Genomic DNA, 144,179 nt, shown 5'->3' with positions numbered 1-144,179 from the left:
CGCGGATGGCGATAGGTGATGCCGAGACCTCTCACAGGCCATGATATGCATCGTCACCTACGATAGGCATGCAGCAGGAGGAAATCCATCTGGGCAGCAACCAGTTTCACCATCTGTGTTCTTCACGGAGACGGGAGGCTATGACTGCGGATGACGATGAGCAGTGTCGTTCGCAAGCCTCACTGGGAGATAGAGATAGACGAACATAAGAAGAAAGAAACTCGCGCATGGCACTGCCATCACCATGCACGACCTATGAGACCACAAGAGAGGCATGCACGACATTGCCACTGCTGTGCATGGCCTCTTGGAGGAACTCAAACAGAGAAGAGGAAGAAAAAAAAGAGGAAAAGAGAGAGGAAGAAAAGAAGGAAGAGAGAGAAGATTTACCTGGTGCTTAGGGGTATCAGTCTAAAATTTTCTCTCACCTTACTCTCTCTCTCCAAACGTGACAACAATGGGATGAAAGAGAAACTCTATTCAGTAAAAACTCTCTCTTTTACAAAGGGTTGAGTCCTCTTGTGTACAATGATGGTACGTGCTATATATTGAGTTTACCCCAAACATGGGTGGATGATCAAAAGTAACCCTAATTGCTAGAAATTAGGATTAAAATGAATTCATAGAAATTAGAAAATAAGGTACAACATGATAGATTTGCCCCTGCTTAATAATCTATGGAATTTCAAGACAGTTCCTGTATTGCCCTAGAACGTGCGTGATTTTCATGAATGATCCGGGGTTGTTCTGACGCCCGGTTGATCAAAACATGATTGTTTTCTTATAGAGCTTGGCATGGCGATCGATTTGATACCAACTTCGAGCCATGAATCATGTTTTTAGGGTATAATCAAAAGACTTGAAATTTGAATGAATCTTGAAAATTTGGATCGATGGTGTGTTCATTCCTTGATGTTTTTCTGTGATTTCTTCATTGGATCACACTAAGCATATCGTCATGATCACGAGCAATAAACGCAACTTGATTCCCTACCCGAATGAAGATTTTACAACTTTGGAATTTTGGCTTGAATCTGGAATTCTAGAGATGAAATTTTCAGTCACTTCATCAGCTCCATGTGCGAACTCCGACTGTTCATCATGTGTGAGATTCGGGTCAGAGATATCCCGAGACCTTATGCACGCAGTGGAATTAGTTTCACGTCGATCGGATTCGTGAGCAGCATGATTTGGCTGCTCGAGCGAGGTATGATGCTGTTGAGTTTTCTTCACGAATCAACAACTTCTCTCTAGCTTTTCTTCACGCTCGGGCATCGTTGCAGGGCGTGTCACATGTCGAAATGCTCATCTTGACGAGATGAATAGGCTCACCAAGTTTGAGCACGATCCAATCTCAAACGACGGAGATAAAAGCATTGAAAGTTATTGTTCGTGACAACCCCTTCAATGGAGTTGAGTTGCAGGGTGGCCGCATGGAAGTAGCGTGTGGCTCCTCCAGTTTTGCTCTTTTGCTTTTAACTCTTTCCTGGAGTGTCCGTTTAAGCTGAAATTTGACCCCTGAGGGTTTTCAACCATTCCAAATCCAGTGGTGGTGATCCCATATAAAATTGAGACACAAAAAATATATCTCTAGTTATAGGGGTCCGTTTCAGGGTGCTAGAGGTTGGTTTTGCCGGAACTGTTTCTGAGTCTGCACTGCCTTAGGCATGTCGGAATGTGACGAAGCTTAGCAGGAAACTTTTGAGAATCTTCATGAAGATCTTGACTAGTTCTAGGGCTATTCTGCAACTATCAAAATTTCCATTGTTTGCTAGGCTTTATTGAGCAGAGCCCCATGATGATGAAAAATGTCTTCCAACAGCATGCCCCACCAAATGTTGCGCTTCAAGAGAATCAAGAAGTGCAATCATATGGGAAATTTCTCCCAGCTAGCCAAGGACTATGGGAGGTCCATGCAATGTCGTGACTATAATGCTCGGACGTTTGGACGCAATGTACAGGTCCATCCGTGGAGGCCTTAGGGAGAGGATACTTTTGAGGGATCCGATCGAAGTCCTCACCCTTATTGGAATATTTGTGATTCTGACATCATGAAGATTTTTGTAGGGACCTCATTGGTCAGAATCTGGCTTATTTGACCAAGTGCTATGAACCCTTAGTCGGTATTGTTCGTTGCTACACCAGGTATACTTTTGATGATCAAGATATCTCTATAGGTCCCATCTAGCAGAGTCCATTCGGGCTGACCTATCTTGAAAGTTCGGGCCTGTCGGCTAGGGGAATTTGGTGAGGCAGCCTTGTGGGCCCCTTCCCGTAAGGTCCAATAGAGGGCATGTCCCAAAGCTCTGGGCTTGTTAGCTAAGGAAGGTTTTAAGCGAGGTGATCTCATGGCGAGGAATAACCCTGTAGTCTCTGGTAGGTTAGGCCCTGGTTTCGTCAGTTTCTTTCCTTCGTAATGGCCTTTTAGCATTTCGGAGGGATCTTTTGGTCATCGTCCCCACCCTCAAGGACTCTTGTTGTTTGTTGGTGTTGAAGTGTGGGAGATCTTATGCAGCTCTCACTCTTGGATGAGCCATTTAGTGTTGTAATAGAGAAGTGTTTGCGAGATCTTATGCGGCTCTCACTCCCTGGTGAGCCATCTTGTATTGTGATTAAATGCTGGAAGTTGAGGACTTTGTGTAGAACTCATTAGCCAGGGCTATGACTATTTGGCAATTGGATGTTGGCTGAGGCTGTGATGCCGTCAACAGTTTTGTGGGTTCAAGAGCCCTTTTCGGGTTTTCACTTGAATTGGGGAAGTGGCATCGTAAAGACGGTTTTCACGAACTTTTTTTGTTTTTGTCGCTCTTTTACCCATCACTTGATGGTCATGTCCACCCTTTTCTTCTTATTTTTCTCACGGTGCCCTTTTGGGGTTTTCACCGTGCCTGGGTTTTTGTTTTCACATAACTCTTTTACTCATAGTTTCGTGACCTTGCCCGTCCGTCATTTTTACTCATGACGTTCCCTTGTCCAAGTGTACACCATGCCCATTTTTTTTGTGCGAAGGCATGCTTAGAGTCATGCCTTTGGGACTTGTGCAAAGCCTTTTAACGTCATGCGGCCTGGATGTACACTATAGTTTAAGATCATACAGCTGAACCGTGGTGGTGATGATTGGAAGTTTGTGGAGGCCATGGAGTGAGCATGGTGGTAGTCTGACTCACTTGGGGAAAGTGGCATGAGGCTTCCTGTGAAGGGTGCATGATGCATGAATGGTTGGTGAGAAGTGGTGACCCACTAGCTAGCGGCGAGTATGGATTGTGGAATGGCTCACCGTTTTGGAAGCATGGGTAAGACTCATGGGGAATGATAGAAGATGAAGTGAATGAATTCACTAGGGAATGATCAATGATGGTAATGAAGGTGATGCACGAACACGAAAGGGTCGGTTAGGGAAGGCGTGCATGAAGATGCACGTAAAGGGTGTGTGCGCATGTGTGGGGGCATCTTTAAGGTCATGTCTCCCGGACTTGGGCAAAGCAGTTTAATGTCATGCGGCTAGGACGTGCACTATGGTTTAAGGTCATAAAGCTTAGACTGTGGTTACGCAGTTTAAAGTCATGCAACTAGAACCATGCAGTTTAAGGTTGTGCAACTTGACCTTCGCTACAGTTCAAGGCCATATTGTTTAGACCATGACTGTGCAGTTTAAGGCCATGCAGTACAGACCAGGGCTGTGTAGTTTAAGGTTGTACAGCATAGACCAAGGCTATGCAGTTTAAGGTCATGTAGCACTGACCAGGGCTGTGAAGTTTAAGGTCATGCAGCATGGACCAGGGCTGTGCAGTTTAAGGTCAAGCAGCATGGACCAAGGTTGTGCAGTTTAAGGTCATGTAGCACGGACCAGGGATGTGCATTTTAAGGTCATGCAGCATGGACATGGACTATGCAGTTTAAGGTCATGCAGCATGGACCAGGGTGTGGGTCGTCATGTAAGTGAAGCTGCATGGGGGAATAGGTTTGTGATATTTGACTCCCTGGGGACAAAGATAGCTAAGGCTGTACACAAGCAGAGGCTTTTAGATGAATATGGTGGCCCTACGAGGAATGACAAGCAGAAGCAGACTTCACGAGAATAATGAGTAATGGTATGCATGCAACTCCACTGGGAATGACAGGCTGGAGCACAGGTGTAGCCCTACTAAGGGATGAGAAGATGAAAATCCTTGAGAATAGTGGGTCGTAATAAGATGTGACTCTCACTATGATGGTGGTGCGAAACTGACCCATCGAGGATTGAAGAGGTAGGCACGACCCTCGCCTGCATCTAATTCCATTGGGGTTGTTGATGAAATACACCTGGTGAAGAGGTGGTTTATCTCACAGTTAAGGTTATACATATGGCCTATCTGTCGTGCTGTGCATTACAGTTTTAAGGTCTTGTAATACGGACCATGGTTGTGGTTTAAACTCCTACAGATGGACTATGCAGTTTAAGATCATGCAACTAGACCTCCGCTACAGTTTAAGGTCATGTAGTTTGGACCATGCAATTTAGGGTCGTGCACCTGGACCGTGGCTGTGCAGTTTAAGGTCATGCAGCACGGACCATGGCTATGTGGTTTAAATTCCTATATCTTGGATTATACAATTTAAGGTCATGCAACTAGACCTCCGCTGTAGTTTAAAGTCATGTAGTTTGGACCATGCAGTATATGGTCGTGCACTTGGACCATGACTGTGCAGTTTAAGGTCATGCAGCATGGACCGTTGTGTAGTGGAGGAACACTACTCAATGGGGAATAGAGCCGTCACCGGAGACTGGACTCTTTGAGGAGTGAGACTGTGGTGTAGTGAATGAACTTCCTGAGGAGGCAATACAATGGTCCGGACGAGAGTGTCGTGGCATGCGCAAGGGACTAGGGGTTGGATGGCGCACGTGGAATTAGGCCTAAATGCTACTCGCACAGCATTAGGCCCCTTAGTGAGGCGCATGGCGATAGCCCTTTGATGAAGAGCTCGGCAAAAGCCTACGATAGCTCCTTGATGAAGCACGTCGCGATAGCTCCCTGACGAAGCACGCGGAGATAGCTCCCTATTGAAGCATGCGGCGAGAGCCTTTTTGGGTCTCGGGCTTGACCTGCCCCGGCTTGGACTTATTGCCATTAGCAGCTGGGGCCTAGAGCGTCATTTCGAACTTACGAGGGGCAGTTTGTGGTACTGCTGAGTATAAAAGGGGGAAAAACACATTTTACTATTTTATCAAAGGGTATAGTAGTAAAAGCGTTTCTAAAGAGAGAGCCTGAGCTTTTGAGAAGGGACTTTCGGCGAGAGTTTCCCCGTCGAAGTTTGCAGGGGACAAGCCTTTTGAGGCTTTTCAAGCGAACTTGAACAGGTCACTGGGATAAAGTCCTGCAAGGTTGGGAGTGGAGGAAGGGGTCTGAGGAATTCTTCCTCAACTGGCGGTTGAGTGATGTGATTCCTTCGACAAGCCGACTTGAGCACCCGTCTCCTTTTGGATCCCTGAGGAGTTGCCTAGTTTGTCCTATCGAGCCGGGGAGTGGTCCTAGCTTGGTGGCCTACCTCATGTTTCAGGGACTTGAATATGCTTCGTCCATGTTAGACCTCCCAGGGCAATATATCGAGAGCTCTAAAGGGTCTAGTGCATGCTCATAGGGAGCCTATAATGGGGTCTCTTCTTGGATAGGAGTGGTGGCTTTGAAGCGTTCTGGGAGAACAGCACAGACCATGTGGCCTTCCTGCACCTTCTGAGTGATCGTGGCTTCGAACCCAGAGCATTCTTTTAGTTCATGGCCCCATACTTGGTGATATGGGCACCAGAGGTTTTTTTGTACCCTGGTCAAGACACCTAGGCTGTCTGGAGGGCTTGGGAGTGATGAGACCTTGTTGGAGCACTGCCTCGAAGAGGACCTGCATAGGGTCTAGGTCAGTGCTTCCTAGTGCTTATGCCTGGAGTTCTTCTTGCACTGGTGGAAAAGGGACTTGAGAATGTCCTTCTAGGTTATCATGAGCTTCTTGGCATTGCTGCAACTTTTTCGCCAGGAGCTCATGAAAGCCCATGCATTCGCTCACGTCATGGCCTCGTATCTAGTGATACGAGCACCAGAGGTTCTCAGTTCTTGGAGGCAGGAACTTGGGCTGCCTAGTCGGCTTTGGCATGATCTATCCCTCTTCAAGCATTATGGAGAATAGTGCACGGAGGATGGCGGGTGCTCCATCCTCCTCTTTGATTGTCACTATGTGAGAAGCCTCCGTTGCCCTAAACGCTTTCTTTAACTCTTCGAGCTTTATCTAATCCTTATTAATAAGGGCTTTGATAGTGTCTTTGAGTTTATAGCAGTCGTTAGTCAGGTGGCCTACTTTTCTGTGATAGGCGCAATACCTCTCGTGTGTCTCCTATCCAGCTTGTTCTGGAGTGCTGACCTCCGGCAATTGGATCATGTTTTGCTCCAATAGTAGTCGAAGCAATGCGGGAACCGACTCCTTGTCGAAGGGGTATACCTTATTCTGGTGTTGGATCCAAAAGTTGCTTCGATTAATGTTTTTAGGGGGCAGGACCCTGTTGTGGGACTGCTGCTTGCCTCCGGCCTGAGGCGTTTGTTCCTTGGAGAGATTGAGGGTTTAAGGGGAAGCTTTGTTAGTGTCAGTCATGGTGACTGACGCAGTAATCACTGCCTTTTACTGGTTGCCCCGATTGTTGGAGCAAGAATTCGAACCAGAGGATTGCTAACAAGATTCGCCATGATGCTTGAACAGACCCTCTATATGAACTGCTTTAGAGATGAGCTCTAACATAGAGGGTGGATTAGAGGCCTCGACATGCAGGGCGATCTTGAGAAGCATGTTTCGTATGCAAGTCTAGACAACTTCTTTTTCAGTCATCGGGGTGGCGTGGAAGGTCGCCAGCTCTCTCCATCAGGCTATGAACTTGTCAACTGGCTCGCCAGGGTATTGAGTAAGCGTGAGGAGCTCGATGGTTTCCACATTCCTTTGGACCTCATAGAAGCGTTCATAAAACAGTTGCTCCATTTCCTGTCAGGTGTATACTGAGTTTGGAGGCAGTCGAGCATACCACTGGAAGGCTGGCCCTTCAAGAGTTTCGATGAATTGACAGAGGAGAAGACGTACGTCAGTTGCCGTCTCTCAGTAGGCTGCTTAAAAGTGAGCAGTATGCTACTGTAGAGACGTAGTACCATTGCATTAGGGAAGCTTCCCCTTTTGATAATTTATGGGAAATAGCACCTGGTCAATGTACGAAGGGTACGGCTTCTGATAGAGCGGGGCCTCTTGCATACCTGAGACCTTTTTTTTTAGGCTATGGGCCACCAAGGCATTTATGTCGGTTTGGGAAACCCTGCAGGAGGCAAAGCTGTCTTGGGAAGTAGGTAGGGAGTTTTCTTGAGAATTGTGTCCTCACTGATCGAGGAATCGGTCTCATGGTGAGAAGAAGGGTACCTGGAGGCCTCTAAACATTCCATCTTTTCAAGGATGGATTGCATCATTACATTGAGCCCGTTCATACACTCTTCTTGGGCATCATCTTGATCATTGATCACCATGACACTAACTGTTTCTTTTGGAAGGTCGGAACCATGTGGTGCAAGTACATTTCTTTGAACATGTAAGGGCTGTGTCTATGGACTGGAGCAGGGAGTGGGGACCAAGGACAGAAGGAAACCTAGGTTTTTTCCTTGGGGGCTAAAGGCCTCTATCTGATATTAGGCCGCTGCCCCGAATCCCTTTGTGAGGCCTGGGTGCACGACTAACCTGAGGCTAGTACAAGATGATACTCTTGGGGAAGACCTTTGAGTACCAAGTCTCGAGGTGCTTGGCTTGTGGATGGAGAGCGACAGAAGAAGGAGTTGTTTCCTGACTCCCACTGAGTCAGGAGAGGGGAGGAACCTGCAAAGCTGGTGCGTGTGCACCTTTGGGGTTTAACTGTCGGGGTGACTTGGGGGTCAGCCCGAGCTCGGTCAGCTGGTTCGACCTCAGGAGGCCGAGACCTGCTAGCTTGTGTCTGTGAGGGACCGGGTAGGACTCTACCTCTCATAGGGTGAAGATGTGTTTGATGAGAGGGAGGATGAGGTGGTCGACCCTCATGTGCTCGAGCTGGCTTAGAACTCGTGGTGCCGCAAGCTGTGGGATGCATAGCGCGTGTGGGATTCGGCTCGAGAAGGCTTAGCACTGAACCCGAGTTCGAGGCAGACTAAAAGTTGCCCCGAGGTGTGGCTCGTGTGGATGGACCATGAGCCTTTGGGTGTGTGCAAGGGCTGGAGACCGTAGGGGTCTCCGCCTCTTTGTGTCGAGCCTCCAGGTGTAAGTTCAGAGTAGTGAAAGAATATAGCGGGTAGCTTTATGGCAAACCTCAGAAGCGATGGAAATGTACTTGCCTTTTGCGGGAATGGACTGGGCAGCCTTTCGGCATACCTCGACAATATGACTAGAAAGTGTCTTGCCAGTAGCAGGGCGCGTGCTATGCACGGTAACAGATGTGCTACCAACGTAAGGGGCCTTGGTGGAGGGTCCACCAGGGCAAGGAATTGGGGACGCAGGAACCTTTAAGTCCCCTCTTGCACCAACTCAGGAAAGAACTTGGGAGCGGTACCGTCAGTCATGATTCAGAAGGAGAGTAGGGAAGGAAGCTTGAGCAATTTGCTTCACTGCGATAGTCCAAGTGTGAGGATAAAGAAGTCCACGACTCGGATAAACGGGTTGAATAACCCAGATTACATAGAAAGTAATGCATAAAGTAAAAGGAGAATACTGATCAAATAAGAGCAAACCGACGAAGGGGTAATAAGTCTCCAATAGAGTTGCCAATCTGGTTAGGTGCCTCGATCTCGTTTCCTCGGCTCTAGGTGATCAGGTCACAATGTCTTTGGGTCGGAAGACCCGAGACTTGAGATTGCTCTCTGAGGAACTTTATTCAAGAATAAGGGCAGGTATCCAACTAGTGAGAGAGGAATTTTGGATGTGAGGTGGGGACCAATCTAGCCTGGATCCGTGACTTATTCGGGCTGACTCGCATGAATGCCCTCGTAGATCATGATGGAAAGGCCCCCAGCTGCTTAGCTGATTCGTAATTGTCTCCCTTGACCTGCAATCTCCTTGTTTTCTGCACAACATTATTACGATTAATTTGCAAGACAAGTGAGTCGAGGGGCCCACCCTTATCTTAGGGCAATGCACATTCGTGTGGCTAAGAATGTGAGAAGTCACGGTGATGAAGTGGAAGGTTCAAACAAAGGTCGAAAAGAGGAGAATTCTTAATGAAGGAATGAAACGAGCATGATAACTGGGCAATGACCGATTCAGAGTGGTTGCAAGACGGGCATGGTACTCAGCACCAGCACAACGGCAATACTACTCATAACCAAGGCTGATATGCGGTACTTAGCTAGGTCAACCCTCAATCAAATGAGATGAGGAGAGAATGAAGAGAAGGCACAAGATGGCAGAGAGATGGGGTCTCAATGGTAATAGATGTTGCCACCCATGACTGTGGAGTAGCGATGTCCCTTGGACAGCACTAGAAACTACTGCTCATGGCTTGCAGGAGAACAGGGAACTACGGACAGCGCTAGACATCACCATTGGCAACACAAGAAGGCAGTGCGCCCTTATGCCGGTGGTGATAGCCTCTAGTGAAGGGCACGATGATAGTCCTTTGCGAAGCGAGCGGTGATAATTCTCATGAGGAGCAAGGCAATAGGCATGGGACGCAGGAGGAACGGGGAAGAGCACCAAACGCACAAAGGAGACTCACAGACGGTGACTGGCACCGACCACGTGAAGGAAGCTCGCGGTCGGTGATAGGAGTTACACGCGCGCAAAGGAAGCTCGCGGATAGCGATAGGTGTTGTCGAGACCTCTCACAAGCGGCGATAGGTATCGCCATCTGTGATAGACATGTGACAGGAGGAGATCCCTATTGGCGGAAACACATTTCACCATTTATGTTCTTCACTGAGATGGAGAGGCTATGCCTGCGGATGGCGATATGCAGTGCCATTTACAAGCCTCGTGGGGAGATAGAGATAGACGTATAAAAGAAGAAAGAAACTTTCCCATGGCACTGTCATCACCAAGCGCGACCTGTGAGACCACAGAAGAGGCATGCACAGCACCACCACTATCGTGCATGGCCTCTGGGAGGAACTCAAACAGAGAAGAGGAAGAAAAAAAAGCGGAAGAGAGAGAGGAAGAAAAGAAGAAGGAAGAGAGAGAAGATTTTACTGGAGCCTAGGGGTACTAGTCCAAAAGTTTCTCTCACCTTACTCACTCTCTCCAAACGTGACAACAATGAGAAGAAAGAAAAACTCTATTCAGTAAAAACTCTCTTTTACAAAGGGTTGAGTCCTCTTGCGTACAATGATGGAATGTGGTATATATAGAAATTGCCCCAAACATTGGTGGATGATCAAAAGTAACCTTAATTGCAAGAAAATAAGGTGCAAAATGATCAAAAGATGATTTTTTTCTTGTAGGACTCGGCATGGAGATCGATTTGATACCAACTTCGAGCCATGGATCGTGTTTTTAGGGCACGATCATGTGACTTGAAATTTGAATGAATCTTGAAATTTTAGATCAATAGTGTGCTCGCTCCTTGATGTTTTTCTGTGATTTCTTTATTGGATCACACAAAGCATGTCGTCACGATCGTGGGGCAATAAACGCAGCTTGATTCCGTGCCCGAATGAAGATTTTGCAACTTTGGAATTTTGGCCTGAATTTGGAATTTCGACAACAGAATTTATAGTCACTTCATTGGCTCCATGTGTGGAATCTGACCATTCATCACAAGCGAGGTTTGGGTCAAAGACAGCTCGAGACCTTTTGCACACGGTGGAATTGATTTCACATCGATCGGGTTCGCGAGTGGCGTGATATGGCTGCTCGAGCGAGGTACGATGCTGCTGAATTTTCTGCACTTTCTTCATGGATCAGCAACTTCTCCCTAGCTTTTCTTCACACTCGGGCATCGTTGTGGGGCGTGTCATATATCAAAACGCTCGACTCGAAGAGATAAATAGGCTCAAAAAGTTTGAGCAAGGTCCAATCTTGGACAATGGAGATATAAGCGTTGAAATTCACCGTTCGTGATTGCCCCATCAATGGAGTTTAATTGCAGGGTGGCCGCACGGAAATAGCGTGCCTCTCCTCTTGTTTTGCTCTTTCGCCTATAACTCTTTTCTAGAGTGTCTGTTTAAGCAGAAATTTGACCCTGGTGGCTTTCAAATATTCTAGATCCAATGGAGATGGTCCCACAGCAAATTGAGACATCGAACATATAACTTTTGTTATAGGGTCCGTTTCAGGGTGCTAGAAGCTGATTCTGTTGGAACTGTTTCTTAGTCTGCACTGCCTTAAACATGTCAGAATGCGACGAAGCATGACAGGAGACTTTTGAGAATCTTGATGAAGATCTTGACCAGTTTTGGGGCAATTCTGAGGTGGTCGGAATTTCCACAATTTGCTAAGATTTATTGAGTGGGGGCCCCATGATGATGAAAAATATATTCCAACACCTAGGCCTATCTTGAGTGGGGTGTCTGCAATAATGATGGACATGCTTCGTTTTGGCGTGTAGAGACTAAGGGATCTGCCTCTTACTAAACTTGGTGGTGCAATCCATCCATTGAGGCAGGTTGCCCTTACAGGGTGGGTGATCTCCCTTACTTCGATGGCGTCATGAATGAGCTAAAAGGATGGAGAATAAAATCTTTGCGTGAAGAAGCAACTGCACAGCGGTTGGAGAGTACGTAGTTAGCCCCTTTAAAGTTCTCACTTTTGCGATACCGCAAACTGGTGGAAACCCAACTGTAGCAGAAGGATACTGCAGTCTCCCAGAGATCAAACCTTACTGAAGAGGCCATCGTCCGCCACCACAAGGTGATGGCTCTGAGAGTAAAGGCATTAGAGTTGATGCAGAAGCTTGACAAGATGGAGAAGGAGACTGCGGCTAATAGTTCGGCTCTCATATACTCCGTGGAAGAAGGGACCACCTTGATGGAGCATGAGGGGGTGGCAAGGTTGAAGGGTGAAATTGAGCGGGCAAAGGTATCAGCTGCAACATACAGGGAGAAGATCAATGAAGCGATTGATCGATTTTGATGATGCCATCTTTCTCTTTTTCTTCTCATTTCTTCTTATTGTAAAAGAAAGAAGCATGTAATGCCCTCTTGGTTTATGAATGGAACAATTCTTCTCTCTTGTTGTGTGATGTATGTGTTTTTTTTTTTATTATTGCTTTTGCCCTTTCGCCGTGTGAGACTAAAAAGAATATCCCACTCCTTGCTTTGTCTTCTAGCCGCTTGCTGTGACTTCAATGACCTCGAATGGGAGAGCAGTCACTTCCTCACACCTTAGGGTTTGATTAGACAGGGGCCCATAGTTCATGGTTCACATCATTTGGTGAGCCTGTTCGCTGTAGATGCTCCAATCTGGGGGACCCTTGGCTTCGATTCGAGGTGCATTGCTTTTGAGCTCGTCATAAGTCTTAGTCTCAGGAACAAATTTCTTCAAGTGCTTTGAAGCGATGCACATAGCCTCTAATTGATTTTGGAGGCTATGAACCTCACTTCTTAGCTCTGCCATGTGGTCTTGTTCCTGAGAGTCAGAAGACTGACCCTCGGCTATCTGTACTTCTTTGAGAACCTCTGGGAAGTGTAAGACCTTCTTTTGGTTGTTGGTAATCTCCTTGCCCAAAAAGGATGGGATTTGGAGTACCCTCCTTAATGGTTGGTATGCTAATTCTGCTTCCAAGAGAGCAATGGGGACATGCAAGACCTTTTGCTGGTCCAATGTGTAGGTGACCCTTGGTGCTAGAAGGTCTACCTCCAGAGCTTCTTCGATTTCAGGAGCTACTTCTAGCTCGTCACTTTGTTCTGGTGAACTAGGAGTGGAGGTAGAGGGAGAGGCTCCTTCTTCGAGAGATGACATCATGACCTCAAATGGCAAGGTATACTTATAGAAGTCAAGGGGAGGATTTTGCCCTGTCTTTCCTCCTCCATGAACATATCCGTGATCACTCGTCCAAGGTCTTCAGCATTGTCATGAGGCGAGGGTTCCATCTCTCTCATTGGCTTCCAATCATCTTCTTTTAGCTTTTTTGGTATCAGAGGGTCTGTGAAATAGTACTTGACATCAGCATAATGAGTCTTAGCTATAGGGAATGGTCTCTTTTCAACATAGACCGTGTGTTGTCTTCCATCTCAATTGTACTTGAAACACTGATGGAGCGTAGAAGGAACCACCCCCTGATCGTGAAGCCAAGGGTGGCTGAGCAAGACATTGTAGGAGGTATCGGTGTCAATTACATGGAATTGAGCGTAAGCATTCAGGTCATCGATTTTGAGTAGAAGGCGCACTGCGTCGGCTGGCTTCTCTCCTGACTGGTTGAACCCTTGCATCGTGATGTGGGTAGGGATGAGGTCATCAGATCCTAATCCCAGTCGAATGAGGTTCCTACTTGGGATCAGGTTGACTACTGACCCGCCATTTAGCATAATTCGGTTGATTAGACAGGCATGTAATTTGCCGTTAACGAAGAGAGGGAAATTATGAAATTTGCCTTCCAACTGCAAGTCACCATCAGAAAAGGTGACCGTCAAACACCCACTCAAGATGGCTGGGTCCTAATCCCAGTCTCGTACGCCTTCAAGTTAGAAAGGGCTTGAACTAGGGCCATTTGATAGTCTCTGGATAGTTGAAGGGCGTCGTAGATACTTAGAAGAGCTGGAAGCTTGCTCAAGTGCCCAATTACATCGTATTTCACCTTATCCTCATTGGCCTTCTATGTTCTTGATCTTGTCACTGGTTTGGTTGGTAGGGTAGGTTTAAGAGCAGGTTTTGGTTGGGTTTGTGACACTAGCTGAATTTGTCGTTTAGACGACATGGTTTGGGTTGATGGGGAGGTAACAGGGATTTGTATTAGGGATGTAGAAGTTTGAGGTTGAGGCCTAGGAGAAAGCGAATGATTAGGAAACGTGAGGACCTTGAGCTTATGAGGTGTGGGCTGTAACTCCTTCCGTGATCTTAGGCTCATTTACCCCGTGCTGGATGGTACTTCAAAGATCTGCGCCATGTGAGAGGCCTCTTTCGAATGGGAGTTTGAAGATGACTCGGATTGGACTAAGGCTACCAGGACATCGGTGATGATTGGGAAGCCAGTCGCTTGGGAAAGCATCTCTCTTAGGTGTTTCTGTTGTGACTTGCTAAGGCTAGTGCCTTTGAGCTCTCTATTTACAGTGTCGAAATCTGGGCACTGTCGAACCGCGCCTGTGGAAGAAATAGAAGAGGAAAGAGGAGGAGAAGAAGAAGAGTTAGAACGCTCTGGGGAGCTTTTTACGTCGTCACCAGAATTGGACACGTGCAGGGGGTATTTTAGGTCTTGCCCTGGCTCTGACTATTGGGGGGTGCTTTTAACGTCGTCACTCATATTGGACATGTGCATGGGGTATTTTAGGTCTTGCCCTGGTTCTGACTTTTGGGGGATGCTTTTAACGTCATCACCCGAATTGGATGTGCTCTGAGCAGTTGGTGACTCAGGGACGTCCTCTTGATTGGATGAGGGAGTGAGGCAAGCTATGCCTGGGATGAAGTTCCGTAAGGTCGGGAGTGGAGGAAGGGGCTTGACGAATTCTTCCTCAACTGGTGGCTGAGGGATATGGCTCCTTTGGCACATAGACCTAAGTTCTAGTCTCTTTTTAGATCCCATGGAAGGTCTTTGATCCATTCGTTCAGGTTGATGAGTGGCTCAAGCCTGACGGACTGCCTCACGCTTCAGGGACTTGAGCTTGCTTCGCCCATGGTAGACTTCCCATGCCTGAGAAGTCAAGGACTCACAAGGGTCAAGAGTATCCTTATAAGAGACTTGTAGTGGCACTCTCTATTGGACAAGAGTGCTAGCTTGGCAGTGTTCTAGGAGGACGGTGCAGACAATGTGACCTTTCTGAACCTTCTCCACGACTACGGCTTCGAAGCCAGAGCATTCACTCAGCTCGTGGCCCCGTACCTAGTGGTATGGACACCAGAGATTCTCTGTCCCCTGGGTAAGACAACGAGGTTGTCTGGAGGGCTTGGGAGAGACAAGACCTTATTGGAGAATTGCCTCGAAGAGATCCTGTAGAGGTCAGGGCCAACACTTTCCTGAGCTTGTGTCAAGAGGTCTTCTTGTACTGGTGTAGCAAGGACCTAAGGACGTCTTTCTGGATTTCCCTAAACCTCTTGGCACTGCTGCATCTTCTTTGGCAATATCTCATGGAAGTCGGTACATTCGTTGATATCGTGACCTCATATTAGATGATACAGACACCAGAGATTTCGGTTCCTGGAGGCAGATGGTTGGGCTGCCCTGCTGGCTTTGGCATGATGAGACCTTCTTCGACCATCATGGAGAATAATGCGCGAAGGATGGTGGGTGCTTCATCATCCTCTTGGATTGTCACCACATGAGAGGCCTAAGTTGCGCCGAATGCTTTCTTTAACTCCTTGAGTTTTATCTGACCCTTGTTGATGAGGGCTTCGATAATGTCCTTAAGCGTATAGCATTCTTGAGTGAGGTGGCCTACTTTCTTGTGATAGGCGCAATATTTCTCGTATGCTTCTTGTTCAGCCTGCTTTGGGGATTTGACATCCGGCGTCAGGATCGTGTTTTACTCAAGGAGTAGCTACAACAGCACCGAAACCCACTCCTTCTCAAAGGGGTAGACTCGTTCTGGTGTTAAATCCAGTAGTCACTCCGATTCAGATTTTTAGGAGGCGGGACCCTGTTATAAGACTGTCGTGCTGCCTGTGCCTTGGTCGTGACTGCCCCTTTGGAGAGGTCCAAGGTTTAGGAGCTTGCTTGTTGTCAGTCACGGTAACGGCTGCCTAATCACCCTGTTCTATTGGTTACCCCGATTGTTGAAGGGAGTGCTGCCATATCCTCGGTCCTTTCCCGAGCCGGAGGACAATTGTCGGGATACACCATGATGTTTAGATAGACCTTCAATACTGGCTGCTTTTGAGATGAGCTCTAACATGAAGGTCGGATTGGAAAATCTCAGGCAGCATATTCCGTATGCAGGTCTGAACCGCCTCTTTTTCCGTCATGGGAGTGGCATGATAAGTTGCCAACTCTCTTCATCGGGCGATGAACTTGTCGACCGACTCGCCCGGGTCTTGCGTTAGGGTAAGGAGCTCAATGGTTTCTACATTTCTCTGAACTTCGTAGAAACACTAGTAGAATAACTTCTCCATTTCCCGCCATGTACGCACTGAGCTTGGAGGCAGGAGAGCATACCATTGGAAGGTCAGTCCCTTGAGAGTTTCAACGAATTTATGAAGAATGAGTCCTTCATCGGTTGTCGTTTCTCAACATGCCGCTTCGAAGTGGGTGATGTGTTGCTGAGGCGAGGTTGTACCATTGAACAGGGGGAGCTTCACCTTCTGATAGTTTGGGGGAAATGGCACCTGGTCAATTTATGAAGGGTACGAATTTTGATAAAGCGGTGCCCCTTAGATGCTCAAGACTTTGCTCTTGAGACTGTGATTCACCATGATATCTATGTCAGCTTGCGAAACTGTGGGAGGAGCCGAGAAGTCCTGAGAGGCTGGTGGAGAAGCGTGCTTGGGAGCTGCATCCTCACCAGGCGAAGAGTCGGTCTCATGAGGAGGAGAAGAGGATTTGGAAGCTTCTAAACAATCCATCTTCACCAATGCCTCGAACCTATTCATATGCTCCTCTTGAGCGTCCGACTGGATCGTTTCTTCTAGAGGGTCAGAGTTAGGTGTAGTAGTGGATTGCCGAGGTTGGCGAGTTGTCCATGGCAGGTTAGTCTGTGGGGCTCAGCATGCCCCCACTTGATCTGGGTCTTGCAGGTTTCTTCTGGAGGGTCAGAATTAGGTGAAGTAGTGGATTGCCGAAGTCGGCGAGTTATCTGTGGCAGGTCAATCTGTAGGGGCTCAGCATGCCCCGACTTGACTTGGGTCTTGCAGGCTGACAGTGTGAGAACCGGTTCTTGACGGTCTAGGGACCGTGACTTCTTGGTGGCTCAGTCCTTCTTTATGACGGTCATTACTGAGCAATGTTCTTTGACCTCTGGCTCAGGTTCCGAAAGTCGAACAGGGGAAAAGGGGTTATAGGATAGGAGATTATCAAGAAATGTAACGTCGACTACCTTAGGACCCTCTCTAGTCAGGAGCTACAGGCCTCCCTTCTGCCTAATCCTGAGGCTGCAATAAAATCCGTTCCAGAATTGGGCCCGAGCTCTGAATTGCCCCGTCCTTCTTGAGCATGTAAGGGTCGTGTCGAGCAACTGTGGCAAAGAGTGCGGTCCAGGGATAGAAGGCAACTTGAACTATTTCCTTGAAGGTTGTAGACTTCTGTCTACCGTCAAACCCTTGCCCTGAGTAGGTGATGCCTGAGCAAGGGAGGTTGACTCAAGATGGAACTCTTCGGGAAAACCTTTGAGTACCAGGTCTCAAGGTGTTTGCCTAATGAAGGAGGGGTAACAGGAGATGGAGCTGGTTCACGACTCCGCCTGAGTCTGGGTCAAGAAGGAACCTGCAAAGTTGGTGCGTGTGCACCCTTAAAGTTAGCCATCCGGGCGACTTGGGGGTCAGCCCAGGGCTCTGTCAATTGGTTCGTCCTTAAGAGGCTAAGATCTATGAGTCTGTGTCTATGAGGGACCAGGTAAGGGCCTATCTCTAACAAGGTGAAGCCGTGTGTGCTGAGAGAGAGGATGAAGTGATCGACCCTCATGTGCTCGAGGTGGCACAGGACTGGCATTGCCCTGAGCATTGGGATGGAGATGCACAGTGCGCGTAGGGTTCGGCCCAAGAAGGCCAAACCTTCGATGTGAGCTCGAGGCATGAGAGATGCCCCGAGGTGTGGCTCAAGTGGGTGGACCACGGGCCTTCCAATGTGTGTGAGAGGCGGAGACCCTGGGGTCTCCACCTTCGTGTGTCAAGCTTCTAAGAGCAAGAGCTCGCAGTGGCAAAGGAGCATGGAGGGTGGCCATGCTGCGACCCTTAGAAGCGATGGCAACCTGCTTGCCTTTCGAGAGAGCAGACACGGCAGCCTTCCGGCGTACCTCAGCAATATGACTGGCAAGGGACTTGCCAGTAGCAGGGTGCATGCGGTGTGCAGCAGTGGATGTGCTATTAATGCGAGAAGCCTTAGTGTAGGGTCCATCAAGGCTAGCAAGTGGGGAGTCAGGGACCTTAAAATCCCTTCTCGTGCCTAACCAGGAGAGAACTTGAAGCTGGACTATTAGTCTTAGCTCAAGAGGAGTGTAGAAAATGAGACTTGAGAGACTCGCTTCCCTGAAACAGCCACGAGTGCGGGGATGAGAAAATCCCCAACTCGGATAATGGGGTTGAACAACTCAGATGCCATGAGATGTGATGCAGAAAATGTAAGATGAAATTGATCAAACAAGGGCGAACTGACAAAGGGGTAGTAAGTCTCTAGTGGATTCACCAAGCTAGTTAAGTGCTTCGATCTCGCCCTTTGGATCTAGATGATCTAGCGGCATGTACCTCGGGTTCTCAGGGAACCCAAGATTTGAGATCACTTGCTTAAGAACCTTGCCCGAGATCAAGGGCAGGTATACCAACCGATGAGAGAGGAATTTGAGGTGGCTTCGGGACTAACTCGGGCTAGCTCGCACAGACGCCCTCTTAGATCACGAAGAAAGCCCCCCAATTGCTTCAGCTGGTTCTAATTCGCCTCCCCTGACCTGTGATCACCTTGTTTTCTGCGCAGCACTACATGGTTAATTTTTAAGACAAGTGAGACAAAGGGAGCCACTCTTGTCTTAGGGCAATGTATGTTTGTATGAGAGAGTGATGAAAGAGAACATGAAGGAAAAAGAGAGCGAGACGACGGAAGGGGGAAGCTCCCAGAAGATAATAAGCATCGACTGTTGGCATCCCAAGAAGACACCGCGTCCCTTGTGGGCGGCAATGGATCCTAGCAAGACTCACGACGATAGCTTCCCGTGCAGCACACGGCGCTAGACATGGATCGTGGGAGAAACCCACGGACAACGATAAGAATCATCGTTGGGTAATGCGAGAAAGTAGCACGTCTCTTGCGGACAGCGATGGCTTCTAGCAAGGCGCGCAACAATGACTTCTCATAAGTCGCATGACAATTACCTCTCATGGAGCGCATGACGACAGTCGTGGGACACAGGGGAAGCCTGCGCACTGCGATAAGTGCCGAGAAGGGCGAAAGAAGGCTTGCGCACGGTGATAGGTTCCGAGAGGCTCGAAAGAGATACTCGTGGGCGGCAATGGGTATTATCGTGACCCTTTGAGGATGGCGATGGGCCTCGCCGCCTGCAATAGTCACACGATGAGGGGAAGCCCTCACGGATGGCAAGAAACTTTACTACCCGTGTTCCTCGCTGAGACGTCGAGGGTGCATCTTCGGACGGTGATGCAAACCTCGCTGAGAGGAAGGGTCCCACGAAAAAGAAGGCAGGAACAGCTCGCACATGGCGCTGTCATCGCCATGTGCAACTTGTGAAACCACAAAAGGGAAGAACTTGAAGAGAGAGGCATGCACGACACTACCATTGTCGTGCATGGCCCCCAAGGGAAACTCAGACGAAAAGGTAACAAAGGAAGAGAGAGAAGAAGAAAGGGAAATGGAAAAGAAAATAATAGGAAAAATGAAAAGAAAAGAATAGGAAAAAAAGAAGAGAGAGAAAGATTCACCTCACACCTAGGGCTATCGCTCCAAAATTTCTCTCTCCCTATCTCTCAAGAACGTAACTCAACGATAAGGAGACCGAGATTTTATCAAGCAAGAGTTTGTATTACCAAAAAGCCCTTAGTACAATGATAGTACATGATATTTATAGAGTTGTGCCCAAACATTGGCGGATTGATCAAAAGTAACCTTAATTGCTGAAAATTAAGATTTAATGGGATAAACTAAAATAAGAAAATAGGGTGCAAAATGATAGATTTGCCCCTTTCCTCACTGCGAGTCGCTATTCACCAAGGAATAACCGAAGATGAGAGAGTCAAGCTCCGGTATCAAGAATTGGATGCACTCAATGGAAAGAGGCTAGAGGCTCAGCATAAGCTTGAACTCAACCATGGGAGAATGAAGAGCACTTTTGATAAGTCTGTCAAGATTCGCTCATTCACCCGTGATGATCTAGTCTTAGCTGTTAAGAGGCCTATTGTTATGCATTGCCGGCGTAAAGGGAAGTTTGAGCCTAAGTGGGAAGGTCCCTTTATAGTCAAAAAGGTCTTGCCTCACATCCTGAAGCAAAGGAAGCAATGCCCCCTATCAATGGACGATACTTAAAGAAGTACTACCCATAATGCATAAGAGACTCGACGCAAAATAAGCAAGATAGTCCAAACAAGTTCTAACTCTTTTTTATTGCAGCAAAGATAGTTAAGAGTTACAAGTTAAAGAAGTCAATACTAGGGAGGTTACAAGTCCTTTGCCTCTGAGGATAAGAGCACAGTTATGGGCCCAAAGAAAGTCCTCCTCATGAAGAAAAAGCGAAACCACTTGGAGAGTTAGCTTCAATTCATCTGACAGTAAGAGGATGGTTACAGGCTAAAAGACGAAGCGAAGCCACTCTAAGAAGTGAGCTTCAATCCATCTGACATGTATATCAAGCATACAAGTCAGATGTCTCACCTGAACTGTACATCAAACATACAACGTAGGATTCATTCGACGTGTGTATCAAACATACAAAGAAGGCTAGACCTATCGAGGAACTTTCCTATGATGGAAAGCATACCCTGTTCACAGTGGATGCCCTTCCACAAAACAACATGGACCTCACTATTGTGCTGAAGAATTTGGCTTCCAATGCGTACCACAAACCCTGCCTTACCATCATCCACCACTTTTTGTCCGCCCATGAACATCGTCGTACATAGCTCATCGTCGAACATTGCAAATCCCGCACGTTTATTACTGCCACATGCAAGCATTACTCTCCGCATCATGACAGGCCACACTGTTGATGACTATCGCCTGAAGTCTGGTCAGGCTAACGCCGACTGAATTCCTAACGCCAGTTGCCTTTCTTGAGGATCAACACCGGATGTCTCAGCACCAGTTACACTTTTAAACCAACAGTGTCGGTTGCCCCAGCTCCAGCAGCACTTCTGTTAGCGTCGGACCTGTCGCGACTGTTCACTTCCTAAGACAGAGCCTAAGTTCCACACCCCCTTAATGATTGTACGATCTCCAAGGGCGACGGTTCACCTCCCACGACGGTTCACCTCTCGCAACCGTACAGCTTCCTAACGACGGTCTACCTTCAGTAATCGTTCCTTTTCCTGGACCTTTTAGTTTCCAAGAGGTATGACCATAAACGCACCCCCACATACGTGCACACGCCTTTACGTGCACTCTCTGCAAGCCGTCCCTAACCTACCTGTTAGTGTGCGCGCGCCACCTTCATTACCTCCCCAATGTGTTCATTCACTTCATCACACTACATCATTCCCTAGTGAGTCTCACCTGCACTCACAAAACGGTGAATCATCCTGCCATCCAAACTTGTTGTAATTTAGTGGGTCACCGTCGTCCACCCACATTTCATACATCATCCATCTTTCATAGATAGCCTAATGCCATCTCCCCAAGTGAGTCAAACCACCACCATACTCACTCCTTGGCCTCCACAGACTGCCATTCATCACCACCGCAGTCCAGTTGTATGACCTTAAACCATAGTGCACATCCTGACCCCTTTGACGTTAAATTGTATCGCACAGGTCCCGAAGGCATGACCTTAAACACGCCTTCACAAAAAAAAATGATGAAATAATAGGCATGGTGTATACCTTAATAAGGGAACACCATGAGTAAAAATGACAGATGTCATAAAACCTTGAGTAAAAGAGTTCCGTGAATAAAAAACCCGGCACGGTGAAAACCCGAAAGGGGCATCGTGATTAAACATGGATGAAAAGGGTGGTCATGGCCGAGAGGTCATGGGCAAAAGAGCCCTAAAATAAAAAAAGAAGTTGGTGAAAGCTGTCTCTACAGCGCCGCTTCCCAAGTTCAAGATAAAATCCACAAAGGACGCCTAGATCAATAAATAGGTTGATGCAGCACTCGTCTCAACATGCGACTTCAACCTTCACTCAAAGGAAGAAAATCCTTGATGCCACAATGCCAGGAATCCAAAAATACGATGTTCAAGGAAAAGATTCCGTCAACCTGAGTCCAGTTGTAAAAGGACTCGAAAGATAGAAGACTCGCCAAGATGACAAGACAAGTCTCATGAGGAAGAACATTGTTCCCATGATGTCACAAACACACTCTAAAAACAAACACTACAAAGGAAAGAAACTGACAAAGCCAAGGCAAAACTTGTCAGAGACTTCAGCTCGCCCAGCCGGCAGTCCCAGACCTTCGGGATCAGTTAATAAAACGGTCTGCGACTGGACTCGATAGATAAGACCTACAGTGGTACTCTGATAGTAAAAAAAAAACCTGGTGTAGCAGCAAACAACACTAATCAAAAGAAAACAAACGAACCCAGACCAAATGGGAACATTGCCCTTCAACATGGCACTCAATTGCTAGATGGGTCTGATTCTGACTAACGAGGTTCGAACAAAATCCTCAGCTTTAGAATCATAAACAGTCCGCATGAGGGTGAGGACTTCGACAAGATCCCTCAAAAAAGTCACTTCTCCCTTAAAGTCTCCACGAAGCGAACAATGCATCCCTACATTTAAGCATACTAGTTACACCATTATGTGAATCTCCTCAACCTTCACGTGGTCCTGTGGCTACGAAGAAAAAAGTAAAAGCCGAAGAAAATTTTTCGAATGATTGTCCTTCTCGTTTCTCTTGAAGCACAACATTCGGTGGGCAAGTAGTATGAATGTATTTTTCAGCACCTTGGTCCCTGATAGGAAGCAGGTCAATGAATCCTACAAAACAGTGAAAGTTCCCTATAGTCTCATAATGGCCCCAGAATTGGTCAAGATCTTCATCAGCACTTCAAAAGACCATCTGCCAAGTTTCCGTGCTACACAACCTCTTCTCTTCCTTTCTTCTCCCTCCCTCCTTATGTTCCCTTCTTCTCTTACTTCATTTCCTCTTAACCATCATTTTGTTACTCTTTCATTCTACTAAGAGGGATTGAGGTTAGCCTCTAATGGTAGTCCTGTTGTTTAGCCGTAATGTTGTTGTGTTAGGATTACTTGCCGCGCTTTATTGCCACGACAGAATAACCATCGTGCCTAGCTAGCTGGTACTAGTAATGACGTCTAGTAGTAATCCTATGAGCCGATCTTAGTTACCGAGCCCGTTTTGCTACCACGTCAAGCCAATTATTTATCAGCTTAGGCACCGCTTTGATCCTCCCACTTAGTCGAATCCCTCCCGCTCAGTCGAATTATTTATCAGTATAGTCCTATCGTCTAGCCATCTTTCTTCTTTTATTTTTCTTTTTGAAAGCGCATGCTTGTGTACGTTCATCAAAGAGGAAAGGGTGAGGTCTGACCCACCTGTCTTATAACCTTTTCCATATGTGTTTGATTGTAAAAAACAAGAAGAATACAAGCCAAGGGAGGCGATTCCAAACCAATTTTATTATTGGAGGGCTTTCTTCGTGATCTAAGAGGGCACCCACGTGACCCAGTTCGAGTAGGTCCCAAACCCACCTTAAATTCCTCTCTCAGCAGTTGGTAACACCTGCCCCCGTTCTCGAACGAGGTTCCTGAGAGAGCGATCTCAAAATCGTCCTGGGTCTTCCCTCGAAACTCAAGACATGTGTCGCTCGATCATCCAAATCCGGAGGGTGAGATCAAGGAACCTAACCATATAGATGGAGCCCCAAAAAGGGTAAAGTCCTAACAATGAAGGCACAGTCCATGCTAAGTCAAGCGCCGCCCGAGTCGAGGTTGACTCGAACGGACACAGTTAAGGGAGGGTGCAAGCAGCCCCCGATGTATATTTATTTTTTTTATTTTTCTTTATTTTTTAACCTTGATTAAATATAGTTAAACGAAGCATGGTGAAAGCAGGGAAAACATGGTTTCGGTCAAAATTAACAAACTAAAATAAAATAAAAGAGTCAGAAACAGCGCTGTCCTATCTGAAGAAAAATATTTTTTTATATTTTAAAAAATTTATTTTAAGTCCAAACTTGGTCGAAAGGAAGCCCAAAGTCCCTGGAATGGGCATGTAGAGTCTCAGAATATTTTTAGGACCCTTGCAGTTGGGCAACACAAGTGTTGTCGCCCTTACAGGATGAGCGACCCTGGTAGTGTTGCCCAAAAACATTATTGTTTTTATTTTTTAAAATTTTTTTATTGTTAATATTGATGAAATAATACAACTTTAAACTTTTAAGAAGCAGGAACAAAATATATTTATGATGAAATAAATTAAAACATATTAAAGTAGAAGAGTGCAGACAGAACAGTAAAATATTTTTTTGGTATTTTTAAAATTTTTATTTTGCTCTTAAATTTTGTGAACAATCACAAAAAAGGTCATATACTACTTCTGCAAAGTTTTATAATAATCTGAAACTTTTGCGTTTGGGGCGACATGGGGAGTGTCGCCCTGGATCTGGGCGACACGCCTGGTGTCACCAAGAAAAATCAGGGTTTTGGATCACTAAACCCTAGATCCTGATCACAGCTGACTCTTGGGAGCTTTTGTGATTGAAAATAGTGAAAAACAATGAATAAAAAATCGTATTTGATGCTCAGATAAAGCTCGAAATGAATGAAGTGGTAGAGAAGGTGGGACAAATCGAATTCAGATCTGAGGCCAGATCTACCCAGAACGAGCAGATCTACGTTTAGATCTGTGGCAGCGCTAGCATGATCCAAGACAATAAAATATAATTTTTTAAGGATAATTAAACAAAATAAGATCAAAATAAAATAAAACATTAAAAATATGAAAAAGGAAAACTGAAGAAACAATACCAAACCAGGCCAGATGGCCCCGGACTCTCGTGCCTTCGAGGGCTCACCCATATCAGCACAAGCGTCCTCTTTGCCTCTCTGATTCGGATGTTGACCAGCATATCCCTGGTGTAAAAGGGTTAGATCTAGAGTTGTTATGCCTTAGGTCTAGGTTTTTCTCAGGTTGAAGCTTAGGGTTTCAGGAGGCCTGGGTTTTTCGAAGCTAACTATTTCGTAGGGTTTTTTAATTTCTCTTAGATTTTTTATCTGTGTCCCCTGTCAAATGACCACAAAAAGAGGCTTTATAGTGGTCCAAATCAACTGGGGAGGATATACTCACATAAAAAATGCATCCCCATCTAAAAATACATGTTTTGAGGGTCTTGGATCTGGGCGACGCGGGGTTGTGTCGCTCGGGTGACACGGATAGTGTCATCCAAATCTGGGTGACACTGCTCATGTCGCCTAAGTCAAAAAGTGTCAAAATTGAAATATTTTTTCAAGTATGTTCCTCAGCCTCTTATGAAGCTACCAGAAAAATTTTGGGTCAAAACATATTTTTTTACTATTTTTAGTGATTATTTTGATAAAACAGGGCGTTTACAGAAATCTGGGTCAAAACAGGGTTTCTACAGGGTTCCGGGCAGGCAAACTGGTTCCAGGTCACAAGATAGGTTGTGTGAATTATCGATTTGGATTTACTAGGTTAATTGTGATCCTAAAGGTTCAAGAAACCATAGAATTTTCCAGTTTTAAAATGGGGTGTCTACAATGCTAAGCTGGGAAAGAGCGAGTTTTGGCTTCCAAGCATGGCTTTCCTTGGACACGTTATTTCTAAGGATGGGGTCATTGTTGACCCTTGCAAAATTGAAGCCGTACTTAAGTGGGGAAGACCTATAAATGTAATAGAAGTCTGTAGTTTTCTCAGATTAGCATAATACTATAGACGTTTTGTAGAAGGTTTTTCAAAGATAGCGCTTCCCTTGACTCGTCTGACCCAAAAGGAAGTGAGATTGGTATGGTCAGATGATTGTGAGAAGAGTTTCAAGAATTAAAGAAGAGATTGACTATGACCACAATTTTAACCTTACCCGAAGGAAACGAAGGCTTTGTGGTCTATACTGATGCTTCTCATAAAGGGCTTGGATGTGTTTTAATTCAGCAAGGAAAAGTCATAGCTTACACCTCCAGACAATTAAAGTCGCACGAGCAAAATTACTCAACTCATGACTTAGAGCTCGCGGCTGTGGTTTTCGCCTTGAAAGTCTGGAGACATTACCTCTATGGGGTCCTATTTAATATATTCATGGACCATAAGAGCCTCAAGTATCTATTTTCTCAAAAGGAGATGAACATGAGGTAAACAAGATGGATGGACCTACTTAATGATTATGACCTCACCATTAACTATCACCCACTGATAGAAGATGAAGTGGAATGGCACCCAGCACTCCCCCCTAGTGATGGGGTAGGAATAACTATGGATATAAGGGTGGAACCTCAGCTCTTTCAACAGATCCGGGCGGCATAAAAGACAGACCCCTAGTTCATGAAAATCGTAGAAGACATGTAATTAGGAAGAAAGGATGGTTTCTCTATCAGAAATGATGATTTGTTGAAATTTAAAGATCGGGTATATGTTCTAAGTGATGAGAATATAAAAAGGGCTATTCTAGAAGAGGCACACCACTCTCGTTACACTATGCACCTTGGGAGCACGAAAATGTATCAGGATTTAAAGAAAAATTTCTGGTGGAATAACATGAAGAGGGATGTGGCACAATTTGTTTCTAAGTGTTTGACAAGTAAGCAAGTGAAGGTTGAATATCAGAAACCCATTGGACTGTTACATCCCTTACTTGTGCCGGAGTAGAAATGGGAGCACATCACTATGGACTTTGTATCTGGGTTGCTAAGATCAGGCATTGGACACGATAGTATTTAGGTTATTATGAACTGATTAACTAAAGCTACCCATTTCTTTCCAGTTTGCACCACTTATACCCTTGATAAGCTGGCTCAGTTTTATATCAAAGAGATTGTAAGACTGCATGGGGTACCTGTTATAATTGTGTCCGACTGGGATTCTAGATTTACTTCAAGATTTTGGAATAGTCTGCAATCAGCCTTGGGAACAAAAGTCACTTTCAGTACTGCAATCCACCCCCAGACTGATGGACAGTCAGAGAGAACCATTTAGACCCTAGAAGATATGATGAGGACCTGTGTTGCTGACTTTAAAGGAAACTGGGATGATCACTTACCTCTAATAGAGATTGCATAGAACAACAGTTTCCAAGCCAGTATTCAAATGGCACCTTTTGAGGCCCTATATGGGAGAAAGTGCAGATCACCAATATGTTATGATGAGGTCGACGACAAGAGGCTATTAGAGCCGAAAATTATTTAGATGACATTGAAGAAGATTTCCTTAATTCGATAAAGGCTCAAAACTGCTCAAAGTCGGCAGAAGAGTTATGCCGATAGCTGCCGAATAGACCTCGAATTTGAAGTGGGTGATCGGCTCTTTTTGAAAGTGTCGCCAACTAAGGAAATTATGAGGTTCGACAAGAAAGGAAAACTAAATCCACGATTCATTGGACCCTTTGATATTCAAGAAAGAATAGGAGTTGCAACATATTATTTGGCCTTACCGCCCGAGTTAGTTAATATTCATGAAGTCTTTCATAGTTCACCGTTAAGGAAGTATCAGCCCTATCCGTCCCATGTCTTGAAGTATGAGCCAATTCCGATAAGTAAAGAATTGACTTATGTTAAACAGCCGATTGAAATACTAGACAAGACGGTTCAGGTTTTATGCAATAAAGAGATTCCCCTGGCCAGAATCCTATGGCAGTATCATTCGAGAGAAGAATCAACATGGGAGCGAGAAGATGAGATCTAGGATACATACCCCCATTTGTTTAAATAGCTAAGTTAATGATTTTGAGGACAAAATATTTCTTAAGGGGGGGGATGATGTAAGGACCAAGGTTTTCCTGGGCAAGGAAACATGCACGGCAGTAGGAGTCTGATAAGAAGAGGGGTAATGCCCCGTGTGTGAAGGGGGGGGGGGTGTGTGGGAGCTCCACTTGCGAAGAGGGAGAGGCATCGCCGTTTGGAGAAGAGAGGCATCGCCATTTGGAGAAGAGAGGCATCACTGTTGGGGGCACCGTCGTGCATGGCCACACCGTTTGAGGCACTGCCATGCATGGACAGTGAACGCCACTTGCTAAGTGCATGCTCCCACACATGTCACTTGTCTAGTTGCATGTGTGGTGTTTGCCATCTGCCACCACTTGAATTACCACCTCCCCACCAAGGGGTACTTAAGCCTCTCTCCTCCCCCCCAATGCCATTTCATTTCCTCTCTCTCTCTAGAGCCCCTTTTATTAGCCTTGCTTCCCATTGAAGAGCCTTGTTAGAAGCTTGAAGGAGGAGCTATGGGAGAAGATTTGGAGGCACAGTGCACCTTAAGTAAGTGGATCATCAGTCTTGTAGGTCCTTAGGCATGAAAGCATGGATTAAACATGAACTAAGACTGCATGTGTACCCTGTTGTGCCATGGTTTCCAGAAATTTATCCTGCCATTGCATGTCAAAATGAGCATTGAAATCTTCTTTGATTGCCATGAAAATTTGTGATTAAGTGTTTATGTGCATCTTAATGAATAATAAGAAGGGTTGTATGATAAAATCTATCATAACATGGGACTAAATGTTTTATGGATTGAAAGTCATAATGGTGTTAAGCGGGACATGACACAGTTCCAACTGCACAACAGGTTTCAAATGGGATGCTTCCTTTCTAATAAGCTTTCAAAGGGCCAAATTGCATCCAAACACTTTCAAACGACCCCATTTGAAAGGTCCGCGTGTCTAGTAAAAATTTAGTTTTGGAACCCGAATTCTAAATGGATCGAGCATTATGGCCATGTTCGTGGCAGGACATCACTATCTGAAATTGTAGAAAAATATGAGACTACGATACTGTGATACGGTGGCACTAATTGATATATGTGATTCTGTTATATGTGTCATGACTGCTACACAATGGGTCCTCCATTGGTAGTGGATACTATGATTCTATTATATGTGATTCTGCTATATGTGCCATAACCGCTACGCAATGGGTCCTCCATTGGTAGTGGATATTGCGATTCTATTATATATGATTCTGTTATATGTGCCACGATCGCTACGCAATGGGTCCTCCATTGGTAGTAGATACTGTGATTCTATTATATGTGATTCTGTTATAAGTGTCATGATCGCTACACAATAGGTCCTCCATTGGTAGTGGATACTATGATTCTATTGTATGTAATTCTGCTATATGTGCCATGACCGCTACGCAATGGGTCCTCCATTGGTAGTAGATATTGCGATTCTATTATATGTGATTCTGTTATATGTGCCATGATCGCATCGCAATGGGTCCTCCATTGGTAGTAGATACTGTGATTCTATTATATGTGATTTTGTTATATGTGTCATGACCGCTACGCAATGGGTCCTCCATTGGTAGTGGATATTGTGATTCTGTTATATGTTCCATGAGCGCTACACAATGGGTCATCCATTGGTAGTGGATATTGTGATTCTATTATATTATATCCATCCATCAAATAAAGAAAATATTTATTTTTTATCAATATACATTTGCTCAGGTTACATAGTCCAACTTTCATCCATCACAATAATATGTTGCGAAGTACTTAAATTTCTACTTTCGAAATTTTTTGTAAGAAAAAAGTTCATACAACGTTGCAACCTTTAAATGTAGAATTAAAGATGCACCTCAAAAATCCATTGGAAAATGTTGTTTAAATGTTAAAAACCCTCGAATTGATAATCTCGACATCAAGATATATGAATATAAAAAAAAAAGATTTCATGTCCCAGAAGTAGTGTATCTTGCAACACATTATCTAAACCATCCATTTTCAAGATTTTTATGTATTTATAGATCTGCTTGATTTTAACTATCTTTGAAGTTTAAACTTTTATAATTAAATGTCAAAATAGATTTTTAAAAAATTCGAATAATATTTTACATCAAATTACATGTTGTGATAAAATTTGGAGGTGTGCCTTAATTAGATTATTTTAGGCTGCAAACGCCATGTAGTGCGACTTTTGAAGAAGAGATCCAAACTTTTTCAGTCATTGGCAAATTAAAAGGGCAGAGGGTGTTAAGTCAGCTGTAATGCAGAAAGAAAAGGGCCCTTGCCTTTCACCCTGCTCTCTCTCTCTGAATTGGAAAGGAGCCAGCCTCTTGTAGATTTCCTATCTGCTGTTAACTCCTTTCTCACTGGGATCGCTGCAAAATTTGAGTTTTGAATGGAAGTGAGCCTTCTAGTTCGAAGGATGACAGAGGTGCTTTATTTTCTTTTTGCTCGTTTCCTCTTATTCTCTCTATCTATCTGTTATTTTGTTTTTCATTTGATCCGATTCAAATTTGCTAAAAAATTATGAGTAAGATCGAAGTGATTTAGCTCAGATGTATATAACTTTACAGGAGGTAGGCTTTGCATCTTATGGAGTTTATTCCCTTTCCCATTGGGGCTGTATTTTCATATATTTTCTATTGAAGTTTCCTAGTGATCCAAAAATTTTTGTTTTGGAACCATTTCCGAATTCTAAATGGATCGAGCATTATGGCCATGTCCGTGGCTGGACATTACTGTCTGAAATTGCAGAAAAATATGAGATTGTGATACTGAAAATATGATACTTTGATACGGTGGCACTAATTGATATATGTGATTCTGTTATATGTGTCATGACCACTACATAATGGGTCCTCCATTGGTAGTGGATACTGTGATTCTATTATATGTGATTCTGTTATATGTGCCATGACCGCTACGTAATGGGTCCTCCATTGGTAGTGGATATTGTGATTCTATTATATGTGATTCTGTTATATGTGCCATGATCGCTATGCAATGAGTCATCCATTGGTAGTAGATACTGTGATTCTATTATATGTGATTCTGTTATATGTGTCATGACCGCTACGCAATGGGTCCTCCATTGGTAGTGGATATTGTGATTATGTTATATGTGATTCTATTATATGTGCCATGAGCGCTACGTAATGGGTCATCCATTGGTAGTGGATACTGTGATTCTATTATATGTGATTTTGTTATATGTGACATGATCGCTACGCAATGGGTCCTCCATTGGTAGTAGATACTGTGATTCTATTATATGTGATTCTGCTTTATGTGTTATGACGGCTACACAATGGGTCCTCCATTGGTAGTGGATATTGTGATTCTGTTATATGTTCCATGATCGCTACGCAATGGGTCTTCTATTGGTAGTGGATACTGTGATTCTATTATATTATATCCATTCATAAAATAAAGAAAATATTTATTTTTTATCGGTATACATTTGCTCAGGTTACATAGTCCAACTTTCATCCATCACAATAATATGTTGCGAAGTACTTAAATTTCTACTTTCGAAATTTTTTATAAGGAAAAAGTTTATACAACGTTGCAACCTTTAAATGTAGAATTAAAGATGCACCTCAAAAATCCATTTAAAAATATTGTTTAAATGTTAAAAACCCACTAATTAATAATCTCGACATCAAGTTATATGAATATAAAAAAATAAGTTTTCATGTCCCAGAAGTAGTGTATCTTGCAACACATTATCTAAACCATCCATTTTCAAGATTTTTATGTATTTATAGATCTGCTTAATTTTAACTATTTTTAAAGTTTAAAATTTTATAATTAAATATAAAAATAGATTTTTAAATAATTTGAATAATATTTTACATCAAAATTATCCGTTGATAAAATTTGGAGGTGTGCCTTAATTGGATTATGTTAGGCTGCAAACGCCATGTAGTGCGACTTTTGACGAAGAGGTCCAAACTTTTTCAGTCATTCGCAAATTAAAAGGGCAGAGGGTGTTAGGTCGGCTGTACCTCAGAAAGCAAAGGGCCCTTGCCGTTCACCCTGCTCTCTCTCTCCGAATTGGAAAGGGGCCAGCCTCCTGCAGATTTCCTATCTGCTGCTAACTCCTTTCTCATTGGGATTGCCGCAAAATTTGAGTTTTGAAAGGAAGAGAGCCTTCTAGCTCGAAGGATGACAGAGGTGATTTATTTTCTTTTTGTTCGTTTCCTCTAATTCTCTCTATCTATCTGTTATTTTGTTTGTCGTTTTATCCGATTCAAATTTGCTAAAAAATTATGAGTAAGAACGAAGTGATTTAGCTCAGATGTGTATAACTTTACAGGAGGTAGGCTTTGCATCTTATGGAGTTTATTCCCTTTCCCATTGGGGCTGTATGTTCATATATTTTCTTTTGAAGTTTCCTAGTGATCCATATTTGTTAATAAGAAAGTAACAGCAACGTTATAGTTTTAATATTAAGTTTATAGGTGTTCGTCCTGAGTTGGTTCGTCTTCAATACAACTACCCAAGGACTTTGTGTCATCATTAATGAGAACAACAAAATTATCTTCATTCTCTGCTATGGTTTTGTTGTTAATAATCAATGACTCTGGGTTAAGGAGAAAAAGCACACATTTGGTTGTGATGTTTTAGAGTTTCCCTTTTTATAATGTCCCCATGTCAAAAAAATATCCCCATGTCACTGAATTAGCTGTGATGGATATAATGCCAATATTTGACTGGTCTATTGTCTCATGGGTTTTTCAAATACATAATCTGATGGATTGATTTTGTTCCTTGAACCCAATCCATTCCAAAAAGCTTTTATAGTTCAACCATAGCACTAGTATAAGCCCCATTCGCCCTCAGGCCCATACAGCTGCAGGTTTAGGGGATTTGCTTGACCCCCAAACTATCAAATTGTCTTTTATTCATCTCTAAGATCAATTTCAATTTACATTGATTTGGAGCTAAAAAAATGCTCCAAATCTGTTCTTGTTCAAAGAATGACTGTGGGGGGCCATTTCATGATTATTGGATTTAGGGTTTTTAAACTGCAAAATCATTTTCTTTTTGAAAGCCCTCACAATGTGCAATATTCATGATTTGGAAATTTTTCAGGTCATAAAAATACCCTGACTAGGTTTTTTCACATGAATAATTTCTCAATATCAGCCCTGGCTTACTAAATCTTCTTTCCCCTGCTCTCGACCTCTCCATAGTGATATATAAATTGATTGATAAGGTCAAGTATTATTTAACCAAGGTGTTGGATTAACTTTTACTTGGAAAAAGGATTTCAGATCTATTTGGGACTAAAATTTATTCTTAGATGTCAGATTAAATTTACAGTTGGCTAAACATTCAAAGTGTTACTGTTGTTGTTCATACAATTTTGGAATTTCAAGGTGCTTCTAGTTATTTTATGTTCTTCTCCCAAAACAACTCTCACAAGATGACTGTATATTTTATTTTTCTTATTTTCTAGTTTCTACTCTCTACTTTCTTGTGTATGTCTGTATGGTTGTATCATTGTATGGAAATATGGATTATGGAATGATATAAAATGTGCAGTATGGAGTATGATCTATGGAGTATGGATCATGGATTGTGCCTGTATTACTAATTTACTAATTCCTAGTATATTTTATTTTTGTTTGTACTAGTAGTCTATCTATTGCAAATATAATGGTTTGAAACTTTTTGGATTATGGGATTTTAATTATTTTATGATATTTATTTATATTTCCCTGCACCTTACGCCTCTTCTTCAACATAGGTCCTAGGCCGCCCAGGTTTTGGGCGGCCGCCTAGGCGTTGGGCGACCAGGGGGTCCTGGCCGCCTAGGTGCCGCCCGACGATTTTTGGAACGCTGTATCCAACTTTTTATATGTTTGAGTATTTTATGTTCAATCTTTGTAGTGAAGCTTTTTGTTAAAGTTGGGGTGTATTCCATATTGTCTAATAATCTAATTTTGAGACATTAGTGAATAATTATCATGCTTCAAGGTACAGCTGCTAGAACCTCCTAACAAGGTTGTTACTTTGAGTATGCAATCAACATTTCTTTCACTCCATAATTTGGCTGGCCTAGTGAGATACCATCACTTCAGCTGCATTACGGCTTCCAAAAGGACTTGCATGGTAAGGTTTAAGTCTGAATCTGAACTTGCTGGAATGAACATGTTTGAGATATACAAACTCTGTGTTTGATTAATTCAGCGATATAATTTGACTTCTAATTCATTTTGGTCTTCTCTTGCAGTCAGCTGATTTGTAGCTTATTGTGTAGACCATTTACTGTAACTGAGTCACATATTTCAGAAGATTCCCCCATCTATGCAACAAAGGAAACTATTTCCCTTTATTCTCTTTTCCATTTTTGTGTAGCCAAATGTTTTGACTCAAGAAACATTCTATGCACTTTAGGAGTTGCCTCACTACCCCTAGTTCTATACACAATGGTTTTGTATAACTTACTCTGTTGGTGTACCTTTTAATTTTATGTAAACATAAAATGTTTGTGCGCTTCTCTTACTTGTAGTCCATTTTCCTTCTTTCCAGTATTGGGTAAGCCAGGGTAACAAATGGTGTGACTTCTGCAAGATCTATATAGCCAACAACCCTCTGAGTATTAGAACTCATGAGCTTGGTCAGCGGCACAAGGACAATGTTGCTACAAGGCTTGCTGCTATGCGTAAAGAGAATGCGGCCAAGGAAAAGGAGCAAAAGGAAGCTTTGCGAGATTTTGAACAGCTTGAAATGGTAAGTTTATGGAAGATTTGTTTTTTCTGATGTAGCTTTGATTGAATGCTTCTATAGTTGGATGTAGGTTTTAAATTATACTTACTCTTATAGATATTCATTTTCTCTAATTGCCCATGTTAAATTTGTTCAGTTCTATGGTTTTAATTGGTCAAGTCCCTCCTGGGGTTAAAGTTGATTGAAGATAAATTTAGTGGCTGAAGTCACTGTTCTCAAATATGAAGAACAATCGAATAGAAACATATTTTTTTTCTGATGATAATAGAAACAGAATGAAAATCAAATATTATATACTACATTTTTATGTTTGGACCACTTGGTATTTTATTTTGATAGCAAGTCCTTATAATGATCCGTTCTGTGAATTATAGTATTCAATGTTATGGAAGAATGAAAGACACGAGATACTTTTTCGAGAGATATGGACAAATGGAAGTTTAACTCCAAAAGTGGCACTTTACAAAGCTTCCCGTAATTTGATCGATTTATTTATTCATTTTCTATATGCGGAGGAGCGCGACATCAATTTCGATGACGATCAAAAAATATTTACTGTGCCCTTTTTTCCCTTTCATGAGGGGTCGGTCTCAAATATTCTTGGGTGAAGAATAATAGAATAGAAACATATTTTTTTTCTGATAAGATACTAGAAACAGAATGAAAATCAAATTTGAAATACTACATTTTTAAGTTTGGACCATTTGGTATTTTATTTTGATAGTAAATCCTTATAATGATTCGTTCGACTGTTATGGTCGAAGATAAGTTAATGCATGGTTGCTGCAAATCTCACAGGGGATATGAAATTCTTCTTTCACTTAATCTTTGTCTATGCTTTTTGACATCATGGTGGTTTCAACTTAGGAACCTTTTGATTGCTGACCGTATCCAAGTTTTTCAAATTTACCATCTAATTAACATTTAATCAAAACCATTTTGCAGTTCCATTAGGAGTGCTTGTGATATAAAAATCCTGAACCAGGCTAGGGGCAGGTCTGAGTCAGCTTCTGGAGTCTCGAGTCTGACTGGTTATGCTAGGACCAGAATCACAGGCTTTTCTAAAGGCCTGGGTACACTTGGCTGGACAGACTTGACAAGACTTGATCAGACTCAGCCAATACTCGGGTTGACCATGTCGGGGTCATCTGATACTGGGGGGTGGCAGTTCCCAATGACATGACTCTGACTCTGACGTGTGTGAATCTGACTCAGACTTGTTAAGGTTTTAGAACCTGGTTTTGAGGTTCAGTTTTTTATGTTAGTGGTTCATTGTTTTTTTGGACTTTGGATTTCTTATTAATAAGGGATACCATGGCATAATCGTCGAGGCGAAGTAGGGACCTAAAAGATCGAATGGAATAATGCATAGACCAGTAAATTCCTTATGAATTCCAAAGTCTTCTTCTAATTTAAGAGAATTCATCATTCGAAGGGAAGGAGACTACTCAATAATTCCATTTGGTTGTAATTGAATGAGTAATTGAGGAGAAGAGATGAATCAATGAAATATTGATTGGCACTCCCCGAGAACTTGAGTAAGTAGTAGTTGTGGGATTTCTCTAGAGTAAAATTTGGGAGTGAAAACCCCTTTATTTTTTGTACACTTTTACCCTTGACTGTTTATAGCGTTATTATTACAATTTAGAAGAAAAACGAAAGAGGGAGACTTGAATTTCTTTCATTTCTCAAGAACTCTAACATAAAACTTGAGTAAACCGGCGGGAAGGCTGCCTCCTTCTAGTTTCTTATCTTCTACCTATTAACGGGCGGTTCATATAAGCCCCTTCTTCCTGCCTCACTGGAATGTTAGAACTAGTATTCTAGAATAGGTCACTCCCTAGTGACCAAGTTTTAGGTTGAGAGTCCCAGTCTGTGGGTCTCCTCTACCCTTGCTGCTGTACAATATCTTAATATTATAATATTAACCATCAACTTTCAAAAAAACAAAAACAACTTGAGTAAACCACTGCTCTCTGACTCATATACTTACTCGGGCGATGCTAGTTACATTGCTTGTTGGAAGCACCTATGGCATCCTTCAAGTAGCTTTTCCAGTGTTTGGCGTTGGTTGCATTTCCTCCCCTTCTTTCTAATGTCCCTCTTATTATCTACCCCTCTTCCCCCACCCCTCTAGGAAACCTCGGACATCCAGTTGCCATCCTTTTGAAGATAGAGGTAATGAATCCCAGGCAAGAGGCTTGCTCTAGAGCTCAAAAGCGCTTGCTCAAGCTCCTATGGGGCAAAATGTTATCTCATTCCATGGTCTCTGAATTTTGAAGTTCAATAATTTCCCTGATAAATTTTAGGTATGACTTGTGATGACTATTTCCACGCTATCTTTGTAATTGTTCCAGACTTGCAAGGATCCACTAATGTGCTGAAAATGTATAATGATTTATAGAGGAGACATGACATCTTGTGAAGGAAAGCCTCTCTGGATGAGTTATCATATGGTAACCATGATCCATCAAGGGTAAAATTGAATTCACACCAGTTATTAGAGAGGTTAGATGTAAGTCAAAGTGACGGAAGCGCCATGGAGGGTAAACTTTCTAAAATAACCACTGCAGTAATAAACAAAAAATAGAAGATAGATATTAATATATGTATTGTTCTCATAATACTCCATTAATGAGATCAAGAGAGACAAATTATGGTTTCTTCATAAAGTCACATCATTCTTTAGTTGAGGAGAAGTCAATGATATAATCATATGCTGTAACATGTGAAACGCTTTATACGACTTCAAGTAACCCATGAACATTTTACTTTTTACCTTTGTAGTAGAAATTTTTACTTATTTATCAAGAAAAATTATACTCATTTAGCATAACAAAATATATAGAAGAAACATAATGCATATGAAAAGTGAGCAAAAACATCAATTGATACATTTACAATTGAAAAATAATCTTCTTTTGATAGATTGATTCATTTAGTTGAGGTGAGGAGCTTGGTGAGCCTATAGACAGGGCCAATGCTCAAAACAAGTATACTTTTGTTGGTTTGATAGATTGGTTAGAACTAGCACTGCTGAACGGGCGATTCAGGACACGGTGTAAGGCCTGAGTTCGAACCTGGGCTTGGCAAAGTAGGCTAGTTTAATTTCTTGGCTGGGCTTAGGCCACCCTTGCCTTATTCAGTAATTTGGGCCATCATTGCGGGAACCTTGAGAGTAAGGTCGTGGTCCCACCCTAGGAATGCGATCCTGCAGCTACTCGAAGGGATTTTGGAGGGAGTTGGGTTTAGAAAAATAGGGATCTCACTCTGTATAAAATGGGATCTTGGTCTACATGCTTGTAGGATCCTTTCATGGAGAGGGGCTATACTATTAATTGAACTATTGTTCTTCTCCTTAGTATTATAGATTTATTTCTTTCGAATATGTTAATTTGTAGTGCATCACCTCTTGGTATACTAGAATTATGGTACTAAAAAACTACATGTTAATATCATAGTAACCCAATTTATGCTATTATTAAATTGCATTATTCTGGTAAATTGGAGTGCTATATGGCATCGGTAATGGTACTAAAAAACTACATGTTAATATCATAGTAAGCCAATTTATGCTATTATTAAATTGCATTATTCTGGTAAATTGGAGTGCTATATGGCATTGGTAATAAGCTAAGGCATATAATAATGGATCGAGCAGGCATTTGCTTGATTCTAATTTTATCGTATACTATTAAGACACTTGAGCTTAGACCTATCCAAGTCAAAACCTCGATTTCATTGACATGGGATCTCGCTCCCAGGTATCCTACGATCTAGCTCCTTAACTTTTTGCATATACGGATGTTGATCCTAACCCCAGAGAACTTCCACCCTATGATTTTCGACATTCCCAGAACCGATCCCACTCCTGCCTCCAACAACTATGATTTGTGCTATAGTTTGTAGTCTATAGTCTATACTTCTTAATCTCAGTTATGTAAGCAGCTGTACTGATGCTTATCAGGTATCAAATTCTGAATTTTTTTTCAAACAATCTTTATTGCTCGTATTGGCAACTTTACAAGTGCTGCTATATGCATTTTTACATCTTTTACAATAAAATAATGCAAAACAATACAATTACAGTTCCCTAGAATCTAGTTGCTGCAACATTCTTATGGACACTTGGGAAAAAACAAAACTCACAACAAAAATAACATATTGGTGAGGGTTTCCGGGGGTTACCACCCAATACTTGGTTCACCCCGCACTGGGTTTCTATGGAACAATGGCGTACTGACCTAGTCTTTCATTCCACTCAAAAATGACTTTAGAATCTTCTGGAACATGGCTTATGGGATTTTCAATCCACTCTCGGGTTTCTCTTCACCTCTAAGGTTGCTCTTCCATGTGCACAAACAGCCATCAAAGAAATCGATCCCCTCTCATTTTTGCACCTCAAGAAACTTTGTAATCTTGTTTTCTGATGTGGCTGCCCTTAAAGATCATCTAACCTTAATCTCTGAGTCATGGAGGACATATTCCTCTATTGTACATGCACAGCAGCCTAGCAAGAAATTCTCTCTCTTCCTGCATGCCTAAAAAACCATCTGTGTAAACCCTTTTTTTCTGCCTTGTTTTACTGTTACACTTAGGGAACCTTTTCCCCTGTTCTTGCACATGGTCTCTAACCAGGGTTATAGATGACTGCCCATTGAGGCCCCAAGATTCCTATCTTGGCAAACTGTGTATAGTTGATGTATTTAGGGCTTTATTTCTTTTTTTTTTTTTGGAGATTCATATTAGGTTTGGGTATCTTTGGGTTTTTGGTTTTCGTTTAGGGTACTTATGTCTTTTTTTGTTGTAGAGAATTAAAGGGTGGAATTGGAAGTTTAATCTTTTAAAGATGATAGGTTAGGATTTAATAATAATAAGGGTTTTGTAGGAAACAAGGTGGGTTTTAGGGTTTTCTTCTATAGATATGTAAGTATGGAGATCCTTTGGGTAGACTCCCTGGCAGACCTAGAGTGGGTCACATCACTCGGCCTTTGGGGTGGACTCTCATGCGGGCTCAGATAGAGGGTATAATTCTCTTGCACTATATTTTGATTTGTTTATTTTTTTGGGTTGTTTACTTTGTTTCCCCTTTTCCTTGTATCAATTGGTATCAGAGCTTTAGAAATTATTCATCGCAACTCACCCATGTTCCTTGTACCCCTTAAGGTATTTGGCTCATAGTTGTTGAAAATGCTTGGGAATCTGAATCGTTTTAGGAACTGGAATCGCAGAATCACGGTCAGCTAGAAGATTCCTGTCTTAGGAATTGTTGTTCGTACAATAGGAATCGCTAGGAACGATATTCCTAGTTTTTGAGAATCGTGTTTCGACCGAAATAGATCCAACAAGTTTCATCCACCTATGGAATCGAGATTCCGTCCTCCTTGGAATCGGGATTTCCATCCCCTTGGAATCGACACTCTAGGAGTCAAGATTCTTAATTATGCGGAATCGAGTTTCTGACATATGTGGAACATAGATATGTTGTTGTTTTGAATTGTGATTCTAACATATAAATCAGATATCCATGCCAGTTTGAGATCGAGATTTACAATAATATGGACTATGAAATGCGTTTGATGACCCCTATTAGGAATCAAGATTTCTTTTTTATGGAGAAAAAAGCGACGCACATCTTGAGCCTCATGAACTTTAGAACTTATATTGGATATCTCTTATTAGAAGGTTTCCTGAATTTTAAAGTGATTGCGTTGCCTATTGAATTTATGGTCATTATGTACAAAAGGCAAGTATTCCTAAATTGTGATTTTGACTTCATTATTATAAAGAGAAAATAGGATTATGTTTACACCATTATTTTATTTTTAATTGTATGTGTTGTATTTACCAATTATATTTTAAATTTAAAGTAAAGGCCATCCAGGGTGGCACAAATAAAATAATGAAACTGTGCAACCACTAGAAGGCATTCGAAATAAGATTTCTACTCCAATTGACATGGAATCAAGATTTAATCCTCGCTAGAATCCAAATTCGATATATTTGGGAACGTCTATCCACAATTAATGGGTTCAAGTTTTCAAAGATGTGTTGGATCGCGATTTCGAAATTAAGGGGTCGAAGCTTTAAAAAGCTTTTTCAAGCTTTAAAAAGCTTCGTTTGCATCTAAGAGAGAGAGAGAGAGAGAGAGAGAGAGAGAGAGAGAGAGAGAGAGAGAGTAGGCCATCTTGTCCTCTTGCCCTTTTGGAGAGCTAGCCTTTAGAAACAATGGAAGTAGAGGAGACTACATTCGAAGAAGATGACCCTTGAGTGGTAGGATTCTGGGTTGCTGGGGACTCCGAGGGAATAGTGCATGCCAAACTTGTGTCATGGCCTGAAGATGTAATGGGAGGGACATGCCTTGGTAATGGAGCACCTTGACGAGCCTCATCATCAGCATCAATGTGGTCGCCTAATACTTGTAATACCCCAATATCATCCTCAAGGTGGTCATCATCAGGATGAAAATCCCATCCTTTGTATTTCTCTGCATAGTCTGATCGCAATCTGCTTAACACCTTGTTATTGTAGTGAACATAAACCAATGACTTGGAGCATTGAATATTTAATATGTTCCGCTTAAAACTGTGAATATACCTATATGTACTCTAGCACCTCTCAGTACATGATGAGTTGACACTTTAAGACAACACCTTAACAGCTAGTGAATATAATTCAAGAACCCACCACCATATAGATCTAGGGCTGCCAATGGGCAGGGTTGGGCCTGGTTACGGGCCCCTAGCGGGCCTGTTTTTGGGCTGGTTTCGGGCTCTGGGCTGGGTCACCATGTAAACATGGGTACATGGGTACGGCTGGGCTGTTAATAGGTCGGCCCGAAAAAGGCCTGTTTGCCCCAAACGGGCCTTAAAACCGACCTCAAGTCATGGCCTGGCCCAAATAAATCCCGACCCGGCCCATTTAGAAGATTTTTTTTCTTTTGTTACTCTTCAAATATTTTTTTTTATAATAAGGAAAAAAAAACTCTACCCTCCCCTCTCTCTCTTTCTCTCTCTCAAATCTTAATTTACCTTTAACCCAAAAAAGAAACCTAACCCTCTCTCTCTAAACCTAACCCCAAAAACAGAACCTAACATGGCTTCGCTCTCTCCCTCTCACCTCTCTGTTGTGAGTCATGGAGCCCTCTCTCTCTCTCTGCTCTCTCACAAAGCCCCCTCTCTCTCTCTCTTTGGCCTCACTCACGTAGTCCTCTCTCCCATAAAGCCCTCTCTCTCTTTAGAAGCAGATCGACCATCTCTCTCTCTCTAAAATCAGATTACCAACAGATCGACCACTAGTATAAAACCAGATACCAGGCCCCCCAACCTAGAGAGAAAAAGAAAAGGCTTAGAGAGAGAAGAGAGAGAGAGGAGGGCGAGAGACTAGAGAACTAGAGCTCTCTAGGTATGTTGCAAAATGATGCTTGATCGGCGTTTTGAATCCTCCATTAAAGGACACATCAAAAGAAATAGAAGCCAAAGCAAAGGTTTTCGCAAAAAGAAGGGCAACAATGGCTGGAAATGTCCTCACAAGCACGTTGAAGGCGGGTGAGTCCCCGAAACCCTAATCTCTCTCTCCCTCTTCAAAAAACCCACTCGAAAAACCCCATCCTCTCTCCCTTCCAAAAACCATGAAAGCCATAATCACTCTCCCTCCAAAAACCTAGAGAACCCTAATCACTCTCTCTCCAAAAAAACCCATGAAAAAAAAAAAAAAAAGTACCTCTCTTCTTCCAAATACCCACTCCAGAAAGACCCCTCTCTAAACCCATCTCAAACAAACCCTAACGTCTCTCCCATCCAAAAACCCAACTCAAGAAAAAAACCCAAATATCTGTCTCTCTCTAGAAGCATATTGACCTACTCTTTCTAGTATTTTTATTTAAAGGGGATTTAAATTTGTGAAAATTAATTAGCAATTTTTTATAAGAAAAATCGGAAGGAAGTAAAAAAAAAAATTGGGTCAGGCTTGGATTGGTCCGGGCCAAGCCCACTGAGCCTAACTGGCCTTTGAACTTTTTTTCCTTCTAAGAAAAGTCCCCAGAGAAATTTTAACCCCCCCTCCCTCCCCCCCTCCCCCAAAAAAAATGGGCCGGGCCAGATCCAGTGGGCCTAATGGGTCTTCACGGTCTAGGCTGGGTCGCCTTTGTACTGTTTGTGGGCTGGGCCCAGTTTTCTATGTACTGTTTGTGGGCCGGTCTGGCTCAAAACAAGATCCGGGCCTCGGGCAGGGCCGGCTCGTTGGCAGCGCTATATAGATCCCACCACGAAACAACTGACATTGTTCCTTTGTTGGAAATGGATGCCGGGAGTAAGAAGACTCCTTTATTACTTACAAAATCATTGGTGTGTGGTCATATTCTGCCCATCTCATTCTTATCTTGCTACAATCTCTCAAGCGCAGCAAGATAAGATGTTGATAGTTCTTTATTGTGGTGCAGCTTTAGTTTCTTCTCCCCACCCGGAGTTGGCATAGTTAACCATTCCCGAGAGTCATACTTAAGACTTAAACATATGCCAAATATAGTTAAGAATCTAGATATTAGAGCAAGAAGAACCCCATTATATGACATACTTAAACCTCGATTTCTTAACCATGAGACTATGGATTGGATAAATCTCTTAGAAGAAAACCACAGGGGTTGGATGGGATTCTCGGGTGTCATATGCACTGCCATTGACAGATTTTTGACAAAGCTACTCCCAATTTCTGTGTGGTACTGTAGTTTCTCTCAAGAAATTTTATCTTTTATTGTGGCCGCTTTTGCTGCCATTGTCACTCTTCTCTTGCGCATATGTGCATGTGGTGCATGTTTCATGATTCTAAAACCTCTTGATTTTGGCTCTGATGCCATTTAGAAGAACGGAGTTGTGGACGAGTGTGAATGAAGATAACTATGAGAGGGTGGCGACGAAAAGAAATGCAATCCTAAAGGAAAATCTTCATTACATTGAAAATAATTACAAATCATCCTTTCAACAGACAATTTTAAATTGTAAGAAATACACTTAGACAAATACTATAGTACAAAAAATGATTTTCTGCTCATAATACAAGTTATGGAGTCAAGGAGACATGGCAGCTAAAATTATTCATTTATTTGTCAGAAGTATATCCCATCCAACAGCAGTTGCACTCATTTGGGTAGCCTCTATCATTTGGTGAGTTTGAAATTCTGTGTTTCCCTTTAGTATTCGTTTTGCCATTTGATTGACATCCTTCACTATTTGACATACGCATCAATTTTTGTGGAATTAGTACCTGTTTGCATGTTTCATACCTGGTGTGCAAACATTCTTAGGATAGAATGATGAAAAGGGTTCTTTTCCTTATCACACTTCTTTTTCATATTTCCCAGCACTAAAGTGGTATAGGAAGGGCGACTTTAAGTTTATCTCTATGTGATAATGGATTATTTTCTAATATATTATCTAATTGTCAATTTCAATTGTTCTCTCAGAAAGCTAACCGCAGCTATCAGAAGGATTTAGCTGCTTTCAAGAAAGGTGCAGATTCAAATACTGATACTTTGGAAACTGCTGTGGATGATCCACATACAAAAGCAAGTTTAATAACATCAAAAGATGGTAAAGTAAGCTTTAGTATCTTATGGATTTGGCCAATACTGCGCATGTGTATATCATGCTCCCATGGGACCATATTATACATGGCTAAATAGCTACCTAGGAAGATTTTTTGATCTGAAAATTTTAGGATCAACCTAAAATCACGAGTTGATTATTTTCAAAGAGTAAATGTGGATTTTGAGTTATTAAATACTTAGATCTTCATCCGAAGTTTCAGGGTCTGATAGCTATAGTATCTCTAGCTCTCTGGAACCTAAACATGAAACATCTGTTTTACTATCTGTATCAGATGTCTCTGAGAAGTCTACTATAAAAGTATCAAAAGACTCTGGGAAATATAAAGGTGGTCCTCCTCCAGGGTTGGTTGTTTCATCATACATGCACTCTAGGGGATCCTCTAAGGGTGCCCCTTCATCAATTTCTGTTGGCAAGAGGAAGAGGGAAGATAAACCTAAGTCTATGTCCAGTGAGGAAGCTGCTGCGCTCCAAGCAAGAGAGGCTGCAAGAAGAAGAACGGAAGAGAGGGAAAAAGGTTTACTTGGTCTTTACAGATCATACTGACTTCAGATAGTTGACTGCTCCATCTGTTATGCGGCTTACTTGATGTTACAAGTATGTTATTCTTCCCTTGCTTGATGTGGATCTTTTGTTAGTGGGTTTATAGCATGTTTTCTCCTATGTGATGTTGTTACATAGTGCACTACCACTTTCCGTAATTGTGCCGGTATTCATTGTTTGTGTTTGATATTTGCTTAAATTCATTATGATTGACCTTTGGCTTTCATCTCTTCAAGTATCTGATCTTTCTAGACTTGGTATATGCTGATTTACACGTGTATGAAAAATCTGACCTGATTTACACGTGTATGAAAAATCTTACCTGATTTACACATGTATGAAAAATCGGACCTGATTTACACTTGTATGAAAAATCTGACCATTTCTATTATCTTCATGCAGTTCTCTCTTATGTTGTTCTTTCTCCTGCTGATTACTCTGTTGTGCTCATAATGATCATGGAAGTTTTTCCTTAAGCTGGGTTGATTGACCTCTCCTGCCTGTTTGTTCTTGTTCCCTGCTGTGCATGATTATTCCAACCTGGGACTTTTGGTTCATCCATCAAAGTAATATCAAACCTGTTTATGCAACTTGTTTTTTTTTTTGCTTTGTTTTTTTTTTGTTCCATTTTTTATTAATACATTATCATGCCAAAGCTATTATTCTTGTTGGTAGCGTTCTTGGAACATTTCAGTGGGATTAAGCATTTATATGTAATTTCTCGGAATTAATCTGACGAACGTACTCCACCATTCTAAAGGGAAATTGCTGATGCATCTGGTTTTTTTATCCCTATCTTAAAAAAAATTCAAAATGCAGATTTGCTATGTTTATTTTAGGTTTCAAGTATTGGTTTTGTTTGTTGATTAGCTTGTTCTTCTTAAAGAAAAATAATACTCATAACAAAAAAGCACACTAGCTAACAGCTATTTTAGATTTCCAAAAGCATATCTACCCTCTAAATAGGTCTCCTATTATTTATTGGAAAGCTCAGGGCTGGCTATTACCGAATTCTAACTGATAAAATCTCTTCTAACGTCAATGATTCAGTGGCTGAATCTGTCCTCTCCTCTGCGTTTAACTTTAGTTTCTCTCTTCTTCATGCCATTTCCCTTTACTGGTTCTTGTCTTTTAAACATTTTAGGAAAAAAGCTTTCTTTTGAACACATTCTCAAATGTTTCCTGTGGGTAGGCGCTAATAATTCTGAAAAACTATATTATGATAATGGGATTGAATTTCTAAAGCGGAAGAAGGTTGTGATGGTTTCATACTTTCCAAAGACATGAAAAGAGCTCAAGTAGTGAAACTTGGCATCAACTTTGCTTCAGAGTAGTTTGGCAGCAATTTGCTTCGGGAAGAGACTACTCTCTCTAGTCTTTAGACAAAAACATTTTATTCAAAATATTCCAATCTGTCTTCTGCTACATTACGCACTTCTTCTCATCCTTGGAAAGGTAATTGAACTCCCTATCAATTCTGAAATGTGGAGGAGATGGCTCAATGGGGATTTTTCAAGTTTCTATTTTTGGCATGACCCTTGGCTAAAATCTAGGGTTCTTGTTGATATCCTTGGAGATGAAATTTTTCATGCATTGAGCTCGGGATTCTCATCAAAGTTGTGATTTCTGAAGCAAAGGATCTTGGTTTATTCCTCCGGTCCCTTTTCTGTTCATGGATGTATGGAAAGAAAAAGTTTGATATGGGGTTCTCGTCGGTATCCTTAGAGATGAGACTATTCGTGCATTGGGATGGTGCTCTTCATTAATGTTATGATTTCTTGTGCAAAGAATCTTGGCCAAAGTATGGGGCTCTCATTGATGTCCTCGGAGATGAGATTATAACATGCATTGTCAAAGTTGTGATTTCTGGAGCAATAGATCTTGGTTTATTTCCCATGCCATTTCTAAATTTATGATGTCATGAAATCAGTTCACAACACAAAGTCACTATGGCTCGCTGGAATGACGCATTGGTTTGGGGCAATGAAAGCAAGGGTCTACTAGTGCTCGAACTTGACCAGTGTCCTCTTTATTCTGTGCTATTCCAAGTTTTAGTCTAAAGATTCATCCATTATGGTTTAAACATGGATGCCCTATTATGGTAAAAGATGCACATCCGAAAGCATTCGGATGCCCTTTTCTCTCTTTCAATTTCTAAAATCATGTGGAATGACCCCCTCAGTGCCCCACACACCTATTATAATATCCCTCAAGGCCCCACCCGCCTCTTATATGTTATAACTTAGTATCCAAAGACAGTAATGTCCATACAATAATTAAATGACCCAAAAAAACTTAAACAATAAATTCGTAATGACAGTTTTGCCCCTGTGAACAGTAGTGATAAGCAATACTATTTAAGTATTTGTGAATAGCACTCATGAAATAAATAAAAAATATAAAAACCTAAAATCCCTAAAAAACTAACAGATCTTAGAAATACACCTTAAAGCTAAAACTATAACATACATCCCTTGAAGTTGAATAAAAATAAATAATAAGAATAATTTTGCCCTCCATCATTCTCCCATAGTTGTAGAAAATTCGTCATCGAGTTTTGAAGTGTGGTAAAATGAATTCAGCGTCAAAACTACTTTCTTCAACCTTCTTATTTGTTGGCTCAAATATTATTCATGGTAAAAATAATTCTTCAAGAAATGGATCTTGATATGTATATTGACGAATCAATGCAAATTTATCAAATATGGATGCCCTTGAACTCCCATTGAAAATTGTGTGGGAAACTTCAAACTCAATTTTCTGTCCTCTAAAAGATTTCTCCATATATATTTACTACTCTCTTAATCCAGGGCCACTATTCGCAGTTAATCAGTCGACCACACTTCCATTGCAATACTTTGATTCCAATACCCAAAATTTCTTGAATGCTCTCTACCTCTTCGATATTAATGAGGTCTTCAAAGGCAATAATTTGGATCAATCCTCGTATTGCTTTCTCTCCATATTCTTCACTCGTGTCCAAAATATCTACATCGTCATCTTGATCCTTATCATAGATTGGATCTTCTAAGAGATCTTGTTGTTCATCTTAGTATATATTGAAGATTGGTGGTGAATCCCAATCTACAACTTGCTGATGTGTGATATAATCTGTGTCAAAATCAATAATCTCATCCTTCAAATCGAAAACCCTAGATTTATGTTCCCAAAGTCTAGGTCTTCTATCACTTTCCTCATCACCTGACTCCACACGTGGATTGCGATGATGAAAATGGTCGTATTCGAGATCCTCTTGGGTTGAAAGATCATCGTTTTGCCCATTATTGAGGCTTGCGAATACTGAGTTAACTATTGAACTTGCCTTTCAAGTTCCTCAATTTTGTCATCTCTAGGATCACGGAGTGGATTTACGAACCCCCCCTTTGCACGACCCTTTCTTATCGTCATGGGATCGTCGAAAAACAAATCGTAGGCAGATGATCAACAAACACATGCTGAAATAAACAAGATATAGGCTTCGTTGTTGATCTATGGCACAAAAATTGACACTACAATTTGCGTGCTACAATACTTGCTACAGTACTATCCATATGGATCGTAGGTTTTGATATCAATTTGATGCAAGAGATTTTGAGGGAATAAAATAAAAGAGAAACAAAAGCCAAACACAAACACAATTCGAAAAAACCAAGGGTTTCTGCTCCACACCCCAGCTAGGTTTCAAAAGCCTAAGCTTTTTTCTCTTTCATTTCAAAAAATCATGTGGAATGATCCCCTAAAGGCTCCATACACCTCTGTGAACAGTAGTCATGAGTAGTACTCATGAACATTACCTGTGAATAGTACTCACGAAGTAAATAAAAAAAATATAAAATCCCTAGAATCCCTAAAAACTCTAGAAATAAACCCTAAAGACTAAAAAGACCCTAGAAATAAACCCTAAAGTTAAAACTATATTATACATCCCTTAAAATTGAATAAAAACAAAAATAAGAATAATTTTGCTCGCCATCAGCACAGGATCTCCCTCTCTCTCTCTCTCTGTGTCAACATAGGAAAGTGCATGCTATCGTCTAAGACATTGATGGCATCGCATTAATTTCTAGAAATTATTATATATATAGCAAGGTTACCTTATGATGTAGGAGAACTTGAAGAAACATAGAAAAATCAGCAAGAAGCACTTTGACACAAGCAATTTTGGAAAAACCCTAAGGCCTTCCCCAACCTAGGGCTCAACCTTTTGGATTCTTTTACAAGACAAAATCTTTTCTTTTCTTAAAGAGGAATACGTGAATGCCTCTCTAGCCCAACCACATCTTTATTTATAATAGAAAATTATTATTTTGGACAATATTTGTCCATATTATTAACTTAAGCATAACTTGAAACTAAACTCCCTAATTTAATCTTAAATTTCGTAATGACAAATATACCCCTATGAGTAGTATCTGTGAATAATACTTGTGAATAGTTCTCATGAAATATACAAAAGAATATAAAAACTTAGGATCCCTAAAAAATTAAAAACAAATAAGCCTTAAAAGAAACTATAATATACATCCTTTAAAGTTGAATAGAAATAAAGAATAAGAACAATTTTTTCCTCCCTCATTCTCCCTTGATTGGAGAAAACTCGTTCTTGAGTTTTGAAGTGTACCAAGATGAATTCAGCAACAAAAATACCGTCTTCAATCTTCTTTTGCTTTGTTGGCTCAAATATTATTCGTGGTAAAGATAATTCTTTGAGAAACGGATTGTGATATGTATATTGAGGAATTAGGGCCACAATTTGCAGATTCTGAATCAACAATGCTTCCACTGCACCATTCTGATTCCAATACCTTGAATTTCTTGAATGCTCTATCTCTGCAATATTAATGACATCTTCAAAGGCCATGAATTGGATTAGTCTTGTTGCCTTCTCTCAATATTCTTCACCCTCTTCCAAGATATCTTCACCATCTTGATCCTTATCATAGTTCAGATCTCCTGAGAAATCTTGTTGTTCATCTGAGTATATATCAAAGATTGGTGGTGAATCCCAATCTACAAGTTGTGGACTTTCCATGCAATCTATGTCAAAATAAAAAATCTCATCATTCAAATCAAAAACCCTGGAGTGATGTTCCCCACATCTAGGTCTTTTATCACTACCTGACTCCACAAGCAGAGCGTGAAAGTGGAAAGGCTTGCACTCGAGATCCTCTTGGGCTGAAAGATCACCGTCTTACCCATTATTGAAGCTCGTGGACTGCCCATTATTAACTCAAAAAGATCCCCTGATAAAAACTAGGAAAAAACATTCAATGTATCCATTTCTTCACAGCCCTTGAAACCCTCAATTTGTTGTGATAAGTTCGCCTAAACTTCCTCAAATCAACTTCCAAAAGATACAAAATCAACAACCAAGCATCAACAAATGCACAAATCAAAGAACTTCAACAAATAAAATTTCTGCTCAAAATATTTTTTTTTGATTCAATCGATTTAATAAAAGCCACAGATGTGGCTGAAAAATGTTGTTTGGGGGGTTTAATAAATCCTCAAACCCTTTCCCCCCATTTTTGAAGGTCAAAATGACCTTATTACCCCTCCCTGAGGGGTACAGTTTAGAAAGAAAGGCAGAAGACTATGCAGCCTGATGCGGTGAGATGCGGGATGCAACACTGATGCGGAGAGATGTGGCACATATGCCGACACATCTCTCCAAACCGCATATGCGGGGATTTTCGATGCGCTGACCAACGCATTGTGCTTGATGTGGCTGCATAATATGACCGCATTTTAAAACATTGACTCTATACGTGCTATAGTAACTCTCGTATGTGCTACAGTAACTTCCGTGTAGATCACGGTCTTTGATACCACTTGATGTAGGAGCACTTGAAGAAAAATAGAAAATCCGCAAGAAGCACATTGACACAAGCAATTTTGGAGAAATCATAAGGCTTTCTCCCACTTAAGGTTCAACCCTTAGGCTTCTTTTATCAAGCAAAGTTTTTTATTTTCTTAAAGAGGAATACATGAATGCCTTTCCAGCCCATCCATTCCCTTATTTATAATAGAAAATTATTGTTTTGGACAATATTTGTTCATCCTATTAAGACCAAAAGGTCCTACCATAAGCATAACTTGAAACTATATCTCCCTAATTTAAACTTAAATTTTGTAATGACAAATTTACCCTTGTAAATAGTACTCATGAATAGTACTTGTTAATAGTTCCTAGGAAATAAACAAAAAAGATATAAAAACCTTGGAATCCTTAAAAAACTAAAACCCCTACAAATAAGCCCTAAAAGTAAACTCTAATATACATCTTTTAAAGTTGAATAACAATAAATAATAAGAATAATTTTTTCCTCCATCCTTTAAAGCCTATGGCTAAACCCTTTGGCTTATTTTACAAAACAAAGTCTTTTCTTTTCGTAAAGAGGAATACATGATTGCCTCTCTAGCCCTCTCTAGCCTCCACGCCCTTATTTATAATAGAAAATTATTGTTTTGGGCAATATTTGTCCATGCAATTAACGTTTGACCAAAGGTCCTAATTTAAGTATAAATTTTGTAATGGCAGTTTTATCCCTATGAATAGTACCCGTGAACAATACTAATGAATAATACGTGTGATTTGTGAATAATACTCATGAAATAAATGGAAAAACTATAAAAACCCTAAACTAAAACTATAATATAAATTCCTTAAAATTGAATAAAAATAAAGAACAAGAATAATTTTTCCTCAACTTGATGCAGGGAAAAATGAGGGAACAATAAATTGCAAGAAACAAGCCATACACAAGCAATTGTTAAGAAATCCTAAGGCTTTCTCCCACCTAACGCTCAACCCTTAGGTTTCTTTTACAAGACAAAGTCTTTTCTTTTTTTAAAGAGGACTACATGAAGGATGCGGTTTCTATAAGGTTGCAACCTTAAACAATCCAATTAAGGTGCACCTCCAAATTTTGTCATGATATGTATTTTGGCGAAAACTTCTTAGGATTATCTCAAAATTTATTTTCGTATCTAATTATAAATTTTTAAACTCCAAAAATGGTTAAAATCAAGCAGATCTATAAACATATGAAAATCTTAGAAAATGGACGGTCTAGATAATGTATTGCAAGATGCACTATTTTTGGAACTCAAAATCTTTTTTTTCTTTCATATTCATACATCCCGATGTTGAAATGATCAATTAGAGGTTTGTTCAACATTAAAACAACCTTGTCCGATGGATTTTTGAGGTGCATTTGTAATTCTACATTTTAAGGTTGCAACCTTATATAAACTTGTTCCGTACATGAATGCCTCTCCAGCCCATCCTTGCCTTTATTTATAATAGAAAATTATTGTTTTGTACAATATTTGTCCATACAATTAACTTTTGACCAAAAGGTCTTGACATAAGCGTAACTTGAAACTAAACTCCTTAATTTAAACTTAAGTTTTGTAATGACAAATTTACCCCTGTAAACAGTACTCGTGAATAGTACTCATGAATAGTAGTTTTTTTTTTGCGGATAAAGTTAACCTCATGAATAGTACTTGTTAATAGTTCCCATCTAATAAACAAAAAAAAATATTAAAACCTTGGAATCTGTAAAAAAACTAAAAACCCTGGAAATAAGCCTTAAAAGCAAACTATAATATACATCCGTTAAAGTTGAATAAAAATAAAGAATAAGATCAATTGTTTCTTCCATCACCTTATTTTCCAACAAAAACTTGAGTACATTCGATGCAACGTTCACCTCGTCATAACTGAAGTTGACTCAGCAAGCTCAACAAAGTGATCTTTCACTCCATATGAGACTGAATTGAGATGTTTCCCATGGTTCTATTGAAATATTGGATATTTCATTTCGCATTCACTTGTTTGAGACTCTAAGCTCTAGGTAATAAACTGAAGAAAGGATGCTATTCTCTAGTGGATTGTAACGTGCCGCCATTCATCTATTTTCGCACCAAAATGGATGCCTCTCCTAGTTGAATTATTTGATACACTTGAACCTAGTGGTATCTTCTTCACTTCATTTCACTTGGTTAAATACTTTTGGCATCAGCCACCTTGTGGACTATAGGCTTAAGTGGTTAGCAACTGACGTTTAGCAACGATATGTCTCAAGTTCGATTCCTACTGTTGAACTACCCCCACACCCCCACCCCCCAAAAAAAAAGTCACTTTGTAGACTCTAGGCTCTAGATGAAGATTCTAATCTTTGTTGTATTCCTCATATTCTTCAGCCTTCTTGGGCCTTTACAGCTATCTACCAAGAACAATTGATGAATTTTTTACATTTTTCGAGACCTATTTTTATGCTTTTACCTGTCATAAGCACATTAAACGCCGGTTCAATTAAATATGATTTTCTACTTATAGTGAAAACCAGAAGGAGTGTCGTTGTTATGATCCTTTTGCCAACCAACTTTGAATTTCTTGACATGCTCTATTGCTTGATTATATTCCTTTTCTCGTGCCTCCTTCCATTAATCATGTTGCTTCACCTCCTACTTCGAAACTCACATGCTTTCCTAAGATCGCTACTCCTACACATTCCATGTAAGCTAAAGGTGAAAATAGGGGGTTCCACCTAAGGCTACCCCAGAACTTGACCCATTGTATGCCCTTATGGTTTGCTAAGATACATAAATCTGATCATGATTCTAATCCTCCTGAACCACTCCTCATTTTGTGTTGGAAAATATTTTTCTCCTAACTGTCATAATCAGGTTGCTGAATTTCCATGTTTTAGGAATGTCATGTAGAAAGAACTGCAAGCTTGAAACAAGGTTTATAAAAAATGCTAGGTGGCTCCTAGGTTGCCGGCCTGGTGCCTAGAGCCTCGGGCGCCTTGTAGTGCAAATTCTTTAGATATATACATATTTTTGTTTTACAAAATACGCATATATGCATATAGTTGTGTCAATTTTGTAATTTAAAATATTGTTACATACTTTCTTATATACAAACATTTGACATATAGCATGTTGGGAATAAACTTATTCAAAATTTCAAAATTCAAACCATACAAAACATTTAAAAGTCTAAAAGGCTATGTACTAGCAGTAGTCTAATAGTCTCCAACTCTCCAACTCTCTTTCTTTTCAACAAACTTACAAAAATATAAAACCACACAACAAAATAGTCCAAAAAATATAAAGTCTGTTTAACATACAAATGTCTAAAGTCCAAACCAAGATGGTGCAACAAAAATACTACAAAAGAAGAGAGAAGATATCAATAAGAATAAGAATCGTCATCGTTTACGCTTGCATCTACATCGGAATCCAGGTCGTCATCATCAAAATCATCACCCTCTTCAACATATTGCTCTTATTCCGTAGTTTCTTCTGAATCGGCCTCCTCCTATATCTTCCTTTGCGAGTGTGAAGTACTAGTAGCAATCATTGCTCGATTGGCCCTCATAGGATTAGAAGCTCGTCTCGAAGCCTACTCGGCCATTTCCTAGGTCATACTCTCCCTGGGGAAGACCTCCTCAGTATTAGGGTCCCAAACTAGCCAATCTAAAGCATTTTCCATGTCTTTCAAAGCGACGAGATCCTTCTTTTGCTGGTTAAACTTCTCCTTGAGTCTTAGATTCCCTCAAACAAAAACCAAGTCATTGAGCTTCCTTTGCTTTAGCCTATTTCTTCTCTTTGTATGCACTTATAAGAAAATATGCATGAGTATTAGACTACTATGATCTTCTATGAATTTATATTAGAAAAATGAATAAAGGCATATAAAATAGTAAAATACCATCTCAAACGAACTCCAATTGCACTCACAACCAGAAGAGGTAGTTGTCAACTAAAGATCCAAATAGCCATCTTTTGGAGGCCTTAGCACCTAGTTGTTATGAAAAAAACAAGGCCTTAACACATGGTCCATCCTGTATGACTCTAAACCACAGTACCTTCGTGGGGTCTTAGTACCTAAAGCATTGGCCGCTCGTACTCTCTTTACAAAGGGCACGAAAGGCCTTGAGATAATCTGTCCCTATTCCTCACATGAGAAAATTACTAAAGCATGGTTCATTTTGTTATGATAATGCTGCGAAAATTCCTTTGAGATTTTGAAGCATGATAAATAATCACCAAAACATGAAAGGAAAGGCATTATAAAGAAACTATCTTTGTACATGAGTTCAAGTACAGAGGTAAAGATATTAGGAAAGAAATCCGTCCATAAAATAAAGGAAAGTGTCCCATAAGGAAGAAAAGTTCCATGGTTCTGAGGGCTTTGAAGTGCCTCTGTAATTTGGGTATAACCAGCCCCATAGAGGGTTGAATCCCAAAAAATCTCGTATGTCCAATTGATCGAAAGTAGGAATCGGGGCAATAGCCCGGAGCATCAACTTAAACCAAGAGGACGGGATTGCCCCGAAATCACTCAACCTTCTCCCCATCGCGAGCATAGGCTCAAGAGTCGGGTTACGTTTAGGATGTGCATGAATGACAAATGGTGATTTAATATGGAGAAAATTAAAAGAAAAAAAGGGAAATATGAAGAAATCTCAAATAAAGATGGGGAAAGAAGAACTTACAGGATATGCTGGAGTTTCCATCGAAAATTTGAAGAATGATGAAAGAAGTTCGAAAATCCTAGATTTGTAGGCTTCACTTGCACGAAATCGAGGAGGTGCCAAATGTTGATGAAGAAAGCCGAAGATTGGTTGGGAAATTTGCAAGAGCACTATGAAGGAACCAGCAGGGATTTTTCGTAGTGGTAAAAACTTTTTGGTTGCAAAATTTTGGGTTGGCCAGAATCTTTTGAAAATGACCGGAAAAGGATATGAGGCTCGAAAAGGGTCACCGAAATCTCTTCTGAAGTAGCAGGAAGGGTGACTATGGAGCTTGCTTGAAGTTCTCCAGAATGCTAAAGGGTTGCTAAAGGGTTGCCAGAATGTTAAAGGAAGATGGAAGAACAAGAATGCCAAAGGGTTTTCAAGTGAAAAATGGAGAATGAGAGGTTGAGGAAGATGAAAAGATGGATATTTGAAGGGAGCGAAATTTTTTACCATAATGCCCCCCATCTGAAGGATGAAAGATGCTTATGCCCTCATACTTTTACTCAAACACCCCTCGACAATATTTGAAAAGATAGGGATGTAGGGTATGTGTTTGGAATCAAATCTATATTATTCTTAATGAACGAAGGATGGATAACTCAAACTGACAGGAGATGCGATAAAGATATATCCAATATTACGAGGATGATGCAAAAAACAAAATGAGATTGAGACAAAAATATAATACTAATTAAGCAAAATAAATGAGCTTTATCAATAGAAGTCTTGGGACTTAGCCCTTGCATTGTTCACAAAAAAAAGGACGAGAAAAAAAAGGGAAAAAGAAAATAGCTCTGCTAGCCTTAATTTAGGGCATCACTCCCCAAAGCGGATCAACTTGGCAACCCTAACCAATTTCCTCTTAACTAAGGCCAGAGTTTCCTTGATGTGTTCGACCTCTCCTCGATAGAAGTTGGACATATTCTGATGGTACTCCACATCTCGACGAAGCCGAGTTACCAACTCTTGAAGGTAAGGAATCTCCTAGAACTTGGGATTTTTCATTAGACCCGCTTCTAGGGCCGCCTTAGGGACCTCTTCTTCAGCCTCAGAAGAAGTAATGACAACTCTGAAGGTTGCATGATGCTTTCGGCTATTTTTGCCTTGGGTAGCAGTTGAAGGAGGAATGCCAATGCCATGTTCCTCACTGCTTGTAATTGCCACAATAAGTTGAGGACTAAGTCAGATCTACAAGTGACCTGGGAAGTTTGGAGATGGCATGGTTTAGGGTGTGAGGCGTGAGATATGACTCCCCTTTATTTTATAGACCTTCCGTGACGAACTCAAAGAGTTTATCTCTTGGGAACATGAAGTAATAATGTTGGATGTATTGGGAATTGAAGGCTTGACGGTTATTCGGTTCTTGATAAATATGAGGATTCCCAAGATAGGGGGAATGATCTGATGATAAAGACTGACGTCGAAACAAGATCACCCAAATTACCGGCCATTACGTGCTTTTGGGATTCTCCCACGCACACAACGCCCGGGGCGGTATTGCTGGGTGTATTTTTGTCACATGCAAGACTAGATACATTTTAAAAAATGCTCGATGGGAGAACAAGATGATCTTGACTAAAATGATATACCTTAAGTTAAGTATATCTTTAACAGTTATGAGTTATGGCTTTAACGTACGTTGAATAAAGATATGCAAACTCGATGAGTAAATCTCGTGAAGATATGATTTGAAATGGTGGATATGTCTCTTAGTCACCTATAAGGCTAAGTGTGTTTTAACCAACGCTCGATAGATTGAAGATAATGATATATAACAAAGCCAATAATGCATGCTTAATAGTTATCTTAACACACGATCGATAAGATACGAATATGATTCTTGATCATATTCGTAATAATATCTACTCACATGAAATACATGATATGACCAGGATTCACCATATGAAGGTCTTGATATGACTAAGGAGTATTGATTCGTCAATTAGTCCCTAAATGTTCTAACTTGCAACCGATGAAGATATGATGCCGATAGTTCGTTAGGTTAGCATATTCAAGGATTAAAGTCATCTCGTCTTGAGACAAGTTCTAGGATACGTACACTCGTAAGGTCTGATATGCCTGTCCGTGTGATATATGGAGGAACTAGATACAGTTTAATTTCTCGGCATTCGCCGTTAGTTATGCATGAGTGTGATAACTTACGAGCAATGATAAGAGGGCACCTAAACACCCTTCTAGAGCCCTCACGAATAAGATGAGCAGCTTGTTTGGTACAGGAGCCGCAAGGACAGGTGGATTTAACAGGTAATCTTTGATGTCCTGGAAAGCATTTTGATAAGACTCATCCATTCAAACGGAACATCCTTCTTCATGAGTCAACAAAAGGGTTTGCAATGCCTCGAGAGATTGGATATGAACCTCCAGATGTATGCTAGACGTCCTTGGAGAGACTTCAACCCACACAAGTTCCTTGGCAGGGGCATCTCTTGTATGACACCTATCTTTGTGGGTCTAGCTCAATTCCTTTGTGTCTCACAATAAAACCTAGAAATTTCTCAGATTTTACCCCGAATGCACACTTTAAAGGTTCATCTTTAGTTGATGCTTCCTCAATCTCTTAAATAAGGCTTCCAAATATGCAAGGAGAGTGGATCGATCCCTTGACTTGACAATCAGATTGTCGACATAACAATTCCATGAAATCATGGAGAATGTCCTCAAATGTAATTGTCATGGTGCTCTGGTAAGTGGCACTAGCATTCTTTAATTTAAATGGCAACACCTTGTAGCAATATATCTTCTTTGTGGTCCTGAAGGCAGTCAACTCCTTATCTTCAGGGGCCATCCTGATCTGATTGTAGCCCGAGTACCCATCCATAAACGAGAGGGCCTTAGGCTACTATCGAGTTAATCATAAATTTGGTGAGAGGTAAGGGAAAGTCGTCCTTGGTACCGGTCGAATTGAGGTTGTGGAAGTCAATACAGACTCTTATCTACCCGTTCTTTTTCTTAATTGGCACTATGGTGGCAAGCCACTTAGGATATATCACCTCCTTGATAGACTTAGCCTTTACCAAATTGTTAACCTCCGCCTCGATCTGAGTCGCTATATTCAGGTGAAACTTCCTCTGAGGTTGCTTTACTGGCTTTATGTGAGGATCGACAATAAGCTTATGAGTAGCTACTGTGGTATCCAATCCAGACATCTCTTGGTATTCCATGCGAAGATGTATCGATTAAGACGGAGGGAACTGATGTATTGTTTTCTCTCATTTGAGTCTAAATACAAACTCAGGAAGGTGGGTTTGTGGTCTCCTTCTTCGCCTAACTCGATTTCGATCAATTCGTCAATCGTGGCCTGACCTCCATCCTCTTGCCGTCGAGAGGTAGGCTCTATTTCAACCTCATCGTCTAAGTCTTCAGTTTCATGGCTACTCACAGACGTTATGGCACATTGGACTGTCCACTTTCTCTTATGCATGCTCTTTGAGCTAAATTCTAGGATCAAGGCATGTCCAAGTTCTTGAGTGTTAAATCTCCTACATGACACGTTTTCAATTGCTTGGAAGGAAGCTATCATGCCCTTTCCATTATTCAAGCCATGGTTGGTGGACGGGTCATAGTTCAGGTTCTCCATGATCCGGTGAGCCTGGGGACTATGTGGCTTCCACTATGGCTTCGAGACTCCATCTTTCAATGGAAAAGTCTAATATTCTTCTTGACATCCCTTCTTAAATCTCGTCTTCAGGGGAGAATTGACCAAACCATCCCCGACGTGATACAATATATCTAGTTCAACTTTTTCCAATATGATGGAAGTGAGGTACCTGGCCCCTGCTTCAACATCGAGACCTTTAAGGGCCCTAATTATGGCTTGCCCTATCCCATGATCCTCGTCGGAATCACTTTCACTCTCTAATATCTCTTCAGAGTAAGGATATGGATTTTTGAGATTGTAGAACCTAGCATATGCATAATGAGATTCTACCTTGGTAAACGACTTCCAGTCAACATAGACCGTATGTTACTGCCATTCATTAAAATATTTGAAGCATTGATAAAGGATTGAGGGGATGATGCCATTGTCGTGCAACCAGGGGCATCCCAGCCACACATTGTTGGAAGCTTTAGTCTCAATGACCTGAAATGTAGTATATGCCTCCAATTCTCTGGTTCTGAGTTTCAATCTAATACTCCCTATGGCTTGCTAAGTAACCCGGTTGAAACCCTGTATTACCATATGTCCTTATAAGTTCTTGACATCCATCCCTACGGATCTCAATGTTCTTATTGGGAGTAGGTTTACGGCTAATCCTTCGTCTATCGTTGTTTGATTGATGTGGACGCCGTGTAGGGTGTTGTCCACCATCAAGGGGTGGTTATGAGGCTTTGCTTCCAGCTGCAAGTCCGCATTAGAGAAGGTGACCGACATGGCATCAGGTAGAACTGCTAGGTCAAGTTCAACTTGATCGACCTCGGTCTGAAACTCTTCTGGAGATGAAAGGGCCTGTATTAGGGCCGCCCGGAGTTCTTTAGAAAACATGAGGGCGTCATAGACGCTTATAGCAACAAGTTTTCTTCTCATATAAGATGTCGGATTAGAGTCACTGGTCTATCCATCCACTGGTTGTTTTGCATGACCGATGGCATTGGATGTTTCAGCTTGTATCTCTGCAGCAGGCATCACCCTCTTGGGACCGACATCTTGAGGGGGTTTCGCTCACCACGCCTTATTCATGATGGCCATTCATCATTAGAGGCCTGGGCATGAAATTGTTCAGGGTAGGATGAAGCGATAGAGTTGATTGAGGATATTCCTTGGTCGTTTTCTACTCTGGTTTGTGGTGCCTTTAGACAAAGGGGGAGGAGCTTCCTCTTTATTCCCTGCCACTATCTGTATTTGTGATAGCACCGTTTCCAATGTATCCAGACCAACCCTTTTTAGAGCTTCGACCTGCATCCACTTCTTTTCCTTATGGCTAACATAGGTGCTCCAGCCTTGCTTTGAAACTTCCTCAGTATCTACTGAAAAGTTAAGGGTCCCAGAGTATTCCGAGCATAACTTGAAGATCTTTCGGTAAGGGCACCCTTCAACCCTTTCCATTATAGGGATCCAATGGACATGGTGCATGGGAGAGACACCGGTTGCGACTACAGTTATATATTTGCTCTTGTATCAGATCTTTCACAGGCCAACAATCCTCCAACTTGTGAGCATCAAACTCATGGTATCGACAATATGGAGCTCTTCAAAAGGTTTTCTAATATCTCGAGGACTTGATCTCTATCGAAAGAATATTTCCTTTCAATACATTCGCAGAGTGTCCCTCATCTCCATCTTTGTTCCCCTCGTTCACGTCCCGACGGTTGTGGAGAATCATAATTCTTGGGACATGGGTAACTCTTCCCTTTCCTCCCTGGGCGACTACAAAGGTAGTCATAAAAGTCTTAGCTTGAGTGACTTTGGCTTTGTCTTTATCAAATCTTCTAATGATCACTTGTTTCGGGTCCAGCCCAAAGCTTTCCATGAAGCTTTCAACGTTCAGGCAATGGAAATCAAGTCACTTAAATTCCAAAGATTGGAAATATATAGGTGTATTGCAATCACAGGCCTCACGTTCTTGATGCACATGTGCACCTCTTGGAGCTTAGGGAGTGCGTTGCATGCCCCACGCTAACGTTCCACCATCGAGCAATGTATTGTTGTACGAGTTCATGGTCGCTCTGTCTTATGTTGAGGAGTTTGGATTAATGAACCTCTCTTTCTGTGCTATGGAATCGTGCCAAGAATGCTTCTTGCATTTGTCTCCACATAAATATGGTCCCAGTAGGTAGATGTAAATACCAAGCAAAGAATGGTCCCAACAACGATTGTAAAAATTATCGTATCAAGAGGTGTCCATTATCGGTCGTGTCTGCACATACCGACACAAAGTGTGCCAAATGTTGATAAGGGGAGCCTTGCCCATAAAACAATGGAAACTGGGGGCGTGGATACTCCGGATTAGGTACCTCATCAATATATGCTAGATATGGCTTTCGATAAGTGTTTATTGATTGTATACCCGGGAGATGCAACGACCGTAAGTTCTCCATCACCAGGTCACACACTATTTCTGTGGTCAAGGCAGTGTTGGTGAGCCGTGGAGGCTGTTGCGGCATAGGTTCGCGAGTTGACCGATTTTCCATGATCGGGTTTGAGGACTGTTGCCCTGAAGGGTTGCCGGAAGTGGCAGTCACTCGGACCGCCTTTAACGTCTCAAGTTCAGGACCATGCGCCTGGAGTTCAACCTCTCTTAGAGTTAGCATAGTCCTCAGACGCAGCATCTCCTCGGACTCAGCCAGGTCATTCCCTCCTCCGACCATCATTACATTTGCAATAGGTTCTTGCTCAGATGGTCCTGTGGATTCACTATTTGAGACGGGCATTGTACGTTTTAGTAACTCGAAAGGGAGCAACAAAGTATTGACGGGAATGGACGATGCCTTTCGTGCCTTGGCGACACTGCGGGTAACATGGGGGTTAGTGCTAACTTGTTGGCGCTTACCCTTTCGTAGGAGGCTTAATAGGCAGGGGTCCCTCATTAAACGAGAGAGACTCGTCGAACCCGAGGGAAATCTTGCCTCCCGGAAGTTCTTCATCCTTGTTGACCCTATTGGAGGTTACTCCCATCACATTGCGTGAGGAGATCATCCAAGTCATGCGTGACCTCCTTCAACAGTGCCTCGGATTTTAGACCCATAACACCCGACCACATCTCGACCATGGGGTGGTAGTTCGATTGGGTGGCTTTCCTTGCTCTTTCACAGAGGTATTGATCAAGGACCTCGCGCGCATGCTTAAGGACTGCCATGACACGTAGTTTTTGGGCTCTCATGTGCCTCTTGGATTTAGCCTTAGAAATATAGGGAGGCTCGCAATCATCTTGTGCCATGTTGCAAAAATCTAGGTCGCAGAAACACTTGATGGCCTAGGTGTGACCAGCATACGAACCGGGTAGGTGGGGACCACAAGGATGCCTAACTGCCGGTTGATGAGCATTCCGGGAGCCAGGCGAATTAGTATCGTGAAGATGCCTAACCGCCGGGGTATGAGCAGTGTATGGCGAATTGGATTGGTTAGTACCGCAAAGATTCCTAACTGTCGATCGATGAGTATTCCGGGAGCCAATGAAGTTAGTATCGTGCAGATGCCTAACCGACGGTGTATGAGTAGTGTATGGCGAACCGGGTTGGTTAGTATCGCGACGATGCCTAACTGTCGGTGTATGAGCAACATATAGTGAACCGAGCTGGTTAGTATCGAGAAGATTACTAACCACCTGTTAATGAGCATTCTGGGAGCCAGGCAAGTTAGTATCACGAAGATGCCTAACTGTCGACATATGAGCAGCGTATGGCGAATTGAGTTGGTTAGTATATCGAAGATTCCTAGCCGTCGGTTGATGAGCATTCCAGGAGCCAGGCAAGTTAGTATCGCGAAGATGCCTAACCACCGGCGTATGAGCAGCTATGGCGAACCAAGCTCGTTACTATCACGAAGATTCCTAACCGCCGGTCGATGAGCATTTCGGGAGCCGGGCAAGTTAGTATTCTGAAGATGCCTAGCTGTCGGTGTATGAGCAAATGTTTATACTCGAAAATGCGGGCAAGGCACTTCTCCCCGCCTTGGTTTTGGGTGCAAATAAATCGATGAGTTGATAGAGTATGGATCCTGTCAAATTATGTCCCAAGGGAGAATCGGGTCCTAAGACCTTATCTCTCTCGGATCACCAACAAAGTCGACTTCTCTCCTATTTCAACCTTAGAACTCAACAAAGAAAGCTTTTAAAAAGGGTTTGGGTAAAAAGAAGATTTTAAAATAAGCAGTTTAGAAAGAGAACAAGAGAGGAGAACCATAAGTAAATAACTAAGCTGGGAAGATACAAATAAACAGGGGTGAAGAATCTAACTATAAGATGCAAGAAGAATGAGAAATTAAAGAGCATGAAGATAAATGAATAAGGCTTAATCTAACCATACATAACATAGAATAAAAGAGAAAGAGAATTGTAGAGATACAAGCATGATTATAAAGAAGGAAGGAGATGAGGTCCTTATCAATGAGGTAAAGAGATATAAGTACAAGATGAGAATAAAGTTAATAATACAACATGGAAGGGAATAAAATGAGAGAAAGAGGCAAGAAAATTAATACTAATAAATAACATGCAAGGAGAGTAATAAACTAAATACAAGAAAGAGATATGAGGAAAGAGCGTAAGAAAGAGTGCTAAGATAAATGAGATAAGACAGAAATAGATAATGACACATTGAAAAGGGGAGAGAGGAATAGACAAATACAAGTTACTAATAAACGATAATAAAAAAAGATGCAACTAAAGGAGAACGAGAGATGCTAAATTGTTGAACAAAATACAAGGGAAATAAACTAAATAGCTATAAGAGAGAGAGAAGGAAAAGAGAAGGAGATTATGTTAACTAAAGAAAGGAAGAACAATAATAATCAAAGAAAGAGAAAACAAGTTTTTGTTGAAAGATATGAGAGAGACTAAAGATCTATATTATCAAAGGAACAAAAGAGAAAGGGACAAATGCAACAAATCTATCTATAAACAAATGCAATAAGAGAAAACGACAAGTAGGCAAATATTAAAAGAGATGAGAGATTAGATGAGAAAAGAAGATCTATACTACTAAATGAAGAAACAAACAAGAGGAATCAGTATAACAAAACAAAAAGAATAAATGCAAACCAACGAAGAGGAAATGATCATGCAACGAAGAAGACGAAAGGAGGAAGGGAGGATTTAAATATAACTAACTGAGGATAATAAATATTACATTAAATGTACGACAATGGAGAGTGAATATGATCGTAAATAAGTGGAAATAGGGAAGAATAGTTAGATATAACTAAAAGAAATAAATGCAAGAGATATAAGAAGAGGAAAGGGAGAGCTACGTCAAGAGATGAAGGAAGGAATGAAGAAAATCATAAATGTAACTAATAAATGAGAATAAATGCTAGAAAACAAAGGAAAAAAGAAAAAAAATAACATTTAGGTCTGGCCTGCTGGCCCGGCGTCCAGAGTCGGCACCGATTCAAATCGGTTGGTTGCACAGTCAATCCCGAACTTTTTCAGTTTTTAATGGGGCAACTAATATTAAGAGGAAGGGGGCCCAAAAGGTCTGATTATCTAGACCTCCTTCGGTTGAAAATGTAACTTGAAGGAGTTTGTAGTTTAGTTTTGGATTGAAGGGGTTTGATAGAATGGAGTTTGCTCAAGTAGGCTCACCTAGGGCCTTCTTCTCTCAACCTCAAGTTTAAGCTCAAGATCAAGAGATTTTTTACCATAACCTAAGCGCAAGATTGAGAAAACTCGGACATAGTCTTAGCATAAAACCATTAGGATTCGGGCCTTATGACTAAGGTGATGGAGGCTATTTATAAGAAAAATGGACCCATGACAGCTTGTAGGTCGGTTTTGTGCGATTTTTGGACCATTAGAATTCTAAAGACATTTGCAATGGTGTTGGCGTTAGTGGGAATGATGCCATGTCATTAATGTAGTAATAATGACGGTCAACAAAACAATAATTGCTCATTAATGGGGCCGATATGGCCATATCAGTGTCTGGTACCATTGGCAATGGCGCCGGCAACATTCTGACAGCGTTTAAACCCTGTTTTGGACAAATGTCACATTTTGGTGACTATGGTCTGGTTCAGATGGACCAATCACCGCTTGAAGCTATTCCAACTGGCGCCAACAGCATTGGTAACCAGCTGGCACGCTGTCTTGGTTTTACCTTTGTTTGATCATCGTCCAATGGAAATTCGACAACCTCAAGCCGTATTATTGTTTAACATGTCAGTACGGGTCTACCATGTCGGCGCATGCAGATTCATGTGTTAGGTGTCATCTCAATCATGTGGGCCAGGTTGTTTCCTACTTAGTGGAGGTCTCGGGGCCTAACATTAGTATGACTGGAGCTAGTGGCATTGACATTGCCGCCAGACTTTTGGTCCTCTAGATGCTCAAAGAGTGGGCCTGGAGCTAGGCGCTTGATTGAATGGCGCTAGCGCCATTGGGAATGGCATCAAGCTTCTGGTCTCCTAGGTCGCCTATTCAGTGATTGAGGTGCCTTCGGTATGTTTCCTTCGGACATCTGGTAGGGCTTCGGTGGCCGTTGGGGCAAAATCAGAGCCTTCCTTTTTTAAGTGCTTCAAAGTCAAGTCGTTTCTGAGTCTGTCTTGCCTTGTTTCACGTCTCGGTGCCTTTGGTCCCACTAGGGCCATAAAGGTTTGGTGGAGGCTAGGTTTACGGAAAGGGGTTCCGGTGGGGTGAATGGTTTAAAATATCTAGGTAGTCTGCTTGGGACATTTCGATGTATCCATAACTTCTCCAGTCAAGATCGGGGTATTTACAACAGTGTATGGGGAATCGGGCTGGTTAGTATCGCGAACATTCCTAATCGTCAGGCGATGAGCATTCTAGGTGCTAGAATGCTTGTGAATGCTTAACATCCCATGCAACGATGGGAAGTGCACATGTGGGGCCCATGGCCTTAGGCCCTTATGTGGGTCCCAGTTAATCCCACATGCCACAAAAATTGTACACGTTATGTGGTGGTTGTTGAGGATTTGGCCATTGCCCTCACAGGCCTCCAACAACATGTAGGAGATAACAAGCCCCCTAGTCAATATCATTATCTCTGGGCATCTTTTCCACCTCAACAAGGGATGACCCTACAATGTAACCCTCAATTGTAGTTCCTTTGCTCAAGGATAAAGTTTTGGACTTCGACTCAGTTGTAAACCACTCAATTCTAGCTAGGTTAATCAACAAATTACAAAATACCATATTGATTGCATAGGGACCACACTCCCACTGGAACACACATCTATTATGATTCTTTTGTTTTACATGCTCTCAAAGCCTTTAGGTACCACAAACTCCAGCATACATAGCATAGATTAGAATAATTGAGATGCATCCTTTGTATATGTCATCATCATCATCATTTTAGCTTTTTTTGATTAATGGGAGTTGGCTGCATGAATCCTAGTTTTCAATTTTGTTACCCCTTGCATACGTAGTCGTCTTTAATTCACTTTTGGCACACTTAGTCTTGCTTAAACTACTCACCTTCAATGGGTGGTGGCAATTTCCGCTGTCCGGTAAGTGATGCCAAAGACCAAGACCACCTTGAGTGCTATCAACAATAAAAGTAATTTTCTAGGGAAAATTATAGATACTTTCCAAATCAACTTTCTAGTCATCCTACCCCTAAATTTTTTGTATCACATCTTAAACCTCAATACTATTTTTTTTATATTTACCCTAAAATAAAAAAGTCATGAATATAATACAAATATACCTTTTCTCACACTTTTGACTCGGCCACCATTACCGATCAACCCCTCTCTCTCTCTCTCTCTCTCTCTCTCTCTCTCTCTCTCTCTCTCTCTCTCTCTCTCTCTCTCTCTCTCTCTCTCTCTCTCTCTCTCTCTCTCTCTCTCTCTCTCTCTCTCTCTCCAGTCTTCACCTCCAAGCCTTTCCTCTTCTCCATAACCCCCTCGAACATGACCCACTAGCTCCTCCAGCCCGTTCCCACTTCTCCCTTTCTCCTGTATATTCACAGGCAACACAATCTCAGCCATTGATTCCTCGACCTTTTGCTTCAAAGCCTACTTTGTATTCCCTATCATATTTTCAGCGATCCCACCAACGGAGATGGCCACCATGTGGCCAGAAAAATCAGGATGCCTGAGCTCGAACTAAGACCTACCTTGTTGCGTTTTTTTTCCTTTGTCCATAAATTTTGTGTTTTGGAGTGGTCGATTTTACAGAGAGAAAGGTGGGGTGGGTTTAAAAGGGAGATAGAAGAGTGGTGATGGCTTGAAATATGGCTTGGGGCTTTCACCACCCGTTCTCTGATTTCTGGTGCTTCTTGAATTTATTTTGTGCTTTCTTGTCTCCGCAAATCTTAGTTTAGAGTTTCTTAGGTCATAAATTTCCGTTTTAGGGATTTCAGACGTCCTCTCGTGCTACTCCTCTTAACTACGATAGCTAGGGTTTTATCTCTGAAAACCTAGGTTTCCATAATTACTTTTGTAGTGAACTTGGTGTTCGAAAATGGTCGGATGAGTTTACCGGTGATTTTGGGGTTGATAAGACGCCCGGAATTTGGTATTAATAATGATTACTGGGTCGGTGAGTCGTTGGGATCCGAAGTTTCTGGTGAATTTACCGGTGAGGCAGTAGTGAAATGGGAATGATATTTGGCGTTTTGGTTTCAAAGAGAATGTGGGCACGAGAGAACGAGTGAGTTCAAAACATAGGGGAAGAGAGCGGGTAAAGGCACTTTACTCTTTTGAGTCGGGAGTTAAATACAAAAAAAAAAATAGTATTGGGTCTAAGGTATGATTCTAAAAGTATAAAGTTGATTTGGAGGGGTGTCTGTCATTTTCCCTAATCTCTATTTCCATTCTGTTTCAAGGCATGTCTACGCATGTCTGACTATAATCTCTCTCCTTTATTGCATATGGTAGAGCGGGTTTCTCTGTATCGCATTCCAATTTGTAAATGTGGGACTACAAAACAACATTTTCCTCCGACAGAAAGTACAATTTACAACATAAAAGCATTTGAATTTGTATTGTTTTGAAATAACCTAAAGTTTATTTCTTACAACAGAAATACTAACATAAAATACATGGCTGACTAGGGCCGGGCCTGAGCCAGGCAGTTCATGTCCCCCCGAAAGCTAGGCCGCATATAAAGGCCGAAGCGCAGTTCAGTCCATCCATGTATAATTGAACGCCCTGGCCAAGACTAGGGCTATAAGGTGTGGGGCCATGCCAAGGCTAGTACAAGTACCAGCCCGAACAATTACGAGGCTTAGATCTAGCGACCCACGGTGTACGGTGCGTTGCAAAAAGAGTCCATGGCCGTGTCTGTCATCTGTGAGAAAGGAAGGGTACTTGTACCTTTAGAAGCCAAGGTCTCCCCCAATCATAAAGGATCATGGCTTTGTACCCCGAATGTCACCATCAAAACTCCTACAGACTTAAAGCTTCAATCTACATAAGGCCGTTGAGTCTACTATTTTCCCCTGAAAATTCATTCTGGAAGTTGGTTGCATATCCCCAAGGGGTGGATAGTGACGATTACTGATGCATGTTACAAATTCTGAAAGGTAGGCAACAACATCAATAATGACGATTAATGAAGCATGTTAAAACACTTATTCATGGCAGACAGCTCATGAAGAGTTATTAAGTTTGTCCCTTGCCATTTTTTGTAGTGTTGTTATGACTCTTTGCACAAAACTCATTGAGTGCATCATCACGTTGCCCGGTCCATCATCTGCTAACCATGCTTATTTTGCCAACAAATTTTGAAATGAAGGATATTTGAAAAAGAGAACTCCCATTCCTCAAGCATCTTGCCTTTGACTGCAAATTTGGAAAATAAAACATAAGACAAAGGAAACGTGTAGTGTAATACCAATGTTTGGCGACTCGAACTTGGTGGGGTCACTTCAAAGTCAGTTCTCTTGCGAATTTAAAAGATTATAGGCTCCCTTGGAAGCATATCCTCCATTGAGGTAAAACGGTTTTAGGACCCCAATTTTTGGGATGCAACTTCCGAAGTGATATGCTCTTTTACACTTAACGTGGAATTGAAATTAAAACTTTTACAACTAATACATGCACATCCAAGTGCAAATACGGTTTTCTCACTGTCACACTCAGTACAGCAATTATGACTCAAATATCAATTAAAAAAACTCAAATTATAACTCAATGGAGTTCCCTAATCATTTGCACAAACACTTTGTACATCAAAGTGTAAATTGTTTACACATTGTTTACACATGAACTTTCACATAGACTGCACATTACAACTTTCCCATCAACAAATATATCACATCAACACATTATACCTAAATCCCGATAACTAGAAACTTACATAAACTCAAAAACATAGTGAAAAGATTGTAAAATATACAAAGGAAATTAATGATTTGAACCCATTTTGCTCGGATCACAAATTGGATATTTAAAAAACTTAGTTTTGTCTCATAGATGAAAACACGGATGACTCTAATCACAAAAGTTTTCTTACTCATACAAGTTGAAAGCTAATGATCGCTGATCTACCGTTTAACTATGATCAAAATGAGAGAGAGGTCACCTTTTAAAGCACCAAACAGTTAGGTGAAGCCAATTGAAGGTAACTCATATTGAACAAATATAAATAGGAAAATGCTGAGATTAGTCCTCTATCCCATATGAACATATGTTTTCATATGAGCCCAATGGTCCAGATTAAATCTGGGTCGATCAGACGGTCGACTTCATTTCGTATTTGAATTTGAATTTTTTTTTTTACGAATCTAAATAATTTGGAATTTTAAGCATGTATTTTTAAAAACATTTAAAAATCTAATAAAAATATCAAAAAAATAATTTGTAATAAATAAATTAACCAAACTATTCCTGAAGTGTTTCGGGGGTGTTTTGGTCAATTTATTTTTTGTAAATTATTTTTAAAATATTTTTATTAAGTGTACAGTGATTAGAAGAATACACGTCTAAAATTTCAAGTTATTTAGATTTGTATAAAAAAAAGTAAAATTCAAACACGAAATGAGGTCGTGACCGTCAGATCAGCTCAGATTCAATCTGGGCCGTTGGGCTTATATGTTCACATGAGCTAGTAGGCTAATCTCAATATTATATATATATATATATATATATATATATATATATATATATATATATATATATATATATATATATATATATATATATATGGTAATGATTTCAGGCAACCATTGTATAGTAATATGATGCAACAACTTTAAAAAACCATCTTATGATCATTTTTTTGATCCCAAAATTGATATATACACTCTTTTCATTCTAATGAACAATCATAAAAAAAGCAAAAACTGAAAACACAACCTAGAAAGTATTTTTTAGCTCAATTGATATAGGTCGTTCATTTGGTGAGATGCATAGATCTAGGCCTTAGAAAGATTTTTTCATTTTCATTTTTTTTGGATGGATTTATTATCATTAGATGAACAATGTTAAAAAATAAAAAAATGATTTTGATTTCATAAAGGCTAGGATCTTGAAATTCACAAAATGAATGGTCTAGATTCATTTTTGGATGGGACTCATTTTGACCATATCTAGGGTTCAAATTGAATTTTTTTTTTTGGGATTGATTATTGAGATGAAGAAAGTGTGTGTGCAAAATTTGGGGTCATACAAATACTACAAACATGGTTTTCTAGAAGTGTCGTTGTATTATACTACGATACAACTATTGCATTGGATCATTGCTTATATATATATATATATATATATATATATATATATATATATATATATATATATATATATATATATATATATATATATATATATATATATATAGTGCGGCAAATTATCATTTACCAAAACACTTTTCTCCAAGACCACACTCTAGCAAATGAGCCTCAAATGGACACAAATTACTCACTAATTTTCATGAAAAGCTAACACATGCCTAGTTTGAGAGGATAATGAAATATCACCAAAACACTAGGGAATGACGTAAAGATGTAACTGTAATGGATGAATTGCAATAGATAAACTATGGGATAAAAATTTAAATAAAAAAAAAATGGTAGAGATAGTTACCTTAGAATATAGGCACTAGACACCTTAAGACTTAACATAAACCAACCCCATGATCAAGAGGCTTCACCGAAGAGGCTTAATGGAGTAAAGGGGAACGAGCTCAGAGTGGGGCATAGAGATTTCTTTCTATTCTCTTTCTCTTTCTACATTGGTTCAAGTGTGTATGGAATAGAGGTGAAGAGATATTTTTGAGTGAACAAATTCAAGCCCTTGATATTATTCATCTACAGTACATGAGAGGGTTATGATCCGAGCCATACATCTATGCCTAGCTTTCAAGATCAATGGATATGATTTAGATGCCATTATCACTCCATAAAACATTAAATTAATCATTTTACCAAATTACCTTTGACCGATAAAAAGTTTTTTCATATACCCTTTAATCATTCCATAATTGTCCATAAAAATTTATGAAAATAATAAGACATCATAAAGATAGAGGCATGCCCTTATGATAATTTGAAATAGATATTCTAACTAGGATAATGTTCCCTGTATGAGTCAATAATCATGTGTCATTTTATAACCTTGACATGGGCTTAGCCAATGAGATAATGCTACACAAAAAGCCACTTTAAAATTTTCTTATTTCATGGATTAGGGTTTAAGTCGAATTATCATGGCTCGTGTCAACCCTAGGCACCGTATTCCATCTCACATGTGTGGTAAAACTTAAACATAATTTTATTAAAAACTTTATAACTTACATGAACAAAATACCTAATACCAAATACCAAATAAGGACAACCCCCTTAGCCATTGATGTAATGCATAAGTCAGCAAGATTCGGGTCATGGGACTACCCCATGGCCACCATATGGACACTTGGGTGTCATTTGGGCTCCCAATTAGTTGTCCTTGTTTGGAGTTAGCCCAAAAATATTTTAAAAACCTCGTTTTTAAGTCTAAAAAGTTTCAAAAAATTCTCAATACTTCTAAAAAATTACCTAGATGATTTTCCACCATAAATATTCATTTTCTCATCATAATAAAACTAGACAATTGATAAATGACATCTATAGGCTAAGGACTAGTTATTGGAGTACTCTAATGGGTTAGTCTGGAATAATGGTCTTCTCTTCTTGGAATGACCCAACGACCCTATGCTCCATTGTCTATGGTAGAGACGCATAATCTGGCTTCATCAAAGTTACCCCTGTCACAACCCCGCCCCCTGACGCCTACCATGCCGGAGGGCAACAAAGTGCGGAATTGTGATCCAGAGTAGCGAATGTCACTCAGGTAGGAGTGCGCTCAATGCATTAGAAAAGCGGTAATCAAAGAAAACCACGAAGGAAAACAAAACTTCCATAACACATACAATCACTAAAAACTGGACAACCAGATCCTCAACTGAAAAACACTGTATATAAATTTTTTCCAAAGTGTTACAAAAGGTTCCCGGGCATCTAAGGCCCTAATCATTACATAACTTCAAAATTTAAACAAAGTCTGTGGCTAACAGCCATCAGACACATACAATGGAAATCAAACTTCTGTAAGTAGCACGAACTCCACCCTTCAGCCGCGGTCCCTGGGCCACCTGTCCTTGACTTGCTGCTATCAATCTACAAGGATGGAAGTTGTAGGAATGAGCTAACCCCAGTAAGTAGATTCAGATGCCATGTGCCACTATTATATCAAGCAATATGTCGAGAATGATTCCTTTGAGGGATGAGCAGTTACAATGCAGAGAACATATAAAATAGCAATTATCAAATAATCCCATCACAAACATCCTAACAAATCATCATCACTAATAATTCAACATGTATAATAATGAATATAAACAACATTAGCAAGCATTAATCAACTCACCCCTTGACTCTCCTGCTCTTGAAGTAGAAGCCCTATTCATCAGGCCAAACAAATCTCATTGCTTAGGACTTCTACCATCACTCAGGAGGGAAAACAATGACAAGTAGGTGACCCACTTCGTAATGCCTTCACTCACGCACACACACAATTCCCAGCATGCTTTGGGGCTTTTGATAGGAACTTGTCTTGCAAGACAATTTTTTTTTTTTTTTGCGTCACACAAAATTTGGGGGGGGGAGTGTGCGACCCTCCCATCACACACTCATCCTAACTCCCCTCCTATTATAGGGAGTTAGAAAAAGTTCCAGCACCAGTTGGCAATGCAATATGCTCAAAGGACACTGGATCACATGTCTCTTTGCTTGTCTCAATATCAAGCGCACATATCACCTACCACATGGGCCCTATCAAATAGCACTTATCACAAAATGCTTATCTCTTGGCACTTATCAAATAACACTTCTTACAAAACACTTATCACATAGTACTTATCACATAGTACTTAACAAACAACACTTATCACATAACAATTATCACTTGGCACTTATCACATGGCACTTAACAAATAACACTTATCACATAACACTTATCACTTTTCTAGAAATTCCTGCAACCATAACAGTGACGTCCTTATAGAAAGATGAGCATAAATTCCAAACCATAAGGAATTTTGGCATTGTTCCAAAACCAATTTCAAAGTAGATTCACACATATTTCATTTAAAAGTTATTTGAGTTCATTTGGATAAGATTTGATCAGTCAACAACTCATTACAAAACAAACATGTAACAGTCGCTAGAAATTGCTTCAACTACCATAGTGATACACTCATGGAAAAATGAGTACAATTTCCAAATCATAAATAATTTTGACATGGTTCCGAAAACAATTTCGAAGTAAATTTATACATATTTCATTTAAAAGTTGTTTGAGTTCATTTGGATAATATTTTGTCAGTCAACAACTCATTACAAGACATGTAACAGTCCCTGGAAACTCCTGCAACTACTGCAGTGACACACTCATGGAAAAATGAGTATAATTTCCAAATCATAAAGAATTTTGACATGGTTCCAAAACAAAGTTCGAATTAAATTCAACATATTTTATTTCAAAGTATTTTGAGTTCATTTGGATAAGATTTGGTCAGTCAACAACTCGTTACAAAACATGTAACAGTCCCTGGAATTTTCATATTACAATTTTGGCATATCTTAGTAAATGGCCCATAACTCTTTAATCAAAAGAGATAGTGATATGGGGTCTTTTCCATTTTCAATTCGACTAAAAAAGGTATTTCTAAACAGAATTTCATACCCAACAGAAGTATTCTCAAAGTTCAAACAGTTGCTCAAAGAAGCATAAGAATTCTGGAAAAATGAAGTGCACACATGACTAAATAGATCCACTTCCATTTTTCTACTTAATTTTCATACGAATCATGCATCAAACAGGCATGAAACATGGATATTGACTCCACTTACAGTATTGCAAGGACTCCTAGTGTACTCTAAGGGCCAAGCTCCACAGATGGTGTGTGTGTGTCTTCAAGTTCTTAAATCTAAGGGTGGACGTGAGAGAGAGAGCAAAAGCTTAAGGAGGAGTGAGAAGGGCTTAAATAGGCCAAAGGGAGGGGGTGGCAATAGAAGAATGACAAGTGGCCTCCTTGGTAGCATGCAAAGGCCAACTGTCAAAAAGAGAAATATGCAAGTTCCACTTAGCACACAAGGAGCATGCAGATAATCATGGAAGAATTGTGCTCGGCGGTGTCTTCTTCGTCCAAGTCGCGCATGGTAGCACTCTTCTCTTCTTGTGTGCACGACAACACTCTCACTACCGCACACTCATTCTGCTGTACGCTCACACTGTCGCTCACTCTCTTTACCGTGCGCTCACAGCGCTGTGCGTTCTCACTACCGTGCACGTTTTCATTGCCGCATGCTCACACTGTCGTGCACTATCTCACTGCCGAACGCGTTCTCACTGCCACGCGCTCTCCCATTGTCGCTCGTGTTCTTACTGTCGCGTGCTCACACTGCCATGCGCTCTCTCTTTTCTTCTATCTCTTATTGCCATGCGAGGCGGTAAAACTTACACGCACAACGACATTTCCCTTGTATGCACGACAACATCTCATGCATGCACGACGCCTTCTCAAGCCGAACAAATCTCGATCCTTACATTATCCCCCCCTTAAAAGGACTTTATCCTCAAAATCATATTTCTGCTAATCGAATAAATGGGGGTAGTTATTCCTAATTTCATCTTCCTGTTCCCAGGTCGATTCTTCCTGCGAATAGTATTTCCACAAAACACAGACCAGAGGAATTTCTTTGTTGTGCAACATCTGCATTCTTCGATTCAGTATCTCAATAGGTTGCTCGATGTTGGTCAAGTCTTCTCTGATCGAAATTGGTTCATATCTCAGAACATGGGATGGCTCAGGCTGGTACTTCCTTAACAGAGATACATGAAAAACATTATGGATATTCGCCAACTCGAGTGGCTGGGCAAGTCGATATAGCATGTCTCCAACTTTTTGTAGAATCTCAAAGGGCCCAATATAACGTGGACTCAACTTTCCTTTCTACACCGAACCTCATAACACCCTTAGTTGGCGACACCTTCAGGAATACCCGATCACCCACCTCAAACTTGAGGTCCCTTCTTCGGTTATCGGCATTACTCTTCTGCCGACTTTGAGCTGTTCTGGCTTTAAAAGCCTTATTTTACCAACCTCATCCCAACAGAAAGGTGACCTACACTTCCTCCCACACAGGGTTGTTGTACATCATTTTTTATGTACTTCCATGAGCCCGTGCGAATAAGGAGAGAGCCGGTGATGGTTTGGTCTCGCGGGTTCACGAAACACGCTCAGACATGATTGTGCTGAGAAATAAAGCCTCTAGCCTAGTGACATGGGTGCGGTGCCCTTGCACCAAAGAAGGACCCACCACTGTAGCCCTATGAGAGAGGTTGCAGCACGGCACCAGACCATCGGCATTATACTCAGAATATTAAAAAACCCCTGAGGACCAAATTTGGGCTCAATCGAACCCCTTTAAAAGCGTCTATGCTCATGCGGTCTTGCAACTCATGGGTTTTACCTTAGTGCAATGCGGCTTCACCAAACCAGTCCCGGAATGGGGCTATGTCAAGGTTTTCCGGTAGCAACTTCTCCAACCCACGCTGAAATCAGACCGAGCTCAAATGTTCACATGTTCTATATCACACCAGCCTCGTCATTTTGACCTAAGGCACTCACTATGGCGTGATCGGGAACCCCTATTGCTCTAAAAAGGAAAGCAGTCGGAGAAACTAGGACAAAGAAAAGAGGTCCAGCAGGCTCCAAATTCAGTGAAGCATAGCTCAAAATCCAGGCCATGGACTGGAGAGAGGAAGATTTCAAAAGAATCACCTCTCACATAGCTACATTCTGGTATGACTCGTTGCATTCATTCCTTTGTTCGATGAAGGCGAGTCCTCAGGTCACCAAAGAAGCAAATCCAGTCGGTCACCGGAATCCCTTTCTCTGCTAACCTTCCAAAATAATTGAAGACTCAAATTTGCACCAAATCGATGCCAACTTGGTGCAAAATAACTGCAACAAACTCGTCTCTGAATTGTAAGTAGAGCCAGGAGCTAAAGCGACGCAGCTAGGAGATGCGTCGGCAAACAAAGTCCACAAAATTTGCCGGACTTTCACCCTGGGGAAGAAGGCCACCACAACACGTTTGAAGGGCATCAAAATGCTCACATTCGAAAGAAGAATGAAGATATGTTGTTGAAAACGCTGAACAATTCCCGCATGTTGCAGAACCAGCTTCCAAGGTCTTCCCATGGTAGAGCAACCTGCATGCAGGAACGGTCTCATCATTTGAGCAAACAATCATAGAGGAATTTTGGTTATTTGCATCTAATTTTCGATTTGTTTTCAATTATTTTCATTGTAATTAAGCTTGATTAATTAAGCTTGACTTTTGAGCATTCACCCCTATTTGGTGAATCCTCTATATAAGCAAGCTTAACTCATTCGTAAAAGGGTCCATCCAAAAGGTTCCCTTTTTGGAAACTCTAATACCCCAAAAGCTGGGAAGAATCGAGGTTAGTTCATTCTTGCTTTGTCTTATTCTGTGAGCCCCTAGCCCATTCGGGAGAGAAGAGATGAAGAGAGAGAAAACTTTGAGAGGGAGGGTATCCCTGAGTGTGAGGTCCTGCGGACACCCCGGTCGCACGGATCATCCCATTTCCCCTGAGTCGGGTCATTCCTTCTCTCTCTCTCTCTCTCTCTCTCTCTCTCTCTTCCTCCCACTTCTGAGTGCGTGACCCCATTTGTGCGGAAGCCCCCGTTTATCCACGAGCCCGTGGACATGTCCTAACTTGCGGGACTCTTCCCTTGACTTATATCCATGCCCCCTTTTAGTTGTCAGCAAACCCTTCGAAGAAGGGCATCTAGGGAGGAGAGACATCAAGATCCCATCCCTATAGCATTGAGGGAGTGAAAAGAGAGAGATAGATTGAGAACTTGAGGAGGGCTCCCTTTTAAACCGTGCTGACAAGCAGCCGGAGGGCTTCGTAATTGTTTTAAGAGGGCCATCTGCTCGGACGCGTCCCTAAACCTCTAGTCATAAAAATCTCTCATAGTTGGCTCCCTATCCGCAAGTAAGAGGCCCCGAGTGGCCACCGCGCGTCGTAGCTCCGCAGTTGTTCGGGAGAGGGTTTCCTCACCCCCCCACGGAGGGAAACCAGGACCCCACCGACATCAACTGACGACTCCATTGGGGATGCATCACCCTATCATTGGCTCGAGCCATCTCCAGGTACCAATCTCTCTGTCCCCTCTTTCTACTCTTGCTATGGGATCCACTTATCTCTCTTTCCTCCGGGTTGGGGAGTTCAACATCCCCATTCCCACGACTGCTCATGGAGAGGCTCGACTATTTGGTCCTCCCTCACCTGTGTGTCCTCTTTGCAGCTATGCTGACCCAGCTAGCCCCACCTCGACTGGGAAAGTTCGCGGCACGGGCCCTCAAGCACCTTGCCCCACCTCTTCTGGTGTTAAGAGGGAGCCCCTTAGTTCCCGTTGCAAGGGCGACTTGGCCACTCCCCCTCACCCGGCTGGCCTCGAAGGGACCACCGTTGCCGTGGGTAGCCAGAAAGTTAGCCCGCCTGCTTCACAATGGGGCGTCGTCAACACTGGTGCCCTTATGCACATACTACCTAGCAAGCTCCATGCCGGCTTGCGCAGTTACTTCACCGCACACACCCATGTCCATAAGCTCTCTGGCGGCCTTACCGCCATAATAGTGAATCGGGGCAGGCGATGAACTACCTCGGTCCCTCAAACAGTCTCCGGTCACTGTTGGCCCAGACACGGTGCTGGTGGCACGAAAGCGACCCATGCCATGCATGACAATTCCACGACTCGGGGCAGTCTGAAGGCTGGCCCCCGACCGCCATGCGACTTTCAAGACAATCAAAGGTCCTCAAAGCAAACTCACGTGCATGCGGGAGGCCCAACGGCCTCACCAGCTAAATAGGCGAGTGTCTCCCCATCAACACCTCGTCCTTGCCACCCTAAAGTGAGGAACGGGTGACCCACTCCCGACTGCTCTTTCGTCGAAGATTATCAGAAGCCGCCATAAGAAAACCAGGTGATCACGACCAAGTAGCAGAATCCGAGCCTGTTCCGTCAGGTAAGAACACGAAGGAAAAGTGAGATGAAGAGGTGGCCCCCTCTGAAAGCCTCACGCACCCTGTTATCAAGGTCTGCTTTGAGGGCACATGAGCAGCTTGGCCAAACAGACCTCAGGGTGACCCCTCGTTGAGGGTGGCAGTCACGCCCAGATGGGACCTTTACAGTCCCGAAGGCCATCGTATTATGAAAAAGATTAAGTATGAGACGACCAGCAACCAAGGTCTAAACAACGACAAGGAAATGTTGGCCCCATTTGCCATGATCGAGGCCACATCGACTTGATATCGCAAGAAGGAAGACCATGGTTAGGTGGGGGCATTTGAGCCCCCCACAGTTGTCGTCCTCTTTTTAGCAAATACTGCATAAAACAGTGTCACAAGAATCTACTTTGTCCCCCCGGCAGCCCGCCCCTGACATCGGGATGCGGGAAGAGACTCGGGAGGGCCCCCTGGTAGAACTGACGTCTGAGGTTTCAAAAACTCACTCCCACCCTGAGGATGAGTTGTCAATAGTCGACGAGGAAATAGAAGAGGTGCCGGAGATTCTAGAAGACGGCGGACAGGCCCCGGTGGATGATTTGAAGGAAATAAACCTAGGTAGTGAAACCAATCCGAGACCCACTTTCATCTCTGCGGCTATGACGTCCCAGGAAAACAGAGAATACGTTGAATTCTTGAAGGCCAATCAGGACGTGTTTGCTTGGCATTACGAGGAGATGCCAGGCCTTAGGTGGTTCAAAATATATATCACTATCTTAATTTTAATCTTTTTTTTTTAAGAAATTTGATTATGATTAAAGTTTGGGCATGTGTACTAAAAAAATAGGGCGTACAAATAAAAATATAAAAGAAATATTTCGAAAATATAAAATGACAAAAATATTCTTGAAAAATGATGGGAGTAATTTGGTCATTTTAAAATTTTGAAAGTATTTGTTTTATATTTTTATATGGTGCGCAATTGTGTCAAGTATATACATCCAAAATTGTATCTTTATATGATTTATAGAAATAATATTAAAATTCAGATAGTGATGTATATTTTGAACTACCCGATGAAAACTCTAGCGGTTAAGATTTCACCTATATTATTATTCATTATGGCTGGTTGAATGTTAATTTCTCAGAAGTTTAAAGAAGTTTTGAGTTTCTATGTTTAATAACTTGCAGGAACGTTACAGAAGTTTGGGTACCTGTGTTTGATAACAAATATATATTAACAATATAAATATAACTATATAATATAAATAACATAACATAATATATAATATAATGTATTATACATATATTATTAATTTATAGTTGTATTATATATAACATAATATAATGTAATACATTATAACATAACATACAATATTATATAATATAGGGAAATATAGAATGAGATCACCTTTTGGTACAAGGTGGTCACATTAATCTTGACCATTGGATGTGAAATTGGGTAGCTGCAATTATTCTATTGACTAAGCACAAACTTCAAAAGAAATTTTCTTGAACTTTGTGACATATCCAAGCTATCAAATTTCACATCGGATGGTTGTAGTAATTGTGACTACCTTGTATCAAAGGTAAATGGTCTCATTATATACAATCCCATAAATATATATTATAAAATATAATATTATATAATATATGATATTTATATATTATATAAGTTATATCTAATACAAATATGTATTAATAATATAAATATAAATATATAATATGATATATGTTATTTATATATTATATATATAATGTAATAAATGAAAATTTAGTAGTGGAATGATGAGGTTTAGAAGGCCATTAGGGAAAAACGATCATGTTATAAAACTTGGTTGTGTAATTGAAACGATCAAAACATAGAAGAATATAAAATGCTAAGAAAAATGCTAAACAAATAGTAAGTAAAGCTATGCTTAAGGGATATGATAATCTATACAATAAATTAGGAACAAGAGAAGGCGAAAAAGATATCTTCAAATTAGCAAGAGTAAGATAGAAAAAATGTAAGGATCTAAACCATATTAAATGCATTAACAGTGAGGATCAAAGGGTCTTGGTGAAGGATGACGAGGTCAACGAAAGGTGGAGAGTTTATTTTTAAAAATTATTAAATGATAAACACAATCGAAACATAGTGGTAGAATGGATTGTTGGTACAAGTGATGACAAAGGTCATAGATACATTTGTAGGATTAAGATGTCGGAAGTGAAAGAAAATTTGAAAAGAATGAAAAGATAGGAAGGGCTTTAGGACCATATTGTATCCTAATAGAGGTTTGGAAGTGCATGGGAGAAATTAGCATTAACTGACTGACGAAGCTGTTCACCAAATTGTTGAGAACAAATAAAATGCCAAACAAATTGAGGAAAAGTATTGCGGTACCTATTTACAAGAACAAAATAGATATACAGAATTGTGCAAACTATCAAGGGATCAAGCTTATGAGAAAGCCCTTAGAAACTATGATTTTCTAGGAGAGAGAATCGTCTTGTAGAAACTAAAGTGGTAGAAGAGAGAGAAAGATATTTTGAAGAAGCCACATGTGAAATAAAGACCCTTTGAGAAAGTGGGGGGACCCTAATTAGAACATCAAATGAGCTTCTAAGAAAAGATCACCAAAAATATTATAGGAAACTTGTAGACAAAAGAAAATATTACCGAATAGAGAAGAACATGAAACTTAGACCCAGCTCTGATAGCAATGTTGGGAAAAGAAGATGAAGAACTCACAAAGAAATCCATACTTTGATAACAATGTTGTTGTTCTATATATCACACAAATAAATCTTTATAAAACATAGTTTTATAAAGAGATAATAGGAGGTCGTTTTCCAACATTCGGCTTTCTTTTTTGAAATATCTTAGAAGTAGCCCTCATAATCAAGGAGATAGGAGAGTTATCCACTAATTATTAAAAAAATATTTTTTCTCTTTAAAATCCCGTTAATAAATAAATAATGTATAAAATATAATATTTTAAAAAATTATTGATCAAAGATAAATATATGGCATGTGTGAGGCTGATGGCCACACATGCACCAACATACCAACACCATTAATAATACTCATAGGGGTTTAGTGAGATTTTCCTTGAACTCAAAAGTCTAACTGAGCAAAATTTACCCAGGAATCGTGCACAATCTTCTCCCATTTTTTTGGTTGTTATGGAGAATGTGAGACTACATCGTCCCAGAAATGGTTGTTTTATAGAATGTCTAAATCTTGGTACCACTTTCTTTTAATCCTTGTAGCACTTGGACAAGTCTCCTTTCCCCAGAAAGCTAAATAGAGTTTTTCACTTTCTCAAAGCTATTTAACAATGAACATAATTAAATACTTTGATGGGAAAATGATCCATATGATCTAGGAATAAATATGCATTAGGGTACTCCACCTTCAACTATAGACCACAGACTACACATACTTTCTCAAACCGACCTAGTGTTGCCCATGACCCAGAGTCCATGCAGGGGACCATTAGGGGGTCAACAAAGTCTAGCCAATAAGCAAGATATCGTAGTCCCAGTCTATGGATTTTAGGTTCTCCCCTAAAGATGAACCAAGGTCACCGAGAGTTTGATGCAATCCAGTGCTCGATCATGCATAGGGGTTATCTCTCGCACATGTACACGCTTCACCCTAAAAGGTAGTTTACTTTCCCAAAAACAACTATCAATGTGCATGTCATGTGAAGGTACACGGATGAGGTTTTGGCCCGTCTCTAAAGGCCTCCATTACACATAAGGGTCACACAGTACTTTAGCTCACTCATCCGAGTATATTCCGACCTCATCAAGGGATGACCCATCATAACCATTATCGATTTGTTTTTTTATGCCCATGTAGCTTGGGTTTTTCCCAGCCTGACTGACGTAGCACGTTAAGCACAGTCTGATATCAGCAAACATCATTTCGTTTTCTTAGTATGGTCTCACTCCCACTGAATTCATGTTTCACTATATCAATAAGTTCATGTACAAGCACTTATAAGGCCTTTAATGGCCACACACACCCAACATCTCCCACTTGGCCTTTGAAGGCCTTACATTCTCTCTTCCTCACTTTCTCTCATCCTCATCCCTCTCTCTCATGTCTCACAAAATCATTAGGTGCAAGCCCCTTTGCTAGAGGGTCTGTTATCATTACCTCTATAGATATATATCTAATTTCAAGATCTCCCAAATACAATATGTCTCTCAAGAAATTTTCACTTATTCTCTCTCAATACATTAATCATGGTTTTTACCATCAATCCTTTTATAAAAGGATTTATGGAGGCAGAACCACTTTCTATTTGTTGTTCAAATATCATCTTGAACGTGGTCGTAGTCCATCTTTTATGTCGCATCGTGAATTATGGACTTGTTGTCACAAAAGTTCATCGCGTACCCTCATTGCATGGGGTTGTATCTTCATGGGCTCAAAGGAGTTCTTCGATCAAGCTACTACCTTCTGTAGCCATACAACCAGTGCCACACATTCGGGTTCCATATGTGAACAACATTATAGTCTACTGTTCCAGTTGGCTTGTCAAATACTAGCAATGCTCCTACTGGAATATTTGTTTATCTAGATCTTTCATGATAGATTATTTGTATATCTAAATATCCAAGCAGCTAAAAATGAATCGTGGAACTATAACGGCTCTGGCTCAATTGTTGCACATATAACATATACATTTTCAACATTCTTATACCTATATCTTGAGGTAGTATAGCAAGGCTTATGTAATAAGTAAGTCAATGCCCGTTGGTTTCACAATATGCAAAACCGTCTAGAACAACAAAGGTTCAACCGTACTAATCTTCTCGGTAGTAAATCCATATGTTTGAGGTGATTTTCCATCACTTGTATCCCCAGTGCGAATAATGAGAGAGCACTATGCGGTCTAAGACCACGGGTACCAAAGCACCTGTAGACTACAGAACCCGCAGGGTAATAAGCATTGATCTGAAGTGAAAATTCCAACAGTCTCATAATGGCCCAAGAATATGTGAATTCATGCCTAAGAGTCTCTTAAGAACACTTGCCAAATTTCGTCGCAATCGGACGAGTTTTAGGCAGCGCAGATGTCAAAACAGTTTCAAGAAATCTTGCCTCTATCATGCTGAAATGGGTTTTGAACTACAACACCATTATCAGAGGGTCAGATGGTCTCTAGACCATCGCCATTGGGTTCAGAACGGTCGAAAACCCCTAGGTCCTAGTTTGCGACTCTTTTGGACGCTTCTAGAGCAAGTTACGACCAAATTACTCAAAATGGGTAAGCCGTACATTATTACGGTGCGCCCTCGACCAACCATGTTCCATTAATGAAAACTGTGCATCACCAATTTGAGGGAAAACTTCACAAGGTCATATCTTCTCCATCCCGGGTCAGATCGAGCCCAAAATTTGAGAGCATTTTGTCTTGTCTACCCCGTCGATTTGATATGTGGCACGCATGGTGACATGGCTCGACCCGGGATAAATTGAAGAGAGAAGTTTGTCGGAAAAACCCAAAAGTTGCAAGGAAATTCCAGCCACACGTCTCCCCGATCAAGCTCCCATATTACAGTGGTTGCGCATCAGACCGACCTCAAACCAGACCCATTACGAGCACTAGGTCAGAGGCTTCATATGAGCCGAACCTCGCCCGTGATGGACAGTTAGATTTGATGCATGATGAGTCTGAAGTTGCTGCAATTCCGGCCATCGGAATCCAAACTCCGACCAAAGTTCTCAATTTGGAAAACGGTCATCCAGGCATCAAATCGAGCCGTTCTTTTTGCATAACGATTGTGGAAACTTGTTCGTCACGCTACAATCAAGAAATCAGCAAAAAACATTGAGAAACACGTTGAATCTTAAAATTAAGATTGCATGTTTTTCCACGTTTTTGCCACATCATGATCATGGTTCGAAACTCAGATCCATGGCTCGAAATTGGTACCAAAAGGATCGTATTCTCGAGCTCATCAAGAAAACAATAATCTTTCGACCGGATGGTGACCGAAAAAGCCCTGAATCAACCACGGAAAGTTCGCACGATTGAATGGCCATTACGAGTACTAATTTGAAATTTACTCAGATTGTTGGTGTAGGGGCAAAATCATCATTTTGACATATTTTCTTAGATTTTCTTTAAATCTTTTAATGCCTAAATTTCAATAAGTAGGTTAAAAATTGATTGTACACCCATGTTTGGGTCCCATGTTTGGGTCCCACTTATATATAAGAAATGTACCATCTACATGTAAAACGCCAGCTCCCATCAATAAAAAAAAGTCCTTCTTGCTTGAGGTTTGGGGCACAGCTTGGAGAGAGAGAGAGGAGAGAGAAAATTTGGATGGGTAGCCATAAGTAACTTTCTCTCTCCTCTCTCTCTTTCTCTTTCTTTCTCTCTCCTCTCTCTTTCTCTCCTCTCTCTTTCTCTCCTCTCTCCTTCTCTCTTCTCTCTCTCCTATCTCTTTATCTCTTCCATCTCTTTCTCTCTCCCTTCTTTCTCTCTTCTTTCTCTCTCTTCTCTCTTCTTGTACTCTCTTATCTCTCTTTCTCCTTCTTCTTTCTCTTGTCGGTCTCGCACGACAACGCATATTATCGAGCGTGATCTTCTTTCTCTCTCTTTCTCCTTTCTCTCCTCGGTCTTGCACAATAGCACACACTGTCGAGCGCGATCTTCTTTCTCTCTCTTCTTTTTATCTCTCTTTCTTCTTTCTCCCCTCCATCTTGCATGGCAACATACATTGCCGAGTGCGATCTTCTTTATCTCTCTTCTCTCTCTTTCTCCTTCTTCCTTCTCTCCTCAGTCTCGTACAGCAGCGCATACTGTCGAGCGTGATCTTCTTTCTCTCTCTTCTTTCTTCTTACTCTCCTTTGTCTCGCACAGCAGCATACACAATCAAGCACGAACTTCTTTCTCTCTCTTCCTTCTCTCTTTTTTCTCTCTCTTCTTCTTTCTCTTCTCTATCTCACACGATAGTTTACACTGTTGAGCACGATTTTCTTTCTCTCTTCTTTCTCTTTCTTCTTTCCTCTTTCTTCTCTCTCCTCTGTCTCACATAACAGCGCACACTGTGGAACACGTTCTTCTTTCTCTCTCTTCTTTCTTTCTCTCTTTTGTCTCGCATGGCAGTGTACACTATCGAGTACAATTCTCTCTCTCCTCTCTCTTCTTTCCTTCTCTTCTTTTCGTTCTCTGTCTCGCACTGCAGTGTACACTGTTGAGCAAGATCTTATTCTTTCTCTCCCTTCTTTTTCTCTCATCTTCTTCTCTCTCTCTTCCTTCTGTCTTCTGTCATGCACGGCAATGAGCGTTGCCAAGCACGACCCATTCTTGCTCCCCACTATCTCACATGGCAGTGAGTACTGCCGAGTGTGACCCTTTCTTCTCTTCCCGTTCTTGTCTTGTACGGCAGCACACACTGCCGAGCGTGACACTTCTTTCTTTCTCCTTCCTCTCTATCTTGTACAACAGAGAACACTGTCGAGCATGATCTCCTCATCATCTCTTCTCTCTTTATTTGCTTGACTAGGGGGCAGGTTGAGCCTTGTGTCGTCATGCCAGTCTTATCGTTGAGCTGTTTAGCCGTCGTGTCGGTCTGAGTTACCTTGTCCGTCTAGCTGCTGTGTCAAACTAGCCATTGCGCTAGATCAGCTGTCATGCTAATCTTGTCGTTGAGCAGTATAGCCGTTGTGCTGGTCCGAGTCACCATGCCCGTCTAGTTGCCACGCCAGACCAATCGTTATGCTAGTCTTGCCACGTGTCAGCCTAGCCACTCGGTCAGACTTTTTCATTCATCTTCTCTCCTCCAGTTTATCTCTTTTTCTATCCTTCCTCCCCTTTATTCCAGAAAAGAAAAGGATTCCAGTAGCATTGGGAAGGAAGACCTTAAGCAAGGCCCCCAATCGCTAGAGTCCACTCGGTCGCCCCTTTAGAAGGAAGCTTAGCATGATCTCCACCTCAAGGATTGTGCTGATGTCGATGATTGAGAAGAAAAATATTTGTTGAGAGGCAATAAAGACATCTTAGTAAGGATTTGAAAGATGAACTTCGACAGTCAATTTAATTCTCTTGAAGCGCAGCATCTATTGGGGCAAGTTATTATGCGTCATTTTTTATGTACTTACATCCCTGGTACAAATAAGGAGAGAGTCAGTGATGACTTGGTCCTGCTGATACCCAAGATACCACTAGACCAAGGGAACACTGCAAAATAAGCCTAAAACTATGCAATCTTGAAAAGAGTACTATCATGCCAAAAAGAGACCTTATAACTACAACCCATGCTAGGGGCTTCAAAAAAATACCAGACCACTGCCATTGCATCCAGAACATCGAAAATTCCCCAGGGACCAAATTGGGCACAATCGGACCTTCTAGGAATATTTTGGACCCAAATTACAATAAACGAGTAGGTTTTACACTATTGCAGTGTGCCCTCACCGAACCAGTCCCCAATCATGGAGGCTGCATTTGTTACATCTCATGATGATCTCCAAGCGCCCACACATCGCTCGTTGGAGTCGGAATAAGCTCAGATTCGGACATGAGCTAGGTCTCGACAACCCAGTCATTTTGATATATGGCACGCGTCATGACGTGATCTATAAACCAAGATTTTCTAGTGAGAACATGAGCCTAAAACCATGGAAATCATAGTTTTGAAGAAAAATACTTCTCGAACTTCGTGAAGCAATAACTCTAGATCCGTACATCAGATCATCGCAAAGTCAACTTCGATGAGACCGTATCACGAAGGGCTACGAGATGGTACAACTTTTACACATAATCTAAGGTCGGATAATAGAAAATTCCAAGGTTGAAGAAAGCAAGATCGCCTGATCACCGGAATAGCTTTTTTTGACGATCTCTCAAATTCAGAAATACTTCAAGCAAGAACCAAAATGGACAAAACTTTGTGCAAAATGACTGTGGCGGTCTCCCTTTTAATTTGTAATAAAAATAAAGACTAAAAGCATCATGCATTGCATTGATTTGATGGCCAAAGTTCATGATCTAGCTGGATTTTTACCACTCGGGAAAAGTCCATCCCAAGACTATCAAAAGACAACAAACTTTTCAAAATCAAGCAAGCATCAAGACTACGATGATGGATCATCTGAACCACCATCACAAACATCCAAAAAACCTTCCAAGATCTGACAATGTTGAAAGGTCCCTCAGAGATGGATGGTTTCATCATTAGCACAAAAGGTTTAAGGGGCATTTTGGTCATTGTTCTTAAATTCAGGATTTTATTGTAATTTATTTTAATTATAATTGGGCTTAGTTTTGAGCATCCACCCCTATTTGGTGGGTTCTCTATATAAATAAGTTCAGGTCAATTGTAAAAGGGTTGGATCATTCATTAACAAAATCGAAGCATTAAGCTTGTGTCCACTTGTCTTTTACTTCTAACCCTTAGATCCAAAGGTAAGGAGAGAGAAAATACCCCTGACCCATCCTGAGCACGCGGTATGATTATCTCTCTCTCCTTCTCTTAAGTTAGGCCACACCTCAAGCGCCCTCTCTCTCCTCTTTTTCCCATTCTCTCTCTCCATTCTTTGCTTGCTCTGCGTAGCAATTTAGACCCACGACAAACACATGATCCCGTCCCTTTCCCTTTCTTTCTCTCTTTCTCGTCGTGCTGAAGCATTCAGAGTCGCGGAACCCGCAGTCCCGTCTCTCTCTGCGACCTTCCCCTTTTGTGATTCGAGCGTCAACGTAGCAAACCTGCGGCTCTGCACAGCATCCACTATACAACATATGCTCGACTCAATACCTTTTAGAGCCAGCACAAACCATCGCTTACAGTGGAGTTGAGTCGTGAGGAACACATATGTTCTCTCCCTCACTCACTTGGGTGGAGTCTTCTTAAGTCGACAGTCAAGAGGGCTCTAACTCTTTAGCAACTCTAAAATCTTGAGCTCATAGCGTTTACGTGGATAGGGGGATTCTTGTCACTATTTCTCCTCTTGTTCTATCTCTTGCCAGCCATCCCCTCATTTGAGTGAACCTTTATAGATGAGCACCAAAGAATCTTCATCGCAATTTTCAGCATAAGAGAACGAAGTGATGTGTTAAAGCCTAAGGAAAGTTCGTGTCCAAACCGCAACTATTCTAAGAGGGCGAACTGCCCGGGTATGTCTCCAAACCCCAAACGATGAGGTAGGCGCCTAAACGCACCCCTGTCGTAAAATATCTCTCTTTGTTGGTTCCTATCTGCACATAGGAGAGCACGTGTGCGCACACTCGCAAATGTGCAGCGCGCGCGGACCCTCCATGGTTGTTTAAGAGAGGATTTTTTTCCCACCATCCACGTGAGGAAAAAATCAGGCCCCAACCAGTCACATCTTACAATTTACTGCAAAATATAACATGAGCATCCCATGATAAAAATATGATATCTCTCAACTCATAAAGAGTTTATCTCTGAATCCTTTTGAGTGTTGAAATAGACTCAAAAATACAAAATATTTCTAAATTCCATTCCTAAATTACACCATTTAGTGAGTAATCAATTTAATGACATTCATGTCATAATTCACTTTTCTCAACAGAAAATCAGGTTGTGCAACTCTCAATAAAATAATCGTTTCTCTCAATTCACAAAGGATTGCTCCTTCAAAAATTTTCTTTTGAACACTAAACTCAAAACCAAAATATAATACCATGGTGTGAATTTCAGATAATACTTTTCTTCAGAGAAATAAATAATTGACATTCATGTCACAAAATAAATCATACTGCAGAATTCCAGGATGAACACTATCAAGTAAAATTGTCTTTTCTCTCCACCCACAAGGAGTTTACTTTTCAAACCTATTTTGTTTGAAAGTAGACACAAAATGGCAACAAATATATTTTTACACGTTTCATATCACTCTATTAAGTAGGCTTGATCAAGGTTTAAATACCCAAATCGGTGACTTGAATAGGTCACGCCCATGCCCCTATTTTAAGAAAATTGGCGGAATCGACAAATTTTGTCCCAAAAAATCTTTAAAAAACCACTATAAATCTCTAAAAATAGTGTTCTTTTAGTTTCTAAAAGAATTTAGGAGTGACACATTATGTACTTTCATTATTTTGTAAAAATAGGTAAATACTGAGATGTTGTTTGCATGTTTATATATATGTATAATTATTAATTATGATATAGTTTTATAAAATTACATCAAAATAATTTAAAAATATTAGAAAACTCTTTCATATTATAGGATTAAAGAAAATAATTTTCTATATAAAGTGAAATTAGTATCACATCAAATATTTAGTAATTCTCTTTACTTGTTCAAAATTATCACAACTTAACTAACTATAATATTACACATTGAAATTAGAATTATTAATTAATATTTTATAATAATTTTACAATATAAATAAGAATAAATTTGAAATTTATCTTATAATATCATCTAATTTAAAAATATAATTTACATCTATAACAAAAAATAATACATTGTATATATAATGTAAATAAATTAACAAATAAAATATAAGATTTGGTTATCATTGTAATTAGTATAATTATTAATTACAATATTATAATAAAAGTCATTCAAAACACAAGGGTATGACCCTCACAAATAAATAAATTTAATGTATACTAATTAGTCTGGACAGAAATATAGAATTTAGAAACATAAATTTGCAATCATATTTTAATAAAATTAGAAAAATAAATAAATAAATTCAAATATGGGATAATTGATAAAGCAACCTGAAAAATAGATTCTAACGTGGTATAAGCTAGTGTTATTTTTCTCTCTTAAAATATCTCATATTTTAAAAAACAAATAGGTGACCCAGATCGTCAAAAATAATAATAATATGGTAACAAAACCTGACATATAATTTCTATATTAGTCATTTAATTAATTTGTGTGCTATATGGTAACGAATTTAATTAGTGTACCATATGCTGATAAATTTAATTAGCGTACCATATGCTAACAAATTTAATTGTGGGTCATCTAATTAAGAAATTTAATTGCATGTCATTTAATTAATTTGCATGCACTCTAAGTTTTTAATTACATGTCATTTAATTAGTTTGTGCATGCTCAATTTTTTTTTTTTTTGGGTAAATAAATGACGTTCGGATTAGAGAGGTTTGAACTCTTGACCTTAGGATTACGCTCTCCCTCACATGCCCATATAAGGTAACAAGTTAAAATGGGAGATTGTCCCTCATCGTCAAATGTAGTGAGATTATTGATTTAAAGGTCTTTTAATGTTTGAATTACAATTTTTTGTGTTATGAGGGGAGGCTTTACTATAGGGCTGCAGCCCTATCAAACCATTTTTTCATTTTTTTTTACTGTATCAATTCGTCTGGATCCTGTTTTATACATAAATTTGGGACGGTTTGGCCAATTCTCAATCTAAATCGCCCGATTCCAGATTTGATCATCAATTTTTAAAACCTTGTCCTTGATAAATATAGTTATTCACATCTCAATGAATACACACCAAACTACAGAAAATTCAGGATGACCTTTCTTCAATCCAAAATTTTTGTTCCTTACTTTCCATGAATATTTTTAAACTCTGAATGGAAGTCTAAAAACTTAGTGTAGGCCATAAAACATTTTGTTAAAAATGAAAATAAAATCATGACTTCCAAGTCATTGAAACAATTTTCGTTGTAGAAAATAGCATTTGTGCACCTTTCAATAAATTGACCATATCTTTCAAACCACAAGGAATTTCTTGGTGAAACTATTTTTTTGTTCTTTAAAATAGACTCAATTTAATGAGTTACAGTCAAATTTTAGCTAAAAATAAAATCATATGATCGGTGGAAAGTTTCACAAAACTTAATAGACAGTTCATGGATTTTGTAGGTTCAGAACTAACACCATTCATTGATGAATCCATAACTCTCAATTCCCCCAAGATCTCCCATTGAAATTTTTCAAGTAAATCATAATCTCAAAAACACATAATTCATTGAAGTATGAAAGAAAAAAATATATTATTATCTTCTTCATATTACTGCTCCAAAATAACATAGAATAGTCATTATGTAGAGTGTCTTTTCGGTGTTTGAATATTCTAATAATTCTTCTCGAGGTATATCACTTGACCACAAAAGTCATTAAGTTTTTTTATATCTTATTCCCAACTCACAAAACATGGTGAAATAAAAGAAATAGGGCATAAGCTTGCTCTGATATCAATGAAAGAAGGACTCGTGTGATCTAGCCGGAGTATTTATTCTTTTTTTTTTTCTTTTTCAATTCTTTTTCTTTTTCTTCTCATCTTAGATCACTTACAAGTAGTCCTTTTATAATAAAATAACTTCAAAAAAATAAATAAATAAGAATACAACTAGGATCTCAAGAACTTGAAGCCATTCAAAACCTTTCTTTCAATAACAAAGAAAGACACAACATATACTAGGGAATAAGACACATAATAAATAAATATCCAATAAACAAAATAAAATACTGGAGATTACCTCAACCGGACTTCTTACACCCCACACTGAGTCACCACCTTCCGATGGCTTGAGATCAATGGTCAACCTTCAATATCAATCTGAAAAGCAAATTTAAACCAAGCAAAGCAATGGAATATGAACCCCTTTTCAATCACCAATCTCAAACATAAGTGAACCCCTTGATAACGTAATTGAAAGAGATGACATCTCCTTAACTGCACCCCAACCCTTACTCATAATACCACAAGATGGGAGAGAGAGATCCAAGAGGCCATGAGTGGGGCGTGCCCCCTTTTTTTTTTTGGTGCATAGGGAGAGAGAGAGAGAGAGAAGGTGTAACGACCTAGAATTTTCCTGCCAGATAGAGTGCACAGCAAGATAAGGAGGGACGAAGGAGAGAAGAGCAAGCGGCTGTGGAGCGTGCGGCCGTGGAGCGCGCGCAGCAGTAAAAAGAGAAAAGAAGAGAGAGATGCATGTGGCGGAGTACGTGCGGCGGTAAGAAGAGAGGAGAAGAGAGATGTGCGAGCGACGGAGTGGCGCGGCGATAAGAAGAGAGAGATACACTAGAAGTGTGGTGGCAGTAAGAAGAGAGATACGCACGCACGGTGGAGTGCACGCGGTGGTAAGAAGAGAGACACATGTGGAGGAATGCATGCGTTGGTAAAATCAGAGAGAAGAAGAAAGAGAACTGCACGGCAGAGTGCACAACACAGCTGACCCTGTGCATGGCCCATGGTTTCCACCCTACCACTTGTCAAGCTGCATGACACTAAGGCTGCCACTTGGCAAGCCCAAGATGCCACCTCCCATAAGAGAGAGTTTAAAAGCCGCTTCTCTCCCTTTTGCCTCACATTTTGAACCGACTCTTCCCTCTTGAAATACCAAACTCCACCCCCTTTGAGCCTTGTGGGAGACTTAGAGTGAAGCGGAGGTGGACTATTTGAGGGATTATGAAAGTACCGTTACACCTTGAAGGCCGTTCGTTATGAAAGCATGATTCTTAAGCATGAAAGCATGAGATTTAAGCATGTATTTCTATGAATTGTGAAAAGAAAAGGGTGTACATATGCTCTGCTTTTCAGGAAATTAGGCCACCAATTCTATAATAAAATGAGTACTGAAATTACTATTGTTGATCATGAAAAGTTGTGAATTGGTGCTCATATGCATCTAGTATAAGATGTAAAAAGTTTCATATTAATGTCTAACCTAATTTGGGCGTAATTGATTGTTATTTGAGACATGCCATGTTTACACTGTGAAATTCCAGTGAAGTTTCATGTTTTGTAGCACTCTGTTGACCTATAAAATGACATCCAAATGATACCAAATTGGAAATATGTATGTGTCTACTATGATTTTGATGTTTAAATCCAGTCAAAATTTTGTATAATTGGGGAGCTATGATTCAAATTGTGAAAACACGTCACAGTTAGCAGGTTTTAGTAAATTTCAAAACGGTTGCTTATGTTGTTTTGAGCTTTTGAATAATCAAATAGAATCCAATTTCTTTCAAACCACTTCCATTTGAAATATCTACATGTTTACTTAAAGTTTTATGTTGAAATCATCTCGAAATACCCTCTAGATTGAAAATGATGCCCCTCATAAGAGGAATGTAGTGTTAGGACCAACCGAAAATGAATTCTAGCATGTTTGGCTTAAATTGGAAGTATTAATATAAGGGATTGTATGCTATAGACCATGTACCTTTCATACAAAGAAATCACAATTACTTGCAATCATCTTATATGAAATCTAATAGCTTGGGTATGCCACAAAGTTCGAGAAACTATCTTTTGGAAATTTCTCTTGGTCAATGAAATAAATACAGGTATTCAATTTTATATCTAGTGGTCAAGAATAATTGTGACCACCTTGTATAATTAAACTATAAATGATCTCAATGTATAATTAAACTATAAATTATGTTGTACAACTTATTTGACCAAAACTTTCCTCCCCTGAGTGGCAGTTCCTTCTCAATGTTTTAAAACCCAAATAAATGGAGTGGATCGTTCACCCCTTAGATCCATGTTACATTGTTGGATCATCACCCCTTAAATCCACGTTAGATTGTTGGGAGTCATAGCCCAAAAAATGCTAAAAGATAATTAAAAAAAAAAAGAAAATGTAATATAGGGGTTTATGATGTGGGAATTTATGGACGACCCAAGAAAACACCAAGTAAAGTTAGGAAAAGAAAAAAAATATAAAAAAATAGGTGGGGGGGGGGGAAATTTGGGAGAGAAACGGGTTGTTGATTGCTCATCCAGATGGATGATCGAGATTAAAAATCACCAGATTTTAAAACACCATCCCTTCCAATAATTGTCAGGAGTCATCATGACGGTGGTCCTCCCTGTCTACAAATCGTAATGATTTAATTTTACCGCCATTCCATCCGCATTTCACTCCCGACCTTTTTCGAATTCAAAATGGAAAAGCCAATAAAGATGGGACATCATTTAAAGCAACACTTGACTGCTCCTGAGTCTGTTGCCTGCTAAACCGGATGTCCTCCATCCGTTATGATCTTACGAAAAAACTCCATCAATCAGGTTGGATATAAATTTGATCAAGACACAGTGAGAAGTAGTGGAATGATCAATTTTCACTACAATTTTTTACAGCTAAAAAAATTTCCTAATCTTTAATTTAGTCCATTTCCATTCCCCTCGTCAAACATTTATTGGGAGAAAAATAAACATCAAACACTCCTCTTCTTACTAACTGGGGGAGAAGCAACTTTTGTTACAACTTTACTTACAAATGCAACGAATAATTTTGCATCAGGGTTTCGTTTCCAAGACAACAATACAGATACAGAAACAAATAAGAATGTGCCAAAAATGAATAGGAATATGAAATGGGGAGAGAGAGGAGAGATGGATCCAGGGGATCATCTGAAGCCTCGGGCTAGGCCATGGATAGTGGGACTGTAGCCCAAACAACCAAAAAGGCCCTGCCTGTATGGCAGGAATGTCTTCTTTCTCAATTCTTCTGAAAAAGCTCTGCTGGCGTTATAGTGAAGCGCATGAGGCGAAACCCCGCCGCCGCCCCTGCGAGAGCTACCGCCTCCGCTGTCCGTGGACCTGAAACTAGAGTTGATTGGGTCTTCAACAACTTTCTTCTCCAAAACTCTGTACTTCCTCAAGGGGTCCTTCTCCTGCGCCCTCCCCTCTGATGCACTCCTAAACAGAAGGAAATCCTTCAACTTCCACTTCTTGGACCCCATCCAGGAAAAAGAAGAAGAAGCAGTGGTGGTGGTTTTAGGAGAAGGAGTTGCTGTTCCTGGCTTTGGTGTTGCTGGCTTGGAGGAGGAAACATGAGGCTCTTCCCAATTGAAAATTCGGAGCGGCGAGAGAGACCTCGTCCTCCTTGACGAATTTCTGGCACTCCTTCCTCTCTCCTCTCCCTTGGTGGCTCGTTCGAGAGCAGCGGCAAATGGGTCGAAATCCTTGGATCTGGAATTGAACCCAGAAAGTGCTTCTCTGATAAGTTTGCGGCCATGAGCGATCGGGGACCTAGGCGACCGAGGAGAGTGCGGAGAGGAAGAGGCGGTGTTGAAGCTGAACTCATCAAGGCGAGGAGGCGGCTTCAGCGGCCTGATTTTGCCCTCATGAAACAGCTCATCAGCAGTGGACATGGTCTCAGAGGGAGGTTCCTTTTGAGAAAGTGGCAGAGAAGCAGCTGGATCATTAGGGAAGCGACCGCTGAAATCAAACTCGAAAGCGTTGTCCATCTGTTGCAACGATTCGTCGTCAAGTTTGTCTTCGTTTTTGGGGATTCCAGGCTTTTGCTCCCAAACGAAGGGGACATTGGCGGTGGCGGAGGGTGTATCGCCATGAAATTCAGAGAAAATTGAAGTAGCAGAGGAAGGGCTGGTGGGTGCGCTGAAGTAGAAGAAGCTGCCCATGCGCCCTGGGCTCGATGGGGCGCTCGCGTATGGCGTCGAGCACCCGCTCTCAAACTGGAACTCACCCGCAATGCCTCGAGGCGGAGATCGAACTGCAACAACTTCCATCTCACTCTCTCTCTCTCTCTCTCCCTCGCCTTTCCTGCTGCTTCTACACAAATCTGATCTCTCTCTCTTTCTCTCTGCCTTTCCTCCCCCTCTCTCTCTCTCGCTCTCTGCCTTTCCTCCCTCTCTGCCTTTCCTCCCTCTATCTGCCTTGCCTGCTTCTACACAAATCCAATCTCTGTCTCTCTCTCTCGTGAATCTCTTTCCAATGAAGTCGCTAGTTTATAGCGTTCCCATTTGTGTCAAACTTACTGAAATACCCACCTCATTTACCGAAATGACAAGGCCTTCCTCTTGGAAGAAGAAAAAAAGGTTAACCGTGTGTTTGCTAGAGGTGTCATTTCATAAAAGGATGAGATGTTATTGTCATTTGGAAGGAGGGCAGAACGAACGGAGAACATTGACTGGGGGAGCTGGTGGCAGGAGCCGCCTTTTAATACCTTTCTCTCTCTCTCTCTCTCTCCGCCGACTTCCATACGAATAAAAGGTTGGGGTGGGGGTCCCTTCGTCGTCTTGCTCTCGTCGAGGAAACTGCTTACAATTTATGGTTTCGGCCATTTCGCCCTCAACACATGTGCACCATCCAACTTTATTGTTCCTTTTCCAAACGGACGCACAAGATGGCAAGAGTGCTACCCTATTCGAAAGTGACTTTCGATTTGTTTTTTTTTTTTTTAATTTATGAGAAGTGACCCAGTATTTTTTTGTTAATATTATTTATAAACGCTTCTCACTTCTACGAAGGTTATATACGATTGCAATAAATTGTTTACGTATCTAATTGTAGATAGTTTATCTCCTATATTTTTTTTATTTCTCTCTCTAGTTTTGTGAGGTTAATATGATAGTTAATATTTTTGTGAGGTTAATATGGTAGTTAATATTCTTCCAAAGAAATTATATCACATCTAAAAGCTGCCATTTGGTAGTATTTTCGTCCATCAGATTTTATTTTTTTTCTTTTAATTCATGATTTGATACTGGTGCCCAGCTCTAAATTTGTAAAATAATTGATTGATGAACTTTTTATTTTTTACTTATTAATGAAAAATAAGTAGAGGCCTTCCTGCTCCAAAAAAAAACATGTTAGTTAGTCTATCCATATCATTTTCATTTGAACACTTGTAATTTAAAATTACATTTTTTTTTTTTTTTTTACAGGAATTTTAAAATTAGATTAAAAAATATAGATAAAACGTGAAATTTATTATCTTTTTTATAAATAATTTGATATATTTTCTCAAAAAAAATGATTAGAGGTGACACGGGTAGGGCCTACGATGGTCGGACATGCATGTATTCCCACTTTGCCCGTATCTCCATACTGCATTCCTTTTTTGGGCAAGTTAACTTCATACGCCATTCGATGGATGAAGACTTGTATTTCATGTCCTCACGACATCAGAATATCTTAAAGGTCTTTGGTGATAAACACGTGACCTTTTACAAATTATTATGAATGAAGTAAAATTTATTTTCAAAAAGTCCGTGGGTAAAATTGCGTATAAGTTGATCGCACACAACTTTAATTATCAATGATAACGAGTACATCCAAATAGACCCAAATCTCACTACGATATAATGGGTGTGGCTTATACGAGGCATCCACCTCAAATAATCGAAGGGGCCCTTCTAAATCTTACTAGAAAATAAAATTTTGGTGCGGCAAACTTTATGATGGCCTGAAAATCTATTTCCACTTGTAATTATAAAGTTAAAAGCTTTATAAATAGCATAGATTGAATAAATATATCAACTTTCAAAAATCTTGAAAATTAAGGGTCCCCACAATAAGTTACAAGATGTACTGCTTTAAAACTAATATTTTTTTCTTCAATGTTCATATATCTGGAAGTCAAGATTACGAACTAGAGGATTTTTCAATATCTTGGATGGGTTTTTAAGATGTACTTTTTGGCTTTTATGATTTTGATACCATACATGGATTTCTTGCCAATAAATAAATACATATATATAAATATATTATGCTTGGGTGTGGTTTGTATATATATATATATATATTATGCTTGGGTGTGGTTTGCAAAAGGTTGCAACCTTAAACAACCCATTAAAGTGCACCTCTAAATTTTATCGTAACTGTAATTTTGACATAAAAAATTCTTAAGGTGACTTAAGAATCTATTTTCATCTCTAATTATAAAATTTTAAACTCTAAAAATAGTTCAAATCAAATAGGTCTATAAACATATGAAAATTTTGAAAATAGACAATCCAGATAATATGTTCAAAGATACACTATTTTGCAAACTCCAAATCTTTTTTGTCCTTTTATATTCATACACCTCTATTTGAGATGATCAATTAAACGGTTTTTCAATATCCAAGCAACGTTTTATGAAGAATTTTTGAAATGCACCTTTAATTTTAAGGTTGCAACCTTATATAACATTTTTCCCTTTTATGTTTATATAATGTAGATAAAATATATTAATTATAACGGCTGGCCATTTCGGCCGTTTTCGGGGCAGTTGCACGAGGTTTGGCCCCTACTCTTACTTTCCTCCCTTCTTACACGACAATGACCACAGGACCACCATTCAACATTCAAAAAAATACCACTTTCTACTCTAATAAACAATCCATCCATGTGTCCAATGCTCCACTTGTACAAGTTATTAAAATCTTATAAACAATGTTTTGTTATTAACCTAATCTTCAAATAGGCATGTTCCTTTTGTCTAGGGCAATGACTTTTCTCCTACGTTTTCTTTATGGAATTACTGTACGCTTTGGTGCTTCTAGAGTACAACTAATTCTTAAACTAACCATGCCTTTCTTTTTTTTCTTTCTTGTGCGACGGGCTGGTTATTGGCCAGCCCGGCTTTCTTTTTCACTTGGTTTTTTTTATTAATTTTTTTTTATTTGTTTTTAGCCCAGCCCAACTCAGGTCCAGGCCAGTATGGCCAAAGCTGCCCTGACCCAGGCCTACCCCTTTGCCACGCTTAGACTGGGATTCACCACTTTAAAAGCCGAATTGATTTGGGCAAGCTATGTAATCATAGCATTTGAAATTTCTTCATCCTCTTCTACTGAAAGCAGGCTCATCTTGATGAACCATTGAACAAATCATGTTGAGCGATCTTATGTTAGTCATTTTAGATTAGGTTTTTATCTATCTGATTACTGGTCAAAACAAAGCATTGGCATTTTAAATTTCCTCTCCAACAAATAGCAATATTCACTTCTTATTTTCATATTCAAAGGTAGACTTCGTCGCATAGCGCTGCCTCACCAATATCCTGTCTTAAAGGGGATTTCCCTTCAAACATGAGGCCCGTGATCTGGTGAATGTCTTGTACTTCTAGTTGCTTGTTTCTCAATACACCCGGCCACAAAGCAATGGGAAACTTGTATCGAGACTCGAGAGTTAAAAGGAAAGTGATTCCCAAAAACAGGAGAAAAAAAAAATTAAAAATTATTGTGTTGCTCTCCTTATGTTACAGGAATGTTCACCCCTTGTATTTTTTTGCTGTATTACATGTTCTCAGATAACATGAGAAACGCATATAACACATACAATGAGGGGATGCTCTAAATTACAAGGGGAGTGTATCCATCATTCACTCCAAGATGAACAGCAGAGATGAACCACTGTCTTAGGTATGGATGGAGGATGCGTGCCTGTGTATTGTATGGCCTGCATATCATCACTCCTGTTGAACATATTTCGGGAATTGTTAGATAAAAGAGACCTAGTTCAAAACGCAATGTTGCCATATAATCTGATGAAAGAAACCATATTGTCTGTATGAGAACCCATCATTCTGGCTGCAGGCAAATATAATAATGTCTGTGCGCGATGCATTCCCAAGGGAATGAGAAACTGATCATGCAGAGTTGAGAAAAATGTGATCTCTAGAGAAAGCAAATGCAATCTCTACAAAACACAAAACCACAATATTGCTAGAAGGATGCTAACCTAGATAGGTAACTCAAATGTTTAAAGTAAGTTGCTTGCTCTGAATAACCAGCAAAAAGAGACAAATACCTAGTACTGAAATGTCCTAAGCTAAAATTTTGCTCGTGCTATAACCCATCCTTTCCAAGTTCTCTTCAGGATAATGATGCAAAAGCAAGACGGCTAAACGTCAACATGTCAAATAAATGTTCTACTCTAAAGCCATTCAAATCGGATTTCCATGCTAAATGATCAGATAAGCACCATATTTCTGGCAAAGACATGTTTCAAAAGGGAGCAGACTAATGAATGTTTGGGTAACATGTGCTAAAACAATGTGCTTGAGAAGAATCACAGGAAATACAATGTGTTTGAGAAGAAACATGTTATAGATTGATCGCCCAGAACCAATACATCCTGGTGAATAGCTTCCCTGCAAAATGTGAGATGATATACCAGCAATTAATACAAGCAAGGAAGAACTAAGGAAACTTGTAGAAACCCAAGGAAGAACCACATCAGCCACTGCATAGAACCAACAGAGGCGAAGAGGATTAGGTTGAGTCACTGCTGCAGCAACCTTCCCATATCGTGGAAACTCGTGTCATATTTCATCAACTGATGACAGTAAACAGATTTGTCTTTCTACCATGTCTTCCCACACAATTATATGTGATATACTTATCCTCAATAGTTATATTAGACTATTAGTACATAGTATAAGCTCCTAGTTCCCACTTCCCATGAAATCAGATACAATATAAGCTCTTCCCAAAACGGATCCGATAAAGTAAAATCACATAGAGTAAATAAAAACATACACATTGCTTAAGAAAAACACTTGGTCTGCCCAAGGGCAGACCTCAACATTTTCTGCCTTCCCTCATTGTTGAGGTCTTGGGGGCATTCGTTGCCCCAGATTTGGCACACACATGCTCATTATCCCAAAAAAGAAGACCATGAAAAAAACAATTGGAAAAAAAAACTGGAAGATGATAGTTTTTTCTTTTGTTTCTTCTATTTTTTTCCCTCTCTCTCTCTCTAAGAGAGGAAATAGAGTGAATACAAGTTATCCATTCTCCAAAAAAAAAACAATGGTGTTAAATCAAGACCCTCAGGGGGTTAAGGAATTTGTTTACCCCAAACTTTGCATATCATCATCATATAAACAATTTAAAAAGGGAAAATGATATTGATTTAAGAAAGGGCTTATATCCACCCATGGAATGGACGGTCTATGTTCATCTAGTTCAAAAGGCCCATTTTCAAGGGTTTCTCTGTTTTGCAACAAAGAGAGGACGAGTCCAAGGTATAGGAAAACAAAATTTTATTCAATACATCTTATAATACACATTGTTCATACATTTACAGCTGAATAGATGGCTCCAAGGCCCTTAATCCTCAAATACAATATGTCCAAAAATTACAAGGATTACTTACAATGAAATCTCTCTTGACTCACAAATCATCCATATGCATATTGCTCATGAATCCACACAAATACTTAAAATGAAAGCACTCATATGAAATCAATCTAAAAAAGAAACATATGCAACTAGTCTAATGGCATGGGAAGCTGTTGAAATTTTCTCAAATTGCCAAGATGCCCATGAACTTAAATACAACACTTGGTATAAGTTTCTCTCTGATATTGTAAGATAATGAGACTTAGATTCAATCTAGATGGAAAGAGTGCATCAACTAAATCATATCACACCAAGATGCAAATTACTCTATGAATCAAACTCAAAAGAAAGGACCTACAAGTGAACCATGTGTGGGAGAAATACCAAGTGAAAAATGAACGTGGGAGATAGAGAGTGAAACTTAGATGTTAATGTAAGAGAATGTACTAATGGGTGCTCCAAGTGGCATGGTATGAAGAGGGCTTCAAAGGGTAATGCTCACTATTATGCTTAAACATCGCAGAAAAATTAGCAAGGAAACACTCACTAGATGTTGCAGACAATATGCTTAAAACTACTTTAAAAGGCTAGGTATGCAACCCTACACATCCTAACTTTAAGACATGAAAGAGAACTCAAGGAAATGGATTAAATGTACACATGAACCTTACTATTTTGGAAGACTTTACAGCAAGGTTTGATCCCCTAGATGATGGACAAGTGAAGCCAAAGTGAAGAGGGAATAAGCTAAGGGTTGCATGCAAGGAGTTCTTTATGGAGCAGTATTCCCTCTTCTTTAAAGAACTATTCTCTCATGAAATGATGGAAGGAATGAAGCATTCCATGGGAGGGGCATGCCACTTTCTTAAACTCTCTTCCAACTCTCAAGTGTGTTGAATAATACTGAGAGCAGTTAGATTTAAGGAGCTTTAGGTGGTTCAAGTGTGGTCTTAACCCTAGATTGAATCGATCAAACAAGTTATCCAATGAGAGAGACATTGATCCTAGCCTTGCTCATCACCATCCATGGATATCATATGATGGGTGAGATTTAATCACCATGATCACCAAATGCCTAAAATGCTTTCAAATTTCCCATGTGCTCGTTGTCATTAAAAACCGTAATTTTGGATGCTCACTTTTTTACCATTGATTTTATCAAAATTTGATCTTGTCCATTGATTTCAAAAACACCATGTGTGGGGCATCCCACTACCTTCTCTCTAAAATATTTTCAAAAATCATATTCTCTCTTAATGAATACTTACTTTCATTTGGAGACAATATCTTATAAATAGTATCATAGTGTTCATAATATGTCATAAGCCTTATCATTAAGCCAATAGAAATCCCACACACACATAAAGTATCTTTGACCATCAAAAACCATACGTTGGAGATTTCTAGAAAATATAGAGTATTTTAAAAATAAATTTCCAAGACTCACACATATGAACAAAAACGCTAATTTTTATATCACACGTATACAAAATATGTTGAACTTTCATACAAGGGGCCAACGCCCCAAGGGCACTTGTCCATGTCCCCTCCACGTGGAAGTGACATGGCGGCCTGTGGGGCTTGCATGTGGCAAGGTCACACACATGGGCCATTTGAGTGCAACACCCCACATGTGTGGGATGTCCTTAGGTGGAATAAAGTGCAAACAAATTTCTAAAACCATTTTTAAACAAAATAAAATTTCACAAAATTATCAAAATTCATTGTAAATCATTTTTAAAAAATTCTCTAACAAATTCACTCAGTTTGGCATCCAGTAAAAAATCCAAATAGGGAGATTATGATCTTTCAGAAGGTAGAGTTGTATTGTACTCCACTTGGCTAGCTTCGAAACCTTTGGCCACTTTATCAAGTTAAGCCAACATACCTATGTCCCACAGTCTCAAGCAGGGAGACATGCTTTGTTTATTAAAGATGACCCAATAGGTGGCTTTGGTTTTCGGATGTTCAGTGGATTACGGGTGCAACCCCAAGGACATGCACTCATGTGGATGCGAGGGTCCTCTCTCTAACAAATGTGCATAGCTTTGATTAAGCGGATCAACTTTATCAGAGCAACTTCCCATTTCCAATTGTCCTATGCACATGCCGTGAGTAAACCGAATTCTCAAGGATTTAGCCCAAGTCCTCTCAAAGCCTAGTCTACTCACACAGGGCTTAATCTCACACTTATGCTCTATCAAATCGGATTCTCCAATCCTATCTCTCATGTCTTGGCTCACACACTCATGAGGCAGTCTCATACCGACCCTGACTAGAGGAGCCCCTCAAACCTCTCAATTGTGAATAAGGCCCTTCGGTCTTGCCTCATGACACGAGGTATTTCGACTTCCTTGATCCCAATTCACGAAAGTCCAGTAAGTGCACCATTCTGGTATACTCCCACTTTGACCAGGAATTATCTTGAAACAATGGAGTTAAGGCCTTGAACATAACTCCAACACTTTCCACATCTTTTTCATGGGCTTCATCATGGCCAAGATGGCAAGACGCTATGTGTAATGTTTGGGGCATTGGTTACAAGTTACTAACTCAACTTGTAACCCCCAAAATAGGGGGAGAAACCAATGCCCCAAAGCTTATTAATTATGTGATATTAATAAAGGTTTTCTTGTCCCATATTTAAGAAGATAAGTGTAGAGATCATGTAAACTACATGTTGAGTCACAATATACCAATCACATGGTAGCACTAAAACGTGCAGTATTGGTTCTGCAAACAAGTTCTGTGTAATGTTGCACTTTTAGATAATAAATAGCGCTTAAATACTATTTTGTTTGTTACTTATTAATGAATAGTTTCATGTAGTGTATGGTCACTTCAGTTAATAATCAAAATGCCCATTTATCTCCCCCACTTATTTGAAATTCCCAAAAAACACTCTACCATCTTCTAAAAGAACCTACATCTTTTTCCACGTTAACTTACTTCGAAACAAAATTATAGAGCATCATGACTTTTGATGAGCGCGATTAAGACTTGAACCATAAAGAGGAGAGAGGATGAAAGAATGTCAAAATTAGATCTCAAAACATCAATTTTTGTCGCACAATGAGCAATAATTGTTGGGGTTTGTGACCTTTAAAGGCTAAGAAAGCATGTAAATAAAGTAATTATAGTGGACTCTGCAATTCAGAGGGAATGTATACGTTTGACTTGGCCTAGGGTTGGGCGGATTATGGCCCAAGTCATAATATGCATCCATGAGACGGGAATATCCCTGCAAAGGTGAGAAATCTCGTCAAAAATCGTAGAGACGTACCAGGGGATACATGACCCGCCACCCTAGAAACTATATTGCGTGCGTCCCCTTCCACCAGAAGTGGTTGACCCCACACAGGATCAAAGAATTTGATGCCCATGAGCCAGGTGAGAGATTCTACCAGTTGTAAATTGGTGTGACCTATGTGTCTTGAGCATTGTGCAAAGGTATTTCCTTGGTAGTCTCTGAACACCCCCCCTACCCCAGAGGGGCCAGGATTTTCGAGTGAGCAGCCATCAAAGTTTAACTTAATTGCACCCAGCGGAGGGGGGGACCATTCCCCATGGCGTGGGGGTCGAGTGTTCTAAAGCAGAAGTAATTGTTGCCAGTTGACAAGGAAGGTAGAAGAAGGAAGAAGCTTGAAGGCCATATAATTGGTGGCCCAAAAAGTCATGAGAGAGTGGATTTTATGGAACAGAGCTGGATTATCGCAATGGACCCCTTTAAAGATTCTTGAGTTCCTTTCTTTCCATAGAGTCCAAATCGTGGCCTCTGTCGCTGCCTTCCAAAGGAGCCTCCCAGATTCCCACGGAAGGCTGTCTGCTAAGTTAAAATGTCTGGGGATGGAGGCCGGTATGACCCAGGTCAAGCCGAAAAGGTTGAGAAGTTTACTCCACTGGTAAAGAGCAATATCGCAATGGATAAATAGGTGATAGTGGGTCTCTTCTTCTTTAAAACAAAGAGCACATCAGTATAGCGAAGCCCCTTCGCTTGAGTTGGTCAATCGTTAGAACTTTTCCTCTGCAAGCGATCTAGTTAAACGATTGCACATTTGGTGGTGCTATTGATGACCATACCTTGAACGTTACCGAGGGGGAAGAGGGGTGAGAAGGTAGTAAACTCCTGTAGAAAGAGGCCACCGAGAAGGAGCCAGATGGCTCTGGCGTCCATATGATCATGTCCGACCCTGAAAGCGAAAAAAAGTAATCGTTGAGCAAGGCCTAGAGGGAGATGGACTTCAGTATTTCAGCATCAGAAAGAGAACAACTGAAAGAGGGGTGCCACACTCTTCTGTTACCTGTCAGCTGTAGCTCTTTTGAGATCCAGGCTAGCAGCTTAGTGGTGAGAGAATACAAAGAAGGAAAGCGGTCCCTGAGAGGAGAGTGGCCCAACCAAAGGTTGGACCAAAATTGAATCCTACTGCCAGACCTTGAGAGGAATCTAATGGATTGTTTAAAGGTAGATAAAACCGAAAGAAACAATTTCCAGGCTCCCGAGGGTCTGCTGTGGGGCCTCCCCTCAGGTAGCCAGGTTTCAGGGGAGATTCTATATGTATGTCAAAGCACTTGTGACCATAGATGATTAGGGGAGCTCGACAAGCACCACCACCATTTACCCAAGAGAGCCATGTTTTGCTTTCGCAGGGAGCGAAGCCCAAGTCCGTCCTGAGTCTTTTATCGACAGATCGTTTCCCAAGCAACAAGGTGGAATTTTTTTGACTCGAACTCTCTTGACCAGAGGAAGTTCCTCATGAGTTGTTCCAGTCTATTGGCTACCACTGCCGGCATATGAAAGAGGACATGAGATATATGGGGGTGTTGGAGAGTGTGGCTTTGATTAGAGTAGTGCGATCTACGAAAGAAAGGAACCTTCCTTTCCAGCAAGCAAGCAGGCGGTCTACTCTATCAATGACGGTTGACCATCGTGCCGTTTTAGGTTTCCCAAGTCCCAGGCGAATCCCCAGGTAGTTAGTTGGGAGCTCTTCCACTTTGCACGTCCAACCTAGGAGTAAGGTTCTGGTCTCCTCATAAGTGAGGGCATCATTGTTGACTTCGACATGTTGACCTTACAACCGGTGGCAAACTTAAAGCACCTGAGGAACATACGGAGGCATTCGATTTCCTGACGGTTGGAGTCAATGAACACTAGGGTGTCATCAGTGTATTGCAAATGGGAGACCGAGGGGGCCCCTAGCATAGCTTTTGAATGCCATCAGCGTATTGCACCTGGTATAACCTCGATAGTGCTTGGCTAAAGACTTCGGCAGCTATAGCAAAGAGAAAGGGGGAAATGGGGTCTCCTTGTCCCCTTAGAAGAGGGGTAGAATCCCTTAGGAGTCTCGTTGATGAGAATGGAGAAGTGGGGATTTGAGTAGCAAGGTCTCGTCTAAAAGTGACCATCTCCGCCATCTATCCCCAAAACCCATTCTACCCATGGTCTCGTCTAAAACTGACCACTTGACATGGTCATAGGCCTTTTCCCAGTCAATTTTGAATATATCCTGGTTATTTCTGTAAGTGTCGAGAATGGAGGCACACGTGAGCGATCAGGACCGCATCAAGGCTTTGTCTATCCTTTATGAAGGCACTTTGTGAAAGAGAAATAACAAAAGGTAGCACTTCTTTCAGACGAGTTGCCAGCACTTTTGAGCGTATCTTGTAGCGTATCTTGTATCAGGAGTTTACCAAACTGATCGGTCTAAAGTCCTTTAATTTGTCGGCTCCTTCCATCTTGGGGACTAAGGCGATGAAGGTGGTATTTATTGCTTTATGAATGATGCCCCTATGGTAGAACTCTTTGAAGAAATTGAGGAAGTCGGACCTAAAGTTCTCAAGAACGCCTTGAAGGGAGCCAACGGAAAGCCGTCCGGACCTGACGCTGTCTTTGCCGAGATTCGTGATTGCTTTCAGTAGTTCTTGTTCTGAGAATGGGCGTTCCAACCAATATAACCACTCCTGGGGGAGTGAGTGGAAACGTTGATTACCCATTCTCGATCTTGGATCGCTAGGAGCCAAGTCGAGATTTTTGTAGTAAGCCAAGATGGCTGCTTTCACCTGGGTAGGTTGGTCCAGAATGGAATTACGCACTTTAAGGAGTGAGATAGAGTTTACTCAGCGTCGGCAATTAGCTATCCAGTGGAAGAAGCCTGTGTTTATGGTCTCCCAGGTTGAGCCATTTCACTATGGAACTCTGGTACTAAAAAATTTCTTCTTTCTTGAGGGTGGAGAGATAGTCCAATTTCAGTTGGGATCTGAGATTGCTTTCAGAGGAGGAGTGGTCTGGATTCCTCCAGATTGTCCAGCTCCTGGATAGAATTGAGAAGAGAAGTTTTTACTAGGGAGAAGTTCCCAAGGATGTTCTTACTCCACTCTTTAAGAGATTTCTTAAGGAGTTGGAGCTTGGTTTGCAGGATGAAACCTGCCCTACCAGACAAGGTGTGGGAGCGAGGCCACGCGGTCAAGTTCTGCCCAGAAACAGGTCTTAGGGCAGGAGAGTTTGGACCGTAAACCGCTGTGAACTTCTAGGGCAGGCCATCAGAGGTGCAAGAAAGGATGGTCGTGATAGAAAATTCTCCAATCAGGGATGACTGGAGAGAATGTTCTGCCAGATTCCAACTAAGGCAGCTGCCCCCTAAGGCGCCTAGCGCAGGCCGAGACAACCACTGGCACGGTCTACGACCCCAGACTTGTCATATGAATTGTAAAGAGGCCGGCTGTTTGGTTTCGATGAGAGCTAAAAGGGTGGGGTGGGATTATGTTTGGCACACATGTCCCTGACTGCAGATCGTTTGGGTTCTAGACCCAAACCCCTAACATTCAATGAAGTGAGTTTCATGAGGATGTGAGGGTAAGGGGCTGAGCAGCCAGTCTGGGGGATCTCCTACAGAGGAGACTAAGGGAAGGGGCTGGCATAGTCTCTTGAGCTGGAATATCTGAGGGAGCCTTGAGATCATAATTGAAGCTAGAGGAGAGATTGTGAAGTTCCCTACACCCCTTGATTCTTACCTTGAGCCGACTTTGGATATCATCTTTGAAAAAAACGTGAAAGGGGCCTTCCGGGGGAAAACCCATTACTCTAAGAACCTCCATGAGGTCTTCCTGCCTGCGATCAACTCCTTCAACAAAATTGGAGTCTACCGAAGCTGGGGGGGGACTGGGAGAGGGACCCGCCAGAACTGGAAGGGTCCGACGAGGCCTGTCGAGATAGGACGGCAACAAGTGGGAGAAGGGGATCGAGGGAGAGAGAATGGAGGAAGTCCGAGGGAAGATCGAGGTAGGGTTCAAGAGAATGGGTGGACACAGGTGGTAAGGAAAGGGAGGTGTCTGAGAGGAAAGGGTCGAGTGGGAGGGTGTGGGGGGGGTGGGAAAGGTTGAGGGAAGAGGCTGAATTCCCAGGTGTTCACTGGGCCGGAAGAGGGGCGAGGAGAAGGTCAGGAACGGACGAAGGCGAGAAAGGGTGACGAGAGCAGAAGATAAGAGGGGCGATGGGATAGAAGGCCACCGGGAATGGGCCAGGGAGAAGGATCAAGATTGCGAAAGGGCCATGTCGTTGATAGCAAGGGTACAGAGGGGTTAGTTGGTGCAGTAGGTCAGGGAACCAGGGGGAGAGTTTACCTGGCAAATGGGAACCAAGGTAGAGGTGTATAATTCATGAGGGGAGCCAAGAGGAAGGCGAGCAGGGTAGGGTCAAGCGTAGAAAAGTCAAAGGATCGAGCCATCAGGATCTCAAAAGAGGCCTCGAGCGAGTCCGTCAACGAGGAAGAGATGGGCGGCTGAGCAGAGACGGCAGGGGGTGAGGAGGAGGAGGGGGAACACCAAAAGCAAACATGATGAAATGGAGGACGAGAGCGGGGAAAGGACTCTCGAGAAGGGAGGAGGGGACAAGGGGGAGGCCGACAATGGAGAGACAAGGGGGCATGGCACCAGAGGGAGGGAGGGAAGTAAGGAGTGAAGGTTGGACAGGAGGAGGCGGTGGGAAGCGAACAGGGTGAGAGAGGAAAGAAGGGGCTAGGAGAAGAAGACGTGGAGGGGATCGAGGCAGGGAGGGTCCCGAGGGGGGGAAGAGGAAGGGGGGCAGGAATCCCTAGGAGGGTGCGCATGATGGACAGGCGACGGATGGACGGAAGGCTCAGGCGGATGGGAAGAGGGGTGAGGGACAGGTGTCGAGATTGGGGGGGGAGATTGGAGGGGAGGGGAGGGGTGGGACGGTGAGAGAGGGGCTGCAGATAAGATAGAATGGGTAGGGGCAAGCGTAGGTACCACAGCCGTGAGGTACGGAGAGCAGGAGAGGGGCTCGGTAAGGCCCGATTGGAGGGCGGCCTCCTCGAGGTGACGACCCGACAGATGCTAGGGACTGTAATCCTGATCTGGGATTTAAGGCTCCGTCAGGGGGGTGTACAGGCTCTGATAGGATGGGACAGAGGGCAGCGAGGAGGTGACAGGGAGGCGGCTGGAGCCAGAATGGGGTTGTCCTCAGAGACAGACGGCGGGGTCGCTACAAGTCTATCACCCATCACTACCATGTGGTTGATTGTTCTCCCTATCTTGTGTGCAGTTTGTTGCTAAGGAGCCATTGGACGTCTCCAAGAGTGGGCCACGGCGAGCTTGGGCTGAGGTTGAAGGTTGCACCGCGTTTTCACATCACCACTGTCCAATCTGACGAGGAAGGCTTGACTGCGTCCATCAGCGGAGGAACAAGCAAGGAGTACGAATTGGGTGAGGCCAAGGTCTAGGAGATATGGGAACAGTAATACAGACCTTCAACCTCGATCCAAACCAAGGGGATGAAAGTAGGATCCAGGGTTTCCACCAATAGTCAAATAGCACCATGAGCTAAGAATTCTATCGACCTCTAGAGGATACGACCAGTTGACCACAGGAATCTACAATTGTCCTGAAAGTCGGGGGGGACCAAGCGTGGAGGGGGATGTTGAATACCATGAGCCAAACTCTCAAAGGTCGAGTAAAGCCGAGACTCGGAGACCATTCCCTAGGGGAAAGAGTCACACCCTTAAAGGACAAGGGGGGAGAGCTCAAAGCGGAGCGAGCTCCTGGGATGGACGGAAACGAGAAAAGAAACGCTCCGTCGTGTAATTGCTTGCACACTAGGTTGGGCACGTTCCAAACACGCTGGCCCCATTTTTCAATCGCTCTGAAATCGTCCCTTCGGGGATGAAAAGTACCCACCAGAGAGGAACACAGCTTAGCAGAAAGGGGGACTGAGATCTCAGGTGGCACCACGACAGAATAAGGGAAAGAAGACAACCGAAGAGGAGAAGGAGGGAGAGACGAGGAAGGAGAAGAGCCACCGGCGGCGGGGGTCGTGGCGACCCTGCAGGACCTAGACGAAAGAGGACTTAAAAGGGGGCTGCATCGAATGTCATTTTAATATGCTCATATTCACATAATTATAATGACATAAGTTTAACATAATTATATTGAGTTATTAACTTAAATAACAAAAATTTCATATAATTATATTAATTCTTGTAAATTTATTATGTATAATTTGTTTTTTGTATTTATTATGTATAATTTGTTTTTTGTATTTATGTGTAATTCAAACTTAGTTATATGTACTTTATTTTTTAAAATTATAAAACTAAAATTGAATATAATCAATTAAAAGAGAAAAAAAAAAAAAAATTTGTAGACTATTTATTTTATAGATGAGAATTTCCTTATATAAGAGAGAGCTATTAATGAAAAAGTCTTCCTTAATTGTAGACTCTATTGCCAAGACAAAAGAAATATCCCACATCGATAGATGGTGGGAAGAAATATGCTTATATAACTTGGCAATGTACAGCACTTGGTTGTCAATGTAACATGCAGGAGGTTGACCTTGCCTATGCATTGGACGTGGCCACATGGTCGGTCTTTCGTACTATTAGTTTTCAAAAATGATGATGTCATCGCCCTGTTTCAAAAAAACTACATGGGTTTCAAAAAAATTTGTTAGGCAGTTTTCAAAATCGATGACATCATCAGGGCGAACCGGTGACGTATCCGTTTTATGACGTCATCAGGGCGAACCTATGCGGTGACATCCGCTTTATGACATCATCAGGGTGATTTCTTGACAAAAAAGACCGGATCCCATTTTATTAGAGGATCTGGAACGGTGTCACCGATACCTAATCCGGATCACCCGATTCCAGATCGGATCGACGATTTTTTAAATAATGATATTGGGCGTTTCTCCACATGGCATCCACATCTTTTGTAATTTGATTAGAATATCTAATGTGAGCCTGTATTACTAGTTGGGATAAGTAATGCCACTGAAAGGTGTTTAGCTGCATATCCAGATATTTTAAGATGGGTGCGGTTCGAACAGAGACGAGGTTCTAAACAATCAAATTAGAGCCCATCTTCAAATAGTGTTGAGAAATGTGGTTTCAATACTAGAAATCTTTGACTAACTTTAAAATATATTTTTATTTGATTTTTTAGAGCCTAGGTTCTATATAAACAAGATTACAATTGCTTTTGAGAGTGGATAGAAAGGTTGCTGTAATTCTCTAGAAGCATGAGTTTATGATCATCCAAATGGAAAGTTGAAGAGTGAGAAATTGTCTGAAAATAGGAGCTTGCAAGAGTTAGTTTGTGCCACAAGGAGTAACAGTTTAAATATCCTTGTATGTTATGCAATGAGTTTGACAGATCTTCTTTCTCACAGTCTCGAAGATTCAAAACAGAGAAGCAATGTATACTACAAAAGTAGAAAAGGAAACTAATGTAGCCTTGAGATGATCCCATAGAAAAGGAAACTAATGTAGCCTTGAGATGATCCCAATATTTTACGATGTCGATACAATACAGCAGCTATTTTTCCATATTCCGTGGCAGCAAAAGGAATAGCCAGAATTGAAAATTCGCTACCACACCTGCAGATGCCCATGCGACTGGGTCAGATTCCAAATGTGTAGTTTTTTTTAGGTAGTTCAGTGGGGAAGGGGTTCCATCAGTTTTAGGATATTCAATGTGTCAAGTGAAGTTTATTTATCATTTTCACTCATCAAAAAGAAAGAAGTTTGTTCATCAAGTTTGTCAAGAGAGTCAATTCCAAGGAGCAAAGGCTAAACTTCCCATATTGTTCACCAATAAAAAACATTCCTTTTTTTCAATTGACAAATCATAAACAGAAGGGGAAACATTGAAGAACTTAACAGAAAGAACCTAGCAAAATGCAAATAAATAGATCATTTATCACAATCAGAACAATTTCATTATAGGACACATTCAGCCACTCTTGCTAAAACCCACCCTAGTTTTGATTCTAGAGCACGAAAAATGGGGGGCAGTTGGGATCCCACCAGATTTGACCACCCACAGTATTGGATGGATTACTAAAAGTGAGCAGCCAAATCTTGCACCTTTCATTACGAATATGGGAGGTATGATATAAGACAAAGAAAGATGCAAAAAACAATGATGAGATGTCATATCAGAAGAGCCTCAAGAACTTTAGTTAAGGCAAATTAAACAACTTTTTCTTTCAACATCCACTTTTCCCAAAGCATCGGCATTCTCATTCCCCTCCTAAAGGTTGTGCCATATCCTAGCAACTCCCAAACTTTCAGTAAAAGTATTCGCTGCCTGTCAAGGGGTTCCGATCTCCTTGCATGTCTATTTAATCCAGTGATTTAAAAATCGTCGATCCGATCCGGAATCGAACGATCCAGATCGGGTATCGGTGAGACCGTTCCGGATCCACAAACAAAACAGGATCCGGCAATTTTGCCAATATTATGCCATGTGTCAATGTAAAAAGGCAAGAAAACCCACCATAAGCCCTAGCCGCCAGCTCAGGCACGAACCCCACAGCACGCCAGCTCACCCGCAAGCTTCCTGTCATGGCCCCCGCCAGCTCACATGCACAAACCCCAACCTCATGCACACCCTTCCTTCCAAGCCTCAATTGGGTTTTATTTATAGGTACTTGGACAATCCTAAATCTTCGATGTGGGATTGTTTCTTTAAATAGAAAAACTAACATAAGAACTTAAAGGGCATGCATAAAGGCACCACAGAAGTGGTGAAAAAGATTGCGTGTACCTGCAGGATCACAATTTAAATTTAATCTCTTTGGTGAAAAAGCTTATTTATGGAGTATTTTTGGATCTAAAATATATTTTTTTTGAACAATAAAAAAGGATCTAAAATATTATGTTCCACTTTGCAATCTATCAATATTTATAAAAATAAAAAATAAAGAAAAAAAGATTTTGAGTTTCTTAGTACTTAATTTTTTTTTTTTCTATGAGGGTCGTACCTTGTTTTATGAATCATGTTTATTATAATATTGTAATTAATAATTATACCACAATAATAATCAAATCTTATATTTTATTTATTAATTTATTTACATTATAAATTATGTAATTTATTATTTTTTGTTATATTTGTAAATTAGATTTTAAATTAGATGATATTATAAGACAAATTTCTAATTTATTCTTACTTGTATAGTAAAATGATGATCAATTAATAAAAATACAAACCAATTATTCTATTTTCAATGTATAATATTGTATTTAGTTAGGATTTAATAAATGTTTGATGAGAATCTTCATACAGGGAAGCAACATCTCCAAAAAATAAAAGTTATTAATGTAGTACCCTCATTTCTTATTGGATTCCTAAAAAACAACATTTACAATGAATTTTAATAATTTTTTTGGATTTTATTTAAGGCTTAATCCAACCGATTCGACCGATTCCCGATCCGGATCGCCGATTCACCGATCCGGATGGGTTTTTGAGGTGCCCGATCCAGGGCACCGATCCTTTTTTTAAACCATTGATTTAATCACATTTAGTTTTCCTGAGAGCGGTAGTAAATATTGAGCTTAAAATGCCCAAGATCTGGATTCTTCCGTCTGACATCTTTTTCTTGGTTTCATAAGCACGAGGGAGCCACCAGCCTCCACTCACTTATGAAATTCATCATGTTGAGGCCACAGAACTATAGAGATACAGGCCCCCATGATATCGGACTCTTTAAATTTTTGTTCTCTGTAAAGAAAGGAAGTGCCTCTTTATCTTATTCCTCTCCTCAATGATGTGACATAAAAGCACTTAGATGACCAAACAGCTCAAAAATTATTAATCCAATCAGCTGATGGGCACATGACACACCCATAATTAATATGGATATTTCGGTTCAGCTGAGCCCAGAGCCACTATGACAACATAAATATTCTTGTATCTTAACAACTGGAAAATCTGAATGATAAGACCATGCCAAGTTGATCCTTTCATTCAACTTGACTGATGTGAATTGGATACAGGGCTTGTCAAACTGGATCTTCGGTTGATCTCAACACTCAGACCACATCAGCCACAGACATTCAGAACAGGTAGACACACAACAAAAACAGAGATGAGCACGAAAATCTGAATATGATGAGACCACACCAAGTTGATAACCATTGGCCCCTTAAACAAAGCATCAATTGGTCTTCTCTCTCTCCCCTATCAAATAGGAGCTCCTCTCTCTCTCTCTACGTAAGTTCCTTCTTTCTCTCTCACTCATTTCAATTTCAGTTATTCTCTCCCTCCCTCATCATGCTTTCATAACAGTGTCATTTTAATAAGTGGTTATTATCATCTCATCATGCTCTCATAATAGTGTAATTTTAATAAGTGGTTATTATCATCTCATCATGCTCTCATAATAGTGTAATTTTAATAAGTGGTTACTATCATCTCATCATGCACTCATACTAGTGTAATTTTAATAAGTTGTTATTATCATCTCATCATGGTCTCATAATTGTGTAATTTTAATAAGTTTCTATTATCATCTCATCATGCTCTCATAATTTCTCATAATTTTAATAATTTTCATTCTCATCTCTCCCTCATCATATCTCTCTCATAATGATTGTAATGATGTTCTCATGATTATAAAATGTTACCTTCTTATAATAGTAGTCTTAATTTCATGACATTCTCATATATTATACTATAATGATTTCATTCCCATATATCATTGTATTTTATTCTCATATCATGCATATATTAAATTACAATATTTCACTCTCATATCATCCTCATACATGATATCATTCTCATATCATCCCCATATAGTATATCATTGTCAATCCCAGAGTATTCCCAAAATAGTATTTTCATTCCCAAATCATTCTCATTTATTATATTATTATGATAGTATGTTCATTTTCATGACAGTCTTATGCATCATCCTCTCATAATTTGAATAATACACTCACGAAGTATTATTTTCTCGCAACGATATTATTATTTTAATGATTATGTAATATTTCCTCTCCCTTATGAACATATTCTCTCTCCATAAAAAGAAAACTCATTTGGCCTCTTGTCCCACCCCTTTAGCTGAACGCCAATAATCTCGATCAAACTCGGATAGCAGTAGCCACATACCCATCTCGTGACCTATAAACGTAAGTGACCTCATTCTCCTGAAAATTAGTCCGCTTTTAATAAATTATGATATTCTGTACATCACTTTTATAAGTGTTATGCATAAATGATTTCATTTTCTTGTAAAGTGGAATTGGTAATTCCTCTTTTAGTAAAATTGTGAGATTTCCTTTTATTGTTTTAAATATTTCGACACTGCAAAATTCATGTGAAAATGACTTCATTCTCCTATAAAATCATTATTCGAAAAACTGATATTTTTGCACTTGATTGTAGTATTGCCACTATTGTTTAATTGTACTTTGTCTGTTTGAACGCTATCTATTATTATGAAATGCTTATTTGCATATTTGCATTCTCAATAAATTGTGATAATTCTGTCTATCATATTACATTTCAATAAAGTCTTTCCGAGCTGCTACCTTTCTGAAATTATTGCCCAATATGTTTGACTAGCTACTTATAGATATTTTAATGAAAGTGATTATTATTAATTGGTTCAAGTGAATTCACATTAAGGATTTCAATGATATTTTAAATATATGATATTGATGCTTTCTGATGTTTAAAGAGTTTCAAAGATAATTTAAGTATAAGTAAACCTACCTGGTATGCCGGTAGGGATTAAATGGACTCATCCGGTATGTTGGTGATGCATGATTGGACCTGCAGAGATTAAGTGGACCTATCTGGTGAGCCGATAGGGATTAAGTGGACTCATCCGATATGCCGATGAGGTATGATTGGAAGGATTAAGTGGACCTATCCGGTACGCCGGTAGGAATTAAGTAGACTCATCCGGTACGCCGGTGAGGTATGATTGGACCTACAGGGATTAAGTGGACCCATCCAAGAGGCTGGTGGGGTATATAGGAGACCTACTTGGGATGCCAATAGGGTATTTTGTGAAATCTCTTGAATTATGCATTTTTGTCAAAGTGTTTGTATGCAACTCAATCCTTGGGATTATATTAAATTGTGTGTTTCTGAACTTAAAATTGTTCTTCATGTATGTTCCTCTTCGTATTGTTTTAATATGCATTCTTTTAAAAACTATTACATTTTCCAATTATGAATTTAGGATAATGACGGTCACTTACTGAGTAGTCAAGCTCATCAAACTGTTGTGAATTCTTTCAAAGTAATGGCAGCCTTATCATGCGTTGTACAGCAGGAGTAGCTTGAGAGAAATTGTAATCAGAATCAAATATTTGTGTAACTTTTGTTCTATCAAAATTGTAAATGTATGAACCTTCATGTTAACGTAAATTGAAAGTGTACTTTGTACAGTTGGGAAACTTCTGAATGGACCTTCGTGTTAATATTAGTTGTGAGTAGAACTTGTACAAATTTTTAGAAATGGAAAAATCCGTTTCGGTGTAATATATAAATAGAAATTCTAGATATTATTCTCTCTATATATATATATAGTACAAGAATAGCCTGTCGCACCTCAAGGATTCTGCACATACATGAAACACATGGCTCTAATGGAGCCCTAGCAGTCTCCAAACTATCTGAATATCTTGCACAGACAAAAAGCAACAACGAAATAACCTGCCCCAACCCCCCCCCCCCCCCCACAAAAAAAATAAAGAAAACTTTTTATTTTTGAAAAGTTAACTTTTGTACTTGTATTACTATAAAAAAGAATTACAATGCCAATCATATCTGAGGAATAAACATGCACCTGCTAGTGAAAGATGAGGCCGCAATGAGGTCGCTATACAAAAATTGATGCCTGAGAGAAAGCACACTGTACAAAAAAAACCCCCAAAAATAAGGACCAAAAAAGAAAACCCTGAACCGAGCTCAAAAAAGAGCTAGGGTGGTTCCACTGATGGTCGAAGGTGAACTAGCGCCTTCCTTTGCGAGCAAATCTGCACTAGACTTCACCTCCTGCCACACATGTTGAAAGGAGATGTGAATATGCCGGCACAGGGAGAATAGTGCTAAAAAATGTGCTCCAAGTGCCACGGACAGGTGCAACCACCCAAGGCCTAAGCAATACCATTTTTGGAGCTACCTTCTATAACCAAGGAGTTTCCCCAATCTTGATTGAAATTCTTCATTCCCTCTAAAAGTGCCACTGCTTCTGCTGCAGTTGAGTCCACTAAAGCGGATGTACCAGAGTAAGAAAGTAGGGTGTTTTGATTGTGATCTCTAAAGAGTCCCCAACCCGCTGGATAAGGATTGCTGAGGGAGCAACCATCAAGTTAAGCTTAACTTGGTAAGGGTCAGGGGGTCTCTATAAGGATGATCGAGCAATTCGTGATGGCCTGAAGTCCAAGGCCTCTAGCCAGAGGTGGTGAAACCTTTAAGAACATTGTGGTTATGGGCCCAAAAGATTACTATCTATTGGATGAGGCCCCCTTAAAGCCATTGGTCTTCTTCCCATCAAATATTCTAAGATTTTTTTCAGTCCATAGGGTCCAAATAGTGGCAGCCACCAAGGCCCTCCAGAGACAAATTCCTGCCACCAGGGAGAGGGGGAAAGAGTGCACGGCGACTAGGGGAAAGCCTGATGGAGCTCCCGCATTGACTGTGGAAGAACCCAACACCAATGAAAACTTTGAAGCAACTCGGCCTAAAGACCACTTGCCACCTCGCAATGCTAGAAGAGGTGATGGTTGGTCTCTTCTACTGATTTGCACATGGGGCAGCGGTTGGGAAGGGAAAAGCCTCTACATTGAAGCTGGTCCACTGTAAGGGCCTTGTTAAGAATGGCAAACCAGTAGAATGTTTTTTCTTTTTTTCTTTTTTTTTTTTGACGGTACGGATAACAAGTATGCCTTCCTTCCTATTCTAAGATGGGCAGGGATGGGATTCGGGTTCGAGCCTCTTCAAGATTCAAGAATGCCATAGAAAGAAGCCACTGAGAAGACTCCAGAGGCAGAAGGAGGCCATATTATTCTGTCTGTACCGTTGGAAGGGACAAACAAGTCCTGTAGTATAGCAGAAAGAGAAGCAAAGGCGGTGAGTTCGTGGCCTACCAAGTTCTGTCCAAAGATTGGGTCCAAACTCTGGAGTTGAGACTTACTTTTCCAAACAGCTCCTAAAACTCCTACAAACCTAAAAAAACCCAAAAATTCATAAAGAACTTAAATCCCCAAAAATACATCCTTAAAAACTAGGATAAAAAATACGAGCCATTTGCTCCTACATCAGCTTAACATGGATGGTTGTTCTATGAGCAACCCAAGACCCACAGGGACAGGGGGTATACTAAGGCCAACGTGGATACACTATTGTCTCCCTCTCACAACCCATTGAGCCACACTGACTCCACCACAACAAATTCCAAAGATTTCCTCAAAGGCTTGGAAAGGGCTCCCTCTAGCTCCTTTTGTTGGGTTTCTGTGGACATTAAAGGCCTTATGAGAGCTTGTAATCAATATTTTGATATAGTAGAACATAAACTCAGTGGGAGTATGGTCCTCTTGGACCGAAATAGGCAAATGATATTTGCCGATACTCAGACTAGGCTTTACATGCCAGGCCAATCGAGTTAGAAAACCTTAATTACCTAGGTTGAGTGCACAACCGATGAGGGTTAGCAGGTCATGCCTTGATGACGTCGGAGTTGCCCAAGGTTGAGAGCCAAGGGATGGTGTAACCCTTGTGTGTGATGGTAGGCCTGCAGAGATGAAGGCCAAAGCCTCATCTGTGAACCATTACATGATATGTAGATATGATAACCGTATTGGGAACAGAGTCACTATTGAGAGTGATGCATGTATATAAGAGAGAGATTACCCCTATGCACCATAGAGTTGTGGTTGCATCAGGTATGTGTGGCCTTGAACTTGTATCTTGGGGAGAACCTGTAATCCATAGATTGAGATTGTGTTTCCTCACTTATTATTGGGCTTTTGCGGCCCAATCATGAACCCCCGTGATGGTCTGTGGGTCATGAGAACCATAAGGTCAGTTCGAGAAAGTGAATGTGGATTATAGTCCGCAATAGAAGATGAAACGCTTTAGCAAATTTATTAGTCCTTGACCTAGTTGGATCCGATTCCCATCAAAATTACTTGGAATTAATTATTTTTTGAGAAATACTTGGAATTAATTATTTTGATGTTAAATGATTTTTATATTATTATTTGAATTTTTAGAAGTATCTGGATATTTTATTTTCACAAAATGGATTTATAAATGGGAGATATTGAATTTTCAGTATTTTAAATATTCAAAAAGAAAAAAATATTTATTCTTTTTCTAAAATTATTATATAATTTTTGTAATTTGTTAAGTATATGGGGGCCGACCATGGGAGGTGGGGCCCACCATAAATGTGAATAAGGGAGTACGTGGGGGCCACCCTTGACCACCGTATGTGGCACACTCCTCCAATTGTATATTGTCCTTATTTTTCATGAGAGCCATAAGGAACTCAATTAAGTGTTGAATACTATGGAATGTTTTAAGATTTAAGAAGTTTGAATATTCAAAAGAAGGCATGTATAAGAGATTTATACAGTAGATAGTATGATATTATTTTTCATATTTTATTATTTGATGGGATTAGGTTTAAGGAAGTTGAAGGATAATATTCTAGCTCTTTTTTTTGAATCACGATGACTGATCTAAGGATTGGATGGCTCAGATCTCTCACCCCTTAGATCTCCTGTGATAAATGGTTTGGATCTAGTCTCCATAAGGATGGCTAACCCTAACCTTTGGAAAAGACTATAAATAGAGGCCCATTCTCTACAAATCTCTACACCTCTAACCTCTCTCCCCCCCCTATGGCTGACATGCCAACCTCTCTCATCTCTCTCTAAACTCTCTCATCTCTCCTCTCTCCATTAGAAATTAGTAAGAAAATAGGGGGAATGCCCCACCTAGATCCAAGAGAGGGGCACGCCCATTGAGGCCTAGTTCTTGCTAAGTTATGTTTCATTGCTTTCATATTGACTAAGGGTTATAGCCTTTGGTTTCTCATACTTCAAAGATCTGAAAAAGATTATTGAACCCGTGCGCCATTGGAGGAGGAGACTCAGAGTGGGGTGTACAAAGTCCAGTTGAGGTAATCTTCTGACATCTTGCTTTATGTCTTGCAGTCTTATGTTTTCTTGTGGTCATAAATATTACGTGTTTTTTGTTTATTGAATAAAAGAAGTTTAATTAGTGGCAGCAAGCGAGAACCTCTTTCATAAATTTTTTTGGTTTATTTTGAGTTGATCTAATTGTATTTGGACCATTGTTAGTACTCTAGTCAGTGCAAAGAAGAAAAAGTAAAAATTATATACACCGTGCTAGATCACCTTGTCCAACTTTCACCTTCCTCTTTTGGCAAATCACAGCAGAAGGGAATAGTAGTGATGTCATAGCGTGGACCCCAAAGAGAGTTGAATGCCCCTGGAGTTTGACTCAAATTTTTTAACACATTTTCTATTTATGCAAGGCGATGAGGGTCATGTTCACCACATTTGGAGGGACGCAAATCAGGCTTCTAACGCCTTTGGCTAAAATGGGGGCTGCAGGGGGGCCCACTAGATTGAATCAAAACACCTAGTACCTCTCTCTCTCTCTCTCTCTCTCTCTCTCTCTCTCTCTCTCTCTCTATTGCTACCTACTCTGCCCCCTCTCCTACTTTCAATCTATTTTCTATCCCCCCTCTCTTAATTTTTTTGGTCCTCTTTGTCTCTTAGGTAGCATTTGATAACCTTCTTTGCAGTTTCTCCAGGAAAATACTTGCTGCTAACTTTCCTGAATTCTGGGAGGAAGGTAAAAATTGGTAGCTTGAAAGCTGAGAATCATGTTTGATAAACTGAGGCACTGGTATTTTAACTTGTTTGGCATTGGGAAAGCTAGAAACTGCATGTCTTAGCAGTCTCCTCATCACAAACATCAAATCCTAATATTTAGTATATGTCTAGCACAAGATCCCAACCATCTTCAAAAATTTGTTAGTTCTAAATACAATGCCACAGCCAACTACAGAGAAACATAATAAATAACATTAGAAACTAACATATATCTAAATTTCCATAGATAGTAAAAGGGTAAGAAAGACTAACTAAAATTACATTATGCATGCCCACTATCAAGAAGCTAACACATTGCTAAGAATCTCCACAGATCAAAGAATCTGCCCCTTGCCCCATTGATGCTCATATGACCACCAGTAACCATATGATGCATGACGATTATATGTGTTGAATTTCTGGTAATATAATGCATAGTATGAGAGAGCTTGTTGAACATACTTGTCCATCAAATGAGACAACTTCAAAATTTTGATTATATTAGAACCACTACAAAAGATGCTTAAATGCTACATTTGAAAGTAGGATTCACATAAAGTAGCATGCATTATCTCCTGGTTTCAATCTTCTGATCAAGGGACCATCAAACAGAAGAGACCAACCAAACTTCCTCAAATAGGTCAATAAAGGATCACCAGAATAGAATGTCCTCACCTCATCAAGCATGCTGCTGCCTCTCTTGGAGATCGTCAGCCATAGCCTGCCTCAAACTCTCCCCACAATAATACATCAACTTCTCACTCTCCAACACCCTCGCAACTGGCCCCATCTCCTTAGGGTCCTTCCATAGAGGAGTCTCTGGCTCCCCTGCAATCTGACATATATTGTGGAGCACACAACACGCAACAATAGTTTGGGGAGCATGGTTCAGGTCCACATTCAAATCCTGGAGTATGCGCCACCTCCCCTTGAGCAACCCGAGGGCGTGCTCCACCACCCCCCTCCCCCTCATCAAGCAAGCATCAAAGAGGTTCTGAGCAGGGGTGCCAGTACCATTCGGCGAGAAGGGGGTGAGCAAACAAGAGAGCAAAGGGTAGCACCAGTCCCCAACAATATAAGGCCTAACAAGGCGGCCTCGTACATTGATCACTGAGTCTCGCAGAATCTCAGCCGAAGTGAGCCGAGCGTACAAGAGGCTCTCCCTGAAGTGGGAGGCATCATCAGTAGAGCCTGGGGCTTTGACGCACACATCCCAGAAGATGTGCCTATGGTCGGCAATGACCTGGAGGAGGACGGAATAGAAATTATGCCTGCACTTGAAGGCAAGTGGATCCGAGGAAGGGGTCCGTGACAGCTTGACATGGCTCCCGTCAATGGCTCCACAAATGTTGGGGAGCCCTGAGAGCTCCTTGAAGGCCTGGACAGTCTGGAGTAGGCGGTGGCTGACAGGGACGCGTATGTAATTGGAGTAGAGCTTGGTGGAGAGGAGGCGGGTGATGGTGTTGGTGGTCTTGGCAATGAGGAAGGGGTCAAGCTTGAAGTTTGGGGACATGGACCGTGCCGAGGAGCCGTGGGTCAGACGGGAAAGGGCCATAGACAGGGCATAGTCAGGGGGGAGGGGAAGGTTGGCACGATTGAGATGGGGTTTCAGCTGGTCCACAAGGCTTGCAAACACAGGGTACGAGAGGCCGTAAGAGGACCGCCACTGTGCGTCCCGGGCAAGCGGCTCCATGGCCCATATGTGCTCCATGGCGAGAGAGCGGAAGGCGCTGATGCTGTGGTCGTGGTCACTGTCAGCTCCGGCTCCGGCATTGTTTGTGCCGCTAGCAGTGGTGGTGCCACTGGTGGTGCGAGATTGGAGGGCAGCCGCAGCATAGGAGAGGACAGACGCGATTGTGAAAAAGAGGAGGGGGGCGGCACTGCTATGGGAATCGGCCAGGGAGGTGGTGAGGGAGGGGTCCAAATGGTTCTGGAGTTGGAGGAGGTTGGAGAGCATCAACACAAGGGAAGGATCCATCTCCTTTTGTGCCGCAACTCACTCCAAGTTATCAAAGCTGCTCTGAAGCACCATGAGGTAAAGAAGAGGGAACAGCCAAACAACACAATTTCAGAACCCTGCCTATTCCTTTCTCCAAACACAGCATTCCACGCTCTTTCTCCCAGGATTTCTCTCTTCTTCCCTCAGAGCAGGTGGAGGGCCATCACCGGCTTTACACTTAGCAATTGGCCCTGTGGGCCCAGCCCTCCCAATTTGCCTGCCGCTGAATAAACTAGGGTAATGCCACAGTACCACCGTCCAGGTTCTCTTAGTCTTTAAAATAAATCGGTAAATTATCCCAAATATACATTAATTTTGGTGGAAATGAAAGAAAATAAAAACTTTCACAATTTTCTTACGTTTTTTTTCATTTTAGATTTTTTTTTTCCAAAATAACCTTCACGATAGTCATATTATCACAATTACTATCACATTTTATAAGGTATTTAAAATATTATAATAAATTGAAATACTATTACGGTACTCGACAGCCCATAATGACTACCACATTTTAAAATGCCCTATCACTCTGGTACTTTAAATACCGTAAAGATTATCGCATCTTATATGGCATTTTAAATACCGTAACAATTTGAAATTTTGTTACAGCACTCGAAATATTGTAATATTATCATATCTTATACATCCCCTGAAACCATTTTCTTCAATTACGATTCTGTTTTTACCGTTTTAGGGTGGCTCTGTTCTTCTTCTCTAGCATAAAATTTCTTAGGCCCTTACTACCTGGCGTTCAATCTCTCACTAGGTCTTTTTCTCCCTTATTTCCCTCTTCTATTCTCCTTTGAGATAAAAAATCTTTCCCCAAAATTTTGTTTGAGCAAGTTTCAATAGTACTTTACAGCATTTCAACCAATTTAGCGTAATTACCATATGATTATATATTGATTCAGCATTGCCAATTTTAGCTTTTTTCTATGACTTGGGGTAAATGGGGCAAATTTTCCATTATAAAAGGAAGGAAATCTTCAATTTTTTACGTAGGTCAAGTATTTTAAGGTATCTTCAATGTTGCCCAATACACTATTTTCTACCTTTTTTTATACATATTATTTATGTACTTTATGTTGTTGAAAAATATCCATGAGTCATTTTTTTTTAGAGTCCTCATTTTGTTTTAGTGAAATGAGCTTCTTTCAGTTCTTTGTAGTATTTTAAGTTGTAGGTTACAATATGCAAAGTTATATCCATGATGACAAGCTCATTCAAAACCTCATTTTTCTTTTTTGTGCATGAGGTTTTTACAGTTTTTTTTATGGGTCCATGGGCACCATCAAAAATAGTTTCCCTAATATAAGAAATGTAATGGATATGTCTAATGGATTTTTTTCTTTCTCTTATTTATTATGGTTGTAAGTGTTGATCACAGATATTAAACATGGCTTTTGGATGATTAATGGTTTCATATTGTGTTTTTAATGTTGTTATTTGTTCCCTCCGAATCATGCTACGTATTAATTTATTTGTTTTTCACACCAACTTGACCATATACTTCCAAGTTGTATTTTGATTGAAATAGATGATGATGACAATTTTACTTGAGTAAAGAATACATCAAGGAAAAACTAAGGCATGAGGAAAACATTTGTTATTTGTTCCCTCCTTCTTTTGCTATGTATTAATTTATTTGTTTTTCACACCAACTTGACCATATACTTCCAAGTTGTGTTTTGATTGAAAATAGATGATGATGACTATTTTTACTTGGGTATAGAATGCATGAAGGAAAAACAAAAGCATAAAGAAAACCTCTAGTTTAACATGTTTTCACTATAAGGTGCAACTAACATTGAGGCTATTTCATATTCTATCTATTATGTTAATGTTTTGATAGATAGTTGGTTGTACTACTTATTTTTTATACATGCATTTCAGTGTTGGGCATACGAGCACTTCCAATTGTTGCGCCCAAGGGCAGGGCAACCTAGATCCCACTCTCACAACTTCCCTCTCGTGGGGCGACAAGAGACCGATAACGCACAGATAAAGATGTTAGTATAGAATAATTTTCATTGACTTTGTTTATTTATATTTTGGTAAATTTTTTGTGTATTTACTATAAATTTTTCTTTTTTTTGTCATAGGTCATGTGGACCCCATATGATGATTTTCTTGATGTAGGAGGAAACTGAGGAGGAAAGAGATTATAGCCTTCTTGTTAATTAGACTGCTTTGTGTCCACATACCTCATATGGACACATTTGTAAAGGGTACATGCCAAATCGTGTGCTCCGGCAGTTTGGACTTCATCAATGGATATTGGGTGATCCCTTGCCGTGGGAGAGGAGGGAGTGAAAGGGGTAGAGACGAGCTTCGACCTCAGATAGATATGTGGACGAATATACTAGATTATATGTGTCAGGTAGCAAATGACATGTTCAATGGGAAGCCGGCACAAGAATACATCGAATGGTACATACTAAGGACTAAGCCCTCAATCCGTAATCCATTTAGAAAACATCCCTCAAGATTCACACCGTGAGGCTATCACGATGAAGATAGAATGGTATGTTACACCTCTTTAATTTTATAAGTCTCAATGATCTATTTTCATTTGACGATGCAGCTTAGGGACATCAGCCATGCAGCACAATTTGTACTTCAAGGTTACACTTCAAGGAATTGGGACGTAATTGGGGAAGCATTAGAATGACTGAAATTATTCGACCCAAAAGCTGCAAGGGAGAAGATGAGAACGGATGAGGAGGCCTCTGAGGAAATGGAGTTGGATGGGGAGATGGAAGATATGGTTTCAATATGGTACCCTTCTTGGATGAGGGGCCAAGTTATACATAACCTAACACACATGTTCAACCGGAGGCACCTAGATAGAAGTTATGCTCTCACGGAATTAGACAAGAAGAAAGCAGCTCAAATACAATACAACTTGAGCGGCCTTTGTGGGATCAAGTATAAAATTCGACAAAAGTGTTCAACTTATTTATAGTTTATGTTTTTTTGTTGGTCAAGTTGTTTTTGTAAAAAAGCCAATAGTGCATATACTGTATAAAGAGATTAGCAGTGCCTACAGTTGGTTTTTTGCCATATTTGTGATATTTATGCAAAGTTGTTGGTTCAATATACAATATGATATTTGTCTTTGTGATATTTGTATATTTATTTTTTGTTGGTGCAATGAGTTATGCATTGAATTTAACTTTGTCAACCTTTCATCGCAATATCAATCCCCACTTATTTTAATTAGGAGATGTCAATAGTGCAATAAATCGATTAGCTGATCTCAAGGTCTAAAAGTCTGATACTTGTTTTAGAAGTGCACACATGTGACCAAATCAAGCTGATTGAAAGTCATCTCTCATTACATACTGCTATTACTTGTTAAAGATCTGTTAGACTAAAACAATTTTACGACAAAGTATTAGACTAAAAATTTGAAACTGATACAAATGAGCATTACACAATTTGTGAACACCCATCTACAGTAGAAGTGATAGTACTCTCTTGAGGTACATGGATGAAAATTATGACTGAACCAGCAATACACATTACACAGCCTACTAAAAAACTCAATGTCTTCTTGTCAAAGTACCGTAATAACCAGTCTATGCATTACGGCACTTTAAAGACCGGACTGCTCAAAACTACAGGAAAACTTCTATAGTTTCTGAACATTACGGTCTTTAAACTATCGTAATGCATAGACTGGTCATTACGTTACGTAAAAGGCCGTAATACTCAAAACTCCAAATGTGTCACGACCCCGCCCCCTGACCCCTACCATTCTCAACCGGAGGGCAACAGAGTGTGGGACTGGAGGTCGCGTACGTCACTCAGGTGGGAGTGGCATCAACACGTGTTATAATTGCGGAATCAAAGCAAACCACGAAGAAAAATAAATAAACACATGAACACAAGGCCACAAACAGAGCAAGAGAGAAACCATTTATACAATTTCAACCTTAAAAAGTTCTTTTACAAAGGTTCAGGGCGCTATTAGCTCGATGAAAAATACAATATCCATCAAAAACATTGTGGCAACGCCACCAGACACCTACAAATCAACAAATTCTTGGAACAAAACTTGAACTTTAAGAGTCCACTACCACCACTAAGCAGTCCACACACGAACAATCGGTGCTCACTCTACAAAGGAGGAAAAAGAGAGGTGTGAGCTAAAAAGCTCAATAAGTGAATCAATATCATGCAATCTTACCAACAGGTTTATAAATAATAACAAGGCTTACAGTTCATCAGGCATCTCATTGGCATCAGAAAGTAAAGTCATGCCTCAGATTGTGTACAGTAACAGCATAAAATGAGCATTGTTTAGATATCAAAGCTTCTAACATTTCCTGAAATGACAGTTATATTGATGCTTATCACAGACATAGCCATACAATTGTACAGGATACTTAATTCAGACAGATAGACAGAAACATGAACAGTCACAGAATCAGAAACAGAAGCAGAATCAGAAACAAAAACAGCATCAGAAATAGAAACATAATTAGAAACAGAAACAGAAAAAAAATAGAATAAAAAACAAAATCAGAAATATAATTATTTACTCCCGAAGTAGAAGTCACATCGATCAGGCTAAGCCAATCCTGCAACTTGAAACTTCTACCCTCAATCAGGAGGGAAGACAATGACAAATCGAGGCCCCATTTCGTAATGTCCTCACTCACACACACACGATCCCCAGCGTGCTTTGGGGTTTTGATAGGCTGAGGCCTTGCAAGACACATCCCTCTTCTTGAGCCTTCAGGCGAGAGGGTGTTACACTTACCATTGGAGGACCCAATGCATAGTGCCCATAACAATTTGGGGGGCGCGACCTACCCTGTCGTATACAGTTACCTCCCGACTCCACTCCTATCATAGGAGGCGAGGAACAAAATATGCACTACCAATGGAGCACCCCTTGCGTAGTGGCCAGAAATCATAGATAACATAATTCATATAACAGAATCAGAATATCCCCTACCAATGGAGGGCCCATTGCGTAGTGGCCATAAATCACAGATATCAGAGTTCATATAACAGAATCAGAATATCCACTACCAATCGAGGACCCATTGCGTAGTGGCCAGAAATCACAGATATCAGAGTTCATATAACAGAATCAGAATATCCACTACCAATGGAGGACCTATTGCGTAGTGGCCAGAATTTACCGATATCATAGTTCATATAACAGAATCATGTATAAGCATGCATAACATTCATTCATTTATTCTTTACTCTTTCAAAAAGGGTTAGGAGTGTTCAGCATTTATAGGATCACAATCATGCCATTTTGATGTCTTATAGCAGAAAATTCAATCACCTTGTAAAAGGGATTGAGCTATGTTCAGAAAGAAACGTCGATGCAAGACATGTGTATAATTCATGAACAATCATACGATTCATTGTTATTCTTATCAACTATGGCATATACAGAATGAGGCATAGCATCCAAAATATGAGGGGAATCTAACTAAATTCTGATTCCCAATCATTAACTGAGCTTCACAGAATCAATTAAGGGTTCAGTATACCGTTCTAAATATTGCTGAATTTTCCCAATAGGGACATATGCCAACTATTTGAAACATAGCGTGCAACCTAGTGGGAATTTCCAAATAACTTAAACATACAACTCTTAGTAGATATTCAAAGCTTTCAAATGGCTATGGTTTCAGAGTAATTGGACTCCATTTAGTTAGTAAAAGTTCAAGACAACAGAGAGCAAAGATCAGAGTTTATGTGAGATCTGTCAACAGTGAGATATCAAGACATTCTTGAGTATAACTCCTCATGTACACAGAATTTGGGCAAGGTTAAAACATGAAAATTGTAAAAGACTCATGCATCTATCAAATGGATATATTTTTGTGTCATTTGGATTTCAATAGGTTAGGCAAAGCCTCCATGCAATAGAAGAAACGATTCTGGAATTTACCACAGTCTGCCAATAGTGGCATATGAGTACAAAATGGAACATATCATTCAAAACTAGCTAGAATTTCGACTAGACATAAACTTAAAACTCAATTTAGACTCAGATATATTTCAAATGGTGGTGATTTGAGGTCAAAAGGATATCATTTTCTTAGCCAAAATCTCATTACAATAACAAGTAAAGTCCCTGGAAAATCACAGCCCAACCATGACATCCTTCCCAAAATCATCCTTTAACTTTCAATCTATGTATGGTAACAATATGAAACCAATTCTAGCTTAAACTAGACTCACAAGAGTATCAACCCACCAATTTTCATGCTCAACTAGAGTGATAACAATGCCTAACAACTCATACAAAGAAAACCTAAATTTCTGGAAAAACAGGGCACAATGACATTCAAGCTATCATTCATGCCTAGATCATGCTTCATACAAGCTTAGATTCATACTTCATTCATACATAATTCATACATCATTCATGCTTCATTCATACATAATTCATACATCATTCATGTCTCAATTCATACTTCAATTCATGCTTCAATTCATACTTCAATTCATATGGGGCTGCAAGGTGGTGGCCCACTTACTCTTTTTTTTTAGTCTCCAAAGATGATCCCAAACTTCTTCTACAGCCCCTCCACCAAGCTTTCTCAACTCTCCAACAATGGCACAAAGGCAAGCTTGGCTCTCCTAAAGACGTGAAGCATAGAGAGAGAGATACTTTGTACTCCATGGGTGGGGAGGTGGCACACTGTGCGTGCCAAGTGGCATCTCAAAGGCATGCAGGTTGCCAACTGGCGCGCCTGGCCGAATGTAAGTGGACGGGTGGCCGTCATGCTTCATGCACGACGCTCACCCTCTCTTCCCCTTCCTTTCTATCTTCGTGCGCACGCTCTTCCTTTCTTCTTCTTCCTATCCCATGCGCACGCTTTCTTCTCTCGTGTCTAGCGCCGCGCATACTCCTTCTTTTGTGCCTATCGCCGCGCGCACTCCTTTTTTTCTCGTGCCTATCACCGCACGCACTCCTTCTTCTCTCGCGCCTATCGTCTAGCGCACTCCTTCTTCCCTCGCGCCTATCGCTGCGCGACAGCGACCCCGTCTTGCCCGAGCAGCTAGGGTCGTCATAAGATGTTTTTCAATAGTTTTTGAGCATTACGGTCTTTAAAGTACCATAATGCATAAACTAGTCGTTACGGTATCTTAAAGATCGTAATATGCTCAAATTTTAAGAATTACAGTGTTTAAGGTACCATAATGATCGGGCTAAACAATATGGTACTATTAAGATTTTTATTAGAGGCTTGAAATGAGGGATCTCAAAATTAAACAGGCACTCCATAACATCAAAATCAACAACTTTAGAGATTTCATAAATTGACCCAAAAAGCCATATCAACAGGCACTACATGCCTCTTTATAAATTCAAAAACAAAAAGGCATATTAAAAAATATCACTAGGCATTACTTGCCTCTTTACATCATTTCATTTGCATGTCTTCCAGTTATGGCCCATGACCTCGCAACGGCTACACTTAAAAGGCTTAATCTCCTTGTACTTGTTTGTTTGCGTCGTTTCTTTGGCCGACTTGTGGTTCTCCTTGCAGCTGGTGGTAGTACTGTTATATAGACATTCTCTGGCAAGCATATGGTTGAAGGGAAGGGAATATGCTCTATGGTATATATCCATTGTAAAATAAATGTTGCAAAACTCTGTAATATCTTGATGCCTATAATTTATAGCGGCATCGCATGACTACATGGTAAACCACTAACCTACCACACAAGACAACATATTTCTTATCCTCATGGATCTCATAAATACCATCATGTGCCCATATGATTGTATGTAGGAATCTAAACTTATCCCTCCTCTTGTTTATTACCTCTTGGGCTTTCGGTGTAAGCATGCCACTCCATTATTGGGACGCATCCATCTTCTTAGAAAATTCACCCATGAGCTTAACCCTTAGGCATTCAAGGAGTTTAATAAGGGGCTTCTCCCAAGCCTTTAATATCAATTTCTTATATGATTCAAAGATGTTTTGTGATGACCCTAATTTTTGTGGACTATATATATATATATATATATATATATATGAGCAATGATTTAATGCAACGGTTGTATCATAGTATAATGCAACCACACTTCTAGAAAACCATGCTTTTGGCATTTGTAAGACTCCAAAATTTGCACACACATTCTCTTCATCATCATAATCAATCTTATGGAAAAAAAAAAATTCAATTCATACCCTAGATATGGTAAAAAATAGTACCATCCAACAATGAATCTCGACCCTCCATTCGGTGAATTTCAAGATTTAGGCCTTGACAAATTCAAAATCATTTTTTCTTTTTTGGCATTGTTAATCGAATGATGATAACACTATATAAAAATTTTGGGAATAAAAAAATCCTTTTGAGGCCTATATCTAACCTTCGCACTAAAATAGACGGCTTATATTAATTGGGCTACAAAAACACTTTTTTGGGCTTTTTTCTAAATTTTATTTTTTGTGATTATTCTTTAGAATGAAAAGAGTATACATTTAAAAAATTGCGTCAAACAAATATCTCTAACATGGTTTTTTAATGTGGTTGCATTATATTATGTTACAATCGTTGCATGAAATCATTGCTATATATATATATATATATATAAATTCGCTTTGTAATTTTTGTTTTATCAAAGTTGTATATATAGATCATCATGCTATTATAACCAGTAAAATAGACTTTGTACAATTCTGATAGTTCCTGAATGAAAAATTTTGTTTTGGAGCAATATATAATAAAATTTTTGAGTTGTTTTTTAATCCATAGACTGTCACATCTCAGGAATTTTAGTGTTATAAAACTTAGGGTGTGACAATTATGGTATCAGAGCACTAGGATAGGATTCTTGGCCTAGAATCTTAGAAGGACCCTTAGGTTGTATAGGGATAGACTAGGAACTAGAGTTTGGGTGTTCCTATTTCTGGTCAAGATGTTAAGGACTCGTGTTAGCAATTCAAACTAGAATAATAGGAACACTGAGGTTTTTACGGAACTCTTTAGGACGCTCGGGGCCCTGACTCAAGTCATGAAGGATTGCATGCCGGCCTTGACTGTCCCTACTCCAGATCATCTAGATGGTGGAAGCAGAAAAAGGATGAGTCCATGAGCCTTTGCATTTATTATAGGTAGTTGAATCAAGTAATAGTGAAAAACAAATACCTTATGTCTAAGATTGATAACCTCTTTAACCAGCTTCAAGGGGACCCATGTCAGAGTGGAAATGGAAGCACATTTCTATGAATTTTGTTGCCAGCTTGCCTAGAACGAGTTCGGGGCATGACAATATTTGGGTCATTGTAGATCGATTGACGAAAGTTGCCCACTTTCTACCGATTTGTTCCCAGTTGTATGTAAAGGAGATAGTGTGGTTGTATGGAATTCCGATAAGTACTGTGTTAGATAGGGACACTTGTTTTACCTCTAGATTTTGGGCAAAGCTGCAGTCAGCTCTGGGGACGAGACTCACCTTTAACACTACCTTTCACCCCCAATTGATAGACAATTGGAAAGAACCATCCGGACCTTGGAAGATATGCTAAGGGCTTGTATCACGGATTTTATAGGAAGTTGGGATGACCATTTACCCCTGATTGACTTTGCCTATAATAACAACTTCCAAGTTAGTATTCAGATGGCACCATACGAAGCCTTGTATGGAAGGAAATGTAGGTCACAGATTTGTTGGGATGAGATCGGTGAGAGAAGGCTTTTGGGACCAGAAATCGTCCAAGGGACCTTTAAGATAGCATTGAATAAAAAAAAAAGGGCTCAGAACAGCTTGAGTCGACAAACAAATTGCGTTGATAATCGAAGGAGAGACCTAGAGTTTGAGGTGAGTGATCGGGTCTTCCTAAAGGTGTCGCCAACGAAGGGTATCATGAGGTTTGGAAAAAAAGGGAAGCTGAGCCTACGCTACATTGGGCCCTTGAGATCCTGAAGAGGGTCGGAAGTATGGCAAACATCCATAATCTCGTTCATGTATCTTTATTACGAAAATATCAGCTTGACCCATCCCATGTTCTGAGATAAGAACCTTTATCGATCAGAGAAGATTTAACCTATGTTGAGCGACCAATTTTGCTACTGGATAGGATAGGAAGGTACAGGTGTTGCGAAACAAGGAGATTCCTCTGGTCTATGTATTGTGGCAATACCATTCAATATGTATTGTGGCAATACCATTCAAGGGAGAAATCAACTTGGGAACGAAAAGATGAAATTAAGGAAAAATACCACCATATTTTTAAGCAATCAAGTACTAAATTTAGAGTGCTAAATTTTCTTTAAGGGGTGGAGAATGTGATGACCCAAATTTTTGAGGACTATATATATATATATATATATATATATATATATATATATATATATATATATATATATATAATTCTATATTATTCCATTAATATATTACTAATTTTATATTGTTAACATAAATAATGATTAACAATAAATAAGACGATATTATTGTTAATATAACATTTCATAATATTTGATTGTTCAATTTTATTTAGGTAGACCTTAGGTCCACCATCTTAAACTTCTTGCTTTTACTTTTAACGTGGCAACTTTACACTTCACTTATTTTGTTTTTAAGACACCTTGCATATGAGGTGTTTCATTTTTGTTTGAAACCTCCCCCCGCCCCCTCTCTCTCTCTCTCTCTCTCTCTCTCTCTCTCTCTCTCTCTCTCTCTCTCTCTCTCTCTCTCTCTCTCTCTCTCTCTCTCTCTGCGCTTCCAGGTAGAGGCTTCAAAGGATTTTAAAGCCTAATGCTTCAAAGGATATTTACAAGCTTCTTGGCAGGTAGTGTAGTAGAACTGAGAAAATCATCAATGTAACAGTCTCTCTCTCTACTTAGTTTTGTTCTCTCTCTCTCTAGATAGTTTTGTTCACTTGGCCACGAGCTATATATCTCCATTCAAGACCACCTTCATCAAACAAATATGATGCTACAATTTCCATGTCTTGAAGTCTCTTAGGCTGAACTCTTTTTTTTGGATGAATGCCTATCTGGTGAAAATTTGAAAGGTTATTCCAAGGACCTTAGATTGAGCTAGACTTTTGAGGATGCACAAGAAAACGATTTATAAGCCTACTCTTCCAATTTCATATAGTTAGGACATAATTAGGACATTGTTAAGGACATTTAACAAATTAGGGCCGTTAGTGAGCAGGACGGACTTGGGCCTACTAGGCATACTTCAAGAGGGCATTGTCATTTGCATTATGCATGTCTAGCCTTGTGGTCCATGTTGATAATAATGAGGGAAATCAAGATCTTCACATGGCGGTACTATTTCCTTTAGCAACAGAGAACAACATTCACCTGTCTTGGGTAATGGACAAGATGCTTCCCGGCCTCAATGAGTTGAGACAATAAAGAGTCTGCGACTGACTTAAAATCAAACGAGTATTTTAATCTCTCTCATCTCAAAGTGACATATAGGTAAGTGACCTTATTCCCCTAGAAAATAGTCCGCTTTCAATAAAATTGTGATATTCTGTTTATGGTTATGAATTTTAGATACTATAAATTATGGTATTTCCTCTTTCAATAAAATTGTAATATTTATATTTATTGTCATAAATTTTAGATATTGTAAGTTTTATGTGTAAGTGGCTTTATTTTTCCTGAAAAATTATTATTTGAAGAAAACTGATACTTCTATAACATTTCAAGATATTTCAGCATTTAATTGTAATATTTGCAGCATAAATCTTAGATACTGTAAATGTTCTATGCAAGTGTACATGCATGTGTTATGTGCAAATGTTATGCGCAACTGTTATGTGCAAGTGTTATATGCAAGTGTTATGTGTAAATATTATGTGCAAATGTTATGTGCAAGTGTTACGAGCAATTGTTATGTGCAAGGGTTATGCGCAATTGTTATGAGCAAGTATTTCGTGCAAGTGTTCTGTACAAGCATTATGTGCAAGTGTTCTGTGTAAGTGTTGTGTGCAAATGTTATGTACAAGTGATTGTTACAAAGTGCTTCATGAGAATTTATGTAATAATCTCAAGGATATTTTGAAAATATGATATTATTGTTTTATGATATCTACTACATTGTTATATGGCCTGTAATTGATACAATAATGCCTTTTGAATTTATGTGCATGGTAATGAAATATGTGTGCATGATAGCAAGCTTCTAATAAGATGTATGTGTATGGCAACATGCTTATCATAAGATATGTGTGCATGGCAACATGCTTCTGATAAGATATGTGTGCATGGCAACATGCTTCTAATAAGATATGTGTACATGGTGACATACTTCTGATAGAATATGTGTGCAGGCAACATGCTTCTGATAAGATATGTGTGCATGGTAACATGCCATTGATAAGATATGAGCGAATGTAGACATGACTCTGTTATGATCAGATGAGATTTTGTGCCGACAGCTATGATTTATCCTTACTCTCTATGATAGGATGAGAGCTATGAGTGGATTGTTTTCGGGAGGTCGTACCTCCAAAATCTGTGTGAGGCACTATTTATTGTGACTCCTTTGATAATATGACGCTCTCTCGCTGGAAGGGCACATGAGAAGGCCATGTCTTGTAAGGCCAGTACCTATTAAAAGCCCAAAAGCGCACTAGGGTTGTGTGTATGTGGGAGGCACTACGCAACGGATTTACCTGTTGGTGGTACTTCTCCCTGTGGGATGGTAGAAGTTCTAACCTTGGAACCGAGGTTAGTGCTTCTATTGCATGACTTTTGTTGTTGTGAATACTTACTATAGGACTTCTGTTGTTATGAATGTTTACTGCAAGACTTATGTTGTTATGAATGCTTACTGCAGGACTTATGTTGTTGTGAATGCTTTATGCAGGACTTATGTTGTTGTGAATACAAGACTTATGTTGTTGTGAATGCTTACTGCATGACTTTTGTTGTTGTGAGTGCTTACTACAGGATTTATGTGGTTGTGAATGCTTGTATGATTATATCTGATACTTAATGTTGATCATGATATGAATAACATGCATATTGTTTATGTATCATGCTTATTTGCTTCGTCCAATAAAGAATATAGAATATGTGTAAAATCATAAATGAATCTGTCTAATAGCATGTATTAGAATGTATGAAATCAATACGTTGAAATTTTGCTTAATATGCATTCTTTTAGACAATATTTACACTTTCTAAGCATGATTTTTATGGATAATGATGGCCACTTGCTAAGTAGCCAAACTCATCATGCTATTGTGAAATTTTCAGAGTAATCGCAGCTGTATTGTTTGTATGTACAACATGAGTAGTTTGGAAGAAGTTTGTATTCATAAATAAATTCGCCTTGTAACTTTTGTTTTATCAAAGTTGTATATTTATATATAGATCCTCATGTTATTATAAGCTGTAAAATAGACTTTGTACACTTCTAAAAGTTCCTGAATGAAAATTTTTGTTTTGGAGCAATATATAATAAAAATTTCGAATTTGTTTTGTTCTTTATGAATAAACTGTTACATCTAAGGAATTATAGTGTTATAAAACTTGGGGTATGCCATATTTGATGTCAGATGGTTGTATCTACATTATACCCTTGAAAATATGTGTTTGCCCAATATTTTGGATACTGTAACATGATTCAGCCATAGGCCTTAGTATTTGCACTCTTTGTCTTTGCCATGTACTCATTAAACTTTGATATGGACAATGCACGTGCAGATTTCTAATAAAGTCTTGTGAGCGCCGAATTTCTAAAAGCCTTTTTGAAATTCTTGGCAAGGTGTTCATACAATATCCATGCTCACTTGTTGTGAATACTTCTTCAATTACGTCTTGCAACCCTTTTTGACGATCTGAGACAATAGTCAATATTGACAAATCAGACCCTCTCGTCAAACTGCTCATTTAGAATCTTTAGAAGCCAAGTCCAACTTGGTGTATTTTCACTCTCAACCTCTGCATATGCTATGAGAAATATATTTTCATTCGCATCTACCTCAACTGCAGCTAATTGTATCTATTTGTATCTTCCCTTAAAAAACGTCCCATCTAGTCCCATCAGTGGCCTGCAACTATGCATAAAACCATACAAACATGGACGATTTCCTATAAACATGCGCTCAAACCTATCATGATTATCTGTTTGATCGTTAGGGTTCTAGGGTTAGATATTCAAATTTTATAAAGGTACTTGGCGAGATCATCGTATGCCCTGACATGGGAACCATCATTTATCTCTTGTGCAATGTCTTTGTCCCGCCATGCTTGTTGGTAAGTTAGCATGATACCATGATACCATGATCACGTTGTATGTCATTAATAATATCTTCATGTGTCAGATTGGGCATATCATTCAAACGGTCTTTGATCTTGCTTGCCACTAAGTGGCTTCAAGCAAATAGCTAATGAACCCTGCCTATTGCACCAGCACATGAGTGCATGTTTACGAAGTTCTTTACCCTGAAGAAGTTTATTGTATTAACCCTCCTATAGTGCACTCGCCATGAACACCCATCTGCAGCACACCTCGCCCATACATGTCTCTCCTCGCTTTTTATAAACTTCATATTGAAGTTTTGTGATATGGTATAATCAATAAGGTGATTACCACATGTATGTACGTCATCAAAATCTTGACCATGTTGAAGTACAACTTTGTAATGGTCAATCCTCAAGGGATTTTCTATCGGATCAATGTCGTCGATATGCCGCTCGATTTCTGAATCATGCTCATCTTCTACGCCTAAGCCAGCAGCAACTTCACATTGAACTACTTACTTGGTCGAGTGTCGTTGTCAAAAAAATATTAGAAGAACAAGTGAGAATTATCCTAACCCATTAAAAAATATTGTCAAATAAAAAAATAATGAATTTCATTGTAAACTTCTTACATGGCCAATCTTGATGGACAATTATCAGGCACTATTGGTGGTCAATATTTAGTGAAGTTCGACTTAATAGGTCTGTTTGATACATACATAGGAATGGGAGAAGACATTTCCACTATATTTGCAATGTCGTCATCATCGTCAATATGTACCATATTCCTGTTACTTGGTAACCCTAGGTCAATATACTTAATAGTTATGGCAATTGGGGTATAATTTGTTACTTTTGACAAGTGAGCCTTTACTTGGTCGAAGGATGGGATCCCCCTAAAACATGTAACCTTCAAGTCCCCATCATCATAGAAAATATGTCCATCACTAGAATTCCTTTTAAAAGAACCATCAAAGTGAAAAACGATTTTCACTCCGTTGTCACCCATTATTGGTGCGTGCAAGCCCAATCAGTGCTGAGATCTCCAATTTCAGATGGAAACAAATATAAAATGAAAATATTTGGGATCAAGGTTTCAAAATATTTATATATACTGAGGATGTTGCATTACAGAGGGACATTAGATTGCAATACATATGCCACAATATAAATACAGATCTAAAACTTATTTATACAATATTTTAAACACAAAAATTACAATAGCTAACCAAAGTACTATAGAAAAAACAACATAATATTTCTGACAAAATGTTGACATCCCACATCCAAGGAAATATAATTGAAAACTTGATGATTTTGATGACATACCTGTAGAATAGCGTTGGTATGTATATTTGATGCTCACGGATTAGGAAATAGCTCTCAGAGACCTCGTTCAAAGATTGAGAATTCTAAAGAGTGGATGGAAAATGGATGATAGATTAGAGAGAGAGAAGGATAAGGAAGAGAGAGAGAGAGGAGGCTAAGGAAGAGAGAAAGAGATAGAGAGAAGAAGCTAAGGAAGAGAGATGGGTTAGAGAGAGTGGGATGGTAAGATAGGGTTTTAGGATGAAGAAAATCATGAAAAGTGCAATAATTTTTTTAGTTTAGAAATAATCACAGTTGTTTTTGTACTGCATAAATCATCCAATACGATTACGGTACTTTAGGTACCAAAACTGTTAACTTCATCATGGTACTTAAAATACCGTGATGCCTCAAGACTTAAAATTAGATAGTATTATGGTCATTTGAGTACCGTAATAGTGCTTAGAGTTTTCACGACATTTAAAAATTCGTATAAAATGCAGTATTCATTACGGTAAAAATACCGTAATGCTAGGACTTCACGATAGTATGATTACTGTGAAAGCTATTTTGATAAAAAAAACTGCCAAAATTGAAGAAAAAAGGTGTGGACAAGGTTTATAAAAGTTGAAGGTTTTAATTTCCCAAAGAAATTAGGGGTGATATGTATTTTTATTACTTTGTAAAAATAAGTGAATACTGTGACGTTGTTTTCCTGTATGAATGCATGTAAAATTATTAATTATAGTATTATAATATTATATCAAAATAATTTTAAAATATTAAACAACACGTTCTATATTATAAAAATTAAAAAAACAAATTTTTATATAAATTGAAATTAATATCACATCAAAGTATCAAACGTTTATTAATTCGCTTTACTCATCCAAAATTGTCACAACCTAACTAACTATAACATTATATACTGAAATTGCAATTGTTGGTTTATATTTTATAATTATTTAATTATGTAAATAAGAGAAAATATAAAATGTCTTATAATATCATCTAATTTAAAAAATCTTATTTATAATTATAAAAAAATAATATATTACATAATTTATAATGCAAATAAATTAATAACTAAAATACAAGATTTGGTTATCAATGTATAATCATTAACTATAATATTATAATAACTTTTTTTGTTTACTAAAAATTTCAAAAATCAGTATTTTCCAAGTTTCAAAAAAAAAATGGGGGTGTTACGTTATGTACTTTTATTTTTTATATAAATACGTGACTACTGAGACGTTTACCTATTTGGATTCTGTATAATCATTTATATATAATTTACTACTAAAACATACATCAAAATGATTCGAAAAATTTAGAAAGTACTATTTTATATGATTAAAAAATAAATACCCCTTCTAAACTGAAATTAGTATCACATTAATTATTTATTAATTCTCTTTGCTCATCCAAAACTATAACAACCTAACTAGCTATAATATTATACATTTAAATTGTAATTATTAATTTATATTTTATAATTATTTTACTATACAAATAAAAATATATTTAAATTTTGTCTTATACTATCATCTAATTTACAAAATATTATTTACAACTAAAGAAAAAACAATACATTACATAACTTATAATACAAATAAATTAATAAATAGGATACAATAGAGAGATTATTAATAGAGTAGGAGATTAGAGAGAGAGAGAAGCCAAGGTGAGAGAGGCCCAAAGTTACTAGGATAGAAAGTGAGAGAGAGAGAAGCAAAGGCGAGAGACCCAAAGTTACTAGAATAGAAGAAAATGCCTGGATCGCGTTTTATTTGTGGATCCGAGATGGTCCAACCGATACTCGATTCAAATCTCCCAATTTTGGATCGGAGCACCGAATTTTTAAACACTGCTTTTATTTTTTCTTTTCTCGTAGATCGGATTTGGTTCGGCCCAACTCTTCGGGCCCCCCGGGGTTAGGATGTTGTGTCCTATTTTACTCAAGCAGGGCTAACGCCTAGCTCACGAGTCATTGCTAGCCCTTTCAAATACCAAAGAGCTCATGGTTGCAAATGGTCGAACATGAAATGCAAGCCCTTGTTTACTACCCAATCCTGGAAGATCTTGAAATGAAACCCTTTCTGATTTATATTTTCAATTAAGCAATTAAAAATTCTGTAGAAAAGGGTGCATTTGTCGAATTACAATATATGAGAAGATAAATACCAAGACCGATTCATCTTCATTCATTATTGGCAAGGTTATTGATTTTGAAGCTAGAATTTGATGGTTGTATAAATTAATGTTTCTAAACCTAGGGTTTCCAGGCTCTAGGGTTTGGGGTTCCTAGGCTCTAGGGTTTCTCTATAGATTGTGGACCACTGGGCAAGGGTGTACCTAAGGTTTTCCAGGCTAGTGTGGTCCCAAGGGTTAATGTTTCCGGGTTTCTGGGAATTAGGGTTTAAAGAACTTAGCCAATTTCAAATTGGATGTCTACAATTGTCCATTTTTGATGGACCATATTTTTTTTAGGAACAGTTAGGTAGTAAAGAAGTAGACCCCTACAAAAACTTTTGATATTCTCTCTTCTCTACTACCAAATTGTCAAATGCCAATGATTTTATCAGAACATCCTTGGGATGTTGCATCATCCTCCAGGACCTTATCATTGGCATTTCTTTCAGTTGAGCGCTTTAACAATTTTTTTTATGATGATTCATCACCAGACCTTGGGGTTTTCTAGAGCATCCTCAGGATGCCACGTGAAATTGAAAGATGGATAAGGTGATCTAGCAAAGTACATACAATTAAAAACAAATTTCTTTTCCTTCTTTTATTCATACCGACTAGAACACTTACAAGTGTCCAAAATTATAACTTCAAACATAAAATATACCCTAATATAATCTAGAATCTTCTCTTGTATACCATTACAATTCTTTACAATCATACAAAAATACAATGCATGAAAATCAAAAAATATGGAGCCATTAGAATTACCTAATACCTTGCCTTATGTTACCCCAAAGACTTCGTACACCCCATACCAGGTCTCCTCCACCGTTGGCATACAAATCTTAGTTCCAACCTTGTCTCATAATTCAAGAAGCCTAGCAAAACCTCTTGAGAGCATGACTTGGGATGGATGAAGAGCTGCCTAGAGAGAGAGAGAGAGAGAGAGGCCAACCTATGTTCAAATATGTATAGAGTACACTGCCCATAGAGAATATGTATAGAGAGCAGGCTAGGGTTTGGGGGTCTAGGGTATTGTTATCATTATAAGACTTAAATCTTCACCGTAGATCTTGGAGTGGGGTGAAGAGAACTTAGCCATCTATTCTTTATATCAACTATTATGGTTAAATGAATGATATAAAACCATTATCCTTCTGTTTCCATAGCTCTATTCCCATCAAATATTTGTGTAGAGAAAATATTTCATAGTTACTTATTCAATTTCAATCAATCTCTACATTTTCATATTTTAAACAATCAACCTTATTTCATAACAAGTTCGTTTCAATTTTTCAAAACCATTTAGAAGGCTTGCTTGACAAGCTACATAATGAGGAAAGGAGGAGGTGGGGCGTGCCACCTAATATGGCCCCATGTGGGCCCCATGCCCCCACCATGTGGGCTCAAGGCTCTAATGGTCCCCCACACCCTCAAATTAATTTTAGATTAATAAAAATGATTTTTTGAAATCAATAAATATTTTTCTTTCTCTCTAAAATAAATAAATCCAAAAAATTGATTTTAGCTTATTTAAAATCATTTTTTACTAAATAAATTGTCTAGAGAGATCTAAAAATTTATTTTAATAATCTAAAAATATAATTAAGCATATTAAAAGGAATTTCATGGGAATTAGATTTAAAGAGTTAGGGATATCACAAATAAATTGAGGACTCCATCCCTTATAGAAACCGCAACTCAATGTCATCTTCTCAAATTGACCCAACAGTTCCCATGACCCATAGCCCATCGCAAGGGTTCATGCTTGGACTATTAAAGTCAACCAATAAATGAGAGAGACATGATCTGAACCCATGGATTACATGTCATTCCTTGAAGACAAGTCCAAGATCCATTCTAGCACAATACCTCATGAGTCCTTCTGTGAGTGTATAAGAAACCAAATCTGATGTAAAGGAGTACAAAGGTTAGACAATACAATTTTAAAATGTCAATAATATACTTGAATTACAACCTTTATTTCGAATTTACAGGAAGGCCACTTCTACTACAGTGACTTAATGACTTCAAAAGACAGTTGAAAAGAGAAGATACAAATCTATTGAGGTCCCTTATACATGAAGAAAGAAAGTACACAAGGATATCATCAAACTACACATATATTGTATGCATTTAAAAATTCAGCACCATTCAAATTTGCATAGTAAAATGGTATATCAATGATCTCATAAAACTCATTATAATATGACATCCATAACAACAACAAGCATATGATCAAGTGTAAAGTGGATCAAGACTATGGGAAGCCATTCGGAGCTTTCGGGTGCTTGTTTACTACCAAGGGTCTTGGCTATGTGCCAATGGATGATATGTGATGACATCATCTAAATCCGAGCCAATTTATCATTTAAGAAATGGGAAGCCAAGAATCTACTGATGCATACATCAATCATGGAAGGTTTTTATAGAGATTCAAGGATCTTGCAAGTGAAAAAAATATGGGAGTGATTTGAGGATTTAAAACACAAAACCGGATCTAGTTCCTTCACAAAAATAACTCTTAAAAATTTGGCATAGTCTCTTTTAGAAAATCGAACGAATTAAGATATTAATGAGTGATCGAACTAAAACATGTGCATTAGAAAACTCAGAGAAATTAGTTAATAAAATGTTCGAAAATGCAATTGGGATTGCTTAAAGAAAACTATCTCAATTAACACATGGATGAAGCATAATTGAACATAGATCAAGTAAGAACAAAAAGATAATCAAATGGCTAAAAGATGATCAACAAAAGAGATTGTAATGTGTTGTAATTGCAGAATTACAATATAGAAAAGTTGATCTAAATGGTGGAGAATGAAAAAGCTTACTCAATTAAAGAAGATCATTTAACTTGTTGATTCATAAAATGAACTATGAAGCTTTGATCACCGTTTATGGACCTCGAATTTCCCTTGAAGATGGTGCTCTCTTTCCAATGTTAAAGATGAGGTTTAGAGAGAGATTTTGGGGCATGCCAAATACAAGGTGAAGAGAGAGATTGAGGTGAGCTACTTTGGAGGGAAAGTCTAGTGAGAGAAATTCATGTGTTGAAATGAACTCAAAGGGGGGTATTTATAGATTTTTCATGGTACATGGG

General features: G+C 40.1%; 3 protein-coding genes and 1 long non-coding RNA gene across 47 annotated transcripts; 2 read left to right on the top strand and 2 right to left on the bottom strand.

Moving 5' to 3' along the window:
- Positions 1 to 31,829: 31,829 nt before the first annotated feature.
- Positions 31,830 to 93,072, top strand: LOC18424775 (C2H2 and C2HC zinc fingers superfamily protein). Of its 43 annotated transcripts, none has more exons than XM_020661746.2 (7): positions 31,830 to 32,002; positions 33,812 to 33,946; positions 34,367 to 34,567; positions 43,672 to 43,725; positions 44,025 to 44,151; positions 44,441 to 44,763; positions 92,210 to 93,072. In XM_020661746.2, the coding sequence occupies exons 1-6, from the start codon at positions 31,994 to 31,996 to the stop codon at positions 44,710 to 44,712; spliced, it is 798 nt and encodes a 265-aa protein (XP_020517405.1). In that variant the 5' UTR covers positions 31,830 to 31,993; the 3' UTR covers positions 44,713 to 44,763; positions 92,210 to 93,072. The 43 variants fall into 43 exon arrangements, with proteins under 43 accessions (XP_020517405.1, XP_088720033.1, XP_088720050.1 ...); XM_088863907.1 differs by having other exon boundaries at positions 44,025 to 44,156; positions 44,510 to 44,763; XM_088863924.1 differs by having other exon boundaries at positions 44,025 to 44,156.
- Positions 93,073 to 94,471: 1,399 nt separating this feature from the next.
- On the bottom strand, positions 94,472 to 96,067 carry LOC18424777 (uncharacterized). The gene has a single exon (XM_006829351.4). It carries the CDS (start codon positions 95,873 to 95,875, stop codon positions 94,751 to 94,753), a length of 1,125 nt encoding a protein of 374 aa, XP_006829414.1. The 5' UTR covers positions 95,876 to 96,067; the 3' UTR covers positions 94,472 to 94,750.
- A 3,219-nt stretch (positions 96,068 to 99,286) lies between these two features.
- On the bottom strand, positions 99,287 to 123,514 carry LOC18424778 (PIF / Ping-Pong family of plant transposase). 2 transcript variants are annotated; one of them, XM_006829352.4, is made up of 2 exons: positions 122,041 to 123,514; positions 99,287 to 99,546 (listed from the first exon to the last, which is right to left on the bottom strand). In XM_006829352.4, the coding sequence occupies exon 1, from the start codon at positions 123,341 to 123,343 to the stop codon at positions 122,045 to 122,047; it is 1,299 nt and encodes a 432-aa protein (XP_006829415.1). In that variant the 5' UTR covers positions 123,344 to 123,514; the 3' UTR covers positions 99,287 to 99,546; positions 122,041 to 122,044. The 2 variants fall into 2 exon arrangements, with proteins under 2 accessions (XP_006829415.1, XP_011629144.1); XM_011630842.3 differs by lacking the exon at positions 99,287 to 99,546 and adding an exon at positions 111,806 to 112,089.
- Positions 123,515 to 125,257: 1,743 nt separating this feature from the next.
- LOC148782377 (uncharacterized) lies at positions 125,258 to 126,515 on the top strand. The gene is made up of 3 exons (XR_016053422.1): positions 125,258 to 125,373; positions 125,467 to 125,794; positions 125,949 to 126,515. It is a non-coding gene; the product is annotated as an uncharacterized LOC148782377 (long non-coding RNA).
- The last annotated feature ends 17,664 nt before the right edge of the window (positions 126,516 to 144,179 follow it).

This window comes from Amborella trichopoda, chromosome 4, assembly GCF_054954075.1.
Source record: "Amborella trichopoda isolate Santa Cruz 75 chromosome 4, AtrichopodaSantaCruz75HAP2 v2.0, whole genome shotgun sequence".
Classification (NCBI taxonomy): Eukaryota; Viridiplantae; Streptophyta; class Magnoliopsida; order Amborellales; family Amborellaceae; genus Amborella; species Amborella trichopoda.
The sequence above is the reverse complement of the archived record's forward strand: the minus strand, read 5'-3'. Positions and strand labels throughout refer to the sequence as shown.

Bases quoted from the DNA above. Each gene is read 5' to 3' on its own strand.
- LOC18424778 (XM_006829352.4), bottom strand. From the start codon at position 123,343: ATGGATCCTTCCCTTGTGTTGATGCTCTCCAACCTCCTCCAACTCCAG.
- LOC18424777 (XM_006829351.4), bottom strand. From the start codon at position 95,875: ATGGAAGTTGTTGCAGTTCGATCTCCGCCTCGAGGCATTGCGGGTGAG.
- LOC18424775 (XM_020661746.2), top strand. The intron at 34,568-43,671 runs GTAAGTTTATGG...TTTATTTGTCAG, and splicing joins ATTTTGAACAGCTTGAAATG to AAGTATATCCCATCCAACAG. The intron at 44,152-44,440 runs GTAAAGTAAGCT...TATCTGTATCAG, and splicing joins TTTAATAACATCAAAAGATG to ATGTCTCTGAGAAGTCTACT.